The sequence below is a fragment of the Salmo trutta genome, chromosome 27, assembly GCF_901001165.1.
Source record: "Salmo trutta chromosome 27, fSalTru1.1, whole genome shotgun sequence".
In the NCBI taxonomy this organism is placed as follows: domain Eukaryota; kingdom Metazoa; phylum Chordata; class Actinopteri; order Salmoniformes; family Salmonidae; genus Salmo; species Salmo trutta.
Window position 1 is genome coordinate 29784608 of NC_042983.1, and position 138184 is coordinate 29922791.

The 138184-nt window shown below is 43.6% G+C and overlaps 6 protein-coding genes and 1 long non-coding RNA gene across 15 annotated transcripts; 3 read left to right on the plus strand and 4 right to left on the minus strand.

Moving 5' to 3' along the window:
- Positions 1–24902: 24902 nt before the first annotated feature.
- LOC115164855 (mevalonate kinase) lies at positions 24903–38933 on the minus strand. 2 transcript variants are annotated; one of them, XM_029717723.1, is made up of 11 exons: positions 38793–38933; positions 38595–38691; positions 36270–36417; positions 34445–34592; positions 33208–33363; positions 32545–32648; positions 32171–32216; positions 31648–31738; positions 31047–31166; positions 30435–30588; positions 24903–28982 (listed from the first exon to the last, which is right to left on the minus strand). In XM_029717723.1, exons 2-11 carry the CDS (start codon positions 38670–38672, stop codon positions 28831–28833), a joined length of 1197 nt encoding a protein of 398 aa, XP_029573583.1. In that variant the 5' UTR covers positions 38673–38691; positions 38793–38933; the 3' UTR covers positions 24903–28830. The 2 variants fall into 2 exon arrangements, with proteins under 2 accessions (XP_029573583.1, XP_029573584.1); XM_029717724.1 differs by lacking the exons at positions 38595–38691; positions 38793–38933 and adding an exon at positions 34952–35155 and having other exon boundaries at positions 36270–36358.
- A 137-nt stretch (positions 38934–39070) lies between these two features.
- On the plus strand, positions 39071–47536 carry LOC115164859 (uncharacterized). 3 transcript variants are annotated; one of them, XR_003870002.1, is made up of 5 exons: positions 39071–39354; positions 39437–39530; positions 39726–39794; positions 39900–39997; positions 42694–42747. It is a non-coding gene; the product is annotated as an uncharacterized LOC115164859 (long non-coding RNA). The 3 variants fall into 3 exon arrangements; XR_003870001.1 differs by lacking the exon at positions 42694–42747 and adding an exon at positions 47287–47536 and having other exon boundaries at positions 39726–39997; XR_003870000.1 differs by having other exon boundaries at positions 39726–39997.
- On the minus strand, positions 47401–59645 carry aldh3b4 (aldehyde dehydrogenase 3 family, member B4). 6 transcript variants are annotated; one of them, XM_029717726.1, is made up of 10 exons: positions 59333–59645; positions 55231–55426; positions 50897–51007; positions 50296–50416; positions 50078–50163; positions 49898–49979; positions 49382–49774; positions 48963–49129; positions 48777–48876; positions 47401–48288 (listed from the first exon to the last, which is right to left on the minus strand). In XM_029717726.1, the coding sequence occupies exons 1-10, from the start codon at positions 59404–59406 to the stop codon at positions 48089–48091; spliced, it is 1530 nt and encodes a 509-aa protein (XP_029573586.1). In that variant the 5' UTR covers positions 59407–59645; the 3' UTR covers positions 47401–48088. The 6 variants fall into 6 exon arrangements, with proteins under 6 accessions (XP_029573586.1, XP_029573588.1, XP_029573589.1 ...); XM_029717728.1 differs by lacking the exon at positions 59333–59645 and adding an exon at positions 59218–59326; XM_029717729.1 differs by lacking the exon at positions 59333–59645 and adding an exon at positions 58863–59010.
- Positions 59646–61978: 2333 nt separating this feature from the next.
- On the minus strand, positions 61979–78465 carry ube3b (ubiquitin protein ligase E3B). Its single transcript, XM_029717725.1, has 28 exons — positions 78148–78465; positions 77558–77714; positions 77155–77324; positions 76949–77060; positions 76629–76688; positions 76433–76537; positions 76223–76319; positions 76017–76102; positions 75686–75768; positions 75291–75396; positions 74986–75106; positions 74390–74567; positions 74007–74170; positions 73607–73774; positions 73326–73497; positions 72693–72811; positions 72420–72534; positions 71978–72077; positions 71730–71849; positions 71371–71547; positions 71128–71238; positions 70782–70919; positions 67236–67301; positions 67094–67152; positions 65180–65362; positions 64749–64860; positions 64520–64612; positions 61979–64047 (listed from the first exon to the last, which is right to left on the minus strand). The coding sequence occupies exons 3-28, from the start codon at positions 77313–77315 to the stop codon at positions 63856–63858; spliced, it is 3198 nt and encodes a 1065-aa protein (XP_029573585.1). The 5' UTR covers positions 77316–77324; positions 77558–77714; positions 78148–78465; the 3' UTR covers positions 61979–63855.
- Positions 78466–81563: 3098 nt separating this feature from the next.
- Positions 81564–87994, plus strand: kctd10 (potassium channel tetramerization domain containing 10). Its single transcript, XM_029717733.1, has 7 exons — positions 81564–81663; positions 83432–83645; positions 85639–85808; positions 86205–86291; positions 86408–86460; positions 86775–86970; positions 87276–87994. Exons 1-7 carry the CDS (start codon positions 81661–81663, stop codon positions 87486–87488), a joined length of 936 nt encoding a protein of 311 aa, XP_029573593.1. The 5' UTR covers positions 81564–81660; the 3' UTR covers positions 87489–87994.
- A 501-nt stretch (positions 87995–88495) lies between these two features.
- On the minus strand, positions 88496–111996 carry LOC115164860 (unconventional myosin-Ih-like). The gene is made up of 31 exons (XM_029717732.1): positions 111856–111996; positions 111521–111636; positions 109423–109621; positions 106687–106767; positions 106246–106425; positions 106060–106158; positions 105732–105845; positions 105560–105631; positions 105256–105375; positions 105089–105156; positions 102647–102752; positions 102343–102423; positions 102098–102189; positions 99295–99389; positions 99118–99164; positions 98800–98880; positions 98439–98544; positions 98139–98256; positions 97744–97857; positions 97586–97662; positions 97436–97504; positions 94728–94812; positions 94356–94518; positions 94161–94244; positions 93206–93299; positions 93048–93103; positions 92658–92793; positions 90766–90836; positions 90464–90561; positions 90186–90285; positions 88496–89200 (listed from the first exon to the last, which is right to left on the minus strand). The coding sequence occupies exons 1-31, from the start codon at positions 111979–111981 to the stop codon at positions 89174–89176; spliced, it is 3075 nt and encodes a 1024-aa protein (XP_029573592.1). The 5' UTR covers positions 111982–111996; the 3' UTR covers positions 88496–89173.
- A 16919-nt stretch (positions 111997–128915) lies between these two features.
- LOC115164862 (forkhead box protein N4-like) lies at positions 128916–136505 on the plus strand. Its single transcript, XM_029717734.1, has 10 exons — positions 128916–129186; positions 129931–130031; positions 132980–133164; positions 133381–133493; positions 133626–133736; positions 134058–134185; positions 134423–134519; positions 134767–134974; positions 135392–135787; positions 135938–136505. The coding sequence occupies exons 2-10, from the start codon at positions 129952–129954 to the stop codon at positions 136195–136197; spliced, it is 1578 nt and encodes a 525-aa protein (XP_029573594.1). The 5' UTR covers positions 128916–129186; positions 129931–129951; the 3' UTR covers positions 136198–136505.
- Positions 136506–138184: the final 1679 nt, after the last annotated feature.

Here is a 138184-nt window from a genome sequence, read left to right on the forward strand (position 1 = left end):
TCAAAAAGAAATCCATCCAAAAACGAAATCGACAAACTGAGCCAAAAAGGAGATTTGCAAAATAAATGTAAAACCTAAAACTCGCAAGGTAAAACAATGTCAACATTACCCCTGCCTAAGCACCCACAAACATAAACAGACATTAGCCTCAAATTTAAACTTAATCTGTGAAATAGGAGAGCTAAATCAACAGATCGCTTTTCAGCGGGCTTTCAAAACAAAACCAACAATGCAAGAAAGATTATTTTCCTTTTAATCCGGGGGCACCAGTTTAGCAAAAACAAAAGCACGATCATGGGAACACTGAGGAATGAGACTGCATACTCTATCCACCGAAGCCAGCTCTCCATAAAACTACAAAAGAAGAACAAAGAGAGATAGGAAGAGAGAGAGGTAGAGGAAAGGGGGATTTGAGATCTATATTAAAACTGCAAATAGCTTTGAAAGATTAGTGACGGGCAGACTGCGGTGACAGCAGTGGGATATGTGAAATGTGGATTGTCACTCCCTTCTGTGTGGATGTTTTTGATAGCAGTAGGTTTGACAAGCATCAACTTGAGTGAAAGTATGCAACGCATGCTGAAAAGCCTTGACAAGTTTCTTTGAGGCATGTATTCATCTTTTGGTGACAGAATAGAACACAAATCGGGATTATGAATTACACACTGCAACTCAAACAGCTGGCATTGGGAGCTGATGTATATTTTGGCAAGAACTTCAAGAATGTATGTCTCTATGACTATGTAATTACTGAGATCTGTGCCTTTGGAAAATACCACCTTGCTTAAAGCAAAGGTCAAATAGGGGGTGCTTATATTTGTCCTGTTTCACACATGTAAAAGTGTGGTGAAATGGAAGTGTTTTTTGCATATCCCACTCAGATACCCTCAGAGAGTGGGGTCACGGCATCAGCCATTATTGATGGCAACCCGAAAGCAATTAGGGTTAAGTGCCTTGCTCAAGGGCAGATTGACATATTTTTTTACCTAGTCGGCTCTGGGATTTGAAGTAGCAAGCTTTCTGTTTCAAGAAATGAGCCAAACCAATGGAGAAAAACTGTAAGTTAAAGATTGGTCGCAAATGTCTTCCAATGACCCCAAGCATACTTCCAAAGTTGTGGCAAAATGGCTTCAGGACAACAAGGTCAAGGTATTGGAGTGGCCATCACAAAGCCCTGACCTCAATCCTATAGAAAATGTGTCGGCAGAACTGAAATAGAGTGTGCGAGCTAGGAGGCCTACAAACCTGACTCAGTTACACTAGCTCTGTCAGGAGGAATGGGCCAAAATTCACCCAACTTATTGTGGGAAGCTTGTGGAAGGCTACCGAAAACATTTGACCCAAGTTAAACAATTTAAAGGCAATGCTACCAAATACTAATTGAGTGTATGTGAACTTCTGACCCACTAGGAATGTGATGAAAGAAATTAAAGCTGAAATAAATCATTCTCTCTACTATTATTCTGACATTTCACATTCTTAAAATAAAGTGGTGATCCTAACTGACCTAAGACAGGGAATGTTTACTAGGATTAAATGTCAGGAATTGTGAAAAGCTGAGTTTAAATGTATTTGGCTAAGGTGTATGTAAACTTCCCACTTCAACTGTATGTGTGATAGTGTGGTGTCAATATGCATGTGTGTTTGTGTGTGTTTAGTTTTTTTTGTGAGCATATGTAGTGTGTGTGTGTGTGTGTGTGTGTGTGTGTGTGTGTGTGTGTGTGTGTGTGTGTGTGTGTGTGTGTGTGTGTGTGTGTGTGTGTGTGTGTGTGTGTGTGTGTGTGTGTGTGTGTGTGTGTGTTTTGGAGTGTCAGTGTAGTATGTTAGTGTGGGTAGAGTCCGGTGAGTGTGGGTAGAGTCCGGTGAGTGTGCATAGAACCGGTGTCAGATTTCTTGAAGTGATAAAAAATGTTAAACATTGAAAAAGACATGTCACAAATTGCGCTATCAACTGCCCTTCAACCTACTCTCTCCCTCCCACCCCACACCCATACACTGTTTCCTCCAGGGAAATAGGCAGGCAGGAGGAAAGGAGAGATGGGGGGGGGGTGCGAGAAGCCCTGTTGCTGACATCCATTACAATAATTCTCAGCACTCCACCGCTGTCACATCACCACCCGGCATTAAGTCATCACGTGTCCCACACAGGGGCTACTCTGTGGTCCCAACCCCTGCCCCTTCCCCAGGCAGCCCTGTGCCTTCCCTGCAGCACTCCTCTCTCTCTCTGCCAGTAAGAGGGCAGCCAGTGGAAAAAAGCCCCCCAGGGCCCACTGAGGATGGGCTCATAAATCAAACATGTGCCTGAAGCCTCCCCTCTTATCACCGCGTTCAGTGCAGGCATTAATACGCAGCGGTCAGTGCAGGCATTAATACGCCGCGGTCAGTGCAGGCATTAATACGCCGCGGTCAGTGCAGGCATTAATACGCCGCGGTCAGTGCAGGCATTAATACGCAGCGGTCAGTGCAGGCATTAATACGCCGCGGTCAGTGCAGGCATTAATACGCAGCGGTCAGTGCAGGCATTAATACGCAGCGGTCAGTGCAGGCATTAATACGCAGCGGTCAGTGCAGGCATTAATACGCCGCGGTCAGTGCAGGCATTAATATGCAGCGGTCAGTGCAGGCATTAATACGCAGCGGTCAGTGCAGGCATTAATACGCCGCGGTCAGTGCAGGCATTAATACGCAGCGGTCAGTGCAGGCATTAATACGCCGCGGTCAGTGCAGGCATTAATATGCAGCGGTCAGTGCAGGCATTAATACGCAGCGGTCAGTGCAGGCATTAATACGCAGCGGTCAGTGCAGGCATTAATACGGTCAGTGCAGGCATTAATACGGTCAGTGCAGGCATTAATACGCCGCGGTCAGTGCAGGCATTAATACGCAGCGGTCAGTGCAGGCATTAATACAGTCAGTGCAGGCATTAATACGCAGCGGTCAGTGCAGGCATTAATACGCCGCGGTCAGTGCAGGCATTAATACGCAGCGGTCAGTGCAGGCATTAATACGCCACGGTCAGTGCAGGCATTAATACGCAGCGGTCAGTGCAGGCATTAATACGCAGCGGTCAGTGCAGGCATTAATACGCAGCGGTCAGTGCAGGCATTAATACGCAGCGGTCAGTGCAGGCATTAATACGCAGCGGTCAGTGCAGGCATTAATACGCAGCGGCTCGGGGGAGCTACCTACTGTGACCTCCCCGAGCAGAAGGGCACGGTCCTCAGGAGCCGGAGTCAGCCCTGAGAGGGCCTACCTCCACCAGTCACTTTATATTACATCCACACTAAGAGAGTGAGAGAGAGGGAGGGAGGGAGAGGATGGGGGGGGGAGAGAGAAGAGGCACAGGGGGAGAAGAGTTATAGGTAGAGAGAGAGGAGAGAGATCCAGAATATACAGAAATACCAAAGAAAGAAAAGCAGCAACAGCAGGCAGTGCAGCAGTCAGTGCAGCAGTCAGTCCACAGTCCAGTGCAGCAGGCAGTGCAGCAGTCAGTGCAGAAGTCAGTCCACAGTCCAGTGCAGCAGTCAGTCCACAGTCCAGGGCAGCAGGCAGTGCAGCTGGCAATGCAGCAGTCAGTCCACAGTCCAGTGCAGCAGGTAGTGCAGCAGTCCAGTGCAGCGGGCAGTGCAGCTGGCAATGCAGCAGTCCAGTGCAGCAGTCCACAGTGCAGCAGGTAGTTCAGCAGGCAATGCAGCAGTCCAGCGCAGCAGGCAGTGCAGCATGGGTAAAATCCACTGTGTACACAGACCTTTCAAACACCACCAATCTTCATCGGCCAGACGGGAGGTGATATATGTGACTGTCTGCCAGCGTAAATTAGGCAGTCCAGCCCGCAGTGTGGTAAAGCATGACGGGGGCCGGAGAGTGCACTAACTCAGGCAGCCCGGTGCCATGCGCACCGGATTCTCCCGGTGCTTTTTGCCGGCCCATAAATCACCGGCCTAGGAAAATTAATCGCCGGCCGTCAGCGCTGGACGCACCAGCTGGCACCGCCATCACCTGACCAGCAGGAAGCCCGTACCGAGGAGCATCCATGCCGACACGGCGAAGAGGCTGGAATCAAGAAAAATGAGGCGAAGAGACCAACGGAGCCGAGCCTCTGTGGTCTCTCATTAGACTCCTCTGGCCTCCTCCTCCTCCTCCTCCTGCTCCTGCTCCTCCTTCTCCTCCTCCTCCTCCTCCTCCTCCTCCTCCTGCTTCTCCACCTCCTCCTCCTTCTCGTTCTTGCAACTCGGTCTGCTCGCTGCTACTCAGACAAATGGGCACCCAGATTGTATTTCACGAGTCACTCAAGGGAAGGAGGAAAAATGTACAGAAATGATCACCCCTGGGCTCCTCACACGTCTAAAGTCAGAAGTCTGGAGAGACAGCAGGCTTGAGGCAAAGCACAGGGCCTTTGAGGGGGGACAGTTTTGTATTCACAGTGATTATAATGGGGTTATTTTACAGATAGTAATGACTCGACTAAACTGTGGATTCCAGTCGGCATTCAGATGTGGTTAACAAAAAACATGTTGATGAATAGATTTTTTCGCAATGTAGCCGAGTTGCTGGTGGAGAGCCCACTTATATGCTGACCGCTGTGAATATGAGGAGCCGAGTGGGCGTCAGAAGCGAGGCACAAATGGGAGGAAATTACATCAATATACAGCCCTACAGAGAGAGTAACATGACCCTGAAACAACACTAACGTTATCCTCTTCGATGGGTGAAGATGCCACGTTAAAGAAACCCAAATGATCAGTGAAGATAACTGTACCTAGCAGCATACCACCCTGCATCCCACTGCTGGCTTGCTTCTGAAACTAAGCAGGGTTGGTCCAGGATGGAGAGACCAGATGCTGCTGGAAGTGGTGTTGGATGGCCAGTAGGAGGCACCCTTTCCTCTGGTCTAAAAAAATAATCCCAATGCCCCAGGGCAGTGATTGGGGACATTGCCCTGTGTAGGGTGCTGTCTTTCGGATGGGATGTTAAACAGGTGTCCTGACTCTCTGTGGTCACTAAAGATCCCATGGCACTTATTGTAAGAGTAGGGGTGTTAACCCCGGTGTCCTGGCTAAATTCCCAATCTGGCCCTCATATCATCACAGTCACCTAATCATCCCCAGCTTACAATTAGCTCATTCATCCCCTCTCCTCTGTAACTATCCCCCAGGTTGTTGCTGTAAATGACAATGTGTTCTCAGTCAACTTACCTGGTAAAATAAGGTAAATAAAATGCAAAAAAAATATACACAGCCAGATGTTTTTTCCCTCTGCTCTGGGATGGAGACGACTAGCTGACAAACAGCAATGCAACTGGGTTTAAAATTTGAAAAAATGTTCAAAATGTCAGATTTTGCCTGATGCGTCTAAAATTGCCATGAACGTGAGACTGGTGCTACTGCACGTCACTCATCTTGACTGACACAGACACTTTCCTGCTGCACCCGTCCTCTGGAGCGCCCTGTCTATCACTGTCTGAAGAGAGGATTAGTTAGCCTAGCCACCTCTCTCTTCCTGCTCAAATGAATTTGTCCTGGCCACCTGGTGATGAATGGTAGGAAAGACGATGTAAATTGGCTCTGGGATCAGTTAGGGTGGCAAGGTGAAGTCTGGCCAGGCAGACTGCCCCTGTCTCCCACCTCACCTCTTCATCCTTCCATGTCACTGGTCCAGGCAGTGATCCCCTGTGGGGCTCCCAGGTGCACATCTACTCCACACACCTGTAGCCAGCCAGCCAGCCAGCCTGCCAACCTACCTACCTACATCATCAGCCCGGCATCTGTTTTGACAAGGTGTCCAATTCGATCATCACGTCTCAAGATCCTTGCTTGGACACAGTGGATATTGTCAGTCAGTGTCTATTGCTCTTGCGTCCATATCCAAGAGGTGAGTTTCTTTGAGGGGTAAGATGACCTAACACAAAGTATCCTGCACCTACCTCAAGCTGAAAGCAACGCACATGGTCTTATATCGGCTGTATTTCATCCCACTTAAAGATAAGTTATATGAAACCACAATGTATGTCTTTAAGGAAGTACAAAGAATAGAAACTGTAGCTTAAATACAGTCCAGATGATCATATATTCTAGACTGTAGAAAGTTGCACAACTCCACTCTCCCCTTCCCCTCTCAACTTGCCTGTAGTAGACGAGGCTCAGCGGCAACCAAAACAACTGCTCTCTAATTTCTTGTGGGTCCCTGGTCTCCGCCACCCCCTTCCAATTCAACTGTAATCATGTAACCATGCAAATGCTGTGCGGTGAGAGGTTTGTGCCCCCCTCTCCGAGACATTATTCCCAGCTGTCAGAGCCCTTGACTTGACCACCCAGGGGAGGAGAGAAGGGGAAGTCATCAGCGCTATCACAGCCCAGGCTGGTGCACTCTGTATGCCGCAAGGCAGCCGCTCCAACTCGTAGGCCTTGACGACTTCACTAAAACATCCCATTTACAGTCAGACCCCATTTGGAAATCAAAATCAAAATCATTCAGTTGTTTTTTTCAAAATCTGCTTGTTTGGCTGACCAAAAGGGAACCTTTTTCTCCCATGGTGCTGCTATTCTACCCACATCTCCAGGATATTCATAATTCATCATTTTCCATTCCTGACATCTGCCGCTGATTATGCTGTTAGGGCTGGCTGGAATTAGCCACTTTCGGGAGCCGGCGCTAATGTGCCAGTGGGCATGCCATAAGGAAGGTAGGGGGTTGGGGGGGGCCTTTCACAATCCTAACGTGTAATTAGGAGCCATTTTGGAGCGCTGCCTTCCACCACCAAAATTAGTTGTCTTTTATTAATCAGGCAGGCCAGCACAATGGCATACTGGGCCCCCATATACTCTAACACTAAATGTTGTTCTTAATTACAGGGCTGGGGGTTAGGCAGCCCTGTTAGTAAGGAAAGGGCTGGAGCTCTTATGTGTATGACCCACCCCTGAATATATTCTGCTTTCCAAATCCATGCAGAACACACAAACATCAGACCAACTGAACACACACTCAACGCTCACACACTCCATACTCAGACATATAGAACGCATAATGAACTTCACAAATGCATGGTCCATTAAATACATTAGCATATGTTGAATGGCAGCTCCACTAGTGAATGAGATTATCATATATGTGATTACAAGTACTGGCCCTCCATGTTTAGTGTAAGTGCTGTGACCCTGACTGTATGTGCCCATCAATGCTAATGCACTCATTACTAGTGATGAGGACAAGCGTGTGCGTGTGCGTGTGCGTGTGTGTGTGTGTGTGTCTTCTAGGCTCATGAGGAATACATAATATGTTGCTGTAGCAACAGGGCACACTGAATAATGGACATGGCAAAACATTACTATTCCAAAAAGTGGAGAGTACTTTTACATTCATGGGGGGAGAGCTAGGGCAATGACGAATCTCAGATTCTCTGAGTGACGTAATAGTGGTTCTTCTAAATCGCTAACACCTACAAAAACTCCCTCCAATCTCTCCCAAATGTCCTTCATCGCGCTGCATCAGAAAAACACTATCCTCACTTTCATTCCGAAAAGAGCGTCTGATTCCTTTCAACAGGCGGTGGATGACACTGGCCCTTCCTTTGTCCACTAGCTGCACTGCAGTGGGAGGTGTCACATCACAGAGGTCATTACCGCCTGTAAAACCTATAGTCTGCATCTCACATGGCACCCCATTCCCTACGTAGTGCACTATATAGGAAATAGGGTTTCATTTGGGAAACACCCATAGTCTGCCTTGGGACTCATCAGACAGCTCGCTTGACAAGAGAGCCTGTCAGTCAAAGCATTATTGACTGGATGTATACTAGTGGACAGAAGTGGGAGCAATGTGTCAATAAGGGTCAGAGGTGCCTTTGGTGTTATGATCACAATGGAGTGCCAATGGAGCAGCTGCAGTCACAGCGAGCATTGGGACTAGGAGGCCCCTGGTGTAAGGACATTATACACTAAGCATATTAAAGGTATAGGATGACCAATTTGATAATAATTATAGATCTGGGTCCATTTTCACAAAAGGTTTCAGAGGGTCATGGCTAGAAGGGATCCAGCTTTTGTCAGAATAGATTTTTCATAGCAGGTTTAGGAGAATTTACGCAGCAGGTTAGGATAATAAATGTGGCAGGTTAGGAGAATTAGGTTAAGGTTAGGAAAAGGTAGCTAAAATACTAAATAAATAAAATAATTGTTACGTATATTTGACAAAGCTGGATCCCATCTAGACATGACTGTTTCAGAGTAGAGGAGTGCTGATATAGGATCAGATTTCCCTTTAGATCATAATGAATAAGAGGATATGTATTGTCCCATGTAGCTCAGTTGGAAGAGCATGGCGCTTGCAATGCCAGGGATGTGGGTTTGATTCCAATGGGGGACTAGTAAGAAAAAAACAATGAAAATGTATGCACTCTAGATAAGAGAGTCTTCTCAATTACTTAAATAAAAAAGATATGGACCTGATCCTAAATCAGCACTCTTACTCGGAGCCCCTTTTTGAATACAGGCCCTGCTATTTAACCCTTTACTGCAGTGGGCTAAATCAGGGTCTCACAGAGTGATTCTTGGTCATCTAAGACAAATCTACTTTGAAACAAAATGATACACCTAGCACACATGGCTATGGGCTTAAAAATGAAGGCATGTCAGATATAGAGTTGACATTTATTCAATTTTGAGTTTGCATCCCAATATTACACTTTATATAAATCACAGAAGACTGAAATATAGCAAAACTGTTTGACATAGAAATGTTTTTTTAATGATGAAATTATGAAAAATATTAATAACAATCCACCCATGATGCCAAAGAAGGCGCTTTTGGTCATTAACTGCAGGAAAGGGCTACCTTCTCCCTCACCAAGACAGAAACAGTTAGTTACTTTCTAAAATGGTCAAAACCCACAGTTTATTAGTATGTTATGCAGGTGTATATAGCTTTGCTGCAGTGATCAGGGTAGACTTTCCAGCATGTTTTAAAATGGCATCGACTGTAGTGCTCCCAAGTGTGCCCCCTCATTGTCACCCACCTCAGGTCTCCTCAGGGTTCCCCTGGGAGGGCGGAGAGGGCGGGTAGGGGAGCGAAGGAGCTGTGCTGTCTATGACGGTGAGCCACTGGGGATTGGAGGCGACCGACGGCGCGCTGAAGCCTGAGTGTGCACCTGCGCTGTCTGTCACAGGGCTACAAACACAGACTTATGTGACACATGACAGGACAGCAGTTGAGGCTGCAGCACTAGAAGTCAAGACCCGGGTGACAGTGTGGATGAGGTGCACGCAGCTAAACTCCATAACATCCCTCCCTCGACCACTAGCATCCCAGCCTCTCTCTCTCTCTCTCCTTCTGTCTCTCTCTCGCCTCCTCTACTTCTCTCCTTTAAAATATGTCAGGGTCCTGCTGGGTTCAAGCCCACAGCCATAGGATGTCTGAAAAGACTGCCTGTGAAGTGTGACTGGCTCAGAGGAGGGGAGCTGATGTGCTGCAGTCTGACAGAGAGAGCTTCACGAGGAAACCGAGACGAACAGGCTCTTAAGATGAATTTCCCACTCTGCATTACTAAACTAAACTGATATCCAATTATGTTCCCCACTTTGACAGGCTAACCGAGTGGTGGCGAGCCGCACCATAGCTCTGCAGCGCGGCAGTGTGGGCCTGGAGTGTCAGAATTGGCCAGGCACGAGGCAGGCTGAGAAACCCCAGGACCTTGAAGGAGATGTCATGAGGAGGCCGGAGTAAGTCTGCCGCTTGACCGAGCGATGGTCCACACACTTGCCTGAAATCATGACATTGCTGAAGGGGGAAAAACACAATTTTATCATTCAGTGCCATTCGCACCCTCTCTCCCTGTCAAACATGCCATATGTCCCCATCACAGGTTGCCCTGCTGGCTTATCGAGTGTGACAGGGCTATTCACACACTGCTCCCAATCAGACAGCATCTCCTGCAGAAATAAGGGTGTGGGGGTTATGAAAACGCTGCCACCTTGGCACAGTGATGGGCTGTCAGACAGCGGGCACCAGCCTCCACAGGGCTCTGGCTGAGGACCTGCCAGCCAGGGGAGAGGGGCAAAGGTCCGGGGTCAGGATTTGGAGACACACACACACAGTCCAGTCACTAATGCAATGAAAGTACAACAACTGGGTTCTGGGTTCATGTGAGGGCATGCTTGTGGGTGTATACAAAGATAGCAATCTAACCACTAGTCCATTTTCCTAACCACCAGCGATTTCTGGCACTAATTAGCATAATATTTATAAGACATTAAGATATTAATACATTTTCACACAGTAAGTTGCATACGCGACCGTTTGAAAGATGGGGATCTTCCATATAAGGCCAGTGCCCGCCCACCCACAACCTCTTTCTGAGGCTGAAAAAGATGACAGCTAGATAGGAACATGGGGATCGAGTCCTCTGAGACAGTTACAACGATAGAAGAGACCAGAGATAGCCAGACTGGTTAATTGGGCTGAGGAAGAGAAGTTGGAGAGACACCATCAGTGCGTGCTCTGCACAGATAGACGTGGTAATGGACAGTGAGGAAGAAGAGCCAAGATGTGTGTTGAGGAAGAATAGTGCCAAGTACAAACCATATTCTGCTAGTTCAGATATTGAACCTCATGAAAGTGAGGATAAATTACCTGTGGTGGCATGTTTTATTTATTTAACTAGGCAAGTCAGTTAAGAGGCAAGTCAGTTATTTTCAAATGACAGCCTAGGAACAGTGGTTTAACTTCCTTGTTCAGGGTCATTTGAACTTGCAACCTTTCGGTTACTAGTCCAACGCTCTAACCACTAGGCTACGCTGCCGCCCCATGTGTGGTGAAGACCTGAGCAAAGGATAATTCGGGCCCAGTGGGAGTGACATTTTTTGAGAAAGTAGATCGCTGTTTATTGGCTGATCCACATATAGTCTCAGGCTGGGTAGAAAATAAGTTGGGTACTAATAAATCGGTGAGGGTAGTGCGAAGTAGACTTGTGATTATTTTCCGTGTTTCTTCGCATCACGCAAAGGTCATGTTGCAGCAGTGTGTAGGAGGGAGATTCCGAGATGTGAGAAGTGTACAGGAGAGCATGGGACAAAGGAATGTGTAGTATCGGTGGACAAAAACTGTGTGTGAATTGTGGGGGTGCCCATGTTGCTGGGGATCAGAAGTGCCCGGTGCGAGAGAGACAGGTTGAGGTTGCCAGGGTCGGAGTAGAACAGAAGATGTCGTATGTTAAGGCAGTGAAGAGAGTAGAGGATGATGGGTCGAAGGTGAGTAGTAGGCTTAAGGCCTGGCAACAGATTGATACAAATTTTTGTTTCAGTAAGGCTGGCTTCTTAGCATTCATTGCCATGGTCGGCCTGGTTTAGGATCAGTAAGGGTCAATGTAGTGGTATGGGGTGGTGATTTTTATTTGTTTGAAATAGTGGTAGGCCTATATAGGTGTAGGGTTAGTTAGTTGGGCAATTTTTTCCTTTTCCCCCTTCCTTTTTCATTTTTGTTTCACAAAATGTAACGTGATTGACCACACACTACTACACGGTAGGTGGCGGCACGCACAAACAAAATGTGTGAACGCCATAAAACCACATAAGAAGAAGAATAAGAACCTCCTGAAATGGTGACAGTTACACTTCGTTCGTGGCAGAGAATAGAAAACATCACAAACTTGTCATATTCTGAAAGCTGATAATCTAAATCAGTAGACTTCACCCCCAAAAACGTATTTTATCATATGAGTTGTGCACTTGTCTGTGTTTGATGAAAAGCTACAAATGGGGTATTAAATTAATTGTTAGGTTGTTCCAAACATAACCAGATGATTTGCTGAACAAACCGTCCGCTTTGCGTGCGCAGGCGTTGCAAAATAAATGTACACATACATGTTATTCAATCATTTCATCCAAACTGTTTGCGCGTGTCTGCGTAGGCAGGCTCTAAAATAGAACTTGGTTCTATTTTTTGGACCTGCTGCAAGTCCCACTTCTCCCATCTACTCATTGGTTTTTAGGAGCAAACTAATCCACATGTGCGATTGAAAGATGAACAAGGTCCATACTCCAGTAGGTGGCGGTAATGCACATTAAAGTTGGTTGCCAACTGTTATATAATATCCATAGAAGAAGACAAAAGAAGCAGAGACCTTAACCAAAGAAAACTAACTAGGTTTCTCATTTTTATCTGTGGATTAATTGTCAGAGTAGAGAACACATGATTTTGTGTGACTAAAAATGGGCCAACATTGTACAAAAATTCAACAAAAAAAGGACTATATGCATTTCAGGCAAAATAACAACCAAATGTTGATCTCCCACGACAAATTAGCTAGCAACAGCAAGCAAGCTAAATGTCCATTAATGTTTCACGTGTGTTTCGACCTGTCCCCAAATTAATATAGTTGGTTCACAGTTGGTTTTGGTATTTTAAACTGCGTGTCATGAAAAAAATCAACATGTGCATGATGGCACACCCGCGGCACAAGTTTAATCAGCATGTAAGCTTCAGGGCCTAACTGTACGTTTGCCAAATAGCCTACACACCAATCGCCAAATGCTTTTGGGAACAAACAGAAAAAGTTAACATCAATCCATGGAGGCAGAAAGGACATTGTTGAAGTTCAATTCAAAAAGAGAAAGGCTGTGAAATGGAGAGGTGAAAATAAAGAGAAGGGAGGGCCAGAAAAGTCATGTTTGGTGAAGTGGTAAAAGAGGATGATAGCAGTCTATGTTATGTGATGATTGTGAGGCGCTATACAAATTCGACAGTCACAAGACACTGACTTCAAATAGGGAAGTTCAAGGGAACTGTAGCCTAGGCCTACTGTTCAGATGGGTTAAATGGAAACTGAAAAGTCTATAGCAGGGGTCTCCAAGAGGTCAATCTATGAGTAGCTCGATCATTTTTTCCCCATGTGTTCCAACACAAACTGTCATAAACAAATCTCACAAGTATCAGACACAGCCAGCTCCCAGCTATTATCTATTCAAAGCAAGATGGTGCCGACAGAGATGGCCGCCTCGTTTTGAGTCCTTAGGAAACTATGCAGTATTTTGTTTTTTTAATGTATTATTTCTTACATTGTTACTCCAGGAAATCTTAAGTCTTATTACATACAGCCGGGAAGAACTATCGGATATAAGAACGACGTCAACTTACCAACATTACGACCAGGAATACGACTTTCCCGAAGCGGATCCTCTGTTTGGACCACCACCCAGGACAATGGACCTAATCCCAGAAGCCGACCCAAAACAATGGCGCATGCAGAAGGGACAGACGGGGCGGCCTCCTGGTCAGGCTCTGTAGATGTGCACATCGCCCACCGCTCCCGAGTATGCTCCTCGCCAATGTCCAGTCTCTTGACAACAAGGTAGATGAAATTCAAGCAAAGGTTGCCTTCCAGAGAGACAATCGAGATTGTAACATCCTCTGTTTCACAGAAACATGGCTCTCTCAGGATATGTTGTCAGAATTGGTTCAGCCACTGGGATTCTCCATGCATCGCCCCGACAGAGATAAACTCCTCTCTTGGAAGAGGAAGGGTGGGGGTGTATGCTTCATGTTTAATGACTCATGGTGTAATCATAACAACATACAGGAACTCAAGTCCTTCTGCTCACCCGACCTAGAATTCCTTACAATCAAATGCCAGCCATATTATCTCCCAAGAGAATTCTCATCAGTTATCGCCACAGCGGTGTACATTCCCCCTCAAGCAGACACCAAGATGCCCCTCAAGGAACTTCATTGGACTCTATGTAAACTGGAAACCATATATCCTGAGGCTGCATTTATTGTAGCTGGGGATTTTAACAAAGCAAATATGAGAACAAGGCTACCTAAATTCTACCAGCATATTGCACTACGCGTGGGTGTAATACACTCAATCACTGCTATTCTAACTTCCACGATGCATACCAAGCCCTCCCCCGCCCTCTCTTCGTCAAATCCGACCACGATGCCATCTTGCTCCTACCGTCTTCTAGGCAGAAACTCAAACAGGATGTACCAGTGACTAGAACCATTCAACGCTGGTCTGACCAATCAGAATCCATGCTTCAAGATTGTTTTGATCACGTGGAATGAGATATGTTCTAGTCAGCCTCAGATAACAACATTGATCTATACACTGACTTGGTGAGTGAGTTTAGAAAGAAGTGCATTGGAGATGTTGTACCCACTGTGACTATTAAAACCTACCCCACAGACGATGTAATCGCCATCACACTGCCCTATCCCATCTGGACAAGAGGAATACCTATGTAAGAATGCTGTTCATTGACTACAGCTCCGCATTCAACACCATAGTACCCTCCAAGCTACAGGGAGGAGATGAAGGCACTCAGAGAGGGGTGTCAGGAAAACAACCTCTCACTCAATGTCAACAAAGGAGATGATCGTGGACTTCATGAAACAGCAGAGGGAGCACCCCCCTATCCACATCGAAGGGACAGCAGTGGAGAAGGTGGAAAGTTTTAAGTTCCTTGGCGTACACATCACAGACAAACTGAAATGGTCCACCCACACAGACAGTGTGGTGAAGAAGGCGCAACAGCGCCACTTAAACCTCAGGAGGCTGAAGAAATGTGGCTTGTCACCCAAAACCCTGACAAACTTTTAAAGATGCACAGTTGAGAGCATCCTGTCGGGCTGTATCACTGCCTGGTATGGCAACTGCACCGCCCTCAACTGCAAGGCTCTCCAGAGGGTGGTGTGGTCTGCACAACGCATCAACAGGGGCAAACTACCTGCCCTCCAGGACTCCTCAAACCGCTACCATCCAGAAGGCGAGGTCAGTACAGGTGCATCAAAGCTGGGACTTGGAGACTGAAAAACAGCTTACATCTCAAGGCCATCAGACCCAATCACTGGCCACTTTAATAAATGGATCACTAGTCACTTTAAACAATACCACTTTAATAATGTTTACATATCTTACATTAATCATATCATATGTACAGTTGAAGTCGGAAGTTTACATACACCTTAGCCAAATACATTTAAACTCAGTTTTTCACGATTCCACACATTTAATCCCAGTAGAAATTCCCTGTCTTAGGTCAGTTAGGATCACCACTTCATTTTAAGAATGTGAAATGTCAGAATAATAGTAGAGAGAATGATTTATTTCAGCTTTAATTTCTTTCATCACATTCCTAGTGGGTCAGAAGTTTACATACACTCAATTAGTATTTGGTAGCATTGCCTTTAAATTGTTTAACTTGGGTCAAATGATTCGGGTAGCCTTCCACAAGCTTCCCACAATAAGTTGGGTGAATTTTGGCCCATTCCTCCTAACAGAGCTGGTGTAACTGAGTCAGGTTTGTAGGCCTCCTTGCTCGCACACGCTATTTCAGTTCTGCCCACAAATTGTCTATAGGATTGAGGTCAGGGCTTTGTGATGGCGACTCCAATACCTTGACTTTGTTGTCCTGAAGCCATTTTGCCACAACTTTGGAAGCATGCTTGGGGTCATTGTCCATTTGGAAGACCCATTTGCAACCAAGCTTTAACTTAATGACTGATGTCTTGAGATGTTGCTTCAATATATCCACATACATTTCCTACCTCATGATGCCATCTATTTTGTGAAGTGCACCAGTCCCTCCTGCAGCAAAGCACCCCCACAACATGATGCTGGCACCCCCATGCGTCACGGTTGGGATGGTGTTCTTCGGCTTGCAAGCCTCCCCTTTTTCCTCCAAACATAACGATGGTCATTATGGCCAAACTATACGGAGCCCTCCACATGGTTGAAAAATGAGAGGTGTACGGAGCTCGATTTGGCCGTACGGGGCTCGATTTGGCCTCTGGAGGCTCCGCAATTGCGTCACACCCTCTGTACGGACCTCCGGACAGCATTTCCAGATCAAGCATAAATTGGCTTTTAAAGGCTCTGCATGGTCAATACATTGACTGTTCACAGTGGCGATTTTAGCATGTAAATCTTGGTGGAGCAAAAAAAAAAAGATGCTTGCCAGCAAAGACACTATACAACACAAAACTAAATAATACATTAATTGCACTATAACGGCAACAAGCGGTGCCCACAAACTGTTAGGGCCTACATAAAGCTGTCCCAACAGCAGAGCTTTCTTTCCAGCACAATGGACTGAATCCCTACCACCGCTACACCTGGCTATCAGCGGAGCCTTGTTTGGCAGCGAATCAATTAATTTAACCTCATTTACTGCCTTTTAAAAAAAACATAGCTGATATGTCCGACTTGCTTAAACAAATGTGGTTTCCACTGACAATTGAGATGTACAAACTATGGCATAAGGGAACGATGAGCGGGTAAGAGACATTCCGTAATTTCGATATAAGATAAGATATTAAGATATTAATGAGCGAGCGACAACGGACGTAGTCAATATAACTATGTGTTCAGCACTTTTGAAATGTACAGTGACAGAATGCAGAACATGGACTGCTCTTACAGTATTTTCCCTGTATAGCAAGTCAGAACCGTAGGATAAATGAAGGGGGCATATAAGCAGACAATGAAACGTCTTACAATATTAGATGATTACATTTCTCAAAAACAGGTTATAAGCTACAAGTCAGCTAGGAGAAATTAAGAGGTGAAATTAGACCAAATTTTTGTGGTGAGGAACATGGGTTGCTAACAGCTTACTACACAACGTACACTTAGTATTACTTACTTAGCTACAGTATACATATCTCCCTTGCATATTACATCATGTATGCAGCAGCACACAAGACATTTTTGGACTCACCTTGGCTTGTGATGTGCTCACTTAAACATGAAGTATATTTTTGGGGCTTGCCTGTTTTGCATGTTATTTTGGCATTAATACGTGTCACATATCAGTTTACAAAGAATGTAAAAAAATAATTATGTCATTGAGTTAATAAAGCCGCATACAAACATGGTCTCTTTTTTGTTTTCTTGAGTAAGGCAGCTCCAAAATGCAGGTGTTTCAGCCTAGCGCAGTGCTTTCTGGGGTGGTGGGGCGAACCAGCAAAAAATAGGAGCATTGCGCCGTGATTGGCTCAGTGTTCTGTCACTCATGGGGTTCTGTCACTCATGGCACGGCGGTCCTTTGAGGGCAAATTTTGTCATCAGTCTGGCATTTTCTGGATTTATGGTGGGAACTCGGGGAAAAAAACACATAGCCACTGCATTGCGGGGCGGCAGGTAGCCTAGTGGTTAGAGCGTTGGACTAGTAACTGGAAGGTTGCAAGATCAAATCCCCGAGCTGACAAGGTAAAAATCTGTCATTCTGCCCCTGAACAAGGCAGTTAACCCACTGTTCCTAGGCCATCATTGAAAATAAGAATTTGTTCTTAACTGACTTGCCTAGTTAAATAAAGGAAAAAAATGTTTTTGAATAGCTGGCTACTGGTTGCCTGCAGTTAGCCACTGATTCCTTCCAAATGACTCATTGTTGAATTTGCAATTTCCAACTTGTTGTGTAATCTTTACGGCCGATGAGCACCGATACATTTTGTCTATAATTTCTCTCCGTTATTTCTCTTCATATGACAAGGATGAAAAGGATTTGCCAGTAGATTGTTGACTTGATTCATGATGATGATGACTGCTAGCTAAGACTTTGAAAGTAAGATGTTGACATGATCAGTCAAATCAAAGCTACTGTAGATATAACGTGATTTGATGTCATTTTATCTGTGGCCAATGACCTTGAGCCTTCTTGGAAGGGCACTTGTAATATAACTATGGCAGGACTCAAATTGTGGATGTCTACCCTTACTAAGGACTTAAACTTGATGACGATGACGTAGTGTCCCCATGAGTGACAGAACACTGAGCCAATCACGGCGCAATGCTCCTATTTTTTGCTGGTTCGCCCCACCACCCCAGAAAGCACTGCGCTAGGCTGAAACACCTGCATTTTGGAGCTGCCTTACTGAAGAAAACAAAAAAGAGACCATGTTTGTATGCGGCTTTATTAACTCAATGACATAATTATTTTTTTTTACATTCTTTGCAAACTGATATGTGACACGTATTAATGCCAAAATAACATGCAAAACAGGCAAGCCCAAAAAATATACTTTAGCAAAAAATAAATATATTTTTGCAAAGAATGTGGGACTCTGGACCACATTGCCTCCGGACAACATTGCTGGATCAAGCAGAAATCAGCTTTTAGGGTCAGGTCGGGTGCGGGCCTCAGATTTTCAATTCATCAAATATAGTCGGATGGGTTATTAGCAATTGCAGGCAGGTGCAGGTGAACAAACAGTTGACCCGTGCACCACTACATTACAGGGTTGTAGCAAATAAGATAAGCTTTTGAGACCATATCCACATCACAGGGGTGGAGTTTTCACCTCTTTGCAAGAGGAGTGCTCAAAGCTGCATGTGAGTTGTTATTTCCTTTTGCAGTCAGCCAGCGAACCCACGCACAGAGCAGCAGACACTGTTTTGACCCCAAAAATATTTGTATGCACTTTTGTACATATTCGTATAGCTAGCTAGTGTAGGTAGTATTGATATGGCTAGTGGCAAAAATAAGTAATGGACTATGGCTAACAACACAACAGTGGTAGGCTTGATTACCAACAACGATGAGACAGCCTTCAGGGAGGAGGTGAAAGCCCAGGCAGAGTAGTGCCAGGAAAATAACCAAGCTGTGTCACAGCCGGCCGTGACAGGGAAAGCCATGAGGCGGTGCCCAATGACTTGTGTGGCTGGAGTCTTTAACAATTTTGACTGCCTTCCTCTGACACCGCCTGGTACATTATGAAGGTCCTGGATGACAGTTCAGCCCCAGTGATGTACTGTGCCATACGCACTACCCTCTGTAGAGCCTTGCGGATAACAAGCAGTTGCCATACCAAGCAGCGATGCAGCCCATCAAGATGCTCTCAATGGTGCAACTGTAGAACCTTTTGAAGATCTGAGGGCCCATGCAAAATCTTTTCAGACTCCTGAAGGGGAAGAGGCGTTGTCGTGCCCACTTCACAGTGTTGCTGTGTGTGGACCATGATGCGCGCTCAGCCCCCCGTTTCCTGTAGTCCACGATCTGCTCCTTTGTCTTGCTGACGTTGAGGGAGAGGCTGAGGTTGTTGTTCTGGCACCCCACTTAGTCACTGTTCTAGCCGGCTACCACCCGGTACTCTACCCTGCACCTTAGAGACTACTGCCATATGAACAGAGTCATTGAACACTGGACACTTTAATGATGTTTACATACTGTTTTACCCACTTTATATGTACAGTATATACTGTATTCTGTTGATGGCCCATCCTATATAACTACTGCTGTACACACCTTTTCTATTCATATACTTTCCATAATGTCTTTACACACCATTATATAAATATATTTATACTCCGGTCTCTGATATTGCTCATTCTGATATATATATACAGTTGAAGTCGGAAGTTTACATACACTTAGGTTGGAGTCATTAAAACTCGTTTTTCAACCACTCCACAAATTTCTTGTTAACAAACTATAGTTTTGGCAAGTCGGTTAGGACATCTACTTTGTGCATGACACAAGTAATTTTTCCAACAATTGTTTACAAACAGATTATTTCACTTATAATTCACTGCATCACAATTCCAGTGAGACAGAAGTTTACATACACTAAGTTGACTGTGCCTTTAAACAGCTTGGAAAATTACAGAAAATGTCATGGCTTTAGAAGCTTCTGATAGGCTAATTGACATCATTTGAGCCAATTGGAGGTGTACCTGTGGATGTCTTTCAAGGCCTACCTTCAAACTCAGTGCCTCTTTGCTTGACATCATGGAAAAATCAAAAGAAATCAGCCAAGAACTCAGAAAAACAATTGTAGCCCTCCACAAGTCAGGTTCATCCTTGGGAGCAATTTCCAAACGCCTGAAGGTACCACGTTCATCTGTACAAACAATAGTACGCAAGTATAAACACCATGGGATCACACAGCCGTCACACCGCTCAGGAAGGAGACGTGTTCTGTCTCCTAGAGATGAACGTACTTTGGTGCGAAAAGTGCAAATCAATCCCAGAACAACAGCAAAGGACCTTGTGAAGATGCTGGAGGAAACAGGTACAAAAGTATCTATATCCACAGTAAAACGAGTCCTATATCGACATAACCTGAAAGGCCGCTCAGCAAGGAAGAAGCCACTGCTCCAAAACCGCCGTAAAAAAGCCAGACTACGGTTTGCAACTGCACATGGGGACAAAGATGGTACTTTTTGGAGAAATGTCCTCTGGTCTGATGAAACAAAAATATAACTTTTGGGCCATAATGACCATCATTAAGTTTGGAGAATAAAGGGGGAGGCTTGCATGCCGAAGAACACCATCCCAACTGTGAAGCACGGGGGTGGCAGCATCATGTTGTGGGGGTGCTTTGCTGCAGGAGGGACTTGTGCACTTCACAAAATAGATGGCATCATGAGGCAGGAAAATTATGTGGATAAATTGAAGCAACATCTCAAGACATTAGTCAGGAAGTTAAAGTTTGGTCGCAAATGGGTCTTCCAAATGGACAATGACCCCAAGCATACTTCCAAAGTTGTGGCAAAATGGCTTAAGGACAACAAAGTCAAGGTATTGGAGTGGTCATCACAAAGCCCTGACCTCAATCCTATAAAAAATGTATGGGCACAACCAAAAAAGCATGTGCGACAAGGAGGCCTACAAATCTGACTCAGCTACACCAGCTCTATCAGGAGGAATGGGCCAAAATTAACCCAACTTATTGTGGGGAGCTTGTGGAAGGCTACCCGAATCATTTGACCCAAGTTAAACAATTTAAAGGCAATGCTACCAAATACTAATTTAATGTATGTAAACGTCTGACCCACTGGGAATGTGATGAAAGAAATTAAAGCTGAAATAAATCATTCTCTCTACTATTATTCTGACATTTCACATTCTTAAAATAAAGTGGTGATCCTAACTGACCTAAGACAGGTAATTTTTACTAGGATTAAATTGTGAAAAACTGAATTTAGATGTATTTGGCTAAGGTGTATGTAAACTTCCGACTTCAACTGTACACACTACCGTTCAAAAGTTTGGGGTCACTTAGAAATGTCTTTGTTTTTGAAAGAAAATCTAATTTTTTGTCCATTAAAATAACATTAAATTGATCAGAAATACAGTGTAGATATTGTTAATGTTGTAAATGACTATTGTAGCTGGAAACGGCTGATTTTTAATGGAATATCGACATAGGCGTACAGAGGCCCATTATCAGCAACTGTCACTCCTGTGTTCCAATGGCACGTTGTGTTAGCTAATCCAAGTTTATCATTTTAAAAGGCTAATTGATCATTAGAAAAAACTTTTGCAATTATGTTAGCACAGCTGAAAACTGTTGCTCTGATTAAAGAAACAAAAAAACGGGCCTTCTTTAGACTAGTTGAGTATCTGGAGCATCAGCATTTGTGGGTTTGATTACAGGCTCAAAATGGCCAGAAACAAAGAACTTTCTTCTGAAACTCGTCAGTCTATTCTTGTTCTGAGAAATGAAGGCTATCTAACCAGAATAGAAAGTGGGAGGCCCCGGTGCACAACTGAGCAAGAGGACAAGTACATTAGAGTGTCTAGTTTGAGAAACAGACGCCTCACAAGTCCTCACCTGGCAGCTTCATTTGCAAAACACCAGTGTCAACGTCAACAGTGAAGAGGCGACTCCGGGATGCTGCAAAGAAAAAGAATTGCAAAGAAAAAGACATATCTCAGACTGTCTAATAAAAAGAAAATATTAAGATGGGCAAAAGAACACAGATTTGTCTTTTTCTTTGCAACTCTGCCTAGAAGGCCAGGAGTGATGGTTGCTGATAATGGGCCTCTGTACGCCTAAGGAGATATTCCATTAAAAATCAGCCGTTTCCAGCTACAATTGTTAATGTTGTAAATGACTATGTCTACACTGTATTTCTGATCAATTTGATGCTATTTTGATGGACAATTTTTTTTTGCTTTTCTTTCAAAAACAAGGATATTTCTAAGTGACCCCAAACTTTTGAACGGTAGTGTATATTGTGTGTATTGTGTAGTTTTTTTTTTTCACCTGCGGTAACATCTGCAAATCTGTGCATGTGACCAATAAACTTTGATTTGATTTATGATTCTGGAGGATAGTGCAACGGACACGTAACATATGGAGGATAATAGCGGCAACTTGGACAGGTGAAATTTTGCAGCGATTACATTTTTTTTAAGGGCTCCCTGCATCCTCTTTTGGATTATTGTAAGTACATTTGATTTTGATTTGTTCTGCATGCAGAACATGTGTCATTGCTTGTTTTTGTATTTGAATTTTTTAGGACAAGTCCCAAATTGCATTCTATTCACCATACAGTGCTCTATACTATGGGCCCTGGTCAAAAGTAGTGCACTACATAGGGAATAAAAGGTACCATTTGGGACTAAAAGGTCCAGGCTCAAAGTATTAATTTTGTTTTGGTTTAGATAACTAGCAATCTTTATCTTTTCATAGTAGGCTGTTTCTACCTTAGTTTAAAAAAATGTGTGAGTGTACCACTGAGTAATACTGCCCAATGCTTCCGTGCCTTTGTACATATTTATAATTTTACTTGTGTGTGCACCTCTGTGTGCCTCAAATCAAATACATATTTCAGGCTTTGTATTTTGCACCAGTTTCCACTATAATGTAATGTAGCTTCCAAAATGATAATTTCTCACCACCCAGTCAGGACACTGATGATGAATGGGAGCCAATAACCAGGCTGGGGGCCCAGTCAGCTGTCCCTCCCTACTGCCACCCCTAGCACCCCCCACCCCCTTGGCCAACATCTCCAGCTTGATTGCTGCCAGCATTATTGATTGTTTTGTGTGAGTGCACCTAAGCTTGGCCCAAATCAAATACATTTCAATATGTCCCCAGGACACTGATTTATTGTGTATTGTTGAAAACATTGCCCTGCACCTCTGTTATTTTGGATGTTTTAGGCCTCAGTTTTGAAAACAGTTCAACCATTTCAGTTTTTCTGTGAAGAACTGTTTGCAATTGTATAACTGGTGTATGTATGTGTGTATGTATGTATGTATGTATGTATGTATGTATGTCATACTTTGGGTACATTTTGGGCCACAACTCCAAAACAACACTCAGCACTACTTCTTCATGTGATGTGGGAAAAAAAAGAAAATTTATTTCTGCACCTTATCTTGTGTAATTCCTATCTATGAAATATCTTGTGTAATTCCTATCTATTTCTATACAAACTACAATGGGTTTCCTTTCAAACGATACCATCGATATGCATGTGCAGCAAATAATTCCTAAGTTATACACTTTTTAGTTTGGGTATAACATTTTAGGCGGAAATTCACATTTTTGCCTGTCAGCTGAAGAGGTTTTAAAGGATGGTCAGGGTGCCATCTTCCTCTTCCTAGGTTGTGGCAAATGTTTAATTTGACAATAGAACATCCCTGCTGAGCTTAGCCATGCAGCCCCAGACACAACACTGCAGATGCAAAAATATTCAGCAAGTGAGCAATCAATTTAAAAGCAGGTTGAAAATGACATATATTCCCCCTATGATGATGATGATGATGATATGCATGGAGAAATAAATCAGAGAGCAAGAGTGAGAATAGAAGAGAAATGGGGAGAGACAGTATCACCTGATCTGTCATATCTTAAAAAGCGGAGGGATGTATCACCTCACGTCTTTAAAAAAAGAGAGCGATAGAACCCTCCTGGCACATTTTGATATGAAAGGTTTCTGTGATTGCTAATCTATGCAAAACAGTGACTCATTCATAATGCATGAGCAAGAAGAGATACCAATTTTGCAACGCTTTCAGATTATTAGATATTATCGTGAATGCAGCGGATGAAATATGAACACTCCTACCTGTCCCATAGTAATTACATGAGTGGAGTGGTCTAAACAGCAGTGGTGGAAAAAGTACTCAAATTGTCATACTTGCTGTATAAGATACTAAAAAATGACTCAAGTAAAAGTAAGGTAAGTCAACCAGTAAAATACTACTTGAGTAAAAGTCTAAAAGTATTTGGTTTTAAATGTACTTAAGTATCAAAAGTAAATGGAATTGCTAAAATGTATTTAAGTATCAAAAGTAAAAGTATAAACCATTTTCAAATTCTGTATATTAAGCAAACCAGACTGCACAATTATTGACATTTTTTAAATTGACAGGTAGTCAGGGGGCACACTCCAACATAATTTACAAACGACGCATGTGTTTGGTGAGACCGCCAGAGCAGAGGCAAGTGATAAGTGTGAATTGGACCATTTTCCTGTCAAAATGTAACATGTACTTTTGGATGTCAGGGAAAATGCATGGAGTAAAAAGTACATTATTTTCTTTAGGAATGTAGTGAAGTAAAAGTTGGCAAAAATATAAATAGTAAAGTACAGATACCCCAGAGAGGGTTTTTTTGGGGGGGGGGGTATGGCCCCCAGTGGGGCACAGACCAACAGGATATAATCACAGAACTCCTAATAGGGATGAATGTGTTTCCCCACATTCTCTGAATCCCGTTGTTCACCTTGACTTATTCACTTTAATGCTGAATCTTTTAGTATGAGCAGTTGACTGAGTTTTAACAGGCCGTCAATCACACTGTGATGACACGTGATTAAATAGGAAGATCTTCATCCTCTCAAAACCTCGGCGACACACAGCAGGATTAAATTAAATTGGCAGGTATCCCAAGGACAATGATGAGTGTATTTTCTATTCAAAAGGCAGTTCAAAGTATGCAAGTTAGATTAGCATTCATTTAATAATAGCCAGCTTATCAAATTTCTGCTTGGATATTTGGGTTCTTTAGAAAGCCAAGTGTAATTGCATTGAGTTCTATGCCAGGTTCTTAACGCGGGTGGTAGCATGATTAAAGATTTGGCATCAATGTTTGCGTCGCTAGATTTACAATAGATGCAAGGAATTGTACATAATTCTGATTGAAGCTTCATAACCGAGAGACATCAAGAGAAACCACTTCAATATTATTTACTAGCATATTCACCCAAATGCCACAGTAGATAGCATTAATTCCACAGAAGACAACTACACAACCTGAGAAATCATTATTGCCATAGTTTTGGTGGGGATTTTTGACAGGGTCAGTTCATTTAACCATAACAGGAGCATAGCTGCTTTAGAGTTGGGGTGCATTTGACTCATTCAGTAGAAAATCTAAATATTTTTTAACAGCGTTGGCGATGAGCTAGCCCTGGAGCTGACCCGTCTACGAGACAGACCACAGGAATAAAATACAGCCTCAATATTTCCTCTCACTCTTTTTAAAAAGCAGAGGAGCCCAATTTTTAAAACTTCAATGTCAAAACGTCTCGATTGCACATCAGTCTTGTGTGAAAAAATAAAATAGCTGACAATTTTATGCTTTTACATTCCTGGTAACTTTGCCATAAGGGATTTGCTCTTTACCCGAGCAGAGCAGGGATGAGGGGTGGTATAAAAATCAATAAGGCTCTTCAAAGGCAACAAGAAAAAGCGAAACCTTAGCCTGCAATTAAAACAAGAGCTGCCGGCACTAAGGGGATGACATACTACTGCGCAGGTTTCTTCCACTACTTCACACAACCAGTTACCTGATCAATGTAATTACATAAGTATGGTATGTGGAGCGGACACTAGTCATGTGCTGTGGTGGTCAACGCTCTCTATGTTTATGTAGTTCTGGTATCTCTGTCTAGTTATGTTAGTGCTCATGTGAGTCACAAGTGACCCATTGTTTTTCCAAAGTGGCACCAATGTTTCAGTCCTCTTCAAATGAAGCGTGGGGACTCTGGGGAATTCTGTCACAGATTCCACCACACCCCCACTGGCTTTAATAGGGTCAGCAGATCCCTGCGTTCACCACAGCCAGTTGCCCCTGGCCCCCTCCGCCCCGTCACTTCCCCAAAAGGGCAACCTCCCCACAGGAGGGTCACAGAGCCCTAATGAGTGGGTGGGTGGGGGGTGGGGTCGGAGGCTAGACCCACGAGGCTTTCAGAGGCTGATGTCTGTCAGCCGTCTGTCTGTGCCTGGAGGCTGGGAGAGGATGGACATGCACGCACACACTGCTGCCTGGCAACAGCTAATGGGGATCCTAAGAAACTACTAAATGTTAATGACCACATACTGTACTCAAAATCTCCAACTGACAGATACCGATATAATGACCTGCAAGGAAAAACATGCATAGGCAAACAGTCATGGCCAAGAACAAAGTGATCTATTGTCAGCCAGTTCCAATTGTGTGTTGAAAGTGAATAGGTCATGACAACATTTCACCAGCTCATTGAGACCAGAGGGATGGTGGTGCCATAGTGATCATGATCACAACATTTCCATAGCAAAATTAACCATTGCGTTACTCTTGCTTGAGCAGTACGATTTCTGCATCCCTTATTATTCTCCCATGATTCAAACACTGCACACTTTGTGAAAAAAACAAAAAAATATATAATGTACACATATTCTCTCTTTGAAGGCTTTTCATGTCATCTCCAGTGCTGTCATTCTCCCTCTATCCTTGACCCCCTTTCATTGCTCCTTCTGTTATCTGAAATAACGTCAGGGCCTTCTTAGAATCTATTCATCAGAGCAAAAAGAAGCTGGCATTGACATTGATAAAAAAAAACATCTGTGCCTCGCAGGGGTAAAAGGAGAGAGAGAGAGTAGAGAGAAGAAAGAGGAGCTTAAAATGAAACGGGCACGGCTGGGCTGCTGTCTCCCTCTTGTCCCCCCTCGTCAATGCCATTTCAATTGAAAAGTGCAGTGGTAATTAAATTGCAGCGGGGGTTAGGGGCGACTGTGCAGAGCAGTGACGGGGGCAGCACTGACATAAAGATGACACAATTCAGGGGGACGAGAGGGGTGACAGGAAGAAAGGGATGGAGGGGGCATGTGACAAACGCCGTTCATTCATACACACTGCCAGGTCCACACTACTCAATCTTCATGACATTTAAAATTAAATAAAAATGGAGATTTAAGACTCAGATATCCCCAACTGACCTTTTCCCGAAATGAGAAGTTTTCTAAATTAGGCTAATCCATATCTTATATGAATGCAGCATAGGCAGAAATTTCTGTTATGCTTAGAGGATGAGCAGTTAAGTAAAACATAATTTGAAGATGCGTGTGTGTCAGCACAAAAGTAAGCGTGAGTCACTGCACGCCACGAGCTGTTGATCCACATTAGAGGACATTAATCCAGGCTCACTGAAAAGCCTTGTAGCCAGCCTCCCTTTCCTCATGTGCTACACCACCTTTCTCACACAACATTAACACTGATCAAAAACAAACGCTTTTCATAATTTTGAAAATAAATCAATAGAAATATGGGATGCATATGTACCAGAGGAGGCTGGTGGAAGGAGCTATAGGAGGACAGGATCATTATAATGGCTGGAATGGAATTAATGGAACAGTATCAAACACATGGAAACCACGTTTGACTCCATTCATTACAATGAGCCTATCCTCCTTTAGGTCCTCCAACCAGCCTCCTCTGATATGTACTGAAATACAATGATTCAAGATTTGCTTTTTTCCCCCCTTATACATGCTCTAGCATATCATGGTTAATATAAATAACAAAACGTGAAAACCAATGTGAAAGGCAGAGATGTAGCCTAGCCTACCTACCAATAGTTATTTTTAAAGGCCTTGCATTTCTTGGTCTGTGGCATGATGCATCAGACATATTTGATGACCAAAGAAATCAGATAATGGCTGTCATTTTCAATTTCATACTCAGCTCTTGGAAAGAAGAGCTTGAGGGGCTGTCTTCAAAAAAACATGGTCTCACCACAAAAAAAGTATGGAGAAATACAATTTTTGCTTTGGACCTTGAGAAAACAATTACCCTGCTATGCTTCTTGAGGAAGTGGTTTATCTTTTTTTATTTTTTTTTCTATTTTTAGTCAATGAATTCACCATAACTAGTCTTGGATTGTGTCCAAGTGTGCAATAGCTCCTTTAAAAAGACATCCACACACCACTTATGTGACACATAGAACTAGAAGGTTTTCAGTTTTAAAAGGTTAGTTTAACAAATAGTGCATCAGCCATGGCATTGTATTGACACCTGAAGCAAACACTGAATGACAATCTATCGCTCTGACTCGCTTAGTCCCCGTTGCTCGACTCGCTCAGTCCCTGTTGAGGTTATTGAATTCTTACATTTTGCTGCCATCTATTGGACAAACAGATCACTGCACCCTCTTTTGAACTTAACAAGACGTCAATGAAGGTACTGATATTCAAAAACAAGACTAAAAACCGCACACTGAAAAAGGACAAATCTTGAGTTGAAAACAAATAAGCACTAAAGTCAAGGTTGGTCATCTATCTTTTTCTCCCCCCAGTGGGTTCGTTTTTACTCGTTTTTGAATACTAGTTGTCTCTGCCAAAACCAGCGGCTAGACACACTGCTGACCACAGTGTTTCTTGCTTTTCTGCAGCATCCGCATTAGAAATCTAATAAAAAGCTCATGCTAAACCTAGAAAAACAGTTCAAACCCACATCTGTTAACATTCATTTCAGGCCAGGGAAGGCTCATACTCCAATACTGAAAACTAGAAAACCACATTTCAAAGAGACGTGTGATCACCTGCCTAGTTCCCCTACAATATAAGAAATGGCATGATTTCAGAGTTAGAAGTGGCATGATTTCAGAGATAGAAAAACAAGTGATGAGTTATTGTCCTCCCCTGACACACAGTCTGTCTTGACTGTTGGTAGTCTAATAGACAAGTGCTATTAACATTTATGCGTCAACCCATACTGTAGCCAAGTCTATTGTTCGCTGTCATTCCTTAACAATAGAAGACTTGGTAGGCCAGAGTCATGGAGCAAAGCTCCCCACTACCCTGTAGGGAGGGCATTGGGCACACCCATGGCCAGTGGGTCTCAGTAGCGCGCCAAAACCTCCAGGACCTCCTCTTTCACAGCGAGGGGAGAGTGCTGCTGCACGCCTGCTGCACCGATACGGGTCTCCCAGCAGTCATATCCACAGTCTCTCAAGTCCTGGATCGTGTTCTGGACCACCGAGCACTCCGTTTCTACGAGAGGAAATCACAAAGAAAAACAAACCATCACACACAGTGAACTACATTTAACACCCAACTTGTTTTTGACCCTCCGTTCCTGCTTACTGCTCCGGAGGATTCATTTACATCTGCAGAGCTTGGGAGAAGGACTATGTTTGCTACTGAAATGGCACCCATCGGAATCTGCACACTAGGGTTCTGTGATGCGAGACTCCCACTAGGAGGTGGAGTCTGACGGCCACTGTGAGAGCTGAACCTACAAAGCCCTCTCTAGCAAACACCAGGGTGCCCAATAACTGGATAATAATGTGTAAACATAGGCTAGGGCTAAAATGCTTGGGGTGAAAATGTGTCAAATAGGGGAGCAATTTCTGAAAGTAAAATAAGAAAGCCTCCCACCATGCAGCAAAGGAAATGTTTGCGTGACCAGGGATTTGGATTTGAGACTGACCTTGAAGAGGGCATTTAACCTGGCTGCTTCTGTGGTGCTGTGTGGCTCAGCTGGGAAGAACATGGCACTAGCAATGCCAGGGTCATGGGTTCAATTCCCACTGGGGTCAAATATATTAAAAAAGGTATGCCCCCACTCTCTGTACTGTACAGTAAGTTGCTTTGGATAAAAGTGTCTGAAATGGCTACTATACTGTATTAGTAGTAGTAGTAGTAGTAGTAGTAGTAGTAGTAGTATTTATTAAACTGAAGAACAAACAGTAAGCTAAAGTACATCTCTATGTGGAGAAAAATCATTATAATGCTCATTATAAAGAAATGCTAAATACGTAGCACGTCATCAGACAGTGGTGGGTTTTAACAAGGCTGCAGGATAGCAGGTAACTTCACTGCATGTTTCGTCCCTGCTCTCGCTCAAATCAAAGCTGATCTGAGAGCACTGAGGGGAAAACACGACTAAACCTTTTGGAAAATAGCTACAAAGCACAAAAAATGTGCAACACTTGTTTGCTAGTACAACAAAACAAAGCAACTTCATTTGGGGATATATATTCTTTGTGTTACGGGCTGCAGGCATAAGCAAAGGTGGCAGTGGATTTTTGTGGAAGATAAGCGTGAAACACAGGATCCTCCTGGCTAACTCAACCAGCTCTCCTTCTCTATGCCGTCAGTTTGAGACTAGACTGAGGGTGACATTTTGGCACACACCCCATATCTTGGCTCGCCGTCAAGTCAATATAATGGAGCCAAATCTACTGATGTGCCGACATACAATCAGCATGCAGATGTCATTTCACAGATCTCGCTCACTGTTAAGAGGTCACACTATTCATAAAAAAAATAGACAAGGCAACAAGGCTCTCAGCAACTCTCTGCCCCAAAATGAAGGCGAGGGCCATAGATGGTGGCAATGCCAATGCAGTGTAAGAACACATAACATAGGGACGCCCCCACTTGATTACTGCGAGCCAGATGAAAGTGTAGGGAGGCGTTACTAGCAGACAGCTACAGTACCTGGTCTAAGCAAGGTGATGCCACAGCCCCCTCCTCCGGCACCAGTCAGCTTGCTGTGTAGCCCTCTGGCCAGGGTGACACGGCACAGAGTGTCCAGGGACGGGTGTCCGACACCAATCACATTCAGGTGGTGCTGGTTGATGTCAATAAGCTCCTATGGGAGATATAATAGCAGCTGTGGGTTTTACATAATTTCATTTTCAATCTGTTTTGTATGAAAACACAATTTTGTTCTGTATTTTGGCTTTTCATGCAGCTGTAGTTTTTTACCAGGGGTGCAACTTTGGTTTTAGAAGTGAGGGAGGGTATCATTATTTTTATAAATTAAGATAAACACTCCAAACAACCTAGCCGACCGCTCGCAAGCATCTGCATGGTCCTAAAGCACACCGTTGCCTCATTTTGTATCACATTCCAATGATAAAACTGGGGGGGACAACAACGCAATTTCAAAATGTTAAGGGGACATGTCCCCCGTCCCTAGTGAAAGTTGCACCCCTGGCTTTTACCATGTGTAAGAGGAAGTCAATCATTTGTACGCTGTGTCAGACTGGTAGTGTCTACCCCACCAGAACACACCGTCCATAGGCAACATGCGTTTCCATACTGTACCTCCAAGACATTGTAGTGCTCTGGTGTGGGGGTGTCGCTGGCCATCTCTGTTAAGGTCTGCTCACAGGTGCAGGAGACTGCATCCACAGACTCCAGTACAGGGTTTATAATAGAGGGAAACTGGAGGGGGGAAGAGAACAGCAAATAAAACTAAGAATAAATACTTTTTACTAATCATTTGGAATTCAATGTAAAGGAATTTAACAACACTAAATATACTTAAGGAAGTCAACAGTGCAGACTAAAGCAGCAAATGTCCATAATATCATCTCATCTAGTGGTCATATCATTAATTAAAACAGTCAGTACATATTGTATAGCAGCACAAAAAGCCAGTGAAAAAAACATAGCTCTTTCCCCCAATCACAACACTGCCAGTAACACCACCTATGACAATCTAAAAGAACATAAGTGCTCACACCTGTGGATGTCACCTAGGCAACGGCACACAGGGGTGCTAGCTAAGCGCTTCTTCTCCATGTTTTATGAAGACAGTCAATGCCAGGCCCCAGAGTGTCTTTCCCATGCAAATTAAAGCACTGGCGATTACACTAATTACAGGGCTGGGGAGGAGAACACAGAGACCAGAGCCATTTAGTACCTTGTTCATTTTGTCCTTCACTCCAGCAACAAGTACCTTGGTGCTGCGAGGGACCTTGGTGTTCGTGAGTAGGATCCTTAACATTGGGACCCTACAAGTGGGAAAACATTAAAGGAAAGTTAGCAATATCATACCACATTATGTACCTGTATTTATTCAGGTGTTGCTATTGTCAATGTTTCTCCTCATGAGTGGCAATAGCAGAGTGAAGGAGCACAGACTATCTTTTCCATTCATTGTTTGTGACAGCATGGGCAGTGTCACAGAGGTACGTCCTTATTCTAAAGTAGTCCATTGTAACTGCATTGGGGATTTAATGCCACCTGCCATGCTGGAATAATTGTTCAAGAGTATAATCCATTAACCCACTGACCTGGATGACATTCATTAATCCCTCCACAACACAGTCGACTACTTGAAATAATGCATGCTATCACACTCTGTAAAACTGTCAATGTAAATTAGGCCCATTGACCATATTCACTGCAGTGACATGGAAAGGGATTGGTTTAGTGTACAGTACCTGCTTAAGGCTGTTGTCTTCCCAGAACGGTATCTCAATATGCCACCTTCAAGATTCAAAGCAAAGTGATAGAATCGGCCATCAATCAGATACCATAATAGAGTAATTTGAGCAAAATAGTATTTTCTGGGCGCAAAACAACCCTCGCAACACACAAAGGAATACTGCAGTGTTAACTGTAACATCAGCCTGCTCACAGAAAACACACACAAGAAAAGTAACTCCCGCTACAATACTGTTTTGTGCCGTTCTGCAGACAGAACATGCTGCCAGATTGTATCACACCATTCATTGTACCACACACACCACAAAGCTGTGTGGTACTGTGGGGTCTGTGCTGTTGAGTGCACAAGGCAGAGGGATGCGGGTCTTACCCCATGTCCCCACAGCGTTGTCCACCCCTGATGGGTTCCCATGGATGATCCTCTCTCCCTGAAACGCCCACCTGTTTATTAGCTCCATCTCCACCTCACCCCACCTGTTGAAACACAATGAAATACAGAAGAGATGATTACAATGAGGATTTACACTGGGCCTTCAACCCCTGTCTAACATAGCCCTGTTGTCCCTCACTCTGTGCTTGTGATGAGTCCAGCCCCACCCATACTGACATGTGAGGACATCAGAAACAGTCCAGTCTGACTTCCAGAATTTATAACGGACTAGCATCCTCCAGTTGTGGAAATAGATTTAAGAAAACTGGGGATCTGAAAGCTATCAAAATCTCTACAGATGACTGAAAAACAATATGTAGGTTGCTGGAGAAACTGCAGCCAAACGGAAGCAAATAGTTCACATTGTGGGCAGAATATATTTGTATTGACTGACTGTCTGTCTGGAGGGTGGAATAGCATATCCCAGGACTCAGCTAGTGGTGCTGCAGCAGCTACTCTAAATTAACTAAAGTAACTATAAATTAAGACAAATATGGCTTACAATGTTTCATTTGTTTGTTCCAATAAAACAGCTAGTGAGAGATTTCTTGAAATAACTCCATGTTAGTAGATCCAGTAGGGTATCTGGTGTTAGGTCATTACCTGGCTGTGTTTTCCTGGTCACTCAGTGGAGAAGGGATGGTTCCACTGGCACAAAGCATGGCTGCAGCCAGGCACACAGAGTAGGCAGCGCTGGAGCCCAGACCCGCTCCAGTTGGCAACTCTGACCACACAGACACCGTCAGGCTGGGCAACTCCCTGAGATGGATGAGAACTATTAATCACATTCCATCAATTACTGAAAACATTCTCAGCATGGCTTGCTTACATCTAGGAATGTGACTGTAGTATGATTTCTTCAGCCTAGTTTGGTATGGCTGAGTGAAAAACTATTAAATGTGGATGAAAAAGCTAAAAATAGCGCTATTGTTTTTACCTACTAGTGTTTGTAATAGGTTTTAGGGCACTCAATCTCACACAAAAACATCACACTTTGCAACAGCTCCTACAGCAAAAACATCCCAAAAAATGCACATTTCCTTTGATCTTAATCCAACTGGCCAAAGCGTCTAGACACAGCAGTCCTTTTTATTGTGAACGACTAGCGTGGTGTACATATGTTCATGGATGTGACTACAGTAGACTTGCCCATGACTGCCAGGCTCTTTCTGGGCAGACAGGACAGGCGCTGTCAATGCCCATGACAGCCAGGCTCTTTCTGGGCAGACAGGACAGGCGCTGTCAATACCCATGACAGCCAGGCTCTTTCTGGGCAGACAGGACAGGCGCTGTCAATGCCCATGACAGCCAGGCTCTTTCTGGGCAGACAGGACAGGCGCTGTCAATGCCCATGACAGCCAGGCTCTTTCTGGGCAGACAGGACAGGCGCTGTCAATGCCCATGACAGCCAGGCTCTTTCTGGGCAGACAGGACAGGCTCTGTCAATGCCCATGACAGCCAGGCTCTTTCTGGTCAGACAGGACAGGAGGGCGCTCAAAACTAATTAAGGAGCTGCTTTCCCTAGGGACAAACGCATCCAGACTTGTTAAGGCTGCAGCGTGAGCCCAGTGCCAGCCTCTCATTAGTGGCTGTCCGTCCTGTCAGAGCCCATCCACCACTCTCTCAGACATGCTAGCATAGCGCTGCAAGCGTCAACTCACGATTAGGTCTACTCCTTAGCATCTACCCAGCTCCTAGCTGCCCAAGTCTTTCTCACTAGGATGGGGTCTGTGGTGTTCATTAGGGCATTAGAGGTTTGGTTCTTGGGTACCAAGATTAGCATTACCCTATGTTAACATGCCTATATAAATCAATTTGCTCTATCAGTTGACACTCTTACCCTGACTGGGCAAAGACACAGAGGTAGATGTAGAGGAAGGCTAGGATGGCCATGCTGCGAGTATCCAAGGTTCCATTTGATACACCAACAAAGTTTCGCAGCATCCTGACAAGCTCTGCATCAAGCTCATTCACATTCCCCAGCTCAGCTGTGAGACAGAATGATACAAATAGACAACATTACAATAGGAGAATAAAACAACCACAAAGATACTTTCAGCTGTTATTTTACAACTTTTCCAATAGTTTTTGGGTTCAAGTCCAGCTCATCTCCAAAATTTGCTACATTGGTGTCTTGTGCTGATTGATTAACTGAATATTTTGTATAATTTTTTTATTTAATTCGTTACGTTTTTCTGGAGTGAGCTCAATGTGCACATACATTGCAGTTTTTCGAGAGAAATCAGATCAAGCCTGAACTATGCGATGTAGTAGGGAGTTGTAGATTCAAATAGGCCAATATTCTACATATTTAAGTGTATAAAACATGGTAATTAACTACAATGACCATAATGGAGAGATGGAAGCGGGACGTCGGGCCGATTTGCAGGAACGTATGGCGGACGGTTGGACATGGCGGAGAGTAGCGCGGACCAAGTTGAGGAAATGGAGAAAAGGTTGGAGAAGCAGCAGCTGTGCTGGAATGTGATCAATATGGGTGACAGTTCTGATGATATGGATCAGGTGGATGAGGGTCAAGGATCTGAATGGTCTGTAGTGGAAAGACATAGGAAGAGAGATCATGAAACACAAAGCAGTGGTGCATCTAGTAAAGAAGGCATAAAGAGGGTCAAGGTAGGAAGCAAGACTAATAATGTGTCAGAGTGACAAGTTCTGATGGTGTTTGAGACCACAGGGCCTCGTTTACACCCTATCCGATTAACCAATGCCGTAGAGAAAAGAGATAGCTGAACTCAAACTAGCCCGGTTCATTGGAAATGGTAGACTGCTAATACTTTGTGGTAGCCAGGCTCAGCAAGGGAATATTCTGCTAATGGAAAAGCTTAATGGGAAGAAGATTAAAAGCCATGTCCCTGGTGCTTATGCTAGGTTGAGGGGAGTCATCACTGGGGTCCCATTATCTATGTCCATAGATGATATTATAGAAAATGTGAAGAGAGGCAGAGTGATTGAGACCAAAGGATTGATCAGTCGGAAAGAAGGTCAAAGAAGTGAAAGCTTATCAGTGCTGCTGAGTACAGATGGGATTCCTTTTTTCAATGCAAAAAATGGAATGCAGATGTTACTGTCGAACATGCTGAATAATCCTACGGGTGGATTGTTTCAGCATGATATCAAGTGTAATAGGGTAGGGGTGCTTGATTGGGGGGGGGGGGGGGGGTAGAAATTAGTATGGATAGATTCTTAGTAGTGCAGAATTCGGCAGACCATAATTGATCGCACACTCCAGCACAGTAGGTGTTTGGTCTGTGTTCTTCTTTTACGCCTGCTACAGAAGCAGAAGAATGATCGTGATGTGATATAGAGAGAGGTATCACTACCTGAAAAAACACGATATAAGTGATTGATAGTTGGTATTCAGCAGTCATAAAAGTATGCTTTATTTACTTTGAAGAACTACAAAACAGTGATTTTCTCAGAAAGCATAGGCAGCAGCTCTATCGAGTTGAGATTACTTGGAATTAATTAATGTTGTTAAATAAAACAAATGTAACAAAAACAACTGTACAACACCTACCTTGTAAAGAGGTTCAAGCCTCTTTGTGTAATGACTAAGGTGTTGGACTGACAGGGACCAGGGTTCAAATCCCACTCCGGTTACCGTCCAAATTATTTCAATCGGTCAGCCCTACAACATCTCTCACCTCCAGAGTCAGGGAGAAGCTGCTTTAACGCGGTCACATCCCAGCTGAGGAAAGTGTTGATGTTGGGGAGATTGATGCAGACTTTACTGGTGGATGTGGCCTGCAACCGTAGGTATGTGCGCAGGTTCAAACTTACAGCCAGAGCCACCTAGCACGGGTGGGAGCAAAAATACCTCTGAATTATTGTTGTGGTTAATGTCAAATCAATTTCATTTCAACAACCAATCTTTCGGTGAACAGAAAACAATAACACTGCTTGTCTTGGGGGTCATATGACGAACAAATCTCATGAATACATAAAGATGATGGACTGGCATGGACAACTATCTTCAGTAAGATATTCATACAATAAAGTAAATCAGGCTCAAAATATACTTAACAAAAGTATAAAACGGAACATGTAAAGTGTTGGTCCCATAGTTCATGAGCTTAAATAAATGATCCGGGAATTTTTCCATACACAAAAGAAAATGCTTATTTCTCTCAAATGTGCACAAATTTGTTTAAATCCCAGTTAGTTAACATATCTCCTTTGCCAAGATAATCCATCCACAGGTGTGGCATATGAAGAAGCTAATTAAACAGCATGATCATTACACAGGTGCACTTTGTGCTGGGGACAATAAAAGGTCAATAAAATGTGCAGTTGTGTAACACAACAATGCCATATATGTCTCAAGTTGAGAGGGAGTGTGCAATTGGCATGCTGATGCAGCAATGTCCACCTGAGATGATGCCATATAATTTAAATGTTCATTTCACTACTATAAGCCACCTCCCAATGTCATTTTAGAGAATTTGGCAGTCCAACCGGCCTCACAACCGTAGACATGTAACCACGCCAGTCCAGGACCTCCACATCCAGTTTCTTCACCAGTGTGATCGTCTGAGACCAGCCATCCAGACAGCTGATGAAACTGAGGAGTATCTCTGTCTGCAATAAAGCCCTTTTGTGGGGAAAAACTCGTGATCGTTGTGATCGGCTGGACCTGGGTCTCGAGTGGATGGGCCTGGCTCCCCAGCAGGTAGGCCCATGCCCTCCCAGGCCCTGCGCCCCTGCCCAGTCATGTGAAATCCATTGATTAGGGCCTAATTAAATGTATTTCAATTGACCGATTTCCTTATGAACTGTAAATTAGTAAAATCATTAAATTGTTGCATTTATATTATTGTTCAGTACATGTGTTTTTTATTTTCACCTTTATTTAACCAGGTAGGCTAGTTGAGAACAAGTTCTCATTTACAACTGTGACCTGGCCAAGATAAAGCAAAGCAGTGAGACACAAACAATAACACAAAGTTACACATGGAATAAACAAACATACAGTCAATAATACAATAGAGAAAGTCTATATACAGTGTGTGCAAATGAGGTAGGATAAGGGGGGTGAGGCAATAAATAGGCCATAGTGGCAAAATTATTACAGAATGGAAAATTAAACACTGGGGTGATAGATGTGCAGAAGATGAGTGTGCAGGTAGAGATGCTGGGATGCAAAATAAATAAAATAAATAACAGTATGGGGGTGAGGTAGTTGGATGGGTGATTTACAGATTGGCTATGTACAGGTGCAGTGATCTGTGAGCTGCTCTGACAGCTGGTGCTTAAAGCTAGTGAGGGAGATATGAGTCTCCAGCTTCAGTGATTTTTGCAGTTCGTTCCAGTCATTGGCAGCAGAGAACTGGAAGGAAAGGCAGCAGAAGAAGGAATTGACTTTGGGGGTGACCAGTGACATATACCTGCTGGAGCGCGTGCTACGGGTGGGTGCTGCAATGGTGACCAGTGAGCTGAGATAAGGCGGGGCTTTACCTAGCAAAAACTTATAGATGACCTGGAGCCAGTGGGTTTGGCGATGGATATGAAGCGAGGGCCAGCCAACCAGAGCATTCAGGTCGCAGTGGTGGGTAGTATATGGGGCTTTGGTGACAAAACGGATGGCACTGTGATAGATTGCATCCAATTTCCTGAGTAGAGTGTTGGAGGCTATTTTGTAAATGACATCGTCGAAGTCAAGGATCAGTAGGATAGTCAGTTTTACGAGGGTATGTTTGGCAGCATGAGTGAAGGATGCTTTGTTGCGAAATAGGAAGCCACTCGCTACTATGGCCTATTTATTGCCCTACCTTCTCATGCCATTTGCACACACTGTATATAGCCTTTATTTTTTTGTATTGTGTTACTGACTGCACGCTTGTTTATTCCATGTAACTCTGTGTTGTTGTTTGTGTCGCACTGCTTTGCTTTATCTTGGCCAGGTCGCAGTTGTAAATGAGAACTTACCTGGTTAAATAAAGGTGAAATAAAAATGTAAAAAAAATACTTACCTTGCCATGCACGACAGCGTGTTCTCCGTGGAGGATAGCTTTCCCTGGTGCAGACACGATACATTCCTTGATTTGCATTCTGATAGCAAAATGTAGCCTGCCAAGTAAATGTTGAATTGTTAGTAAAATAGCTAACGTTAGCTAGCTTTTTCCAGTTAATTCATCAGGAAAACGTCCTGTAGTTATAAATAGTAATACCTCCAAACCACTCCGTACGATGAGGGGTAGTCTTTACAAATTCCCGTTGTATTTTTAGCAGGGATGAAGCTGTCGGCACTGTTAAATACCACAATCTTGAAAATATCAAGCGACAGACACACACAGCCAGCGGGACATGCCTCTGGCTTCATGTCCAATCAGGGCTAGAGGTGAGATGTACAGATATTTTGATAGCCAATCAAAATCCTACTCTCACCCTCGTGCCATTGGTCGTGTGATCAGATTGGATCAGCCCACTAACATACGGATGCCACCGATAAACAAGAGGCACAAGGAGCGTTTTTATATTATTTAAACATGATTACGATTACAAAGACATCTCAGCTACGGTGTATCCTAACAACAGTAACATGTTTAACTGTGAATAGGACAAAAACATCGTTTGGATCAAAATTAAGGTAGCTAGCTGTATAGTATAACTCGCTTTTAATGCTACAATGTTGTATCTTGTTTGGTAACAAGTTAGCTAGATTTTACACCACTGTCAGCACAAAGCTAGACAGCAGCATACCCAAAATCTGCACAAAAACGGGCGATAAAGGTGAATATTCAAGCAAGTCATTGCACATCATATGGTCATTTCATCAAAGAAAGCTTTGCTCATCATCTTGTCATTGCCAAAGGTTTCTCTAACACTTACACTGGAGAGAGAAGACCTAAGGAAGATCATGTGTTTGAAGCATTGGGGACAACAGATGAGATGTCATTAGCAATAGGGTAACGTGATGTCCTTTCCTTCTATTGGGTATTGTGCTTTATGACTTATTCACGGTCTTGTGTTTTGCATCGACAAAGGTCATAATTCACAGATCAGCTGGACGTTCTGAGTTTGAACTTATTCAGTTAATTTTTGGAGAGTAATGATAAACATATGTTATATTTTACTCAGTGCTTACCTGCCTAACCCTACAGATTCAGTGTGTCTTACAAGATGTGGGATCCAACATTGCCACACCATGGTCATCTGCAAGAGAAAGATAAGTAAATATATTTCTGCAAATCCTTTTGTAGAATCATTACACACAGCTCACCCCAGCCGGTGGCCTTCTCATTCTATTCATACTCTTATCTCACTCTATCCAACAGAGAAAAGCAAGTTAAGTTCCCAGCCAGTGGCAGACCTGGAAAGCTGTCTCAACGCATTCACAGAGGAGCTGCCACCACTGACAAACTTTATATTACCTGTAAGCACCCACTCTGGAGGAAACTTTTCTCTTTCTCAGAACCTTCATTTATTTAAATGTTTTATTTCACCTTTATTTTACCAGGTAGGTCAGTTGAGAACAAGTTCTCATTTACAACTGCGACCTGGCCAAGATAAAGCAAAGCAGTGCGACAAAAACAACAACACAGAGTTACACAAACAAACGTACAGTCAATAACAAAAAAGAAAAGAAATAGAAAATTCTATGTACAATGTGTGCAAATGTAGGGAGGTAGGCAATAAATAAGCCATAGAGGTGAAAATAATTACAATTTAGCATTAATACTGGAGTGATAGATGTGCAGATGATGATGTGCAAGTAGAGATACTGGGGTGCAAGAGGGTAAGTAATAATATGGGGATGAGGTAGTTGGGTGTACTATTTACAGATTGTCTGTGTACAGGTACAGTGATCGGTAAGCTGGTAAGCTGACAGCTGATGCTTAAAGTTAGAGAGGGCGATATAAGACTCCAGTTTCAGAGATTTTTGCAATTCGTTCAAGTCATTGGCAGCAGAGAACTGGAAGGAAAGGCGGCCAAAGGAAGTGTTGGCTTTGGGGATGACCAGTGCAATATACCTGCTGGAGCGCGTGCTACGGGTAGGTGTTGTTATGGTGACCAGTGAGCTGAGATAAGGCGGTGCTTTACCTAGCGAAGACTTATAGATGACCTGGAGCCAGTGGGTTTGGCGACGGATATGTAGTGAGGGCCAGCCAACGAGAGCATTCAGGTCGCAGTGGTGGGTAGTATATGGGGCTTGTGTGATATTTTTTATTTCTTTTTTATTTCACCTTTATTTAACCAGGTAGGCAAGTTGAGAACAAGTTTTCATTTACAATTGCGACCTGGATAAAACGGATGGCACTGTGATAGACTGTATCCAATTTGTTGAGTAGAGTGTTGGGGGCTATTTTGTAAATGACATCGCCGAAGTCAAGGATCGGTAGGAAAGTCAGTTTTACGAGGGTATGTTTGGCGGCGTGAGTGAAGGATGCTTTGTTGCGAAATAGGAAACCGATTCTAGATTACATTTTGAATTGGAGATGCTTAATGCGAGTCTGGAAAGAGAGTTTACAGTCTAACCAGACACCTACAGTGAGGGAAAAAAGTATTTGATCCCCTGCTGATTTTGTATGTTTGCCCACTGACAAAGAAATGATCAGTCTATAATTTTAATGGTAGGTTTATTTGAACAGTGAGAGACAGAATAACAAAAAAATCCAGAAAAACGCATGTCAAAAATGTTATAAATTGATTTGCATTTTAGTGAGGGAAATAAGTATTGAGAATGTTGTGGAGTCTGTCCAGAAATGTGAGAATATGGGCTGTGTTGTATGGTCCAAGGTTGGCATGACGGTGGAGGACACCATGCATATTGGAGATGGCAACGCACATTGTGAAGTTCCCACCACGTTGGCCAGGAACATCTATAATGGCTCTGTGGCCAATGACGTTTCTCCCCCTTCTTCTGGTCTTTGCTAGGTTGAACCCAGCTTCATCTATAAAGATGAACTCATGTGGGATTGCATGAGCATCCATTTCCAGTACTCCCTGAAAACAAAGAACAAAAGCAGTCAATATGGTGTTATCCAGTACACTGGGAAACAATGTTGCGTGTAGTGTACTGTAGTCAATATTGTACTTACATCCACATATGCTCGTCTGACCTCTTTGTTTCTTTGAGAGTTTCTCTCAAACGGAACCTTATAAAGTTGTTTCATTCTGATTTGGTTTCGCTTGAGAATGCGAGCCAATGTGGACAGACTGACTCGTTGAATATGGTGTTGTCTTGGATGATGTTGCTTTGAATTTCTCGTAATCTGATTTCATTATTTTCCAAAACCAAGTTTACAATGGCAGCTTCCTGTACCGCGGTGAACATTTGGCCCCTTCCTCCACCATGGTTGCGTCTCTCAGTCCTTTAGAAAAACAAAAAAACAAAAATATAGGGCTTGGACAATGCAGCCTAAAGATATTTCCCCCACAGTAGAGTAAATTCTACAGGAAATTTGTGCAGTTAGTGTATGACATCAGCCATTCATGAAGTAAACAGGTGTCACCCAACTGATACGCTATGACATGGGGTGTACTACATAGTGTGAAAGAAATGTTGGTTACATACCTGTACTCCAGTCTAAATGTCCGGATACAGGCGACAGTAAAACGGCTCAAGTTGGGCTGCACTCTCTGTCCAGCCTCTCGCATTGTCAGCCCATGGTTGATGACATGATCAACTAAGGTTGCTCTGATTTCATTTGAAAGTTGTCTTCTTTGGCCATGAACTCCTCTACCAGCTCTACCCCTACCTCTCACTCTGCCTCCCCCTCTCATTCTCACCCTCCCTCTTCCTCTCTCTGCAACGGCTTTTTGTTTTACAATTGTTGTAAAACAAAAAGTGCTCACCTGTGGTCTTTTCATAGTGCTTACTTCCTGATTGAAGTGGTAACAATTAACCATTGAGGTGTTTGGCCAGGTGGCACATGTATTGGCCAATTAGCTCATGTAGTGTCATTTGCTCTCACCACTGGTGTCCCCCAGGGCTCTGTTCTAGGCCCTCTCCTATTCTCGCTATACACCAAGTCACTTGGCTCTGTCATATCCTCACACGGTCTCTCCTATCATTGCTATGCAGACGACACACAATTAATCTTCTCCTTTCCCCCTTCTGACAACCAGGTGGCGAATCGCATCTCTGCATGTCTGGCAGACATATCAGTGTGGATGACGGATCACCACCTCAAGCTGAACCTCGGCAAGACGGAGCTGCTCTTCCTCCCGGGGAAGGACTGCCCGTTCCATGATCTCGCCATCACGGTTGACAACTCCCTTGTGTCCTCCTCCCAGAGTGCTAAGAACCTTGGCGTGATCCTGGACAACACCCTGTCGTTCTCCACTAACATCAAGGCGGTGACCCGATCCTGTAGGTTCATGCTCTACAACATTCGCAGAGTACGACCCTGCCTCACACAGGAAGCGGCGCAGGTCCTAATCCAGGCACTTGTCATCTCCCGTCTGGATTACTGCAACTCGCTGTTGGCTGGGCTCCCTGCCTGTGCCATCAAACCCCTACAACTCATCCAGAACGCCGCAGCCCGTCTGGTGTTCAACCTTCCCAAGTTCTCTCACGTCACCCCGCTCCTCCGCTCTCTCCACTGGCTTCCAGTTGAAGCTCGCATCCGCTACAAGACCATGGTGCTTGCCTACGGAGCTGTGAGGGGAACGGCACCTCCGTACCTTCAGGCTCTGATCAGGCCCTACACCCAAACAAGGCCACTGCGTTCATCCACCTCTGGCCTGCTCGCCTCCCTACCTCTGAGGAAGCACAGTTCCCGCTCAGCCCAGTCAAAACTGTTCGCTGCTCTGGCACCCCAATGGTGGAACAAGCTCCCTCACGATGCCAGGACAGCGGAGTCAATCACCACCTTCCGGAGACACCTGAAACCCCACCTCTTTAAGGAATACCTGGGATAGGATAAAGTAATCCTTCTAACCCCCCCCCCCCCTTTAAAAGATTTAGATGCACTATTGTAAAGTGGTTGTTCTACTGGATATTATAGGTGAATGCACCAATTTGTAAGTCGCTCTGGATAAGAGCGTCTGCTAAATGACTTAAATGAAATGTAAATGTAATTTTGAATGGCAGTGTTTTGAAATGGCAAACATGTGACTTTATGTCAGATTGTTGTGTCTTATGCAGAGAACCGTGTGCAGTGCATTTAAAAAGTGCCATTTTGAATTGCAAAATGTGTGTAAAGCAGAAAGTGTTTAGACTTTTGGAGACTTGAGAAGAGGTTTTGCTCTCTGTGTGTCAGTTTAAATAATTGTGCTGTGCATGTCATTTTAGTGTGTTAGCAATTGGAAAAAACTGTAACATATGCAAAACCTCATCTGATGTGTTACCTGGAAGTACGCTAAGACTATTTGGAATTTGAACCTGTAAACCGATCATCAATACTTCCACATCACCTTATAAATATTCAATTCTCGGGCCGACTTTTCTCTGTATATATCAATGATGTTGCTCTTGCTGCTGGTGGTTCTCTGATCCACCTCTACGCAGACGACACCATTCTGTATACTTCTGGCCCATCTTTGAACACTGTGCTAACAGACCTCCAAACGAGCTTCAACGCCATACAACACTCCTTCGTGGCCTCCAACTGATTTTAAATACTAGTAAAACTAAGTGCATGCTCTTCAACCGATTGCTGCCCACACCCTCCCGCCCGACTAGCATCACTACTCTGGACGGTTCTGACCTAGAATATGTGGACAACTACAAATACCTACAGTGAGTGATTGAGAGGGGGTCAAATACTTATTTCCCTCATTAAAATGCAAATCAATTTATAATATTTTTGGCATGTTTTTCTGGATTTTTTTTTTTTTCCTGTCTCTCACTGTTCAAATAAACCTACCATTAAAATGATAGACTGATCATTTCTTTGTAAGTGGGCAAATGTACAAAATCAGCAGGGGATCAAATACCTTTTTCCTCCACTGTACACACACATACATACATACAACACACAGTTGAAGTTGAAGTTTACATACACCTTAGCCAAATACATTTAAACTCAGTTTTTCACAATTCCTGACATTTAATCCGAGTAAAAATTCCCTGTTTTAGGATCACCACTTCATTTTAAGAATGTGGAATGTCAGAATAATAGTAGAGAGAATGATTTGTTTCAGCTTTTATTTCTTTCATCACATTCCCACTGGGTCAGACATTTACATACACTCAATTAGTATTTGGTAGCATTGCCTTTAGATTGTTTAACTTGGGTCAAACGTTTCGGGCATCCTTCCACAAGCTTCCCACAATAAGTTGGGTGAATTTTGGCCCATTCCTCCTGACAGAGCTGGTGTAACTGAGTCAGGTTTGTAGGCCTCCTTTCTCGCACATGCTTTTTCAGTTCTGCCCACAACTTTTCTGTAGGATTGAGGTCAGGGCTTTGTGATGGCCACTCCAATACCTTGACTTTGTTGTCCTTAAGCCATTTTGCCACAACTTTGGAAGTATGCTTGGGGTCATGGTCAATTTGAAAGACCCATTTGCGACCAAGCTTTAACTTCTTGACGGATGTCTTGATGTTGCTTCAATATATCCACATAATTTTCCTGCCTCATGATGCCATCCATCTATTTTGTGAGGTGCACCAGACCCTCCTGCAGCAAAGCACCCCCACGGGTGCTGCCACCTCCGTGCTTCACGGTTGGGATAGTGTTCTTCGGCTTGCAAGCCTCCCCCTTTTTCCTCCAAACATAACGATGGCCATTATTGCCAAACCGTTCTATTTTTGTTTCATCAGACCAGAGGACATTTCTCCAAAAAGTACGATCTTTGTCCCCATGTGCAGTTGCAAACCGTAGTCTGGCTTTTTTATGCCGGTTTTGGAGCAGTGGCTTCTTCCTTGCTGAGCGGCCTTTCAGGTTATGTCGATATAGGACTCGTTTTACTGTGGATATAGATACTTTTGTACCCGTTTCCTCCAGCATCTTCACAAGGTCCTTTGCTATCGTTCTGGGATAGATTTGTACTTTTTGCACCAAAGTACGTTCAACTCTAGGAGACAGAACACCACTCCTTCCTGAGCGGTATGACGGCTGTGTGGTCCCATGGTGTTTATACTTGCGTACTATTGTTTGTACAGATTAACGTGGTACCTTCAGGCGCTTGGAAATTGCTCCCAATGATGAACCAGACTTCTGGAGGTCTACCATTTTGTTTTTCTGAGGTCTTGGCTGATGTCTTTTGATTTTCCCATGATGTCACGCAAAGAGGCACTGAGTTTGAAGGTAGGCCTTGAAATACATCCACAGGTACACCTCCAATTGACCCAAATTATGTTAATTAGCCTATCAGAAGCTTCTAAAGCCATGACATAATTTTCTGGAATTTTACAGGCTGTTTAAAGGCACAGTCAACTTAGTGTATGTAAACTTCTGACCCACTGGAATTGTGATACAGTGAAATAATCTCTCTGTAAACAATTGAAAACATTACTTGTGTCATGCACAAAGTAGATGTCCTAACCGACTTGCCAAAACTATAGTTGGTTAACAAGAAATTTGTGGAGTGGTTGAAACACTTGGAGTCATTAAAACTAGTTTATGTAAACTTCCGACTTCAACTGTACCTGTTCTGAAAGGTCCCAGATTCTGCAACACCACTAAGCAAGGGGCACCATGAAGACCAAGGAGCTTTCCAAACAGGTCAGGGACAAAGTTGTAGAGAAGTACAGATCAGGGTTATAAAAAAATATCCAAAACTTTGAACATCCCACCGAGCACCGTTAAATCCATTATTAAAAAATGGAAAGAATATGGCACCACAACAAACCTGCCAAAAGAGGGCCACACACCAAAACTCAGACCAGGCAAGGAGGGCATTAATCAGAGCGGCAACAGAGATCAAAGATGAGCTGCAAAGCTGCAAATGTCTTGGAATTAGAGTATCTGTCCATAGGGCCACTTTAAGCCGTACACACCACAGAGCTGGGCTTTACGGAAGAGTGGCCAGAAAAAAAGCAGCATCATGCTGTTTTTCCATCAGCAGGGACTGGAAAACTGGTCAGAGTTGAAGGAATGATGGATGGTGCTAAAAACGGAAATTCTTGAGGTAAACCTGTTTCAGTCTTCCAGAGATTTGAGACTGAGACGGAGGTTCACCTTCCAGCAGGACAATGACCTTAAGCATACTGCTAAAGCAACACTCGAGTGGTTTAAGGGGAAACATTTAAATGTCTTGGAATGGCCTAGTCAAAGCCCAGACCTCAATCCAATTGAGATTCTGTGGTATGACTTAAAGATTGCTGTACACCAGCAGAACCCATCCAACTTGAAGGAGCTGGAGCAGTGTTGCCTTTAAGAATGGGTAACAATCCCAGTGGCTAGATGTGCCAAGCTTATAGAAATCTACCCCAAGAGACTTGCAGCTGTGATTGCTGCAAAAGGTGGCTCTACAAAGTATTGACTTTGGGGCAGTGAATAGTTATGCACGCTCAAGTTTAATTTGTCTTATTTCTTGTTTGTTTCACAATAAAACATTTTGCATTTTCAAAGTGGTAGGCATGTTGTGTAAATAAAATGATAAACACCCCCCCCCAAAAATGCATTTAATTCCAGGTTGTAAGGCAACAAAATAGGAAAAATGCCAAGGGGGGTGAATACTTTCACAAGCCACTATGTTCCTGGTGTAAATGTGCACATTTTAGAATGTGGTGTGCTCTAGCTGATTAACTTTCACCTCACGTCTTCCCACAGATTGAGCGACTACCTGTTTACAGTGGCCAGGTACACAGCTATGAAAGAAGGTAATGAGGAGAAAATCTACAAAAGACCTGAGTGACATCCACACATGAATGAACAGACTGGGGAACTTTGAAACAACATTTATTCTGTTTAAGGCTTGAATTCATCATTGGCATATGTGAAAGACAGATTGATGGTCTAAGCTTGAATATCTCGTAATGGAACTGCCCCTAAATTTCAAATAAAGACTAGAATCCAAGTTCGACTTTGCCAGAGGCTAAACCTTAACATACTGAGTGACACGTTGCTTTTAATGAAAGGTGGAAAAACTGCTACAACAATAACCTGTGACACTAGGATAATACCGAATAAAGAATTAGAATTTTGTAATGAAGTGAGCAAGTTATAATCCTATGTACATTGTTGTATTTAAATGTCACAGGTTAGATCACAAGAAGCTTTTTTATAAAGTATTTCAGAGAGCACTGGATGAATAGCTTAAAATATCCCATAGATACAATATTTATACTGATGGGCTATCATGCCATGCTGCGGTAAATAAACTTGCTAATCATAGTCACTGCATTAGAATCATGTTCTACACCATAAATGTAAAGTGCTGAATATATTGTCATATTGGAGATCTATCACAACTGGTCCTCAGAATGTACTGTAGGTTCAGATATCCTCTTTTCACACTGGGCTTTACAGCACGATTTCAACAACTATGGTGGATGTGTAATCAAGCCAGTACAGTAGAGCTCAGCCCGGCTCAGTGTTGTAAAAAGGTCTCCGTCTTCCAAATCGCACACGGTCACAGTATCTGGCACCAGCCCTGGCTCTTCTGGGAAAGGCTACTTGCCCAGGTCATAAGTGACAGATTGTGTTCCTCATATGGTGGGTAGCGCAGGTAGGTGACACACTCGATACAAGTGTTTCTGAGCAGGCATGATTTCCGGTGCGAGAAGGTGTCAAAGCTGTAGTGCCCATGGTAGGAACCCATCCCACTGGCACCTGTCAAGTAAAGTTAAAATATGGGAGGGTTAATATAATATATTTATTCATTCACTATGGTGCTGCCTGTCAGACCTTATTATGGAAGAGTTCTTTTTTTTAAAGGGAGATGCAGTTTGACACAAACCGGTGCGCCTGACACGTACTGTACTACCATACCCTGTTACGTTTTTTGTCTTGCCCCCTTCACCCTCTGAATTGCACACAATTCTATTACCAAGGCTTAAAAACCCTTCTTTAACCTGTCTCCTTCATCCACACTGAATTAAGTGAATTTAACAAGTGACATCGATAACAGATCTTAGACTGATCAGGTGAAAGCTGTCAATAGCATGTTTGTTTTTAATACTTTGTTCAACAAGAACAGATTTCTGCTGCAAAACATTTTATTACAGTATGCCCTACTGAACATGACCTAGGTCTCTGTCTGAGAAGGGTTGAAGATCTGAGGCAGTAATCTGACCCAGGCAGACCGTTCTCGAACCTACCTACTCCCCCAAAAGGCAGGACCACCATCAGGCTCTGCAGGACACTGTCATTGGAGCAGAAGCTCCCACTTGAGGTCTCACTCATTAGCCTTGAGATTACCTGCACGGGAAGCAGAAAGAGGCATGACAGCCAGCATATATTGTATGTGTATACATGAATTGTGTGTGTAAGCTTGTGCCAGTCACCTTGCTGTTGCTAGAGTAAGCGTACACACAGAGAGGCTTCTCTCGACGACTGATGAAGGAGATTGCCTCGTCTATGCTGTTAACGGTCAGAATGGGCAGAACGGGGCCGAAAACCTCCTGCTGCATGATAGGGTCCGAGTCTATCACATCTGACAGAATGGTTGGTGCTTCACACAAACAAATATATAAACAAAAGTCAATATGTACAAATACTGTGGTGTAGTACACAGACTGTAAATCAGGTGCATATACATGAAGGAATAGTTTCCTGGACACAAATTAAGCCTAATCCCAGACTGAAAAGCACTTTCAATGGAGATTCTCTGTTGAGCATGCTATTTGCGCAGGACTAGGCTTAATCTTCATCAAGGAAACCAGGCCTTAGAATCTCTTCAAAACTTCCTTCCTCATTCATTTACCAATGTATTTATCTGCTTCATTCACTTGGCCTCCTACAGCCACCTTGCCAGACCTCCGCAGCAGGTCCGTGGTGCGGTGTAAGTTCTCCAGGTTCACGATGCGGCCAAAGCTCCTGGACTCCTGGGGGTTTGAACCATAGAACTGCAGGAGGCAGCAGCGCAAGGCCTGGAGCAGCTGTGCTTTGGCCTCGGCATGGCACAGGACGTAGTCGGGTGCTACCATGCTCTGCCCAGCATTATGGAAGCGCGCCCAGGTGATGCGTCGTGCCGTGGTGGTGATGTCACACTGCTGGTCCACGTAGCAGGGGTTCTTACCACCGCCCAAGACCAGGGTGACGGGTGTGAGGGTGTGGGCTGCTGCCTGTGCCACTCTGCCCCCGTCCTCACGGTTTCCTAGGGGAACCATTATTACCTCACACAGAGCACACATTGCTTCTGATACAACAAAGATTAGGGAGCAAAATTCAGATAAGGCAATGGTGACATTTTAAATCTGAACTTTTTTTTTTTTTTTACCTGTGAAGAAGACATGATCAAATTTGAGGTCCACTATTTCAGTCAGGTCATTCACCCCTGCAAGGGTCACATGGTAACACTCCTTTGAAAAGAGCAGGAATGTTTGTAGGTTAAAAGGTATACTCACTTATATGACAAGTCACCAAAACAGCCACCTGTGTACCATTGAATTCAACTCACATTGTCCAGGTATGACGGTATGAGGTGGTGTAGCAGCTCCGATGTGTGAGAACTACATTCTGAGGGGTTGAGGATCACACAGTTCCCTAAAGAACAAACAGATACAACAGTACAACGATTGGCAAGCAACTTTCAGTATTGAATGCAAATGGATGAGCATTGTGTTTGAGTGTGTGACACTTAAAATGCCCTAAAGCCTATAGTTAGTGTATTGTTACCTGCGGCAATGGCCCCAACCATGGGTACCAGACAGAGCTGAACAGGGCTACACCAGGCCCCCACAATCAGCACCACTCCCAGTGGCTCACACACCACCAGGCACTCATCCAACGTGGTGGTCTGCACCAATCAGAAGAAGGCAGAGGGGAGGAGCTCACATTACCCAGCCAATGGAAAAACTCATGAGTTACAGGTACTATGTGCATACAGTCACTGTTTGGCATGACAATTCCATAAGAAGTTGGAAACAGAGCAAAAACAGACTGGCACCCAGACTTTTCTAAGCTGTTTTGACAAGTTCAGCACAATACATTGCTTTGTCGCTGAGACAGCCCATTCTCTCAAAGACAATTTACCTAATTGATGATCCAACAATCATATTTTAAGTGGCATTAAAACTTGTGTATTCCTACAAAGTCCAACTATCCCACCCGTATACATAGCAAAAGGTTTTGCAACAGAAAACAAAAACCGGTGTTCTCACTGGACAAATTCAGGTAGTAGTACCTCCCCGTTTCACTCCATTTCAAAATGTTTCTCCCAACTGAACACGACCCAGTATTCAGAAAACACACACAGGGCACCCTGCAACAGTCTTACCAGGTTCCTCTCCACCTGTTGCGGCTCCATCCACTTCTTGAGGTTGTTGATGGCATGAAGAGCCTCGTTCTTCACCAGTATCAGTTCAGACACTACCGTCTCAAACCGCGGCTGGCAAAACACCACAAATGCTCAGGTCTCGGACAGAACATTTGAAATAAGGCCCTGATGGTAGCCGGTTTGTTTACACTACTGATCACCTTGAAGATAAACATTATAAAATGCCACATAGTGATTTATTGGGGAACCAATGTGTGCCTTCTTCAGGAATGTGGATTCCCTAATAAAATAACGGAGTAATAAAGAAGAAGGTGACACACACAAGTCAAAAGTTACAGAACACCTACTCAGTCAAGGGTTTTTATTTTTACTATTTTCTACATTGTAGAATAATAGTGAAGACATCAAAACTATGAAATAACACATGGAATCATGTAGTAACTATAAAAGAAGAGCTCAAATAAGCAAAGAAAAATGACAGTCCATCATTACTTTAAGATATTACTTTAAGTCAGTAAATACGGAAAATATGAAGAATTTTCAGTCGCAAAAACCATCAAGCACTATGAAACTGGCTCTCATGAGGACTGCCACAGGAATGGAAGACCCAGAGTTCATTAGAGTCATCAGCCTCAGAAATTTCAGCCCAAACAAATGCTTCAGAGTTTTCAAGTAACAGCCACATCTCAAATTCAACTGTTCAGAATCAGGCCTTCGTGGTCAAATTGCTGCAAAGAAACCACTACTAAAGGACACCAATAAGAAGAAGAGACTTGCTTGGGCCAAGAAACACGAGCAATGGACATTAGACCGGTGGAAATCGGTCCTTTGGTCTGATGAGTCCAAATTGGCGATTTTTGGTTCCACCCACCGTGTCTTTGTGAGACACAGAGTAGGTGAACCGATGATCTCTGCATGTGTGGTTCCCACCATGAAGCATGGAGGAGGAGGTGTGATGGTGCTTTGCTGGTGAGTCAGTGATATATTTAGAATTCAAGGCACACTTAACCAGCATGGCTACCACAGCATTCTGCAGCGGTACGCCATCCCATCTGGTTTGGGCTTAGTGGGATTATCGTTGGTTTTTCAACAGGACAATGACCCAACACACACCTCCAAGCTGTGTAAGGGCTATTTTACCAAGAAGGAGAGTAATTGAGTGCTGCATCCGATGACCTGGCCTCCACACTCCCCCGACCGCAACCCAATTGATATGGTTTGGGATGAGTCGGACCGCAGAGTGAAGGAAAAGCAGCCAGCAAGTGCTCAGCATATGTGGGAAGTCCTTCAAGACTGTTGGAAAAGCATTCCAGGTGAAGCTGGTTGAGAGAATGCCAAGTGTGCAAAGCTGTCATCAAGGAAAAGGCTATTTGAAGAAACTCAAATATATTTAGATTTGTTTGACATTTTTTTGGTCACTACAAGATTCCATGTGTGTTATTTCATAGTTTTGATGTCTTCACTATTATTCTAATAGTAAAAATAAAAACCCTTGAATGAGTAGGTGTTCTAAAACCTTTGACCGGTAGTGTATATACACACACATATACATTATATAGAACAAAATGCAACAATTTCAAAGACTTTACTGAGTTACAGTTCATATGAGGAAAAAAAAAAATCAGACAATTTAAATAAATTCATTTCACCCTAATCTATGGATTTCACATGACTCGGAATACAGACATGTATTTGTTAGTCACAGATACCTTAAAACAGGTATTCCCAGTGGTATGCGCAATGCCGTCGGGGGTACGCCAAATAAAAAATGTGATTCACAATAAAAATATATTTATTTTTCTTCACATTTTCAAACAGTCCATTTATATTTTCCAACGGCTATACATTTGGGTGAGGCTCCCCCCCCTCGCCTGATTAGCCTAGTTTCGCTGCCAAAAATGAAATTAAACCATCTAGTGATCAGCGAAATAACAACAATGTAAAATACAGGTAGCCCAGCTAGCATGGACACTGACAGTTGGGAATCTGATGCCGCCAAAAAGAATTAAGATGACTTTCGAGTAGTAAGACGTGTATAAATGCAACAGATACCATTAATAAGAAGGGGCTAGAAGTGTCTTATATGGTGGTGAGCTACCGAGTGGCTAGGACAGGCAAGCCTCATACTATTGTGGAGTGCTTAATTCTTCCTTCTGCTGTGAATATGGCTGGGACAATGCTGGGGGAAAAGACAAAAAATGTAATTTAAATCACGGGATCCACCAAGAGGCTCTTGCTGCCAAGGGAATGCCTGACCGCTTGAAAGACGTTTTGGACACTACAGTGAAAATGGTTAACTTGTTAAAGCAAAGCCCCTGAACGCGTGTGTATTTTCTGCACTATGCAATGATATGGGCAGTGACCATGTAACGCTTTTACAACATACAGTAATGTGCTGGTTATCAAGGGGCAAATTATTGACATGTTTTTTTTTTTAAATGAGCTTAAAGTTTTTTTTACTAACCATTATTTTCACTCGTCTGACCACTTGCATTATGACGAGTTTCTCACACGACTGGCCTATCTGGGTGATGTTTTTTCTCGCCTGAATGATCTGAATCTAGGATTACAGGGACTCTCCGCAACTATATTCAATGTGCGGGACTAAATTGAGGCTATGATTAAGAAGTTTGAGTTCTTCTCTGTCTGCATTAACAAGGACAACACACAGGTCATTCCATCATTGTATGATTTTGTGTGTGCAAACAAGTGAGTTCGATGCGCAATTACGTATGTACTTTCCCGAAACGGATGACACAAACAACTGGATTCGTTATCCCTTTCATGCCCTGCCTCCAGTCCACTTACCAATATCTGAACAAGAGAGCCTCATCGAAATTGCATCAAGCGGTTCTGTGAAAATTTAATTTAAATCAGAAGCCACTGCCAGATTTCTGGATTGGGCTGCGCTCAGAGTATCCTGCCTTGGCAAGTCGCACTGTTAAGACACTGATGCCCTTTGCAACCACGTACCTATGTGAGAGTGGATTCTCGTACCTCATTAGCATGAAAACTAAATGCAGGCACAGACTGTGTGTGGAAAATTATTTAAGTCTCAGACTCTCTCCAATACGACCCAACATTGCAGAGCTATGTGCATCCTTTCAAGCACACCCTTCTCATTAACCTGTGGTGAGTTATTCACAATTTTCGATTAACAAATAAAGGTTTTATATGTAAGATGGTTAAATAAAAGAGCAAAATGTATTATGTGTATCCTCGTCCTATAAGAGCTCTGTCACTTCCCACGAGCAGGGTTGTGACAAAAACTCACTCATTCTTATGCTTAATAAATGTATAGTATAGTGTGTGTGTGGCAGGCTTACAATGATGGCAAAAAAACACTATTTGACAGTGCGCTGACCCTGGTGCTAGAGGGGGTACGCAGCTGGAGGTTGAATGTTTGAAGGGGTACGGGACTATAAAAAGTGGAAACCACTGCCTTAAAAGAAATGGTCTCACAAGGGGCCTCAGGATCTAGTCACGGTATTTCTGTGCATTCAAACTGCCATCGATGAAATGCTATTGTGTCCTTTGTCTGCAGCTTATGCCTGCCCATACCATAACCCCATCGCCACCATGGGGCACTACATTCACAACCGTGACATCAGATAACCGCTCGCCCACATGACGCCAAACACGTGGTCTGCGGTTGGACGTACTGCCAAATTCTCTAAAACAATGTTGGAGGCGACTTATGGTAATGAAATAAACATTAAAATTATCTGGCAACAGCTCTGGTGGAAATTCCAGCAGTCAGCATGCCAATTGCACGCTCCCTCAAAACATCTGTAGCATTGTGTTGTGTGACAAAACTGCACATTTTAGAGTGACCTTTTACTCTCCCCAGCACAAGGTGCACCTGTGTAATGATCATGCTGTCTAATCAGATCCTTGATATGCCACACCTGTCAGGTGGATGGATTGTTGTGGAAAGAATAAATGCTTACTAACAGGGATGTAAACAAATGTTTGAAAACATTTGAGAGAAAGAAGCTTTTCTGGGACATTTTATTTCAGCTCATGAAACATGGGACCAACACTTTACATGTTGCATTTATATTTTTGTTCAGTGTATATAAACCTGTTTTTGCTTTGTCATTATGGGGTATTGTGTGTAGAATGATGAGGGGGGAAAACGATTTAGTCAATTTTAGAATAAGGCTGTAACATAACAAAATGTGGAAAAAGTGAAGGGGTATGAATACTTTCCGAATACACTGTATATTGTTATTATGTACTGGTCTGCATCTTGTCAACCTCTTCAGCTCCTACTAAACAATGGAGAAATGATTAGACATTCTCCATCTGGAGTATAACCTCTGTACACCCACCTTATGGAGGTCCCTCCCAAGTGCATCCACAAAGTCACACTCGTGTTCCACCAGCATGCGCACTAGGGCTTCCAGTTGGACCCGTCTGAAGCTCTCGTCAAATGCGCGGCCAGCTTGGAAGGCAGCTCTGGCCCTTTTCAGCAGCTCCATACACTCTAAAAGATGGGTCTTCATGCAGGGCTCCTCCAGCCTGTCCCTGAAACACATGTCAGACAAAAGCCAGTGTATTCCTATGTGTAAAGGAAACAAGTCTTGTAGTTAGTATTCTAGATCAAATCATATTCAGTACACCTTCTGCAGGTTAGGCTGCCATTCTTCTTGCATGCATAACATGCTCTTGATTTGCCCCGCATGCTTCCTTCTACACTGTTATTATGTTAATCTCGAACAGGCGTACAGATACACTACATGGCCAAAAGTATAGTCAAACATCTCATTCCAAAATCATTGATATGGAGTTGGTCCCCACTTTGCTGCTATAACAGCCTCCAATCTTCTGGGAAGGCTTTTCACGAGATGTTGGAACATTGCTTCCATTCAGCCACAAGAGCATTAGTGAGATTGGGCACTGATGTTGGGCGATTTGGCCTGGCTCGCAGTCACCGTTCCAATTCCTCCCAAAGGTGTTACATGGAGTTGAGGTCAGGGCTCTTTGCAGGCCAGTCAAGTTCTTCCACACCGATCTCGACAAGACTATTATTCCTCCACCAAGCTTTACAATTGGCACTCTGCATTGGGGCAGGTAACGTTCTCCTGGCATCCACTAAACACAGATTAGTCCGTCGGACTGCCAGATGGTGAAGCGTGATTCATCACTCCAGAGAAAGCGCTTCCACTGCTCCAGAGTCCAATAGCGGCAAGCATGGTGATCTTAGGCTTGAGTGCAGCTGCTTGGCCACGGAAACCCATTTCATGAAGCTCCCAATGAACAGTTCTTGTGCTGATGTTGCTTCCAGCAGCAGTTTGGAACTCGGTAGTGAGTGTTGCAACCGAGGACAGATGATTTGTATGTGCTATGCGCTTCGGCACTCGGCGGTTCCATACTTTGAGCTTGTGTGGCCTACCACTTCGCGGCTGAGCCATTGTTGCTCCTAGACATTTCCACTTCACAATAACAGCACTTACAGTTGACCAGGGCAGCTCTTGCAGGACAGAAATTTCACAAACTGACTTGTTGAAAAGGTGGCATCCGATGACAGTGCCACGTTGAAAGTCACTGAGCTCTACAGTAAGGCCATTCTACTGCCAATATTTGTCTATGGAGATTGCATGGCTTTGTGCTCGGTTTTATACGGGGCGGCAGGTAGCCTAGTGGTTAGAGCGTTAGACTAGTAACCGAAAGGTTGCAAGATCGTATCCCTGAGGTGACAAGGTAAAAATATGTCGTTCTGCCCCTGAACAAGGCAGTTACCCCACTGTTCCTAGGCCGTCATTGAAAATAAGAATTTGTTCTTAACTGACTTTCCTAGTTAAATAAAGGTAAAAATAAAATACCTGTCAGCGACTAATTTGAAGGGGTGTCCACATACGTTTGGCCATGTAGTGTATAAGCCTGGTGAAAAGTGTGTGCCAAACAGAGGACAGCCCGTGGGCAGTATCCATACCATTAAACCCCCAGTATCAGAGGAAAATGACTCAGGCAATCATGTTTCCTGGAAACCTGTTGAATTGCATTTAACTCTACATCGGGCAGAAATTTGTGTTTGAATCAGGAAAGTTTCCTCTCATGATGGCAACAAGTCAGAATGGTGAATAAAATTATATTTTAAATGTACTTTACCGGTTGTCCTTGCAGTTGGTCCTTTGGGTGGTAGGAATGTGAGACAATATATCCACAGGAAAGTTTTCAAAGCGTTTCGATTTCTATCACCTGAAGCATGCGATACAAATACATGCTGGAGAAGGATGCATACTTGCCAAGCTGGTGCACATGTTTACATGGTTATATGCATGCTTCAGGTGATAGAAATCCAAATGCACCATCAGCATGTAATTATACTTTTCTGCCACCAAAAGGACCAACCACACAGACAACCAGTCCTTAAAATATACCTTTATAACATTATGGCTTCTAGAGGTGGTGAGAGGACGATATCCTGACTCAAACACTCATTTCTGCCCACCTAGACTTCGGGTTTCCAGGCAACCAATCAGGCAACGCAAAAGAGAATCAAAGATATGAGTAATGAAGTTGTTCAAACCTGTCACATGAACTTTCTAAAAGATAAGTAATATTGATCTTAAAGACGAACAATGTTTAACAACATACATTAAGTTTGAGCAACAAACGTAAATCAATAAAACATTAATGCGTGTTACTACCAAAGTGATTCAAGGGAATTTAGACAGCGATTTGGGATGCGTCTGACTAGTTTTAATCGGCTCCCGAGTGGCACAGCGGTCTAAGGCACTGCATCTCAGTGCTAGAGGCGTCACTACAGACCCTGGTTCGATTCCAGGATGTATCACAGCCGACCGTGATTGGGAGTCCCATAGGGCTGCGTACAATTGTCCCCGCGTCGTCTGGGTTAGGCCCGGGTAGGCCTTCAATGTAAATAAGAATGTGTTCTTAACTGGCTTGCCTAGTTAAATAAAAATACAATAACAAGAAGAATAACAATGTAACAAACTTACCCCCGCAATGCTTTGAACCAGCGCGTCGGAGGAGTACTCATGGTTTTTGAGATGCAATGATCGTTAAACTACTTTTTGAAGTGTATGAAGAGGACGCATTGAAATTCAGGCTCACCTGACCCAAACTTGAGTCGTCTGACATACGTCTTCGGGCGTGCGCAGTAGCCTATAAACCGCTATAGGGAGGGTTAGTGCTATCTGGAATCATTGGGATGTCCCCCACCCTAATCCATAACCATAGTTACAAAATTCCTGTAATTTCAATATATTCCCTGATTTTCCCGAAATCCCGGTTGGAATACTCCCGGAATCAGGAGGAAATAAGCACGAAATCTGGAATTCTTCAACCAGGTTAACCATTTTACATTTCAACGGGGTAGGGACGCCCCAAGGACCATTCAGTGAGTTTGGTCCTTTGGGCGGTAGGAATGTGAGACAATATATCCACAGGAAAGTGTAATTACATACTTTTTTCAATGCGCTGGTAGAGCGTTTAGATTTATATCACCTGAAGTATGCGATACAAATACATGCTGGAGGGGGTGGGTATAATTTGTGGAACGATCACAACAGGAAACTGTTCCAAAAACTTCGTAAAGTACAAGGTAACATGATCAACTCACCATGTAGTTTATTCTTAATGTTTGTCGATAGGCTACCAGTGAGTACAGACTTATCTGAATAAACATAATTTAAAAAACGTAATTAAATAGCCCACTCCCTACCCCGTTATCTTATTCTGCCGCTATACAACTTTGTATGTGTTGTTTGTTGGCAACCTTTTTATTTACGAAGTTTTTGGAACAGATTCCTATTGGAATGTTCCACAAATTATACCCACCCTGCAGGAGAGGTATGCCTACTTGCCAAACTGACGCACATAGTTATGTGCATGCTTCAGGTGATAGAAATCTGAATGCACTACCAACATGTAATTATACTTCCCTGTGGATATATTGTCTCACATATATTGTCTCATATACCAACCGGTGAAGTACCTTAATATACTTTTATAACATTCTGGCTTGTAGATGTGGCGAGATGAACAGTTTCTGGTTCAAACACTCATTTCTGCCCACCTAGACGTCGGGTTTCCAGGCAACCAATCAGGCAACGCAAAGGAGAATCAATCAAAGATAAGTGATGAAGAAATTAAGTTGTTCAAACCTGTCACATGAACTTTCTGAAAGATAAGTAATATTGATCGCAAAGATGAACAAAGTTTAACAATATACATTAAGTTTGAGCAACAAAAGTAAATCAATAAAACAATGTGTTACTACCAAAGTGATTCAAGTGAATTCAGACAGCGATTTGGGATGCGACTAACTAGTTTTAATGTAGCCAACTTACCTCCGTAATGCCTTGAACCAGCGCCTTGGAGGAGTACTCATGGTTTTAGAGATGCAATGATCGCTAAACTACTTTTTAAAGTGTATGTAGAGGACGCATTGAAATTCAGGCTCACCTGACCCAAACTTGAGTCGACTGACATACATCGCTATAGCCTAGTAAGGGAGGGTTAGTGCTATCTGGAATCATTGGGATGTCCCCCACCCTAAACCATAACCAGGGTTACAAAATTCCGCTAATTTCAATATATTGCCAGGAGTATTCCCGGATTAAGGAGGAAATAAATAGGAAATCTGGAATCCTCCAACCAGGTGAACCATTTTACATTTCAACGTGGTAGGGACGTCCCAAGGATCCCAGATAGCAAGGAAACGATCTGAACTTTGCTGATAGAAATGTAATAAATAGAGAACTGACAGACTGACACACGAATCCATGACATAACCTGTTCTACACAGCTGCCATTTCATTATTTAATATAGAAATACCTCTCTGCACTATACAACTTCTCCTGAAGAAAAGCATGGCTTGATTCCTGAAGAAAGACACTCACTTTAGTTAAGTAAAGTTTAGAATAAATATGGTTAACATGACTCAACAATTGTTAATGTTTTACAGCAGAAATATTATCTTACACAGACATGTTTTACATTGAAATAACCTTTTCAACAACCTGTATTTCACATAGTGCAACCAGTTTCAAAAACACTTTTAAAAAGGAGGGAGAGGACAGTACTTTCATAGGAGTATGTTGCACATTTCCTGGATTTCCTTTTCTTCTAATAAAAAGATAGCAAGATCTCATGACATCATTTAAAAGTGAGGAATGACCTCATCAAACACAGACAGAGTGTGTGAGGTATCTTCCATTCTCTCTTGGACACTGAACATGTCTCACTACAGCTCCATTTCCAAACCTCATTTCTAATCCGCATCAGGCTGTTGAAACAATTGATTGAAAGAATTTATGGGTAACATTTAGTCAGACACCACTGAGGACATTGACCACTGATTTGTCAGAGAGGCCACAGTCAGAGGCTCTTGGGAATTAAATATATCGCAGTCACAACAGAAAAAAATTGATGTAAGATCTTCCCATATACTATAGTCTCCAATAGTTGTTATTTCAATTTGTCAATGAAATTGATGGCATTCATAACTGTGGGAAATGCCTGTACATGTAGGTTTTACCCCTTAATATTACTATACACAAACAAATAGATCACAGATTTCGGTTCATTGGTCGATTTAAGATACCGAAGCAATATAAAACCATACAGAACCTTGTTTAGTGGCCCATAAAATCCCCATAACATCATCAGAAAGGTGTTTTTCTGTTAACTAGTGATTAATGCCGTGAGGTGTTGGGGTGCATTATGCCTTCAACTAGAAATGACCACAACCAGAGCCGCGTCTCTGGCTGACCACAACCAGAGCCGCGTCTCTGGCTGACCACAACCAGAGCCGCGTCTATGGCTGACCACAACCAGAGCCGCGTCTATGGCTGACCACAACCAGAGCCGCGTCTATGGCTGACCACAACCAGAGCCGCGTCTATGGCTGACCACAACCAGAGCCGCGTCTCTGGCTGACCACAACCAGAGCCGTCTCTATGGCTGACCACAACCAGAGCCGCATCTATGGCTGACCACAACCAGAGCCGCGTCTCTGGCTGACCACAACCAGAGCCGCGTCTCTGGCTGACCACAACCAGAGCCGCGTCTCTGGCTGACCACAACCAGAGCCGCGTCTATGGCTGACCACAACCAGAGCCGCGTCTATGGCTGACCACAACCAGAGCCGCGTCTATGGCTGACCACAACCAGAGCCGCGTCTATGGCTGACCACAACCAGAGCCGCGTCTATGGCTGACCACAACCAGAGCCGCGTCTATGGCTGACCACAACCAGAGCCGCGTCTATGGCTGACCACAACCAGAGCCGCGTCTATGGCTGACCACAACCAGAGCCGCGTCTATGGCTGACCACAACCAGAGCCGCGTCTATGGCTGACCACAACCAGAGCCGCGTCTATGGCTGACCACAACCAGAGCCGCGTCTCTGGCTGACCACAACCAGAGCCGTCTCTATGGCTGACCACAACCAGAGCCGCGTCTCTGGCTGACCACAACCAGAGCCGTCTCTATGGCTGACCACAACCAGAGCCGTCTCTATGGCTGACCACAACCAGAGCCGCGTCTCTGGCTGACCACAACCAGAGCCGTCTCTATGGCTGACCACAACCAGAGCCGCGTCTCTGGCTGACCACAACCAGAGCCGTCTCTATGGCTGACCACAACCAGAGCCGCGTCTATGGCTGACCACAACCAGAGCCGTCTCTATGGCTGACCACAACCAGAGCCGCGTCTATGGCTGACCACAACCAGAGCCGCGTCTATGGCTGACCACAACCAGAGCCGCGTCTCTGGCTGACCACAACCAGAGCCGCGTCTATGGCTGACCACAACCAGAGCCGCGTCTATGGCTGACCACAACCAGAGCCGCGTCTATGGCTGACCACAACCAGAGCCGCGTCTATGGCTGACCACAACCAGAGCCGTCTCTATGGCTGACCACAACCAGAGCCGCGTCTATGGCTGACCACAACCAGAGCCGTCTCTATGGCTGACCACAACCAGAGCCGTCTCTATGGCTGACCACAACCAGAGCCGCGTCTATGGCTGACCACAACCACGTAGTGCACACATGTACACCCCTCAGGAAACAGTTCTGCATAAAATACAGAATCAACAAACAGGCTATTGCTTTTTATCAGCCTGTTTATCTTTCACTTCATTCAAATCAAGACCCTAAACTGCCTTGTCTCCCACCACCAAGTCACTAACAACTGCCCCACATAGTCTTTTTATTTGACCCTGTTAATGCAACATTTTGCATGGTATTTTGCAGGATTTTCTGTGCAAGAGAGGGTCTGAAGGAGGGTGGATGGATACAAAAGAAATGCTTTCAGATTCAGGTGATCAACCAACCCATGACATGTTGTAGTATGGTTTGCTCCCTGTGTAACCCCTTTCCATGTGGCTGTAAGGTCTACAGACAAGGGAGCATCCTTACAGGGTTGGCATGCACAGCCAGTGACAAATTACACCAAACCTTCCTGGTTTGGTTGGTTGGTTTGTTCAGTGGCGGACATGGTAGAGGGAGCGTTGAAATTGAATTGTCTCGAAGCAGGCTCAAGTCCTTATAAATACCTTGTCCTGTGTGTTTATGGCTTGATTCCATTTCGAAGAGACATGGTCAGTCACAAACGCGATCCAAAGCCACACTTAGACATACGAGGTGGGGACATACGAGGCACTCAGCATTTTTCAGAAGTGTAGTGAGAATTATTCAGTGAAATCCTAGTGTATAGAGAAACGTTCATGATTGACTTCACTATAACAGATTTGTTTGGGAAGGTCACAATCAGCGACATGCAATGCGGAAAAAAACAACAGTTGTCTGCTGTAGTTATAGGACCCAGATATTTCACAGCAAATCATATAAAACATTCAAGAGCCACTAATTCATTATCAAAAGCAACCAACAAAAAAAAAACACTCTGGAAACACGACATAAGATAATGGGACATCATTTGTCTGTATCAAACAACCGCATGATCAGTGAAAGTATTGACATGACAGACAGGCATCACTTTGGGTTACAAATGCATTGCTGTGTAACATGAGTTCTAATTTCAATACATTGGAGAACAGAGATACAAGGTCTAATGCTTTTGTCAGGTGACTGACTGTAGTGTGTGTATATGGGGAGAGAGAGACAGATCGTCAGGATTTAATTCCCTAATTTATCCATGAGCCAATATAAATATGACACAGGCATCAACAGGTGACCACCTCTCTGTGGTTAGAACTTGTTGTTGAACATGAGGCAGTGATTTGTCGTCTCTTTATAAAAAGGTGCTTTCGTCATGTTCAACAAGGCTATTAAGACTCATCGAATGACAGCTGAAAGTTGCATGGATAACATTGTATTCCAATAGATAGGAAACTTTGTTCTATGGTTTCTCTCCAGTGAGAAGTCTATCACGTGTCTAATGGCTTGCATTGCATCTATATTGCTTTCCAGTTAATTTGACGTGGGAGTGCTAGATCCAAGTATCGTTCTATTAAGCCTGAGAAGAAATGGTAAGACATGGAGCCATTTTAGTTTTGCAATGTGTTAGGTAACACATTCTTCTCCTTGTTACGATTATTAGCATGGGGTTAAAGTTGAGAGAGTAGAAAGTGACTGTTCCAAATGTGTTGCTCCCACAGCACTTGTTTCTTTAGCTACTTGTCTATTTGAAGAAAGAAAATCTAACGTAGTCAATGACTACAATTGGACAGAAAATAGGTTACCGTGGTTACACAGGCAGCAAATGGGCTTGAGAGCCCTTGGGGTGGGTAGCTTCCAGAATCCAGACTGATTGGGATAAGAGAGGGTGGAGCTCTTCTGGTTTCCTAGGCTGCGATAAAGGTAGGGGGGGGGGGGGTATCTTATGTGTTTTGCCTTCCGCTTTGGTAAAGCTCCACTGACTTAACGGACTCCCTCCTCTAGCCTGGGTAAGGAGGACGCTCTTCAGTCGTTCTCCCTTTAGTTTTGTTGTCAGCAGGCCACGAGCAGGGGGGAGTTTATTTTATGAGAGCTCAAAACCTGTGTTCATACTGATGGCATAGCGGAGCTTGTCACGCAGGATGCTCTTCTTGCTGTAGTTAGGCAGCTTGAGCAGGTTGAAGCAGGTGGACGAGGTGGGGAGGCGACCGCCTGGTTCCTTCTTCCGGATGGTGAAGAAACCCCGGAGGACGCTGCCTAGGGTGTCCCCAGTGTCCTAGAGAGACAGGCGACAGGAGCACACAAACACACAGTGACCCCAAAGTAGTCCCAAGGGACAGACTTCCTAAAGCTATTTTCTTCTTCAACAAAAAGGCCAAAGTTCAATGGAGAGTAGCAGGGGTGCGCTGGTGTCGGTGTGCTGTCGTAGAGCTGGGACGATAAACCAAAAATGATCGACACCGACCATACCGATCACTTATAGCAGGCATTTTGCTGATATCGTTCATTACGATTAGTAGTCTATGCTAGAGAAATGGAAGGTTTGGAGTGAAATAAGTTCGCTAATATGGGTTGTTAATGGGACAATTGATGGCTACAACTTTTTAAATGTTAAACTGTGGTGCACATTGTTATAAACTTATAGTTTAATTTATCGTATCAAATCGGGCAAATTATCATGGTATGGATTGTTTTCCATATCACTGAGCTCTATGTATAAACATTGACTATGATTACAGTGTTCTCACCTGATCATCGGACACCTCCACACAGCGGATGGAGAAAGGGGGCTTGAGGTAGGCAAAACCTAGGAGGGGGGGTCTTGAACAGCTGGTGACAAACTGTAAATCAATAAAAACAATGGATGATCACATAACAGTTACAAGTCTCAAACTGGCACCCCGCAACTCGATTTAATGCAGCTAAATTAATGAATGGTAAAATAGCATTTTTGTAACATTTGGGGCTGGTTATTACCTTGAGGAACATGGCTCTTTCCTCAGAGGAGAAGTCACTGGACAGGATGTCCCACAGCCAGATGATGACCCGATGGCTGCTGTGGAAACCTCCATAGTAAACTGTGTGTTTCCTGACAACAGGAGAGAGACGAAGAGAGAGAGACAGACAGACAGAAAGAGAGACAGACAGAGACAGAGTGATGGAAAGAGATATACAGAGAGAGAGAGACCATGTCAGCGAGCACCTTCACCTTGGCTTCATCACCTTCTTACAAGGTCAGCTCATTGTCAGCGAAACAATCAAATGGGAGATTCAGACCATTTGAACACCGTGGATTTCAGGATTTCCCTAAAATGTTTGAGAATTGGCACGTTGAAGAGCTGTCGAATGACAACAGTAGTGACATGTGGAGGGGCTGGTCGGGGTCAAAGGGGTCAAAGGTTACGCACTTGAGGTCGTCCAGGTCGATCTCGGCGTTGTCCCCGGAGACGAGGCGCTGGACCTCGGGGGTGGAGAACATGTGCAGCCACTCAGGGTTGATGATGCTGCGGTATCCTCGGATAAAAGCTGCCGTCTGCTCCTTGATCTGCGTGTGCATGCGGAAGTGCGCCATCAGGTGGATGTAGCTGATCCTGCAGCACAGAGAAGGTCAAAGGTGAGGTTACGTCAGACTCAGAACACCATGGCAGAGTTTCTAAACCCAGAGGATCAAACATCAGGTGCACAGGCCACAACCGCAGGGCTCTCCAGAGAGTGGTGCGGTCTGCACAACTCATCACCGGGGGCAAACTACCTGCCCTCCAAGACAACTACAGCACCTGAAGCCAAAAAGATCATCAAGGACAACAATCACCCGAGCCACTGCCTGTTCACCCCGCTAACATCCAGAAGGCGAGGTCAGTACAGGTGCATTAAAGCTGGGACCGAGAGACCGAAAAACAGCTTCTATCTCAAGGCCATCAGACTGTTAAACAGCCATAACTAACACAGAGGCTGCTGCCTACATACAGACTTGAAATCATTGGATCACTAGTCACTTTAATAATGCCACTTTAATAATGTTTACATATCTTGAATTACTCATCTCATGTATATTCTGTATTCTATACTATCTATTGCATCTTGCCTTTGTCACTCTGTCATTGCTTATCCATATATTTATGTTCTTATTCCATTCCTTTACTTAAATTTGTGGGTATTAGGTGGTTGTTGTGGAATTGTTAGGTTACTTGTTAGATATTGCTGCACTGTCGGAACTAGAAGCACAAGCATTTCACTACACTCGCAATAACATCTGCTAACCATTTCATTTGATCTCAAGACTTCTGGGAACGCTTGTGAAGCAGACCAGGGTTTAAGAAGTCAATGAGAAAAGGTAAAAATTCTTCCTTGGTTGTTAATTTTCTGAAAATCTAAAGGCACAACTGAGATTTGAGCCGATGTCTTAAGTAGCTGAACATGTTATTACTCCAACCTTGTGAAAGTGACAAACTGACACGTTTTCATTTGTCAAAAACAACTTTATAGCAAAGGAGTGCCTTTGATTTGACGACCTGCACAGTTCAGTGAGAGAGGACTGTTAGACCCGATGACGTGTTTCTATGCATGAGCTTTGCTAGCCAACGTCGCCATGACATCACCGACAAGCGTGATCAGGATTTCTATTGGAGAAGCAGTTTCCATCTTCATACTGTACCGTCTTTGACCATGGGCCTGTCTAGAACAACCCCGTAGCCCTTACCTCCTGGGCACTTGTGAAATCAACTCAAACTATTTGTCACATGCGCCGAATACAACAAGTGTAGACTTTACCGTGAAATGCTTACTTACAAGCCCTTAACCAACAGTGCAGTTCAAGAAGAGTTGACAAAATATTTACCAAGTAAACTAAAATAAAAAGTAATAATAAAAAAGTAACAGTGAAAATATGAATGGATTTGATAGGTATAATAAGCAATGCAAGTACATCTACTATGCCCTGGCTTGGTAGGACATTAACCTTATTGCTTATACCTATCAAATCCTTTTAGATCTCCACAAGTGTCTGGAGGGGGGACAATAAATACAACTTGTATTAGACAAACAATGGTGTGAACATCAAGTGGCACTAATAACTAACATCTGTAAGTTTGGTTGTACAGTATATCAGTGGTTCTCAAACCTCTCCTCTGGGACCCCTAGATGTTTCACAATTTCATTGTAGCTCTGAACTAGCTCACCTGATTCACCTAGTCAAGGGTTTGATGATTAGTTGACAAGTTGAATCAGGTGTGCTAGCTGTGGAATAGATCAAATGCATGGAATGGGTGGGGGTCCCCGAGGGGTTTGAGAACCACTAGATACTGGATCTGCATCTTGCTCACTTGTTTTCGTTGGTGACTGGCATCGTCTTTCCTCCAGGAATCAGCTCGTGACAGACCAGCTGCCAGGAAACATGAAGAGAGTATTAAGATTAAAAGAGCAGTTCTGTTTTCCTGCATTCAGAGAAAAAAATATAGTTTCTACCTGTCCCATAACGTCCTCGTCATACGATAGTGTCAGTCCCAAATCACCAACATCCCCGTCATAGCGCTGGAAAAGGACAAAACCAAGATCAACCACCTATTTTGAGTCAACTTCCACAACTTGAAGTCAAATTGCTCACAAAAAAGTATCGACAAAGCAAAACAAACATCTCAAATCAAAAGAGCGCAATTATAACCATAAACCAGAGTCGTGTTCAACAGGCAACAAGCGGCAGAAAACAGACTAAAACAGGGGGGGACCACCTGGACTTATCCAATCAGAAACGCTAATTTTCTGTTTTTTATTTCACCTTTATTTAACCAGGTAGGCTAGTTGAGAACAAGTTCTCATTTGCAACTGCGACCTGGCCAAGATAAAGCAAAGCAGTTCGACACAAACAACAGAGTTACACTTGGAATAAACAAAACATGCAGTCAATAATACAGTAGAACAAAAGAAAACAAAAAGTCTATATACAGTGATGAGGTAAGTTAAGGCAATAAATAGGCCATGGTGGTGAAGTAATTACAATATAGCAATTAAACACTGGAATGGTAGATGTGCAGAAGATGAATGTGCAAGTAGAGATACTGGAAAGGAGCAAGATAAATAAATAAATACAGTATGGGGATGAGGTAGGTAGATAGATGGGCTGTATACAGATGGGCTATGTACAGGTGCAGTGATCTGTGAGCTCCTCTGACAGCTGGTGCTTAAAGCTAGTGAGGGAGATATGAGTCTCCAGCTTCAGAAATGTTTGCAGTTCGTTCCAGTCATTGGCAGCAGAGAACTGGAAGGAAAGACGACCAAAGGAGGAATTGGCTTTGGGGATGACCAGTGAGATATACCTGCAGGAGCGCGTGCTACGAGTGGGCGCTGCTATGGTGACCAGTGAGCTGAGCTGAGATAAGGCGGGGCTTTACCTAGCAGAGACTTGTAGATAACCTGTAGCCAGTGGGTTTGGCGACGAGTATGAAGCGAGGGCCAACCAACGAGAGCGTACAGGTCGCAATGGTGGGTAGTGTATGGGGCTTTGGTGACAATGGATGGCACTGTGATAGACTGCATCCAGTTTGTTGAGTAGAGTGTTGGAGGCTATTTTATAGATGACATCACCGAAGTCGAGGATCGGTAGGATGGTCAGTTTTACGAGGGTATGTTTGGCAGCATGAGTGAAGGATGCTTTGTTGCGATATAGGAAGCCGATTCTAGATTTAATTTTGGATTGGAGATGCTTAATGTGAGTCTGGAAGAGAGTTTACAGTCTAACCAGACACCCAGGTATTTGTAGTTGTCCACGTATTCTAAGTCAGAGCCGTTCAGAATAGTGATGCTGGACGGGCGAGCAGGTGCGGGCAGTGATCGATTGAATAGCATGCATTTAGTTTTACTTGCGTTTAAGAGCAGTTGGAGGCCACGGAAGGAGAGTTGTATGGCATTGAAGCTCGTCTGGAGGGTAGTTAACACAGTGCCCAAAGAGGGGCCAGAAGTATACAGAATGGTGTCGTCTGTGTAGAGGTGGATCAGAGAATCACCAGCAGCAAGAGCAACATCATTGATGTATACAGAGGAGAGAGTCGGCCCGAGAATGTAACCCTGTGGCACACCCATAGAGACTGCCAGAGGTCCGGACAACAGGCCCTCCGATTTGACACACTGAACTCTATCAGAGAAGTAGTTGGTAAACCAGGCGAGGCAATCATTTGAGAAACCAAGGCTGTCGAGTCTGCCAATAAGAATGTGGTGATTGACAGAGTCGAAAGCCTTGGCCAGGTCGATGAATACGGCTGCACAGTAATGTCTCTTATTGATGGCAGTTATGTTGTCGTTTAGGACCTTGAGCGTGGCTGAGGTGCACCCATGACCAGCTCTGAAACCAGGTTGCATAGCAGAGAAGGTACGGTGGGATTCGAAATAGTCGGTAATCTGTTTGTTAACCCTGGCTTTCGAAGACCTTAGAAAGACAGGGTAGGATAGATATAGGTCTGTAGCAGTTTGGGTTTAGAGTGTCTCCCCCTTTGAAGAGGGGGATGACCGCGGCAGCTTTCCAATCTTTGGGAATCTCAGACGATACGAAAGAGAGGTTGAACAGGCTAGTAATAGGGGTTGCAAAAATTTCGGCAGATAATTTTAGAAAGAGAGGGTCCAGATTGTCTAGCCCGGCTGATTTGTACGGGTCCAGATTTTGCAGCTCTTTCAGAACATCAGCTATCTGGATTTGGGTGAAGGAGAAATGGTGGGGGCTTTGGCAGGTTGCTGTGGAGGGTGCCAGGCAGTTGACCGGGGTAGGGGTAGCCAGGTGGAAAGCATGGCCAGCAGTAGAGAAATGCTTATTGAAATTCCTAGCCTCAGAGCAGTGGGCAGCTGGGAGGAGGTGCTTTTATTCTCCATGGACTTTAGAGTGTCCCAGAACGTTTTTGAGTTAGTACTACAGGATGCAAATTTCTGTTTGAAAAAGCTAGCCTTAGCTTTTCTAACTGCCTGTGTATATTTGTTCCTAACTTCCCTGAAAAGTTGCATATCACAGGGGCTATTCGATGCTAATGCAGAACGCCACAGGATGTTTTCGTGCTGGTCAAGGGCAGACAGGTCTGGAGTGAACCAAGGACTATATCTATTCCTAGTTCTACATTTTTTGAGTGGGGCATGCTTATTTAAGACGGTGAGGAAAGCACTTTTAAAGAATAGCCAGGCATCATCTACTGACGGGATGAGGTCAATGTCATTCCAGGATACCCCGGCCAGGTTGATTAGAAAGGCCTGCTCGCAGAAGTGTTTTAGGGAGCGTTTGACAGTGATGAGGGGTGGTCGTTTGGTCACAGACCCATTACGGATGCAGGCAATGAGGCAGTGATCGCGGAGATCTTGATTGAAAACAGCAGAGGTGTATTTGGAGGGCGAGTTAGTTAGGATGACATCTATGAGGGTGCCCGTGTTTACGGATTTGGGGTTGTACCTGGTAGGTTCATTGATAATGTGTGAGATTGAGGGCATCAAGCTTAGATTGTAGAATGGCCGGGGTGTTAAGCATGTCCCAGTTTAGGTCACCTAGTAGCACAAGCTCAGAAGATAGATGGGGGGCAATCAATTCACATATGGTATCGAGGGCCCAGCTGGGGGCAGAGGGAGGTCTATAGCAAGCGGCAACAGTGAGAGACTTGTTTCTGGAAAGGTGAATTTTTAGAAGTAGAAGCTCGAATTGTTTGGGTACAGACTTGGATAGTACTACAGAACTCTGCAAGCTATCTTTGCAGTAGATTGCAACACCGCCCCCTTTGGCAGTTCTATCTTGGCGGAAAATGTTATAGTTAGCCATGGAGATTTCAGGGTTTTTGGTGGTTTTCCTAAGCCAGGATTCAGACACGACTAAGACATCCGGGTTGGCAGAGTGTGCTAAAGCAGTAAGTAAAACAAACTTAGGGAGTTGCAAAAAAATGTTGCAAAAAAATGTACAACGATTTCGTAAATAAACAGGGTTTATGCTGTAATACACACAATAACAGGGAATATAGGACTATGATAGCTGGGGCGGGGGATCTTTCTGACCTTGATGGAGGTGAGGTTCTTGTAGAACTCAGAGTCCAGGGAGGGCAGCTCGTCGATGGAGCTGTAGAAGGTGCTGTGGTGGTGACCCATGACCTGGCTGAGGAAGAAGGAGGCGAAGGGTACGTCCACCACTATGCCCTGAAAAACACACACACGTTGATCTCATGGACTATCAGGCATTGCATCCATAGCTCCAGCTATGAACCGTCGTTACATTTCTCCAGACCCATCCCTCAGTTTTATAGGGGGGAAAGTGGTGGGCAGGGCTTCTGGCTTTAAAAGGAGTCATTCTTGTAAATATATGGTAATTTCACATGACTAACATCCTCTGTGAGTGCAGACACACCTCATACATTGCTTTGCCAAGCATCTTCCCCACAAACTCAAAAAGCTGCAGGTGGTTCTCGTGGATGTAGGACGTAGGAGAGGGGTACAACCTCTCGTTGCCACTGGTGGTCTATGGGGGAAAATACATCATCATCATCAGCAGCAGCAGCATGGTTGACAGAAAATGTCTAAAAGCACCTTGTGAGAGTGAATCTTTCAAAATGATTCCAAAATTATTTGAAACGAGGTCTGGAGAGCAAACCTTAAAGAGGTTGAGTGCCGGGTTGAAGACTTTCTTGATGATCTCTTCCAGAAACTCCTTGAAGACGCCGTCCTGGTCGATTCCGGCCTCGTCCACACCAAGGTCGTTGACAAACTTCACACGGATCACGCCTTTGATGGAGTTGACAGGCAACCGGCGGAGTTGGTCATAACCATCCTGAAGAGTGTTCAGACAAAGAGTTTGGGTGATCAGTTTGGGCTGAAGTCACAGCCACCATACCTGACTGTATTTGACAACTAGACTCTGTCTCAATCTTTACACTTGAATACAGAATTCATCCTAAGTGGTATTCGAGTGTGGGGGAAAACATGCAACAGATCGATACATCAATTTAATACCTCTAACATCCGTGAGCGGCGAATGGTGATATGGGTGACATGCGGAGATGCGGAGCTTGTCTCCACCAATCCCAAGGTTTCCTTCTCCTTGGTGATAATGTTCCGGAACAGCAGGACCCTCTAAAGTGGGTAGGACAGGATTATGAATGGGGGTGAGACACTATGTACACATTTATTAAGGACACGGTACAGTGAAACTACAACTACAGCTGCCCCAGAGGGACAATATTCTTTCTGTGCAGACTCACGTTTTTGTGGGGAATGACGTGTGGTATGTACTGCAGTAACAGCTGAGCTCTCCTCTTGCCCTTCTCCAGCTCTTGGAACAAAAGGCTCGGCTTCAGATCCCTGAACATAAGGGGTGAAAGAGTGTGTGTGCGTGTGCGCCTTTTTCCAACATCACAATTGTCTCCCACAGATCATACCTGGAACAAATACATAGGTCAAATACTTGAGATGGGCCCGATATTTCCCCAGGGTGTACAGGGTGGACAAAGTTGGCGCTTTTGACACTAACATTCCATTGGTTCCATTATGGTGGGCAAACTTCATCAAGCGCACCTCAAGCTTTGAGAGCATTTGACTGCTACTGATCACTAGGATCACCTTATAAGGATTTGGGAAGTGCAGAATAACAAATATGGGAAGTATTGGGGATTAGGATCAGTATGTTTCCGGAGGGGCACTTACTTGCGCAGCCAGTTGTCATCAGGGGAGAACCTTCTCCTGCAGTCCCGCTCATAGAGCACCATCAGCCAGCCGTGAACACTGTGGAACAGGTCCAGCTTCTCCCCCTTGGCATTCTCTGTCACAACAACACACTAAATGAATGCACCCACTCACTAACCCTATCCCCAAGCTATTTCTCATGGTGCCGAAACCAGGGATTGGCAATTCTGTCACTGTCAATCAGCTTGACCTTTGAGTTTGACAAGAGTTCAACAGGAGTAAGAGGCGACTCACCTAAGATGCCGTCCCAGACCATCTTGTACACAAACGTGTTGAGAAACGAGGAGATGGTGACAAGCTCCTCCGTCTTAAATGAGATCTGCTCCTCGTAAACCTCAATGTCATCTAGGATCCTGTGGAAGACATACAGTATAACATGTCAGTAACTACAGACATCCAGGATCAAGTGGAAGACATACAGTATAACATGTCAGTAACTACAGACATCCAGGATCAAGTGGAAGACATACAGTATAACGTGTCAGTAACTACAGACATCCAGGATCAAGTGGAAGACATACAGTATAACGTGTCAGTAACTACAGACATCCAGGATCCTGTGGAAGACATACAGTATAACGTGTCAGTAACTACAGACATCCAGGATCAAGTGGAAGACATACAGTATAACGTGTCAGTAACTACAGACATCCAGGATCCTGTGGAAGACATACAGTATAACGTGTCAGTAACTACAGACATCTAGTGGGTCTGGGATACTGCATTTATGGACAGTTTTCCAGACACAGATTAGTATTGAAAGTCCTTCTTAGTCCAGGACTAGATGTAATCTATATGTGGGAAACCCTCCCATACTGGATGTGTCTATCACGTGTCTGTTATATGGTAGCAATTCATGGAGCTCACGTGATGAGATGTCTGGAGCAGTCACAGAACAGCATGAGCATGGCCAGCAGCTGCTTAGACTCCTCTGTGTCGTTGTTCAGGCACTCCATGAACAGCTTGAGGCCTCCCTGGGGGCCTAGCTCGCAGATGAAGGCCCACAGCTTAGGCAGAAGGTCATCCAGGTAGGTTAGGCCTGAGGGCGACACCGCCGGTGACAACATGAGAGAACATACGTTGTGTGTGTGTGTGTGTGTGTGTGTGTGTGTGTGTGTGTGTGTGTGTCTCAAATCGCAGGGACTCACCAGTGAGGATTTGCAGTCGTATCTGAGTGAGCGTGGTGAGGGCTGTCTGGTACAGCACACAGATACTGCACACCTTCTGCACCTCAGCGGAATCCACTCGTCTCCCACCGACCGGCTTCAAGATGTTGCGCACCGAGGCAGACTTCTGAAACGCACGCTTAAAGAGGCCTAAGAGAAACCCACATGTCAATCAGAAACCACTCTGACAAGGTTACTTCATTAATAAGGTTTAGTTCATTGTTTTAAAACACAACCTTTAATACAGTGTCTGGATTGATCGACAAAAACCCAGGTAAGTGGGGAAAAAAATATTATAATAGTGTCAAAATAATTAACCCTTGAAATTGATTGTTTAAGTGCCTGGGAGGAAAACAACAAACTGAAACCAAATTTGACTTACTCTTGACTGGCAGGTTGTTCTGCGACGTGGTAGGCTGTGGTGGAGGCGTGGGCTCTTGGGTCTCTAGCTTTTTGCTGAGGACGTCACTGAAGAGAGTCCGGATCACAGGCATGCCCCACAGGTACTGCAGCTGCTTGGTGACCAGTGGCATAGACTCATTCAGACTGGAGAGGGGGACAGGGTGAGGGAGTTAAGATCCACTTTAAATCCATGACATTCAATGGTTGAGATCCCATTTCATAGCCCGGTCCCATAACTTTTTGCGCCGTTTTGCTCCTATGGTCATTGTCATGAGTTTGGCATGACAATAGGAGTCCACAAGAGAGCAGAAACATATCTGGGATCAGGCTACACCTTTCAGGTTCTGAGGATGTCCCACTGACCCGTAGTCTACAGTTTGGGAAAACCAGCCTAGGACCGGGTGCCAGTGAGTGAGGTTGGATTTCTTCTGGGACACGTATCTCTGGCAGTAGGACAGCATGTCCGTCAGGTCTTTCACAAAGTGGTTGGCCTCCTCCTCCAGGACTTTCTCGTTGAGGTAGCCCAGGTGAATCAGGTTACCTACAGTACGACAGGATGAAAGACAGGCCCCACAGAGCAGCAACCCCAAAGAGCTGATTCAGTATGCTTCCCACAGCACCGCTCAGAGAAAAACAAGAAAGAGTGATGCAAAAAAACTCAAACTTGTACACTCACACAAACAGTAGCCTATAGCAGGTTTCCCAAAATCGGTCCTGCCCCCCCCCCCCATCCACTGGGTGCAGGTTTTGGTTTTTCCCCTTGCACTACACAGCTGATTCAAATAACCAACTCATCATGAAGCTTTGATTATTTGAGTCAGCTGTGTAGTGCTAGGACAAAAAACTAAACGTACACCAGGGAGGGCCCCAGGACCGAGTTTGGGAAACCCTGCCCTATAGAAGAGAATTAAAAACTATTGCCATAGAATAGCTATGTGAGGCAGTGTAAAGGACCATACCCAGCAAGCACAGTGTGTGGCTCCCCTCCAGGCAGACACAGATGTCAACACACTGCTCCTCGCGGCTCAGGAACAGGGTGAACTTCCTCAGCAGGTCGTGGGTCTGTATGGTGGCCATGCACTGCACAGACAAGCGCACGCTCAGAGGCTCTCTCATTGTACAAGCTATGATGTCTACACAATAAAGGGTGCGTCTGAAATGGCACCCTATACATTACGTAGTGCACTACTTTCGAGCACCCTATTCCCTACATACAGTGCACTAGGTAGAGAATAGGGTGCCATTTCTTCATGTGAGTGTCTACCTCTGGGGTGATGGTGTTGATGTGGGAGACGACAGCTGGGACAGACATGATGTGGATGAGAAGAGACCTCAGCAGGTTGTCAGAGAAGTGAGCAGCAATGACAGGTCTATAAAATAAAGACAAGTTACACTAATGGCTCCCGAAGCTTCTTCGGCTCCGAGCATTCTAAAACGGTAACCATGCAGATCACACACACTATAAGATAGGACTTAATTCTCCATGAAGCTAAAACACAGGATTATTTTCTTACAACAAACCCTGTTACTGAGAGGGAACGTGAGCTAGCTGAACCCTGGGAATATACTGCAATAGATCTGCTCCAGGCTCTAGTGATGCAGAGACAATTGATCCATTGTGGTTAAATGGGGATTAGAGCACTTCCAACAACCACTCACCTTAATGCCAACGTGAATACTGCTGTGAGTGTGCCCTTGGTAAGAGAGGGTCTGGAACGCGCCAATCCGTTGGTGAGTAGAATCTACCAGGGAATCCAAACAACCAATACATGTCAACAACCAGGGTTGGGGTCAATTCCATTTCAGTTCCAGTTAATTCAAAAAGTAAGTCAAAATTCTAATTCTTCCTAATTGAAAAGCATTAAAAGAGAATATGAATTAGAATGTGTACTTCCTGAATTGACTAGAATTTAAATTGAATTGACCCCAACCCTGTTATCATAATAATCGTTCTAAAAGGCCTGGGTGGAAGCCGCGTGTGTAACTGTACCTGCAGTATTGAATAAAATCCCTTTTGATTGAGATGCCCCATGATGTTCTCACAGATCCGAGTCAACGCTGGCCTGAGGGCCTCTCCTAGAATAGAGGAGGAAAGAAATGTTGGATTCCACTTTGTCTTTTTTCTTTCAATATCAAGACACTTGTGATAACAGAGGATGTGTGTGCACTGCAGCAGTGGTTTGACCTGAGACTGACCTTTCCCTCTCACTATCTTCCAGGTTGACGTGTCTGTGAAGGTAACCAGCATGGTAAGGTACAAAGTCACCAGCTTATTGTCCTGCAGGATGTCAGGCTACAGGAGAAGGAAGGGAGGGAGGGTTAAAGTTACAATTTTGACATTTCAATATTTAAAATTATACACCTGTTATTTTATAAAAGGTTATTATCCTATGTATTTATATTTACCTTTAATTTTTTCAGAAAATTACAGGAGACCCACAGAACATCTTTGATCTGCTTGATCCATGGGATGGTGAGGTCTTTGGAAAGGGCCAATGACACATACCAAACCTGATAACCAAGAACACAGTCACAGAGTCAATCACACTCTGGGTTCATAAAAAATCTGTAATCACTGTCGATCAATAATAATCATACTCACTTTGGGCTCATTTTCAACCTCCATGCTACCAAGAATGGAGCGACAAAGCTTCTCAAACCTCTGCGTAGCAAAAACCATCATAGTTCTTTAGTTAAATGTACACTAAGCAATCTTCAGTAATCTCAAGTACTATATTGATACATAATCATTGAAATGCCTTTCAGTTCGTAAGTAAATAAGAGGCATTCTCCAGTAAGAGACAATTAAAATTCAAATCAGTTATAACAATGTACAAAACATATTTCCAAATCAGTTAATGTATAAAACATATTTTTATATATTATCAGTGAGGGTAACGTGTAGGGATTAAAGAAACTCACCAGCTTATCCTCTTGACAAAAAATGAATAACAACTTCCGAGCAATTTTAAAAATGGATAGTGCATTTCTTTTTGTTGTTCCGACATCTTGAAAGAAGTCATCAACCTCTTTCCTGGTCAGAAAGAGAGAGAATTCACACATTGAGTCTCAAGAAAGATGATATGTCCTCCTAAAGCATAATGGCAAGTATTGCTTGTAAAGCTAACCTTATTTGCTTCTGGAGTTTGCAGCGACAGAGGAATCTCCTGACCAGCGCTTGAATCAGAGTGGCTGCTCTCTCCCTCTCTTTGTACCCCTTCCTCTCCTCACGTGCCTGCCTGGCTTTGTCCAGGAACTCAGACTTGGAACTCTGAGTTGCACTAAACATTGTGCACCCCTAAGGTCAGGCAAAATTGACAGATTTAGTTGCTGCAGAAACACAATAGTGATGAATATTCAAGGACAAATTCACTTGTCAGTATTCTCTGTGGGAAAAGGGGAAGGGGGGAAAACAATAACATGACTTAGATCTAGCCATACACTGCAATATAACAAGAATACATTCAAATAAAGGTAATGACATCACACACAGAAAACAATAGCACAAACACAGAACATGATGTGTTATACCTGTGTTTTTCTCTGGTGATCTTGGCTTGACCTTTGCAACTATGCGTTATGTTTCTGCAGTCATTTGAACATCCTCGAGATCCAAGTTTCCAGAAACCCTTCGAGAGCTATAGCTGCGCTTTGGTTAGCCCAGCAAAAGCGGATCAATTTGTCATCTCTATGAAAATAACACATAAATAACATTTGTAACGAGTTAGCCCATCATTACAACTTTGAGGCCATTTAAGCTAGCTAGCCAACGTTAGCAAAATTGTGGATGGTCTGTCTGGTCTCAAACGATGACACGTTCCTAATTTAGCTACAGTAGAAAGCAAGCAAGCTAACATTTGAATCCATGACAAACTAACATTGTGGTACAAATCAAGAGTAACAGTTAGCTATAGTAGCTAGATAACTACTAGACCCGACAAATAACTCGCTAGCTTGTTGTAGCCAACAATCTACTGTATTATGGTTAACGTTAGCTAGCTGCTGGTTAGCATAGCAGGCTAACGTTAGCTAGCTACTTCGTCACCACCAATTGATTGATAACTTAGCTACTTGTCAACGCATTTTACGAACATGAAAAGCTAGGTAAAACATTACTCAACAAGAACTTGCCGTTCACTGTCAATGACACCCCCATAAATTAGAGGCCTTAGTCTGTTTCAAAATGTAAACAATAACAAGAGATCCGTGATTGCAGCCATTAATCCTTGCACTTTCGCACTGAAAACATTCCAAGTGGGATGTATTTTTCTGAGAGTAAACAATTTACATGATCTTTTCCATATTGATACACTGTATGTACACTGAAATTATGTTTGTTACAATTATTATTTTGTCTAAACTGGATCTATTCAATTAAAGCTTTTGATGCAATTCATAGAACTACGGATATGAATTTAAAGCTAAAGAAAATGGGGGAGCTATTATTGGTTACTCATTTCCGGGGTGGAAGCTAATTAATGACGTATGGCCACAGATAGTTATAAATGGGCTTGTTCGATATTACAGCCGACAGTGCAGGCGACTGCCGACTGACTGATCTACAAATCACCTTGCATCTTAAACATCGAGTCAGTATTATTTGTAGATCAGTCAGTCTGTCGCAGATTACCCATGATAAATCACGGTTTGATGTTTTTACCAATCGCATTGGTATGGTCCAATCCCAAATGGATCCCTAGACCCTACACCCACTTGTGGCATCTGAGATTTGACAGGTGCACCCAATATGGTAATACCTCAACCTTGCCCTCTGATAGACTATGCCGTGTTGTCATGTGTTGCTGCCTTGCTATGTTGTTATCTTAGGTCTCGCTTTATGTAGTGTTGTCTCTCTTGTCGTGATGTGTTTTGTCCTATATTTATATTTTATTTGTTTTTTAATCCCAGCCCCGTCCCAGCAGGAGGTCTTTTGGTAGGCCATCAATGTAAATAAGAATGTGTTCTTAACTGACTTGCCTAGTTAAATAAAGGTTAAATACAAATAAATAAAATACCCCAAAAATTATTTCAGCTCTCCACAAGTGCATTGGGTCCAGGGGTCCATTTGGGATTGGGCCGTTGACTGTCCAAAATGCTATTTTCTTGATTAACGCCCTATAAATAATTAACTTGTTCGACTTTGCAGTCGACTGACTGATCTACAAAGATCAAAAATAACTACTAATTATAACTAGTCAGTCAGTCACAAATTACATACTCCAACCAGAAGCCATGGATTACAGGCAACATCTGCACTGAGCTGAAGGGTAGAGCTGCCGCTTTCAAGGAGCGGGACTCTAACCCGGAAGCTTATAAGAACTACCGCTATGCCCTCCGACAAACCATCAAACAGGCAAAGCGTCAATACAGGACTAAGATCGAATATTACTACACCAGCTCCGACACTCGTTGGATGTGGCAGGGCTTGCAAACTATTACAGACTACAAAGGGAAGCACAGCCGCGAGCTGCCCAGTGACACGAGCCTACCAGACGAGCTAAATTACTTCTATGCTCGCTTCAAGGCAAGTAACACTGAAACATGCATGAGAGAATCAGCTGTTCTGGACGACTGTGTGATCACGCTCTCTGTAGCCGATGTGAGTAAGAATCTTTAAACAAGTCAGCATTCACAAGGCCACAGTGCCAGACGGATTACCAGGACGTGTACTCCGAGCATGCGCTGACCAACTGGAAAGTGTCTTCACTGACATTGTAACACCAACATGTTTCAAGCAGACCACCATAGTCCCTGTGCTCAAGAACACTAAGGTAACCTGCCTAAATGATTACCGACCCGTAGCACTCATGTCTGTAGCCATGAAGTGCTTTGAAGGCTGGTCATGGCTCACAACACCATTTTCCCAGAAACCCTAGACCCACTCCAATTTGCATACCACCCCAACAGATCCACAGAAGATGCAATCTCTATTGCACTCCACACTGCCTGTTCCCACCTGGACAAAAGGAACACCTATGTGAGAATGCTATTCATTGACTACAGCTCAGCGTTCAAAACCATAGTGCCCTCAAAGCTCATCACTAAGCTAAGAACCCTGGGACCAAACACCTCCCTCTGCAACTGGATCCTGGACTTCCTGACGGGCCACCCCCAGGTGGTAAGGGTAGGTAACAACACATCCGCCACGCTGATCGTCAACACGGGGACCCTCAGGGGTGCGTGCTCAGCTGACCTTCTGTACTCCCTGTTCACTCATGACTGCATGGCCAGGCACGACTCCAACACCATCATTAAGTTTGCCGATGACACAACAGTGGTAGGCCTGATCACCGACAACGATGAGACAGCCTATAGGGAGGAAGTCAGAGACCTGACCGTGTGGTGCCAGGATAACAACCTCTCCCTCAATGTGATATGGAGATGATATGGAGACAATGGAGATGATTGTGGACTACAGGAAAAGGAGGACCGAGCACACCCCCATTCTCATCGACGGGGCTGTAGTGGAGCAGGTTGAGAGCTTCAAGTTCTTTGGTGTCCACATCACCAACAAAATATCATGGTCCAAACACACCAAGGCAGTCGTGAAGAGGGCACGACAACGCCTCCCCCCCAGGAGACTGAAAAGATTTGGCATGGGTCCTCAGATCCTCAAAAAGTTCTACAGCTGCATCATCGAGAGCATCCTGGCTGGTTGCATCACTGCCGGGTATGGCAACTGCTCGGCCTCCGACTGCAAGGCATTACAGAGGGTAGTGCGTACAGCCCAGTACATCACTGGGGCCAAGCCTCCTGCCATCCAGGACCTCTATATCAGGCAGTGTCAGAGGAAGGCCCTAAAAATTGTCAAAGACTCCAGCCACCCTAGTCATAGACTGATCTCTCTGCTACCGCACGGCAAGTGGTACCGGAGCACCAATTCTAGGTCCAAAAGGCTTCTTAAGAGCTTTTACCCCCAAGTCATAAGACTCCTGAACAGCAAATCAATAATCAAATGGCTACCCAGACTATCTGCAACCCCCCCCCCCCCATTTTACGCAGCTGCTACTCTCTGTTTATTATCTAACTTTAACTCTGCCTACATGTACAGTACATATTACCTCAATTACCTTGACTAACCAGTGCCACCGTACATTGATTCACTCTGTATTGATTCACCCCCTGTATATAGCCTCACTATATTTTACTGCTGTTATTTGTTACTTTTATTTCTTATTTTTTAGTTATCTATTTTTTACTTAACACTTATTTTTCTTACAACTGCATTGTTGGTTAAGGGTATGTAAGTAAGCATTTCACTGTAAGGTCTACTACACCTGTTGTATTCGGCGCATGTGACAAAAACAATTTGATTTGAATTTACCATGACAGATTACGGTTTTGATCCTCTCGAACATGGCCAATGACCTGGTGAATATTCTACTTTGTGTTGAAGAAATGTTTCAGTGTATTAAGAATAATACACTTTATAAACGTTAAACCTTTTAACCAATTCTGTCAACTAATTTAGTAATGAATGATTAGACAAAATGCAGGGTAAATTAAAAGGGAAAATTATTAATTTGTTGGTGCGCACTTTCACTACCTGTAATGACGTCATCAATTGTTGGTCCGGAAGCAGGTGATTCTTGGGGCTGGTGCTCGTCGAATTCTGAAGTCTGTTGGGGGGTTCTATGGTAAATATGACTGAACAATGTTGTTTTAAAAGACACTTTCGGAATAGAAAACAATTGAATCAATGATCACGAATTGGAGAAATGTCGACGTACTTGTCCGTTTGGCCTAAGCTAGCTAGCTAACGTTTAGCTGTCTTGGTTCAGGTCTCCTAGCTAGCTAACGTTAGCTAGCTAACCGGAACTCTTAGCAAACGTTACGTCTACTTTAGCGCAATAATGTAGGCGAGTTTATCGTTACTCCAAAGACCTTATTGCTTATTTTGGACTGTACCACTAGTATGCACTCTTATGTTATACTAGGGAAATTGTGTTTCCATAACTCGGGTTGACAGGAGGATTTTTGAACAGGGCCCGTATTAACTTCTCAAACCCCGGGGCTTTGTTTTTTGTTTTTATGCCGACGACGACTCAGTCAGGGTTTCAACTTACTCTTGAGAGTTAGAATAGTAGGTTACACAAGGTGCAATTTCGATTTTTTTGTGTGCATCAGCAGTTTATTTTATGTCAGTCACTCAATTAGACATGTCAACTAACAATTTTTAGATTGGTAAATTAGTCTAGCCAACTATCCAAACTTGTAGTAGTAATGGCAGAATACTGACCGTGCTCAGGGGCTCTGACCTCCATGGGGCCCCCATTGATTTTGTTAGTCACTCTCACTCAGATCATTAACATGGCATAAGCAATGGCAAAATGTGAATAATAGCAGGTAATTAGCTTTAAAACTGCAAAAATTACTCTCCGCCACATAGCAGAATGTTTAGAATTGCAGGACATTAACTTTCTCTCTGCTGTCAAGAGGGGGGCGAATAAAGTGTTTTGCCCGCGAGGTGGGGTGCCCAACCAAATCTTGCTTAGCGCCCCCAAGAGGCTAGGGCCGGCCCAGAATCAGTTACCCAACCAAGACAGGGACCCCTAGTTACCCACACGAGCCCCCTACCTCCTCTCCTCCTCCCATCTGATGATTTCCAGAGCGGGCTTATGAGGCCACCTGTGGTTGGTGGTGAGAAGGAGTTACAGTTCACAGTAAGCCATTGTTATGTAAATTCCAACAGAAAAGTACCAGTAGCCTGGCTTTGGCTGCAAGTGAGAGCGAGCTATGGCGCCCGGCACGCGTAGATGAAAACAGAAAAGTCTTAAATCGAGTTAAGCAGAAAATCATTGCCTTTGCGGCCTGAAGGGAGAATGTTTTATGTCTGAACCGGTCCATGGGGGTACTAGTGTATAGCCGGCTGCATAGATTCCCTTTGGACGGTAAGATTAAACGACTCAATATCGCCATCAGCCGGCCTTTGGGCTAGTTCAGACCGAGCATTTGGGCACTTAACAGTCCCCCGGGAAGAAAATACCTTAATCAATAAACGCTAAAGGTAGTTAGCGTCTATGAATGGGGTACGCCTAGTTATGCTTTAGTTAGATCACTGTAAAGGATATCATGGGAGTTTTGTAGAATATAAAGTGCTGGTTTTGTCAGTCTTTGTCCGTGTGAACTCACCAGAACAAAAGTTAACTGCCATTCGGGTGTGTGAGTGGCAGGGCAACTAACTGGGCAAGACAAGTCATAGTTGTAAGAATTGATAATCGTATTGGTCCTACCTATCTAATCCTTTCCGATCCCAAATCCATAAGGGCAATTTAGAGTTAAAAGCTTGGTGTCAATGTGGGATTGAATGGACTAGTTTTCCAATGCTGACCTGTCCATGCGGCTCATTGTCCTGTTTGCCATCTTGACACCTGACTTGGGGGTGTTTTGTTCCCCCCGTCACAGGAAGAGATGTCAGGAGAGAGTGTGGTGAGCTCGGCAGTGCCGGCGGCTACAACCCGGACCACCTCCTTCAAGGGCTCCAGTCCCAGCTCCAAGTATGTGAAGTTAAACGTGGGCGGGGCGCTCTACTACACCACCATGCAGACCCTCACCAAGCAGGACACCATGCTCAAGGCCATGTTCAGTGGCAGGATGGAAGTCCTCACAGACAGTGAAGGTACTGTATCTATTAGACCTCCATGGCACCACTCATTTCAGATACGTTTGGTGGGATCCAGAGTGTCTGAGTGAGGAGTCTTTAACACCTCTATTATTACACCTGTATTTTTCTATCCTGGTCCGAGATCTATTTGTACTGTCTTGCCAACTTCTAAATGGTCATTGTCAAGAGTCATGAGTAGGCTGTTGCGGTGACCATATTACCGCCACACCAGCGGTCACGAGTCATGAAGGCAGTCAAATTTAATTAGGCTTCTCCAAGCTCTGATGCCGCTGATGGTCCTTAGTAGCCTACCAAACTTGCTAACTGCCTGGTACTCAGCACTCTATTGTCCCTCTAATCACTTTGACATCAATGCAGATGTATTCGAAAATCTAATTAAACACTTCATGAGAACCCATGAGCTCATATTGCGCAACATTTCTATAGGCTATGCAATTGTACAACAAAACACAGTGATAGCCTCTACTAAAAGCAGGAGGATCCTATCAGCTTTCTATCAGCTTTCTAGCTAGGCCTACTATATTTATTTCTCAACTTTCCTAATATAAGCACATTGTTTATCTTTACAACAGGAGTATAGCCTACCTGGCTGGCATGAAAATGAACCACGGGAAAAGCGTCCTCAATTCGCTATTTAAGTGCATAGATGACATGTATTTTTCCACGCTGCCCGTTTCAAGACAGGTGCATGATAATGGTCCATTCTAAATCAAAACAAATTTCTTACATATTATTTAGTATATGTAAAGACAAGATTAAGTCAAGAATATTCTGATGGGTGACAATATTAGCCTATCACTTGAGAGTTATATATCATCACAGAATAACAAACTGCCTTTTTTTGCGACTTTTTCGATTCATAGTCGCACACCTCATGTAGCCTAGCCAATACGCCTATATGTTTTGATAAGGTTTGTATCACAACTAAAGTGGCCAAATAACTTCTTAAAATTAAGCACATTAATCCGCTTTACAAGGAGTGTAGAGGCTGACTGGCATACATAAGCAGCGCATGAGTTTCAAGTTTGGGGAAGATCATTTTCACCATAAAAATGCATCTTTATAATAAAAGCATTACATGCATAATCGCAGGGTGCATTACAGCCACAAAGGGGATGCCACCATGAAATTCAAGGCATTATCAAGTGCTTGTCAAATTGTGAATGAGAGACTAATGAAGTGTGTACAGCTTGCACAAAAAACAAAGGCGAGCTCATGCTTTTTAAGTGACTTTTTTCAAGTCATCATTAGTTGCATCATGCAGCCTTACAATGTATTAAAAATCAAAACATATTGCCCAACATTAGTTATGATACAAAAGTTACATTAATAACTCTAAATTAAGCATATTGGAGTATGTTTCTTTGTTAACTGCTCAACACAGAATAGCCGCATGTGCCCACTCCCTCAAATCGTTTGGAGGAATGTTTTATTTTATTCAGCTTTGTTCAATTGTATTTTTCATACTATAAAATAATGCCATGGAATTCTAAGCAAATCTTGTCTGCCAAATGAACTAGTGTAGCCCACAGCCATATCAGGACCTGACATGAGAACAACTCAAGAGTATGCTGTTGTGTTCTTCTGAAATAGACTACATTTTCTTCATATCATGTTTCTTTAGACCTGTCTAAAATAAATAATGGATGTATTGTGAAGGTGTAGGCTATATTAAATTGATTTATTAGACTTTTTAAAATGCAGATGTTTCAAAGGTCTGCATCAGTGGCTTGTAGGCCATGTGTGGAAGCCAGGAGATGCTAAATGTGTTTATTAATTAACGGTCAATTACCATGACACCGACAGTTATTTGCTTGGCAATCACCGGCTGACAATTTCGTGACCGCCACAGCCCTAGTCACGAGCATGACAACGAGCTTAGGAGTTACACACAGTATAAACAGAACTGGGATCAGCCTAGTATTTTGTTAGTGGCCATTTTCACTTTTTAGACCGCTAAGTTGATCTGGTGGTTGTCCCTGTCCAGGCTGGATCCTGATTGACCGGTGTGGGAAACACTTTGGGACGATTCTGAACTACCTTAGAGACGGGGCTGTGCCGCTCCCAGAGAGTCGTCGGGAGACTGAGGAGCTGATGGCTGAGGCCAAATACTATCTGGTCCAGGGCCTGGCTGATGAGTGTCAGGCTGCCCTGCAGGTACCGTCGCCCTTGAGACTGCTCGTTTCTCCTCTCACTCTTTACCCCTTTTCACACTACTGAGCTGAGCCAAACTGCACTGCACAGGCTTGGTTATGCATCGACCATAGTTGCTTGAACCGTGCTGGAAAGGACATGTCAAAAGGAAAATATCAGAGCCAATACTGTTTGAGTTGGCACAATGGTGTGAAATGGTCAGTCTCATGCCTCCACCCCCACTCTTCATCTAGCTCTACCTCCCACTGCCTCTACATTCTACACATACACCGTTACGGACCAGCCAACTCACTCAATCTGTATCTATCTGTTAGAGGACTTATGTTAAAAATCATATCCATTCTAGCTAAAATCTGTCTTTACCATTCAAGTATTTTTTTATTTTTATTGGTGTTCTAGAACAAAGAGTCATACGAGCCGTTCTGTAAAGTTCCTCTGGTGACATCATTGAAGGAAGAGCAGAGACTCATCGCCACCTCTAATAAGGTATTGTTGACCGAGTCACGCATCAGAGTGAAGGACACGCCCAGTATTTACTTCAGAAGATCTAGTCTCACGTATTCAATTCTGACTGACGTTTTCCTGTTGTTGTGTCTACATAGCCCACTGTCAAACTCTTATACAACAGAAGCAACAACAAATACTCCTACACCAGGTGAGAGAGTCTCACATCTATTAAAGACGTGTAAAGGATGAATGTAAAGTGAAAAATGTATGGTTTAAGTGCAGTCCACGTCCCAGGCTGACTACATTGTAGCCAGCTGCCAGATCTCACAACGCCTGGATAGGTGTTTAACATCACCTAACCACATCATATGATATAGCAATCTGATGTCCGACTGCATAGTCGATGATGTGGCACACAATAGGTGGTTACTGTGCGACAGCAATTACGTGGCTGCAGTCTAGTTGGCGTGGAACGCGACCTCTTATCACTAACCAGGCTTCCCCATCCTTCCCTCCATGCAGTAACTCTGACGACAACATGCTGAAGAACATTGAGCTGTTTGACAAGCTGTCGCTGCGCTTCAACAACCGTGTGCTCTTCATCAAGGATGTGATTGGCGACGAGATCTGCTGCTGGTCCTTCTACGGCCAGGGACGCAAGATCGCTGAGGTGTGTTGCACCTCCATCGTCTACGCCACAGAGAAGAAGCAGACCAAGGTAACGCAAAAAAAATCACACTCTGCAATGGCATATAGTGGGATGTCATCGTTAAGATATTTTATTGAACACAGACTCAGCAACTACATCATGTCTCTGGCTTCTAGCTTTGAAGGTAGACCACCTCTAGTAAACTACCCCAGTTTGGGAGTTTGTTGTCGCTAGCATGCTGTTAGATTACTGTAGAAAAGTATACTTTAATATGCCATTGGGACATTTTCTTTGCTACAAAGTATAGGCATTCTTGGCTTTCAGATAACATAATGACCAGGCAGACCTAAATACATAAACCCCTTCCCCTCCAGGTGGAATTCCCTGAGGCACGAATCTACGAGGAGACCCTCAACATCCTGCTGTATGAGTCCCAGGATGGGAGGGGTCCAGACAACGCTCTGCTGGAGGCTACGGGGGGTGCCGCTGGCCGATCGCACCACCTGGACGAGGACGAGGAGCGCATTGACAGGGTCCGCAGGATCCACGTCAAGCGGCCCGACGATCGCACACACCACCACCAGTAACCCCTGACTGATCGCCCCCCCTTCCCTGTCTGATCCTGGACTCTCAGTGGACCATGTGTGTGCCTTACTTCCAACACCCAGCGCCTCGCTCTTTCTTCTTCCCCCACTCCTACTCTCACCAGTCCCCCACTGCTGAGGAGAGACGAGTGGAGACTTTGTGTGTAGTGGTGAAGTTGTTTCATGTAGACCATCTTGTTTTGTGTAGTGCTCTGAGGAAGAATGTCTGAGTCATCCAACATTTTGGGGTGTTCTGTGTTTAGTGTCTCAGAGGCTGGTGGATGCCAAGTTAGGTGATTGGATTATGAATGGGACATCAATCGTGTGGAATGGAGTTGTGTCAGTGGTTATACTGGAGGGAATTAAAATGTCAGCATCATGCATTTTTCTTTGGTCCTTGCTTTGTTGCAGCAAGAAGAACAAGAATCATTATGCCTGTCGCTGAGTTTCTGGATGTTTGAAGTGTATGGAGAAACTATAATGGCAGTAAATCAGGTGTTCTACAAAAACAGTCCACCAGGGGGCATTATTGAATCAAACAGACAATCTGAGACAGCATCGCTGCCTGTGCAGCCTATCAATTTCCAATTAAATCGTTGCATTTTCCTTTTGCCCCATTCTGTGAATATCGGTTGAATCAAAATATCATACAATCGAGTACCTCCACTCTCCCACAACCTCTTTTTTTAATGAATAGGATTTCCCATTTAACGCAATGTCCCTTCATGCCATGTAAGTGATTGTTTAAAAGGAGACAACTTGAGCTGTGGTGTGAAGTGTTACCTGGGCTGAAAGAGCTCCAAGGCTGAAATGAACGTCTGAAACCAGAGCTCAACCCAAGGAGGGCTTTTAACAGGTAAAGAAATTAGACCTGTTAACCGTACATCTACACACTGTGTCCCCTTTTAACAAACACAGTACTTGTAGATTAATCTGTACAATTGTACCACAAAATGTTTTACATATATTTATACATACCTTATCACAAATAAAACATTTCTACAAGAATGTTGTTTGCGTTTACTCTTAATTTTATATTTGAAGTGTAAAATGATGGTACATATGGCTTCATTGTTGCAAAATCAATGATTCCTATACAAGAGTAGCCTGATGGTTTCATATAGTGCAAAGAAAGGTAATTGACTATTTTAGAGAGCAATGCATTCTGCTCTCATTCAACAATGCAGTAATGTATTGTTTACAGCTGAAATACTAAACCAGCATACACATGCCTCCCTTAGCCTTGAATTCACAAAGAAAGATCCTTATAGGTTTATGCTGTTTTGGTCCCTTAAATGAACACTTGTCTCCAGTCAATTCTCTTAGACAGGATGTGTGCGCATAAGGGGGTTTTATTTACTTATGAGCTCTGCCTAGAGAATGTCATTAAGTACATTGAGCAATTGGTTTGTAGCTTTCATGGTTTCCTGAAAACAACCTCTGTAGTTCTGTTTTGGGGTTCATCTCTATAAAACTCAGACTGATTCCATATCTGTTTGTGGTGTCTTGCCAACTGGCTATTGAGTTAAATATATGCACAACACAAACAGATCTGGAATCAGGCTATACAGGAGCAGAATTCTAGGTCTAATCCAGATGTTGTCCATAGGTTCTAATGTGCTTGGTCAGTCTCCTGAGACCTTACTCGTTCTCTCCTTAGCGTGTCTATCTGCTGGGCACTGAGCAGGTCACCGAGCCCTGGTCCGAGTAGATACCTAGAGTGACAAATATGTTATTTGTTCAGCCTGCACGTGTTGATCACCTGCTTAAGTTCATTAGGGAACATAACAGAAAACATTTAAAAACCATTTGCAATTAAATGAGATATTTGTATTGGACACCATGTAGTCCCTCTTTGTTTCAGACTCCGCATTTCTTTTTTTTAATGGTTGACTATGTGCATGCCTGTCAGACCACCATACAATCACTGTATCTTACTCCAAACATTTGTTAAAGACCCAGTGCAGTCAAAAAATGTGATATTCCTGTGTTTTATATGTACTTCCACACTATGAGATTGGAATAATACTGTGGAAATGTTGATAATGCCCTTTTAGTGTAAAAGCTGTTTGAAAAGACTGCCTGAAATTTCAGCCTGTTTGGGTGGGATGGAGTTTTGGCCTACCTGGTGTAATCACCAGGCAGTAAATTAGACCAATAAGAGTTCCAAAGCTCTCTGCCAATAACATCTAGTTTTCAGTTTTCCCCTCCCCACTCAGACCACTCCCAGACAGTCCTAGCAAAATTGTTGCTTAAGAAATTGCTTGTTGCTAAGTAGCCTTTGTTTTAAAAGAAAAATGTAAAAAAAAAAAAAAAAAAATCACAGTAAGGTACTTAATTGTTACCCAGAAATGATTTGATATTGAGATAAAAACAGCTCCATTGGACCTTTAACATTTCATACAGTATGTATGATACCAATGTGATAACAGTGGTCTCAATATTTGTTTGTTCTGTGTATAATGCCACGAGGAAGCCAAAGGAAACATTCCACTTTGTGTGGACAATACAGGACTTGTTATTCTTCTAACAGCTAAAGTCAGCAGAAAGCATGTGATACTAGCCAACTGTGCACAAGACTGATCCCAGATCTGAGGCAAAGGATGGTGGGCAATGGCCATAGGAGTTGGCAAGACAGCACAAGCAGGTCTGGGACCAGGCTACCAGGCTCCTCTCAGCAGCAGCAATAGCCTTACTCACCACCATGAGGTGTCCATTCTTGTCCTTGTACACCATGGACTCCTGGCCACTGCTGAAGTCCACATTGCCCTCTTTCCCCGCCTGTATCTGAAACGAGATGCTGAAAAACAACATTCATATTCATCCAAGACTCCATGGAAAACAGTGGTACGTGTTACGTAGAGGACTATCCTGGCTAAATAAATAAAAATGAAATAAACATATGTCAGCTCATCTGGCTACTTGATCCATCGGACTAGTACTTCCAGAATCCATCCTGTTGTCAGCCACAGCCTCACCTGCCCTGGACCACGTTGATAGCGCTCTGCTTGTTGGCAACCACACTGAGTTTGGTCAACACTTCAAACAGGTGGTCACACTGGATGACCAGGTCCCCCTGAACATGAGGTCAGGACACATTGGGTAGCATTAGGGGTGTGTCTGAAAGGGCAACATGTTCCAAGGCCTGTAGTGCACTGTAATAGGATGGATTTCATTCTAAACATATCCTGGTTAGAATCACTTGAAAAACAGAGGCACTACACTCACTTTACCGAGTTATACTATGCTGTGTGAGTGTGTGGCGACAGTGTCCTCCTACCTTCTGTTTAACGTCTTCACTTGCAATATGGAAAATTATGATGCTGTCACTCAAGGTACTGACAGACACACCTGCAATGGAGTAAGCAGCACTCACACAGATCAGTACACTTTGAAACAAACTGTATATTATATACACTGCTCAAAAAAATAAAGGGAACACTTAAACAACACAATGTAACTCCAAGTCAATCACACTTCTGTGAAATCAAACTGTCCACTTAGGAAGCAACACTGATTGACAATAAATGTCACATGCTGTTGTGCAAATGGAATAGACAACAGTTGGAAATTATAGGCAATTAGCAAGACACCCCCAATAAAGGAGTGGTTCTGCAGGTGGGGACCACAGACCACTTCTCAGTTCCTATGCTTCCTGGCTGATGTTTTGGTCACTTTTGAATGCTGGCGGTGCTTTCACTCTAGTGGTAGCATGAGACGGAGTCTACAACCCACACAAGTGGCTCAGGTAGTGCAGCTCATCCAGGATGGCACATCAATGCGAGCTGTGGCAAGAAGGTTTTCTGTGTCTGTCAGCGTAGTGTCCAGAGCATGGAGGCGCTACCAGGAGACAGGCCAGTACATCAGGAGACGTGGAGGAGGCCGTAGGAGGGCAACAACCCAGCAGCAGGACCGCTACCTCCGCCTTTGTGCAAGGAGGAGCAGGAAGAGCACTGCCAAAGCCCTGCAAAATGACCTCCAGCAGGCCACAAATGTGCATGTGTCTGCTCAAACGGTCAGAAACAGACTCCATGAGGGTGGTATGAGGGCCCGACGTCCACAGGTGGGGGTTGTGCTTACAGCCCAACACCGTGCAGGACGTTTGGCATTTGCCAGAGAACACCAAGATTGGCAAATTCGCCACTGGCGCCCTGTGCTCTTCACAGATAAAAGCAGGTTCACACTGAGCACATGTGACAGACGTGACAGAGTCTGGAGACGCCGTGGAGAACGTTCTGCTGCCTGCAACATCCTCCAGCATGACCGGTTTGGCGGTGGGTCAGTCATGGTGTGGGGTGGCATTTCTTTGGGGGGCCGCACAGCCCTCCATGTGCTCGCCAGAGGTAGCCTGACTGCCATTAGGTACCGAGATGAGATCCTCAGACCCCTTGTGAGACCATATGCTGGTGCGGTTGGCCCTGGGTTCCTCCTAATGCAAGACAATGCTAGACCTCTTGTGGCTGGAGTGTGTCAGCAGTTCCTGCAAGAGGAAGGCATTGATGCTATGGACTGGCCTGCCCGTTCCCCAGACCTGAATCCAATTGAGCACATCTGGGACATCATGTCTCGCTCCATCCACCAATGCCACGTTGCACCACAGACTGTCCAGGAGTTGGCGGATGCTTTAGTCCAGGTCTGGGAGGAGATCCCTCAGGAGACCATCCGCCACCTCATCAGGAGCATGCCCAGGCGTTGTAGGGAGGTCATACAGGCACGTGGAGGCCACACACACTACTGAGCCTCATTTTGACTTCTTTTAAGGTTTTACATCAAAGTTTGATCAGCCTGTAGTGTGGTTTTCCACTTTAATTTTGAGTGTGACTCCAAATCCAGACCTCCATGGGTTGATAAATTGGATTTCCATTGATTATTTTTGTGTGATTTTGTTGTCAGCACATTCAACTATGTAAAGAAAAAAGTATTTAATAAGATTATTTCTTTCATTCAGATCTACGGTGTGTTGTTTAAGTGTTCCCTTTATTTTTTTGAGCAGTATATATTACCAGTATTTTCCTAACTTACACTTCAGTTGAATTTTCAACTAATAATCCATTGTGAAAATTTGATGCAGATGGAAATTAAGATTCGCCCCACTGAAATCAAATCTATTTTGCAAGTGACCAGACAAGTTCAAACCCCAAGCATCACATCCATACCATGTTAGAGGCTCACCTTTTAGAGTAGTGTACTGCACTTTCTGTTTGATCTTGGCCTCGTCCACCACATAGGCAGCCGTCTGCGTGAGGATGAGCTGCCGAGGTCGGGCTTTAAACCCATTCCTGTCATACTTCACCACTGGTATGCTATACTGCAGAGAGACAACAGAGAGAGAACAGAGAGAACAGAGAGAGAACAGAGAGAGAACAGAGAGAGAACAGAGAGACAACAGAGAGAGAACAGAGAGAGAACAGAGAGAGAACAGAGAGAGAACAGAGAGAGAGAGAAAGAGGAAGGGAGCGGGAGAGAAAGTGATAGTGTTAAGGGTTTTAAAATGATAGAGAAAGTGAGAGTTTTAAAATAAGAGAGTTTAAGGACATACTGCAATGCAAATGTCTTGATTACCTTGATGCGTTCATTGCGAATGATCTGCAGGACCTTCATATTGATGTCCTGTTCACCTGCAAATATAACATAGTGCAAAAGGTGGCAATTGATCCTAAAATACGAGTTTGAGTAAGATACCACATGTAATTAGCAGATATCTGCTACTATATACTGACTTATCCTGGTGTCCACAAAGGGTTGGGAGACACTCTGAGGGTAGCTGTCCTTCTTCCCCTTGAAGATAACACTGGTGATCCCCTTGAGTTGAAGCTGGGAGGGTGAGACAAGGAATGAACATCACCAACATAGAACTAGCTAAAGAATTCTGATTTACAGGATCTTTGTTATCACAAATATGTTACACAGCATAGGCTATACATGGCACTAAAAAGGTAGGTTATACAACAAAAGTATGTTGTCTACTATGTCCATGATGTAAGTCTGTCACACCCTGATCTGTCTCACCTGTCTTTGTGATTGTCTCCACCCCTCTCCAGGTGTCACCTACCTTCTCCATTATCCCCTGTGTATGTATACCTGTGTTCTCTGTCTGTTGCCAGTTAGTTTTGTTCATCAAACCTACCAGTGGTTTTCCCCTTGCTCCTGTATTGTCTATAGTTTCTGTTTTCTAGTTTTAACCTTTCTGCCTGCCCTGAGCCTGCTTGCCATCCTGTACCTTTGCCCCACTACTCTGGATTACCGACCTCTGCCTGACCTGACCCTGAGCCTGCATGCCATCCGGTACCTTTGCCCCACTACTCTGGTTTACCGACCTCTGCCTGACCTGACCCTGAGCCTGCATGCCATCCGGTACCTTTGCCCCACTACTCTGGATTACCGACCTCTGCCTGCCCTGAGCCTGCATGCCATCCGGTACCTTTGCCCCACTACTCTGGATTACCGACCTCTGCCTGCCCTGAGCCTGCATGCCATCCGGTACCTTTGCCCCACTACTCTGGTTTTCCGACCTCAGCCTGACCCTGAGCCTGCCTGCCGTCCTGTACCTTTGCCTGCCTGTGTTCGATTTAATAAACCTTTTTTACTTCGACACTGTCTGCACCTGGAACTTACCTTCAAACCTGATAAAATCCTGATTTAAAAGGGACAATTCTGGAGTAATTCTGGCCTTACCTGTGCTTTCTGTTGTGCAGTGATCCCTCTGACGTACCTCGTCACCATGAGACGCATGTGGAGCTGACGCAGGATCGCTGAGGCCTGTACAAGAAGAGCAAGAACAGTCCAACAGACGTTTCACTGAGCTTCCCCTTTAACACCAAAATAGCTGTCCTCAATTCAATGTAATTGAATTCCAATGTGAATAAATACCTCAGTCAATACAGGTGGAGGGGTTAGCCAGCTGCTTTTATCCAGAACCGTTTTTGGGAGATTGTCTTTCAGCCTGTTTAGGTAGTTCTGTCTGACAAAGGCCAGGTATTCAGAGTTATCAGTAGTCTTTGCCTCCCCTCTGGTCATGTATCCTTTAATAAACCTGGAATAAAAAAGTAAATAATCGGTCATCTACAGTATTAATAATAATACTGCCCTCTGGGAATGTGCTGAACATTATAGGCTTTAATCCACTATGGATCTGTAGTTTGTGGCATAAACATCAGAGTATAAATTTATGATATGTCATTTTGGTTGATGGATCAATATTGCAGTGCTAGAGCATGAAGATGTGATCTTGTGATCTCTTACTTCTTGATGACCTTGACAGCCCATTGTCTCCTCTCTTTCTCTTTCCTGGCTTGTACTCCTCTCCAGCAAGTCTCAATCTTGGTGGCTAAAGAACACATTACACAACAGGTATCAAATCAAGATGGAGAAAAATGTGAATTTATTGAATGTCTGTAGATGTTTGCATGGCCAGTGACATGAATATATACTGTATCTTGCCTACAATGTTTCTGCTCTCCAAAAATACACACTGTTTATCCTCTCATGTTACACACATTATGATATATAATATATCAATGCATTTAGCAGATGATTTTATCCAAAGCGACTTAGACATGCATCCAAACATTTGTCTACATATAGTGCCTTTGGAAAGTATTCAGACCCCTTGACTTTCCACATTTTCTTACGTTACAGCTTTATTCTACTAAATAGTCATTTTCCTCAATCTACACACAATACCCCAGAATGACAAAGCAAAAACAGGTTAAAAATTTTAGGTAATTTATAAGAATTAAACAAACTGAAATATGACATTTACATAAGTATTCAGACCCTTTACTCAGTACTTTGTTGAGGCACCTTTGGCAGCGATTACAGCATCGAGTCTTCTTGGGTATGACGCTACAAACTTGGCACACCTGTATTTGGGGAGTTTCTCCCATTGTCATTGTCTTGTTGGAAGGGGAACCTTTACCCCAGTCTGAGGTCTCGAGTGCTCTGGAGCAGGTTTTCATCAAAGATCTCTCTAGCGGAGTGGAGAAGGTGGAAAGTTAAGTTCCTTGGCGTACACATCACTGACAAACTGAAATGGTCCACCCACACAGACAGCGTGGTGAAGAAGGCTCGACAGCGCCTCTTGAACTTCAGGAGGCTGAAGAAATTTGGCTTGTCACCTAAAACCCTCACACACCTTTACAGATGCGCAATCGAGAGCATCCTGTAGGGCTGTATCACCGCCTGGTACGGCAACTGTTCTGACCACAACCGCAAGACTCTCCAGAGGGTAGTGCGGTCTGCACAACGCATCACCGGGGGCAAACTACCTGCCCTCCAGGACACCTACAGCACCTGATGTCACAGGAAGGCCAAAAAGATCATCAAGGACAACAACCACTCGAGCCAATGCCTGTTCACCCCGCTATCATCCAGAAGGCGAGGTCAGTACAGGTGAATCAATGCTGGGACCGAGAGACTGAAAAACAGCTTCTATCTCAAGGCCATCAGACTGCTAAACAGCCATCACTAACAGAGTGGCTGCTGCCAACATACAGACTCAAATCTCTGGCCACTTTAATACCTTTATTAAATCCATTTTTTAAATGTATCACTGGTCACTTTAAATAACGGCACTTTAATAATGTCGAAATATCCTACATTTCTCATCTCATATGTACTGTATTCTATACCATCTACTGTATTTTGCCTATGCCGCACAGCCATCGCTCATCCATAAATGTATATGTATATATTCATCCCTTTACAATTGTGTGTATAAGGTAGTTGTTGTAAAGTCGTTAAATTACTTGCTAGATATTACTGCACTGTCAGAACTAGAAGCACAAGCATTCCACTACACTGCTAACCATGTGTATGTGACCAATACAATTTGATTTGATTTGACTTGATTATACTTTGCTCCGTTCATCTTTCCCTAGATCCTGACAAGTCTCCCAGTCCCTAGTGCTGAAAAACATCCCTACAGCAAGATGCTGCCACCACCATGCTTCACCGTAGGGATGGTGCCAGGTTTCCTCCAGATGTGACGCTTGGCATTCAGGCCAAAGAGTTCAATCTTGGTTTCATCAGACCAGACAATCTTGCTTGTCATTGTCTGATAGTCTTTTGGTGCCTTTTGGCAAACTCCAAGCGGGCTGTCGTGCCTTTTACTGAGGAGTGGCTTCCATCTGGCCACTCTACCTTAAAATGCCTAATTGGTGGAGTGCTACAGAGATGGTTGTCTTTGTGGAAGGTTCTCCCATCTCCACAGAGGAAATCTAGAGCTCTATCAGAATGACCATCGGGTTCTTGGTCACCTCCCTGACCAAGGCCCTTCTCCCCCGATTGCTCAGTTTGGCCGGGAAGCCAGCTCTAGGAAGAGTCTTGGTGGTTCCAAACTTCTTCCATTTAAGAATGATGGAGGCCACTGTGTTCTTGGGGACCTTCAATGCTGCAGACATTTTTTGGCACTCTTCCCCAGATCTGTGCCTCGACACAATCCTGTCTCGGAGCTCTACGGACAATTTCTTCGACCTCATGGCCTGGTTTTTGCTCTGACATGCACTGTCACCTGTGGGACCTTACATTGACAGGTGTGTGCCTTTCTAAATCATGTCCAATCAATTGAATTTACCACAGGTGGACTCCAAGTTGTATAAACATCTCAAGGATGATCAATGGAAACAAGATGCACCTGAGTTCAATTTCGAGTCTCATAGCAAATGGTAATTATTTTTTATACATTTACAGAAAATTCTAAAAACCTGTTTTCGCTTTGTCATTATGGGGTTTTGTGTGTAGATTGCTGAGGAATTTTATGTATTTAATACATTTTAGAATAAGGCTGTAACGTAACAAAATGTGTGAAAAAGTCAAGGGGTCTGAATACTTACTGAAGGCACTGTATCAGTGGTCCTGGAAATCGAACCCACTATCCTGGTGTTGCAAGTGCCATGCTCTACCAACTGAGCTACAGAGGACCACATCCATGTAGCTTTGCTGTCACTTACCAGCTTCTTTCTGTCTTCTGAATTCTCCTTTTTGCCGGTATCCCTTGTACTGGGCCTGAATCCTGGACGCTGTAATATCCATTAATAATATTGAAATTTCTATGCAAATAAATCAAATCTCTTGATTTCTCTTAGCTTTCATGCCCTTACCAAGTTTATGTTTGCAGACCTCGAAGGCATCTTCTGTGGCAAAAAGTGTCCTGGGGTGGCGGATAAATATCTTGGTTCTAGAGTGAAATGGAAAAGTAACAGAGATTTGTAAGAACCAATCTAGTCGAGGAGAAATGAGTTGCCTAAACTGCTCTCACCTGCCCATTTTGTACTCATCTGGTAGGTATCCCAGGTGCTGCACCAGCGCTTCCACTCCTTCTGCAGCCACTCCTCTCCAATGGGGCCAGGTGGCTGGGCATAGGGGCTTGTATCTGGAGGTGGATCACACATCACCTCATTGTCCTAGATGTACAGTATTTGGAATGCCTGTAATGCCTGTGCTTGTTTGTGTTGAAATGCAACACAACGTTCCCCAAGGGGACAGAATAAAGAAATGAATTAATTATTTGATATCAAGAGCTCAAGTAAAGGCAAAATCTCTCAAAGATTCTGGTCGAATCATTCGCCGGTGAAGCCTAATGTTATAAGGAAAATATTGTTTCTACAAAGTAATCAATGTGGTCTACTAAAGCAACAAGATCTGTTGGCCTACCTCTGCAGAAACAACTCGTAGCGGCGTCGGTATGCAAAACCTGCCCGTCTGACCCTAAGGTGTTCCATCAGCCCCAGGTACTTCACTTGGTGCCGAACCAGCACGTCGTCAAAACGACCTGTAGCATGTGTGTTTGTGTGTGTGCCAAAAAAAAGAGAGGGAGAAAAAGACAAAGGGAAAAAGAGAGAGAGAGAATGAAGGAGAAATTGCTTCATAAACACAGTTGACAGATTGAAGTTTGGAAGTACCACCAGCTGGTGATGATATGGTGCACGTGGTGGAGGTCAGAGGGTCTCTCACCTGGCTGTTTGGACTCGTTGGATTTGAGGCAACGCACATACCAGGGCTCCTTAGACATGAGGATGTCTGTCAGTCCCAGCAGACTGCTCTTAAACTGGCTAGCAACCTACAGAGAAACAGGCCTGGGATCAGTTGTAGAGTCCCCCAACAGTTTATCTGTCAAATACACATGGATGATGGTCCACAATAGGCTGCCAGTGACAGAGGTAAATGACGTTCAAATGCTGCATAAGGGGATAATAAATAATCCAATATAAACACAGAGACATCTATTACTTTTCTCAGTTGTCCGTCATTCTGAAAACTGTGTGTTCAGGGGGACAGATGGGAAAGTGGTGGGGAAAACTTGGTGAGCTCTCACCGTCTCTGGTCGCCGCCTGCTATCTGACTCTGTGGAAGCAAAGCACTCTCTGACTATGGCATTTTTAGACTGCCGCATCACCTGTGTACACACATACACACACATCACGAATCAAAGTGGATACTCAAAACCAATTGGGCAAATTCACTGCATTCCCCTCCTCTTGTATTATTTACAAAACTTCTACAGGAGAGTAAATAATTAAGGAACCAATTGAAAAGAGTCCCATTCTCTGCCACGTCCCCCCTCCTTCCTTCCTCTCCTCCTTCCTTCCTCCCCTATCTCATATAATCCATCAGTAGAAACCTGCAGACTTACATCTTTGATGTTTCTGTATAACATGTCATTGTTTTTGTCGATGAACCCTGGGATGATACAAACAACAACATGCGAGAAAGAGTGGTGAGTGGCAGTGAAATCTACTAGTAGGACATGTAGGGACATTGAGGAGCAGGGTAATGCCACCACTGGGCCTGAGACCATGGGATCCCTTACCCACAACGCCATAGGTGACCTCCCCAGCGTAATGCAGAAGGCGAAAGTTGCCCCTATCCAGCGTCTTACGTGTCTTCTTGTCAGAAAACTTGTGCCTGCAGTCAATGGGAGAGAGAGAGAGAGAGGGGGAGAGGGATGAAGAGTGAGAGGCAATTAAAGACAGAGCCTAAGCCTTCTTACTGTGTCGACTCACAGGTTGGGGATAGGACAAGAGGTCCATCCAGGGCTGGCTTCAGGCATAAGTGACAAACGGTTGCTTAGGGCCCCAGGACCCTAGGGGGCCCCAGACCCCCCAAAATAATATACTGCATATACAGTTGAAGTCAGAAGTTTACATACACCTTAGCCAAATACATTTAAACTCAGTTTGTCACAATTCCTGACATTCAATCCTTGTAAAAACGCCCTGTCTTAGGCCAGTTAGATCACCACTTTATTTTAAGAATGTGAAATGTCAGAATAATAGTAGAGAGAAGGATTTATTGCAGCTTTTATTTCTTTCATCAAATTCCCAGTGAGTCAGAAGTTTAAATAAATAATTTAAAGGAAATACTAATTGAGTGTAACTTGGGTCAAATGTTTCGGGCTGCCTTCCACAAGTTTCCCACAATAAGTTGGGTGAATTTTGGCCCATTCCTCCTGACAGAGCTGGTGTAACTGAGTCAGGTTTGTAGGCCTCCTTGCTCGCACACGCTTTATCAGTTCTGCCCACAAATTTTCTATGGGTTTGAGGTCAGGGCTTTGTGATGGCCACTCCAATACCTTGACTTTGTTGTCATTAAGCCATTTTGCCACAACTTTGGAAGTATCCTTTGGGTCATTGTCCATTTGGAAGACCCATTTGCGACCAAGCTTTAACTTCCTGAGCTTTAACTTCTTGAGTTGTTGCTTCAATATATCCACATAATGTTCATCCCTCATGATGCCATCTATTTTGTGAAGTGCACCAGTCCCTCCTGCAGCAAAGCACCCCCACAACATGATGCTGCCACCCCGTGCTTCACGGTTGGGATGGTATTCTTCGGCTTGCAGCCTCCCCCCTTTCCCTCCAAACATAACGATGGTCATTATGGCCAAACAGTTCTATTTTTGTTTCATCAGACCAGAGGACATTTCTCCAAAAAGTACCATCTTTGTCCCCATGCGCAGTTGCAAACCGTAGTCTGGATTTTTTAATGGTGGTTTTGGAGCAGTGGCTTCTTCCTTGCTGAGCAGCCTTTCAGGTGATATCGATATAGGACTCGTTTTACTGTGGATATAGATAATTTTGTACCCGTTTCCTCCAGCATCTTCACAAGGTCCTTTGCTGTTGTTCTGGGATTGATTTGCACTTTTCGCACCAAAGTACGTTCATCTCTAGGAGACAGAACGCGTCTCCTTCTTGAGCGGTATGACGGCTGCGTGGTTCCATGGTGTTTATACTGCGTACTATTGTTTGTACAGATGAACGTGGTACCTTCAGGCGTTTGGAAATTGCTTCCAAGGATGAACCAGACTTGTGGAGGTCTACAATTTTTTTCTGAGGTCCTGGCTGATTTCTTTTGATTTTCCCATGATGTCAAGCAAAGAGGCACTGGGTTTGAAGGTAGGCCTTGAAATACATTCACAGGTACACCTCCAATTGACTCAAATTATGTCAATTAGCCATGACATAATTTTCTGGAATTTTCCAAACTGTTTAAAGGCACAGTCAACTTAGTGTATGTAAACATCTGACCCGCTGGAATTGTGATACAGTGAATTATAAGTGAAATCATCTGTCTGTAAACAATTGTTGGAAAAATTACTTGTGTCATGCACAAAGTAGATGTTCTAACCGACTTGCCAAAATAATAGTTTGTTAACAAGAAATTTGTGGAGTGGTTGAAAAACAAGTTTCAATGAGTGTTTGTAAACTTCCGACTTCAACTGTATATCTATATTTTGGTCTCAAGGTGCAAGTTCGAAATTTGTTTGTGCATCAGCAATTTTTATTTTGTTATGTCAGTCACTCAATTAACCATGTCAGCTAACAATCTTTAGATCGGTAAGTTAGTCTAGCTAGTTAGTTAGTCTAGCTAGTCCGACTTGTAGTAATCATGGCCGAATAGTAACCGGGCACACAGGGCACGTGCCCAGGGCCCCTGACCTCCAGGGGGCCCCCAATGATTTTGTTAGTCACTCTCACTCAGATATCATCAGGGGGTGTTTGTTTAGTGTGTTTCGGGGTTTTTTGGGTAATGTTCTATGTTAGTCTATTTCTATGTCTGTGTCTAGTTATTCTATTTCTATGCTTAGTTTATTGGGTTACCCTTCAATTGGAGGCAGCTGTTCCTCGTTGCCTCTAATTGAAGGTCCTATTTAATAGGGGTGTTTTTTCATTGGGATTTGTGGGTAGTTGTTCCGTGTGTAGCCTAGTAGCCTTACAGGACTGTTTTTTCGTCGTTGTTTTAGATTAAATGTTTATTTAGGTTTTCTTCTAAATAAAGAAGATGAGTATTCACATTCCCGCTGCGTTTTGGTCCCATCCTTACGACGAACGTGACAACTGCAGAAAACTTTAAAAGAGCAACATTTTCTATCCACCCCATGGCAAACTGTGTGGAATTGCAGGAAATTGACTTTAAAAAGGGAGAAGGGAGCCACCAAGAAGGGAGCCACCAAAATGTTTTGCCCCTGAGGTGGGGGTGGTTAGCGATTTGAACTTAAGTGATAAGGGAGGTTGAAGTAACGCTGTTGTATATCCGTGAGAAAGGTTGTGTGTGGTCAACATGTACATATGCAGGACTGTGGTTCGGGGAGCGAGGGAGATAGCTGAACTCACGTGATGAAATGAGGGTGACTGCCCATTTTCTCCTCAAGCTTCTCCAGAAATGTGAAGTCAGTGGCCTCTCCAGGCCTCAGGCATTCTTCATCCTGAGAAAGCAACAAGATCATCCCTTTCATTTCAGCCTATGTCCTTCCCAAAAGCAATAGGATGCATCATGTTACTAATTTACTCTATGGGTTGAGTCCTGATCAAAAGTAGGGCACTAGATAGGGAATAGGGTGCCGTTTGTGTGTCCTCACCAGTACTGAAATGATGCCCCTGTGTTTCTCCTCCACTAAGTCACAGATAATCTTATTGTTGAAGAACTGGACAGGCTCCCACTGAAGATGAAAGGAAATAGGTGATGGGAAGACGTGTGAGTTACGGGAATACTACCTAAGCTAAACTCAGCATAAACATACAAGGCATTGCAGGATGCAAGAGTAACTATAACACCAAAGTAATACTATGACAAGGTACAAATGCCATATTACACATGTTGACTAAATAGAACCGGATATAATAGGATAGATAAATATCAGTGTGTGGAAAAATGACGTGTACCCCAATGCCCTCTGCCTCGTATTCCTCCTGCTCCGACTTCAAGGTCAGCTGGATAAAAAGCTGCTGCAGTTTCTCGTTGCAGTAGTTTATACAGAACTGCTCAAAACTGGAATGGACATACAACAGATAACAATTGATGTGCACCTTAAAATGTAGCCCACCAGTTTTCTACAGTTTACTGCACAACCTAGTTCCACCCAGAGCTATACAGTGCATTCGGGAAGTATTCAGACCCATTCCCTTTTTCCACATTTTGTTATGTAACAGACTTATTCTAAAATGGATTAAAGAAAAAAAATTCTCAGCAATCTACACAAAATACCCCGTAATGACAAAGCAAAACCAGGTTTTTAGACATTTTTGCAAATGTATTAAAAATAAAAAACAGAAATACCTTATTAACTTAATTATTCAGACACTTTGTTAAGAGACTCGAAATTGAGCTCAGGTACATTCTGTTTCCATTGATCATCCTTGAGATGTTTCTACAACTTGATTGGAGTCCACCTGTGGTAAATTCAATTGATTGGACATGATTTAGAAAGGCACACACCTGTCTATATAAGATCTCATAGTTGACAGTGCATGTCAGAGCAAAAACCAAGCCATGAGGTCGAAGGAATTGTCCGTAGAGCTCCGAGACAGGATTGTGTCGAGGCACAGATCTGGGGAAGAGTACCAAAACATTTCTGCAGCATTGAAGGTCCCCAAGAACACAGTGGCCTCCATCATTCTTAAATGGAAGAAGTTTGGAACCACCAAGACTCTTCCTAGAGCTGACTGCCCGGCCAAACTGAGCAATCGGGGGAGAAAGGCCTTGGTCAGGGAGGTGACCAAGAACCCGATGGTCACTCTGATAGAGCTCTAGAGTTCTTCTGTGGAGATGGGAGAACCTTCCAGAAAGACAACCATCTCTGCAGCACTCCACCAATCAGGCCTTTATGGTAGAGTTGCCAGACCGAAGCCACTCCTCAGTAAAAGGCACATGACATGAGAAACAAGATTGTCTGGTCTAATGAAACCAAGATTGAACTCTTTGGCCTGAATGCCAAGCGTCACGTCTGGAGGAAACCTGGCACCATCCCTACGGTGAAGCATGGTGGTGGCAGAATCATGCTGTGGGGATGTTCTTCAGCAGCAGGGACTGGGAGACTAATCAGGATCTAGGGAAAGATGAATGAGCAAAGTACAGAGAGATCCTTGATAAAAACCTGCTCTAGAGCGCTCAGGACCTCAGATTGGGGCGAAGGTTCAACGACCCTAAGCACACAGCCAAGACAATGCAGAAGTGGCTTTGGGACAAGTTTCTTAAGGTCCTTGAGTGGCCCAGCCAGAGCTGGGATTTGAACCCGATCAAACATCTCTGGAGAGACCTCAAAATAGCTGTGCAGTGACACTCCCCATCCAACCTGACAGAGCTTGAGAGTATCTGCAGAGAAGAATGGGAGAAACTCCCCAAATAAAGGTGTGCCAAGCTTATAGCGTCATACCCAAGAAGACTCAAGGCTGTAATCGCTGCCAAAGGTTCTTCAACAAAGTACTGAGTAAAGGGTCTGAATACTTATGTAAATGTCATATTTCAGTTTGTTTATTTCTTATAAATTACCTAAAATTTCTTTACCTGTTTTTGCATTGTCATTCTGGGGTATTGTGTGTAGATTGAGGAAAACAACTATTTTGCAGAATAAAGCTGTAACGTAAGAAAATGTGGAAAAAGTCAAGTGGTCTGAATACTTTCCAAAGGCACTATATGTAGACAAATGTTTGGATGCATGTCTAAGTCTGTGAGATCTTATATAGACAGGTGTGTGCCGTTCCAAATCATGTCCAATCAATTGAATTTACCACAGGTGGACTCCAATCAAGTTGTAGAAACATCTCAAGGATGATCAATGGAAACAGGATGCACCTGAGCTCAATTTTGAGTCTCTTATCAAAGCGTCTGAATAATTAAGTTAATAAGGTATTTCTGTTTTTTAATTTTTTATTAATTTGCAAAAATGTCTAAAAACCCGTTTTTGCTTTGTCATTACGGGGTATTGTGTGTAGATTGATGAGGGGAAAAAAATATTTGATCAATTTTAGAATAAGGCTGTAAAGTAACAAAATGTGGAAAAAGTCAAACGGCCTGAATACTTACCGATTGCACTGTATATATAGAGTTCGGACAACTTTTAAAACGGACGCAATGTTGATGCCATTGAGCTTTCAATTGATCCATTCATGCCAAGTATTTGGATTCTACTTTAATTCTAGAGGTTCAGTTACATAGCTTTGTTCAAAATTAAGAATATTCCATAAACTGCTATTGGTCATATTGCCCATGGGGAGCTAACATGGCTGCCATATGGAATTCTTTGGTTGTACTGTGTCATGTAAATGCATCATAATGTGGAAACCTCAATGTCCTAACTCTAAATATATGGCTCTGGTTCCACCTACCTGTTGACATAGAAAACCTCAAAGCCATATATGTCAAGGAGACCAATGACTGTCTTCCTTGACGGTTCCTGTCGAAAAAGGTTTCAGGAAACAGTGGTCAGTCACACAGATCACCAGGACTCCTGTTTCATCCTGACATGAGCTTGTCACTTACAGTATCTGCTAACCTTATTCTCCATGGAATCATTAATCTTGTTGACCAGCCAGGTAAAGGTGCGTCCATAGATGGCTTTGGCCAGGGCATTTCTGGCATAGATGGCATGGTCCACTGTGAACGGGCTGAGCACCTGGATGGTGATTAAAAAAGGAAAACATTACATAATACCAAACCTGACAAGAGTATGCAAATTCACATCTGATTGAAACAGCTGAAATCATGAATGTGAAAGAGTACTGGGTTTACCACTAGTAAGTGCAGTTAATTAATAATTAATTAATTCAGTCAGTCATTACCCCTCCTCACTCTCTCACCTCATCTGTTTTGGCCTCAATCTTCCTGTATGTCAGCCCCTCCTGCAGTAGTTGAACGTTAATCCCCAGCAACTACAGATGATCACACGCAACACAAAGTCAGCAATGTGTAGGCAGACTGTGGTCTCCAGGGCTTTGGCATGCGGAGTGTCCAAGGAATAACAAGGCTTACTGTTGACACCCAGCGGAGTTCTGTGTTCTTGTTCAACGTGGCATAACCTTTGCTGTCAGCTTCAAACTGCACATTCCCTAAGTGGAGGACGCTTGCTATGATCCCAAATAGGTGCTGCAGAGAATGCAGACATGTGAGGGTTAGGATTAGGAATCGGGTTAGGATGGTGGCCAGCTGTGTTTAAGCAGCTCCCCTCACACACACATATACACAAAGCAAAAGTATGTGCAGCCTAGTACTGCACAGTATATTTCAATAAGATATACAGCTCATTTGAATGAATGTCATCACAAAAGCTGTTTCCACAAACTGTATGACAGCAACTCACTTGTATATCACTCTCGTCAAAGTCGATGACGGACAGGGCGTTTCTCACCGTCTTCCAGTCGTTCTTGTCATTGATTGAGGTCACATTGGCACACTCGTCCTGTTTGAGAGAGGGAGTTGTCATTATAGAGTGTCAGTTAGCCTAGCCCTAGCTAGCCAATCAATGGACCACAGTGGTTTCCCATACTTGCACCAAGTAGCTGTAGTGCTGGCAGTTGCTCTCGAGGCCTAGCTGATGCAGCAGGTCTTCCTCCCCTCCCTCCACCAGCTGGTAGAAGATGTGGAAGTTCCTCTCTCCATGGTTCTGGTGGACCACTCGGGACTTCTCCAGCAGGTAGCTCAGGATATGGCCCCCCACCGCATCCCCCTGGAGGGTAAACATGTGATCAATTAGCCTCAATGAACTGCTTACCAGACCTGGACCTGAATTCACAAATCGTCTCAGAGTAGGAGTGGTGATCTGGGAAACTCCTACACTGACAAGCTTTGTGAATATGGGTCCTGGGTTAAATAGAATTGCTTTGTTCCATCGAAATCAAGTGGAGCAAAAGTGTTTCAAGGAAAAACCAATACTCATGTCATCTGCTCACTATAAGAACATAAGCCTATAGTCTCCATCATTCCTTACCTGGATGTCAAACTGGATATCCATGTACTTTCCAAAGCGACTAGAGTTGTCATTCTTCAGTGTTTTGGCGTTGCCGAAAGCCTGTTGGGAAACACTGAGGCATCAATCACAGAGATTTACTACTGGGTCGTTCCACGAAATGAGTCCCTTTTGGGTAGTGTAACTTGGTGAAAAAACACTTTTCATTTAATCTAACATTAATGTTCAACTTAATAAAATAGGTTATAAAAAAAGACTATAGTAAGTACCTATTAAGTGCCAAATAAAGGAACAGGGTTGAAGATTTCATCTTAAATCAGCCATAAATCCCCTTGTGACAGGGGGAATGGAAGCTTGTTGTATGCAACAGGGAGGGGCAATTGAATGCAAGCATCTAAAAATTATAATTTTTAAAATAACATTCTAGCCTGTCTATGTATGGGTAACACGTGTTTTGCTAGACCCACACCCCAAAATGTCCAAAAAGAGTAAAATCAGTTAGCCTGCTTTTACATAAAGAGTAGAACCAGCTCGCCTGCTTTTACATAAAGAGTAGAACCAGCTCGCCTACTTTTACATAAAGAGTAGAACCAGCTCGCCTGCTTTTACATAAAGAGTAGAACCAGCTCGCCTGCTTTTACATAAAGAGTAGAACCAGCTCGCCTGCTTTTACATAAAGAGTAGAACCAGCTCGCCTGCTTTTACATAAAGAGTAGAACCAGCTCACCTGCTTTTACATAAAGAGTAGAACCAGCTCGCCTGCTTTTACATAAAGACTAGAACCGGCTCGCCTGCTTTTACATAAAGAGTAGAACCGGCTCGCCTGCTTTTACATAAAGAGTAGAACCGGCTCGCCTGCTTTTACATAAAGAGTAGAACCAGCTCGCCTACTTTTACATAAAGAGTAGAACCAGCTCGCCTACTTTTACATAAAGAGTAGAACCGGCTCAACTGCTTTTACATAAAGAGTAGAACCAGCTCACCTGCTTTAACATAAAGAGTAGAACCGGCTCGCCTACTTTTACATAAAGAGTAGAACCAGCTCGCCTGCTTTTACATAAAGAGTAGAACCGGCTCGCCTACTTTTACATAAAGAGTAGAACCAGCTCGCCTGCTTTTACATAAAGAGTAGAACCAGCTCGCCTACTTTTACATAAAGAGTAGAACCGGCTCAACTGCTTTTACGTAAAGAGTAGAACCAGCTCGCCTGCTTTTACATGTGGTCTATTTTAAATTGCACTTCATTTAATATAACAGGATTTTAAAATCCAATATTGGGGCACAATTCCTACTTAAAATATCAAAATGACTCATTTTGTGGAACGAAGAGAAGAACCAGCTAGCCTGCTTTTACATAAAGAGTAGAACCAGCTCGCCTACTTTTACATAAAGAGTAGAACCAGCTCGCCTGCTTTTACATAAAGAGTAGAACCAGCTCGCCTGCTTTTACATAAAGAGTAGAACCAGCTCGCCTGCTTTTACATAAAGAGTAGAACCAGCTCAACTGCTTTTACATAAAGAGTAGAACCAGCTCACCTGCTTTTACATAAAGAGTAGAACCGGCTCGCCTACTTTTACATAAAGAGTAGAACCAGCTCGCCTGCTTTTACATAAAGAGTAGAACCGGCTCGCCTGCTTTTACATAAAGAGTAGAACCAGCTCGCCTGCTTTTACATAAAGAGTAGAACCGGCTCGCCTGCTTTTACATAAAGAGTAGAACCAGCTCGCCTGCTTTTACATAAAGAGTAGAACCGGCTCGCCTGCTTTTACATAAAGAGTAGAACCAGCTCGCCTGCTTTTACATAAAGAGTAGAACCAGCTCGCCTACTTTTACATAAAGAGTAGAACCGGCTCAACTGCTTTTACATAAAGAGTAGAACCAGCTCGCCTGCTTTTACATAAAGAGTAGAACCGGCTCGCCTGCTTTTACATAAAGAGTAGAACCAGCTCGCATGCTTTTACATAAAGAGTAGAACCGGCTCGCCTGCTTTTACATAAAGAGTAGAACCAGCTCGCCTGCTTTTACATAAAGAGTAGAACCGGCTCGCCTGCTTTTACATAAAGAGTAGAACCAGCTCGCCTGCTTTTACATAATGAGTAGAACCGGCTCGCCTGCTTTTACACTATGCAATTGCATGACTATTACATGTTCAATGTTTCTTTTGGAAAAAAGTTTTTAAAAAAGGAACAGTTTCACCATATTAAAACGAGAGTTCAGTTAACATAACAGGGTTGACCTTAAAATGAGGGACAGGTTTTGTTTTACCTTAAAATGTATCAATAATCACATTAAATAAATAATTATCCTCAGAAATTACTTTGCAAAAGCAACAAAATAACTACAGCTTTACAGTGATGGTGAAAACTTGGAGAAATGTTGGTTGGACTTCAGAGAAGTCACAGAGAGTACTCAATTTTGGTACTTTAGCAAGTCTTTATTCATATATAGGATATGTTTTATAATTCATTTTCCATGTGGTCTATTTTAAATTGCACTTCATTTAATATAACAGGATTTTAAAATCCAATATTGGGGCACAATTCCTACTTAAAATATCAAAATGACTCATTTTGTGGAACGACCCTACTATGTGATCCAGGATGTGTGATAGCCTGGTCCCAGATCTATTTGTACTTAACAGCTATGATGACAATAAACATAGCACAGTACAAATAGTGAGAGAGCAGAAACAGATCTGGGACCAGATCTGACCAGATGTGTGATAATAGTGAGTGCTAAGAACAGTCCGATCAGACCTCTAGCACAGGGTTGGACACCAGCATCCGGTCCCTGACGCTGTCCAGTAGGGTGGTACTGGGGCAGCTCACAGCATAGTACTGTAGGATCTTCTTGGAAGCCTCTGTCTTGCCGGCACCACTCTCCCCAGAGATGAGGATGAAGTGGTTGTTGGCCTCAGTCATCATGGTGTGGTAAGCGTTGTCCGCCAGGGCATAACTTCAGAAAAATTGATTGTGTCAAATGATATGCACATTTTGCATTCCACAATGAATCATTTCTACATGGATGCTGGGCCAATAAGGAATGAGAATAATTAAAGAAAATCCTATATATGGTATATGCTGCTCCTGTGCGTTATTTCTGCACCCAGACAGATGTCAGACAGCGATGTTGTACAATGGGGGAAAAAAGTATTTGATCCCCTGCTGATTTTGTACGTTTGCCCACTTACAAAGAAATGATCAGTCTATAATTTTAATAGTAGGTTTATTTGAACAGTGAGAGACAGAATAACAAAAAAAAATCCAGAAAAACGCATGTCAAAAATTTTATAAAATGATTTGCATTTTAATGAGGGAAATAAGTATTTGACCCCTCTGCAAAACATGACTTAGTACTTGGTGGCAAAACCCTTGTTGGCAATCACAGAGGTCAGACGTTTCTTGTAGTTGGCCACCAGGTTTGCACATATCTCAGGAGGGATTTTGTCCCACTCCTCTTTGCAGATCTTCTCCAAGTCATTAAGGTTTTGAGGCTGACGTTTGGCAACTCGAACCTTCAGCTCCCTCCACAGATTTTCTATGGGATTAAGGTCTAGAGAATGGCTAGGCCACTCCAGGACCTTAATGTGCTTCTTCTTGAGCCACTCCTTTGTTGCCTTGGCTGTGTGTTTTGGATTGTTGTCATGTTGGAATACCCATCCACGACCCATTTTCAATGCCCTGGCTGAGGGAAGGAGGTTCTCACCCAAGATTTGACGATACATGGCCCCGTCCATCGTCCCTTTGATGCGGTGAAGTTGTCCTGTCCCCTTAGCAGAAAAACACCCCCAAAGCATAATGTTTCCACCTCCATGTTTGATGGTGGAGATGGTGTTCTTGGGGTCATAGGCAGCATTCCTCCTCCTCCAAACATGGCGAGTTGAGTTGATGTCAAAGAGCTCCATTTTGGTCTCATCTGACCACAACACTTTCCCCAGTTGTCCTCTTCATTCAGATGTTCATTGGCAAACTTCAGATGGGCATGTATATGTATTATTGAGCAGGGGGACCTTGCGTGCGCTGCAGGATGTCAGTCCTTCACGGCGTAGTGTGTTACCAATTGTTTTCTTGGTGACTATGGTCCCAGCTGCCTTGAGATCATTGACAAGATCCTCCTGTGTAGTTCTGGGCTGATTCCTCACCGTTCTCATGATCATTGCAACTCCACGAGGTGAGATCTTGCATGGAGCCCCAGGCCGAGGGATATTGACAGTTCTTTTGTGTTTCTTCCATTTGCGAATAATTCCATCAACTGTTGTCACCTTCTCACCAAGCTGCTTGGCGATGGTCTTGTAGCCCATTCCAGCCTTTTGTAGGTCTACAATCTTGTCCCTGACATCCTTGGAGAGCTCTTTGGTCTTGGCCATGGTGGAGAGTTTGGAATCTGATTGATTGATTGCTTCTGTGGACAGGTGTCTTTTATACAGGTAACAAGCTGCGGTTAGGAGCACTCCCTTTAAGAGTGTGCTCCTAATCTCAGCTCGTTACCTGTATAAAAGACACCTGGGAGCCAGAAATCTTTCTGATTGAGAGGGGGTCAAATAGTTATTTCCCTCATTAAAATGCAAATCAATTTATAACATTTCTGACATGCGTTTTTCTGGATATTTGTGTTGTTATTCTGTCTCTCACTGTTCAAATAAACCTACCATTAAAATGATAGACTGATCCTTTCTTTGTCAGTGGGCAAATGTACAAAATCAGCAGGGGATCAAATACTTTTTTCCCCCACTGTATAAACGTTGTACCATGTGTGGTGCCAATATCGTGGATTGGCATCTGATCTCATGAGTGACAAACAATACGATTTCAACATGCAGATAGACATGCACAAAAAATTATGTAACACACTCACATATGTGGTGGAAGCTCAAAGAAGTTGACGCCCATGTATATATCCATCTGTTTTTTACTGTAGATATCCAACTCCTTGTAGGGGTTCACAGACACTAGCAGAGTGCCTATATAGGTCTGCACCGGAAGAAACAACAGGTTTACAGTATATCTGTAAGTTGATAGTTCTTCAACATTCGCTAAAAATCCCAGAAAGTTGCTCATAATATATTTTCCCTTCAACTATTGACCCAAAATAGGGTCTGCAAGTGGGTCTAAAATGATGGCATCATTATACATGATACTACATACTGTATATCACAATGTTGGTACTAAGTCAGCCACTTCTGAACTCACATAAATTAGATCCTCACTGAAGCGTTTTTTCAGGTTGCCTAGGAAAGCAGTCTCGCTGGTATGGGTGTCCAACAGGACAAAGTCCTGGATCCCCACGCGGTCTCGGGCGGTCAGAGCCCCCTCCATGTCCAGCTGACCCTGGGCACCCTGTGCCTTATGACCCTACAGCCAATCACACAGCAGCAATGCTTGATATGAAGGATACCTACTGTACATAAGGACTTGAAGAAAATGAGCATTTCATAAAGGTATTATGAGCTGCTTATGAATGTTTTACGAAGTCCTTATATAGTTCCACATTTACAGACATGCATCCAAACAAAAGTGTACGGATAAATAAGAGGACTTAACGAGGCACAGAACTTTTGGCTTTGGGGGTCCACTAATTAGACATTCACTGGAACTGAGCACACCGCTCCACCTCATGAGAATTCTGTTTTGGTTGTTTGCCTAAAACTAAGGATTTGTGTAGTTTCATGAGATAAGAAATTGATTAATATTATATCATATGTATGCCATTTGTATATGAACCATACAGCCAACATTCAAGCCAACATTTGACGTAAACAATTAGCAACTCCTCCATTGTGTATAAGTCAAGTTACAAAAGGCTCTTTGGTTGAACAGAAAAAAAGCACAAGCGGAGTCCCTGTTAGTTCTACTGAAACAAGGGCTCTGTGGCTCTCATGGGGCTTTGGAGCAGAGCCCTCTGATTGTGTCGAGGTAGTTTACAGACAGAAGCTAATGTTGGCTACAGAGCACATAGTACGGAGGTGTTGGCCAGCAGCCCATAGGCCACCACAGCTCACACCAACCAAACACACCAACCTCACCCTGTGCAAATGGAACACGGGAACCCGAAAACAACGGCACATTTGAGAAAAGCAGAGTGGGAAAATGTTCAGTAATCTGTTTTGCATTCTCAACACCAACACTTGGACCAAAGGTTTCTTCACAGCTTTTGTAGGTTTTCTTTTTTTCTCCTTCTTTAGAAGGCAGAACTCCTTTGATTCTCAACTCTGTCTGTAAAAAAAACATTTCAAAAAGATAATCCATTGGATCTAATTGACACAAAGCCCTTAGTACCCAACCCCCCCCCCCACCCCACACACTCCCCTCCCATTCCATAGCCCTTGTTACTTCTGAGAAAGGCCAAGTGTTTTTGTCCTGTAAATACCACGGAGCAGAGACAAAAAGGAGGTTTTTAAAATGCAGTCTACAATCCATTACATATATTCCCCCAGCATATCCATTCAGTAATTATTCATTAGAAAACATTTAACGTCACAGTCAATTTCACACTGGCCAGTTGAAACACAATAGAGGAGATTTGCCCTATTTTGGGGTGAGAAGGGGAGGGGGCGGAGGGCGGTTGGACAGAGGAAGGGTGAGGGCAAAGGAGGGAGGGAATGAGGGAGGGGACATTATTTGTCTGATCTGAGAACCCACTGAAACGGGGCCGTCTTGAGACAACGGGGCAGACTAAATAGTGCAGTAACGGTCTATGTCCCGCTGTTTGCTATGACACTCATTTAGTGTGCCCTGGGAATGAACAATAGGGGCTTGTTCCAAGCAATCCTGTGCTGTAATTTGGACTTCATTACTCTTCTCACACCGGGCACCATGGATGGAAAGAGGGTGGGCTGGTCAGATGAGAGGTTTTTTTCCACCTGTCAGCCAACCCCCCCTCTACCCCCACCCCCCAAATCTCACCCCTCTCCTTAACAATACCCCTCACTCCGTGTCCCCACCAATAACCCTCACCGACCACCTCCCCGCAGTCTTCCCCCACTTTAAGCCATTGAGACAGGTGAACAATATCATTGAAGGAAACCATTTGAGACGTCAAAATCAATCTGGCAACTTGATGGTAGCGGTGTATTTTTATTCCACTGCCCTCCTTCATGGGAACAAACATCTCTCAAGGCAGTGCAAGCAGATGATGTGCAAAGCTCAGGGACGGACGGATGGGGACGGACGGACGAACGGGGACGGACGGGGACGGACGGGATGGAGACGGACGGACGGGGACGGACGAGACGGACGAGACGGGGACGGACGGGACGGGGACGGACGGAGACGGACGAGACGGACGAGACGGGGACGGATGGACGGGGACAGACGGACGGACGGGACGGGGACGGACGGACGGGGACGGACGGACGGGGACGGACGAGACGGGGACGGACGAGGACGGACGGGACGGGGATGGACGAGGACGGACGGGACCGGGACGGACGGGACGGACGGACGGGACGGATGGGACGGGGACGGACGAGGACGGACGGGACGGGGACGGACGGGACGGGGACGGACGAGATGGGGACGGACGAGGACGGACGGACGGGACGGACGGGACGGACGGGACGGGGACGGACGAGGATTGACGGGACGGGACAGGGACGGACGGGACGGACGAGACGGGGACGGGGACGGACGGGACGGGGACGGACGGGGGACGGGGGAAGGTGGCGATACTGTACAGCTCCATAACAGATCATATGTAGTAAGTAATTAATAATACTGTTAATACAGCTACTGTACCTGATGAGGCAGAATTTCTGTTCCTTGGAGAATGGCCACAGTAAAGCAATAACTGTGTACAAGACACTGACTCTGTGAGGTTACTGTACTACAGCTGTGTGGACTGGTGACATGCTCATATTACTGAACACGGCAGAATTCCATGGACAAATGCCTTTTTTCCATCTAGGCTATATTGAATAACAGATAAAAGTGACTGAAATATTGTCTACCTAAAACACTCAGAGATACAAAGCCCATGAAGAACAGTGGAAACAATGGGTTAAGTAGGGAACCCAATCAGCCACTCATTGTCAGATCAAATGACCAATTGTCTTAAGAGATGCCCCTTCATCTTGGTCTAGAGTGTCAACCAACATCGCCTGAAACAGTGGTGACCTCATCGCATCCCTGTGAGAGATGGATGTGGAAGGGGAAAACTAACTAGGAAGACCCAGTGAACATGGGTCATATTCATTAGGCACCAAAAGGAAGAAAATGGACTGAAACAGGGATGGACTACCTGAACTTGTCCAATAAGAAACATGCATGTTTGTTTTCTATTGCAAAACATTTTTTTGTTTTTATTCCATTGCGTGCCCTAATAAACAGGACCATCATGAGACACTCAACTCCATGGCAGTCCGCTCCTCAGCCAGGAAACAAGAAAACCTGTCTCCTAAGGATGGCATGAGTCTGCCTCCATCCATTCTGCTATTCTGCCCCGCAGCATGGCGGCCAATCTCTTCAGTTGATCAGCAAGACCCTGTTACACCCCACTAACAGAGTGGGCCATCCCTTTCTTAAGCACTCTATCTACACTCCACTCGCCTCTATGCCCCCCTTCTGAAAAACACGGCCAGACAGTGAGCCCCCAATGGGATGATATTGGTTATTTATATTTTTTACTTGTAAAGATTTTCAACTAGTTAATTGTAACATCCTAGCTTTAAAAATACAAAATGGCACACAAACAGTACATTGGAACATTCAATCATACCTGCATTCTCCAAATCTTTATTGGTCAGTTCTCAGTCAAACTCAGGAATGGGATGCGGACATTCAGGTTGGCGCCAAATTCTTCATTCACCCTCGCTGGACCGGAGCTATATCACACGTGTGCTGCTTCTCCATGTCCTCCCATGCCCTAGTCAGTCACTGTGGATGAATCACTGACAATTAGTTGGCAAAAATCTAATTCTGAAGAAATCCTGTATTTACAGTACAGTCCTTTCTCCTCTGCAGCCACTACAGACCCATCACTGAGGATCTACCACAGGGGTTGGTGGTCCTGTCTACCTGTGTGCTCTGCTCCTCCACACCTTGGTCATACTGACCCAGGCTCAGGGCACTGCGGCCCGGCTGCTTAATCTATCATTCATGCCATGGGGGATGGAGGTGGAGGGACAGGGAGATCTTATTCAGTGCTTACTTGAGTGTCTACTTGCTCGACGGGGTGTAACACAAAGATGCAGAAACACAATCCAATCCTCCTTCGAGTCTCTCTCGTCGTGTGTGTGTGTGTGTGTGTGTGTGTGTGTGTGTGTGTGTGTGTGTGTGTGTGTGCGTGTGTGTGTGTTCGAACCAGCAGCACAGCAACCCACACTGGCATAGCATAGGACTGGTTACTGATCTTTGATTACATTGCAGGCTAATTACAAACTACTCAGAGTATAGTTCCACTGGGCCACCGCTATTTCAGAAGGGTCTCTGACTGCTGATACAAGTGCCCTGCTCGACATAATGCTGTTCTCATAATGCCAAGCTGGGTCATATTCAATCTTGCACACCATAGAAAAATGTAGCAAAATGTTTTGCAACAGAATACAATAACAAGTGTTTCTTATTGGACAAGTTTAGGTAATCACTCCGTTTCAGTCCGTTTAGTGACTAATGAATACGACCCTGATATTAAATCTTAGAGCTCTCTGATCAGATGTCATTGATTGTGGATTCAAGAAACTTTGCTTTGCGTGTGCACCATAGAAAACTACACACGCTTGACAAGAAATGTCCCAAGGTTTACGAGATAACCTCCAAAAGGCATGGGAATACGAACAAAATGACCCTTTATACTCTCCCATCATATATTTAAGCAATAAGGCACAAGGGGGTGTGGTATATGGCCAATATACCTCAGCTAAGGGCTGTTCTTATGCACAACGCAATGCAGAGTGCCTGGGTACAGCCCTCGGCCATATACCACAAAACCCTGAAGTGCCTTATTGCTATTTTAAACTGGTTACATACGCAGTAAAAATAAATGTTTTGTCATGCCCGTGGTACACGGTCTGATACCACGGCTGTCAGCCAATCAGCATTCAGTGCTCGAACCACCCAGTTTATTATAATCAGTATATTTACATCTTTACACTATAAACACACAGTTGAAAGAAAAAAGAAGAGACAACTTATAAAATAAAAACTTCAGCAAGAGACTGTTGGGTCGTATCAGGATAAGAGTGTTTGTGGTGTTCCCTTACATACATCGTACATTGGGTATTCACAGGGAAAGACCACAAGGGAGCATTAACCTGGTTACCTCAGCAACATGGTAACCTGTAGCAGATAACACGCATGCATGAATGCAACGCAAGTACGCACGCACGCACACACACACACACACACACACACACACACACACACACACACACACACACACACACACACACACACACACAGACAGGGGGAAGGAGAAGCACAGGTGTCTGTTTCCACTGGCCCGATGACCTAACCGAGAAAAAATATCAAATTTCCCTTTATTTGTGGCAGTTCAAGCTGCTTCCCACCATTGGAGTAAAGTTAGACATAATGGATGTTCAGATGTTGCCCATTTCAATTATCCACCCTCCACTCCGAAAAGTTGTCAGGGGGCTACATCTCCCGAGCACCCCGCCTCTCTCTCCCCAGTCCGGCAGCCCAGCAATGCTTGTCCAATCTTAACAAGCTTTGCGCTACCCACTGGGCTCTGATTCAGCACGAGACCCGGTTAAATCCAATTACACAGGAGTCAGAGAGGTTGATTTTCCCATTAGAGATTCCATGCTGAGAATGAAGGCTGGATGATAACACTCACATCATCAGAACATTACAGCCAAGTCCCTCCCTCTCTCGCGCCCCCCCTCTCTATCTCTCTCCCTCTCTCGCGCTCTCTCTCTCCCATTCCCCCTTTTCCTCTATCCCTCTCTCTCTCCCTTTTTCTCTCTTTTTCTTTCTTTCATAGTCCATCAAAGTAATTTTTTCAGAGCAGCGGAACGAGGGCCGAGCTCCCGTCTTCAGTTCATGTTCCAGCCGTGGAGTACACGGTCAGCAAGGTTAATTACTCCCTGTATACATTGAAGGCAGTTTTTTACTTTCACAACATTTCGTGTCTTGGTCTGAAGCTACAGTATATGACATAAGAACCACCTGTATGTATTTCTTTCAATTTACAGTATGATTTCATATGTATGTGAGCAGCATTGTTCCCTATTCTGTATGAATAGCAACGGGTCATCAAAATAGTTAATCGGTTTTAAAAACCATTCTAATAAATGCAACAGTTGGACAATGGATTTTTAAAATCCATCAGGTATTGACTGAATTATAGCACATAAAACATTTCACTGGCACTGACAAATAATGAGTTCAGGTATTCCATTTATTGTCAAATGTTACTCTTTTTTCATAGAATGCACTCATATACAGTGTCTTCAAAAAGTATTCATACCCCACATGTTATTGTGTTACAGCCTGAATTCAAAATGGATGACATAGATTTTTTACCCCATAATAACAAATGTATTGAAAATTAAATACAGAAATATCTCATTTTAATAAGCATTCAGACCCCTGAGTCAATACTTGTAGAAGCACCTTTGGCAGCGATTACAGATGTGAGTCTTTCTGGGTAAGTCACTATGAGCTTTCCACACCTGGATTGTGCAACATTTGCCCATTATTATTGAAAAAATTCTTCAAGCTCTGTCAAATTTGTTGTTAATCATTGTTAGACAACCCTTTTCAGGTCTTGCCATAGATTTTCAAGCAGATTTAAGTCAAAACTGAAACTCAGCCACTGTTCTTGGAAAGCAACTGCAGTGCAGATTTGGCCTTGTATTTTAGTTTATTGTCCTGCTGAAAGGTGACTTCATCTCCCAGTGTATGGTGGAATGCAAGCTGAACCAGGGTTTCCACTTGGATTTTGCCTGTGCTTAACTCTATTTCATTTCTTTTTTATCCTGAAAATCTCCCCAGTCCTTAATGATTACAACCATACCCATAACATGTTGCAGCCACCACTATGCTTGAAAATATGGAGAGTGGCACTGTATTGGATTGGATTTAACACTTCAGGACAAAAAGTGAATTGCTTTGCAACATTTTTTGCATTATTACTTTAGTGCCTTTTTGCAAACAGGATGCATGTTTTGTAATATTTGTATTCTGTGCAGGCTTCCTTCCTTTCAATCTCAATTAAGTTAGTATTGTGTAATAACTCCAATGTTGTTGATCCATCCTCCGTTTTCTCCTATCACAGCCATTAAACTCTGTAACTGTTTTAAAGTCAGCATTGGCCACCATTCCTTCCTCTCTGGCAAATTAATTAGGAAGGACGCCTGTATCTTTGTAGTGACTGTTACACCATCCAAAGTGCAATTAATAACTTCACCATGCTCAAAGGGATATTCAGTGTCTGCTATATTTGTTCTCTCCCATCTACCAATAGGTGCCCTGCTTTGTGATTGAATCTGTGTTTGAAATGACCTGCTCGACTGAGGGACCTTATTTGTAGGTGTGGGGTACAGAGATGAGGTAGTCATGTTAAACACTATTATTAACACTATTATTGCACACAGGGTGAGTCCATACACTTTATTATGTGACTTGTTAAGCATATTTCTACTCCTGAACTTATTTAGGCTTGCCATAACAAAGGGGTTGACTCAAGACATTTCAGTTTTTATTTTTATTAATTAGTAAACACTTTGAAAAACATAATTCCACTTTGACATTATGGGGTATTGTGTGTAGGCCAGTGCAAAAAAAACTAAATTTGATCCATTTTAAATTCAGGTTGTAACACAACAAAATCTGGAAAAGTAAAGAGGTGTGAATACTTTCTGAAAGCACTGTATACATTTTCTAATGGTATCAGGTATTTAAAAAATATTTTGTGTTAAAATTAAGAAAATTGTATGTGCCTCATTTGCATAAATACACTGGGTGTATTTTCATATATTCACACCCTGATCTGTTTCACCTGTCTTTGTGATTGTCTCCACCCCCCTCCAGGTGTCACCCATCTTCCCCATTATCCCCTGTGTATTTATACCTGTGATCTGTCTGTTGCCAGTTTCTTTTGTTTCGTCAAGCTTACCAGCAGTTTTCCCTCTATTCCTGTCTCTTGATTGTTCATGTTTTCTAGTTTTCCTGGTTTTGATGTTTTCTGCCTGCCCTGACCCCGAGACTGCCTGTCGTTCTATACCTTTTGGACTCTGATATGGATTACTGACCCATGCCTGCCCTTGACCTGTCTTTTGCCTGCCCCTGTTGGATTAATAAACTGTTGTTAATTCGACGCTGTCTGCATCTGGGTCTTACCTGAAACGTGATACATGTATGAATAGATTCAAATAAAGGGGTGGAGCATGGCTGCAATCACCAAAAACTTGTTCTGTCTTGGCTGGGACTACTTGCACTCCCCTGCACTGTCAAGAGACTGCCTCATGAATTACTGTTGTTGTCACGTTCTGGTGAATAATTCAACAAGTGTGCCAACAGCAGGACACCCTCGCATAAAACATCAACATGATTGGCTGTAGATTACATCTATCTACAGTTGAAGTCGGAAGTTTACATACACTTATGCTGGAGTAATTAAAACTCGTTTTTCAACCACTCCACAAATTTCTTGTTAACAAACTATAGTTTTGGCAAGTTGGTTAGGACATCTACTTTGTGCATGACACAAGTAATTTTTCCAACAACTGTTTACAGACAGATTATTTCACTTATAATTCACTGTATCACAATTCCAGTGGGTCAGAAGTTTACATACACTAAATTGACTGTGCCTTTAAACAGTCTGGAAAATTCCAGAAAATGATGTCATGGCTTTAGAAGCTTCTGATAGGCTGGAAGTGTACCTGTGGATGTATTTCAAGGCCAACCTTCAAACTCAGTGCTTCTTTGCTTGACATCATGGGAAAATCTAAAGAAATCAGCCAAGACCTTAGAAAAAAAATTGTAGACCTCCACAAGTCTGGTTCATCCTTGGGAGCAATTTCCAAATGCCTGAAGGTACAACGTTCATCTGTACAAACAATAGTACGCAAGTATAAACACCATGGGACCACACAGCTGTCATACCACTCAAGAAGGAGACGGATTCTGTCTCCTAGAGATGAACGTACTTTGGTGTGAAAAGTGCAAATCAATCCCAGAACAACAGCAAAGGACCTTGTGAAGATGCTGGAGGAAACAGGTACAAAAGTATCAGTATTCACAGTAAAACGAGTCCTATATCGACATAACCTGAAAGGCTGATCAGCAAGGAAGAAGCCACTGCTCCAAAACCGCCATTAAAAAGCCAGACTATGGTTTGCAACTGCACATGGGGACAAAGATCGTACTTTTTGGAGAAATGTCCTCTGGTCTGATGAAACAAAAATAGAACTGTTTGGCCATAATGACCATCGTTATGTTCGAGGAAAAATGGGGAGGCTTGCAAGCCGAAGAACACCATCCGAACTGTGAAGCACGGGGGTGGCAGCATCATGTTGTGGGGGTGCTTTGCTGCAGGAGGGACTGGTGCACTTCACAAAATAGATGACATCATGAGGTGGAAAATTATGTGGATATATTGAAGCAACATCTCAAGACATCAGTCAGGAAGTTAAAGCTTGGTCGCAAATGGGTCTTCCAAATGGACAATGACTCCAAGCATACTTCCAAAGTTGTGGCAAAAGGGCTTAAGGACAACAAAGTCAAGGTATTGGAGTGGCCATCACAAAGCCCTGACCTCAATCCTATAGACAATTTGTGGGCAGAACTGAAAAAGCGTGTGCAAGCAAGGAGGCCTACAAACCTGACTCACTTACATCAGCTCTGTCAGGAGGAATGGGCCAAAATTCACCCAACTTATTGTGGGAAGCTTGTGGAAGGCTACCTGAAATGTTTGACCCAAGTTAAACAATTTAAAGGCAGTGCTAGCAAATACTAATTGAGTGTATGTAAACTTCTGACCCACTGGGAATGTGATGAAAGACATAAAAGCTGAAATAAATCATTCTCTACTATTATTCTGACATTTCACATTCTTAAAATAAAGTGGTGATCCTAACTGACCTAAGACAGGGAATTTTTACGATGATTAAATGTCAGGAATTGTGACAAACTGAGTTTAAATATATTTGGCTAAGGTGTATGTAAACTTCCGACTTCAACTGTATATATATATATATATATATATATATATACACTTTACATAGTTTGCAAGATCAGACATAATATCACTATAATCAGAGTGTTCATTTTCAGAAGTTGCTTTCATTTCAGGCAATCTAATTTGTAAACACAACTATTAAATTATAACTTTTTTCAATTCCACAGAAAATGAACACCCATCAAAATAACGGTCTTATTCTTCTCTTTCTTGTGATGTAAGGGTCGAGATGATATGTTAAATCCCAGACGAAGCTTTACTGTTCTTATTCAATGAAAATAATGCATTCCATGAGCCCATTTCCACCATTACTGGGGTGTGTTTGACAGGACCTTACATACACTTCCGCGGGCATGACGTTCATGGGGGGGGGGAAAGACTGGCAGAAGCAAGGGTATGAAAGAGTCGCAGGAGTAAAATGAAAATCAATCCAGCGAAATTTAAGTGACAAGCAGTAGTGATGCGTGGGTAAAATCACTGGGGAAGCCAAGTCTCCCCGCCCCCCTCTATAACCTGTTAATGCATATGCCTTGCGAGTGCCACCTTGATATATAGGCCTAAAGGCCGAGACAATAAGAAGAGACAGTAGCAGAGTAAATTCAACCACACATTTGTTTTTATCACAAAACCGGATAGCAACCTCTGTCCAGTGAAGTTCACAAAGCATATTCCATGTACAGTAACAGACAGTTACATGACCTACAGTATGGTCAAGCCAGTTAATGTTTCCGACATTTTTGGGCCACTAAACAACTATTGATTTAGAACCACAGAGAGTTACCGCAAGTTGCAAAGAAAACAGGAGCTGCCTCAACTATTCCAGCACCCTTTCAACTTCAACATCATCAAATCACCTCTGCTTAGTCTAATACAGTGACAACTAAACGATACCAAAAAAATGTGGTCCAACCAACGTAAGCTAAATATGATGTGGCTGTCCAATGTTCTGATTTCTCTCTGTGTGTGTGTGTGTGTGTGTGTGTGTGTGTGTGTGTGTGTGTGTGTGTGTGTGTGTGTGTGTGTGTGTGTGTGTGTGTGTGTGTGTGTGTGCGCATGCAAGTAGAAAAACATGTTGACTCACCCTACTTGTAGAGAAACGCCAATGCCATCCTCCTCTCTTTCATGTTGACAAATGGTTTATCACTCTGTCGTACAGTACATGCTTGTTGTTGTCCTAGGCTACCTGGCTAAAATGATTGCTCGCTAGCCTAACTTCCATTCATGGGCAACATTAGCTAGTTAACGATAGACTTCTACATCTAGCTACATATTGAGCTTCCATCCTCTCAGGCCAGGGGCACAACAGTGTATGAATTAATGGTTGGATCAGAATCATTATTATAATCATTGTCCATGATGGAGAATTATGTAAAACCACAAGTCCAAATCCCTATCTCCATCCATGACTAATTTAGAAAAGAGACCATTTTTGCTAGCTGGCAACAACACAACCAGATGCAACAATTCATGGTTTTCTGTCAATGACTATATGCTCTCAATGGGATTTGATAGGAGTGACACCAAATCCAAACTGGCTTCCCTTGACACTGTTTTTTGGTGCACCAGGACCATTCACAGTTGAGCTCTCTCGTTTTAGCTCAACGCTGATTGGCACATTTTTTATACGTTTTTTTTCAAGAGATGCCAGATGCTTGCTGGCTTCTCTTGTCTGCAATGCTATGTGCGGAAACAACTTCATCCTCGTTTGGACCAGACAGCATCAGATAGATAGCCTACACATAGACAGAGAGAGGGGCGCTGTTTCACTCGCTCGGGTGCTTTCTCCTGTGAGATACAGTCCGCCTCTTGTTTTAAAGGAAAATTATGAAAGACAGACAGATGAAAGATAAAATATTGTATGTAAAACAAAAAAATGATTGGTACATTTTTTGGGTACGTCTGGCTTTCCTTGGCACCTATGAATACACGTCACTTGACAAGTGGAATTTTTCACCCATCAAACATAGGAGATAGATGGCTGAAAAATACAGGGTCATGCGAGTTCCTAGTATGAACAACCTGACTATACAGCACTGAATTCAGCTCAGCTGTGACGATATCCTTTACACCACTTAAAGATCCACAGTGCAGAGAAACAGGAATGCACAAAGGATAAGAGTGAAAAACAGACCAAAAGTCATCTCCAACTTGGTCGACCTTGCACTATGCCCTTATGCCCTATGGGCCCTGGTCAAAAATACATTTCAGTAATTTAGCAGATGCTCTTTTTTTTATTTATTTGACTTTTATTTTGTGTATTATTTATTCATTTTCTTTTTTTTACCCCTTTTTCTCCCCAATGTTTGTGATATGCAATTGGTAGTTACAGTCTTGTCCCATCGCTGCAACACCTGTACGGACTCTGGAGAGGCGAAGGTCAAGAGCCATGTGTCCTCCAAAACACGACCCCACCAAGCCCCACCCGCACTGCTTCTGACACAATCAGTGGTGATTTTAGCACGTACAACTTGGTGGGGCAAACTCACTCAATTTTTTTAGATGCATGCCAGCAGCAAAGCCACTACAACACAACACTAAACAATACATTTATTCCACTCCAACGACGACGAGCGGTACCCACAAACTGTTAGGGCCTACACAATGGAGTGAATCCTTACCACTGCTACACCTGGCTATCAGCAGAGCCTTGTCTGGCAGCGAAACAATTCATTCAGCATCGTTTACTATCTTTTTAAAAAACATAGCTGATATGGCTGACCATATCTCCCTGGCATATTACATCATTTCTGCAGCAGAATATAAGACATTTTTAGACTCACCTAGTTGTGCGTGGCGGTCCTTCGTTGGCAAATTTTGCCATCAAAGAAAGAGAAAGACTTACAATTCCGAGTTGGATGACCATTCAAAACGTATTTTCCCAGTCTGAGCGCGTTTATTCCGACATTGCAATGCTTGCAGTTGGCCACTGTCACCGATTCTTTCCAAACAACTCATTGTTGAATTTGCGATTTACAAGTTGTTGTGTAATGTGTATGTCCAATGGCCGATGAGCAACGATACGTTTTATCTCTAATTTATCTTCATTATTTATCTTTATATGACAAGGATTAAAAAGGATTTGCCAGTAGATTGTCGACTTTACTGATGATGATGACTGTTAGCTAAGATTTTGAAAGTAAGATGTTGACATGATCAGTCAAATCAAAGCTACTGTAGATATAACGTGATTCGGCGTCATTTTATCTGTGGCCAATGACCTTGAGCCTTCTTGGAAGGGCACTTCTAATGTAAGTCTATGGCAGGACCCAAAGAGCTCACATTCTTGATGTTACCCTTCTAAAGGCGGTGACAGAACACTTAGCCAATCACAGTGAAATGCTGAGCCAATCACAGTACAATGCTCCTATTTTCTGCTGGCCTGCGACACAGCCTGGAATCGAACCAGGATCTGTAGTGACACAGCTAGCACTGCGATGCAGTGCCTTAGACCGCTGCGCCACTCGGGAGGCTATTTAGCAGATGCTCTTTTAAAGAGCGACTGACAGTCATGAGTGCATACATTTTTGTACTGGACCCCGTGGGAATCGAACCCACAACTCTGGCGTTGCATCACTGGTGAATGAGATGGAGACTTTTTCTCCATCTTACCCTCTAAGCCAGTTGTTTTCAAACCTCTCCTCAGGGACCCCAACTGTTCCATGTATTTGATCTATTCCAGAGCTAGCACACCTGATTCAACATGTCAACTAATCTAGTTCAATCTAGCTAGTTCATGGCTACAACAAAATTGTGAAACGTCTTGGGGTCCCTGAGGTTAATCCAGGTTCTGGGGACCCAAAGGAGTGCACATGTATGTTTTTGCCCGAGCACTACACACCTAATTCAAATCATGGCAAAAACTACAATGTGGAACCCTATGGGTCCCCAGGACCAGGATGAAGAAACACTGCTCTGAGCTTATGAAAAGGGCCATCCTCCCCAAAGAACACACCCAATTGGTCTTGACCTGGGTCACACAAAGGTCAACCCCATTGATTCCTCTAAACCTGAAAGATGGAGGGTGTGTGATCTCCCAATACAATAGCACTGTGACAGAGGAACTGAAGCAACTTTCAGATGTTAGGTCCATGCAGCAGTCTCTCAGAGAACTGTCATCATCTGCCATGTGAAATAGAAGAGGGATTGAATCAGCAGGAGAGAATTTAGATCAAGCCTGTCTGAGAGTCGCCCCTGCAGTTCAACCTCTTTCACTGCTCCCTCTCTGTCTGATGCTAACAGCTAGCTGCCTGTGTTGGAGCATCTTGAGAGCTGACTGGTTCAAAGTCAATACATAATAGCGCTTGTTTAGTGTCCTCCTTAGCCTAAACCGTTACAACTTCATTGCCAGTCCTGAACTAATCCATATTTGCTCTCTCTGGACCATTTTAGAACAGTAGAATGGATGGACTAGTGGCTGTCACTTTTTAGAACTCTTTTTGGTGTTTTGTCTTTTTCATAATTGAGTATGAATATGACTATAATGTCATGATAGCATCTTGTAATGTCTAATTGGGTGTACTGATAGAGTCTAGAGATGTCCGGTCACCCACCTCTTTTTTTCATCTTCAATGGTCAGAGCAGACACTGATGTCTACCTACTGGAGTGTCCCGGATTTGTAGATACTCCACAAACATCTCCATTACAACAAATGTGTAAACATCAATATGTGTTGATGGAACCGTGGTTCAACGGTCAAATCCCACTGTTTCCCCATTATTTCTGGACAAAGGCACAAGAGGGAATGTCATCACTGTGTTCTCTGAACAGGGAGATGTTTACTGGGACATCCTTTTCTGATGCAGACAGTGGTGACTTTACTTGTGTAGGGGGAACTAGTGATCTGGATCCATATTATTAAAGCATCTCAAACTAGGAGTGCTGATCTAGGATAAAGTCCCCCCCGTCTATGCACTCCTGCTCTGAGACACTTTATGAATATGGGCCCTGGTTTTTATTTTATTTATTTCACCTTTATTTAACCAGGTAGGCTAGTTGAGAACAAGTTCTCATTTGCAACTGCGATCTGGCCAAGATAAAGCAAAGCAGTTCAACACATACAACAACACAGAGTTACACATGGAATAAACAAACATGCAATCAATAATACAGTAGCAAAATCAATATACAGCATGTGCAAATGAGGTAGGATAAGAGATGTAAAGCAATAAATAGGCCAGGGTGGTGAAGTAATTACAATATAGCAATTAAACACTGGAATGGTAGAATGTGCAGAAGATGAATGTGCAAGTAGAGATACTGGGGTGCAAAGGAGCAAGATAAATAAATAAATACAGTATGCGGATGAGGTAGATTGGATGGGCTATTTACAGATGGGCTATGTACAGGTGCATCTGTGAGCTGTTCTGACAGCTGGTGCTTAAAGTTAGTGAGGGAGGTAAGTCTCCAGGTTTAGTGATTTTTGCAGTTCGTTCCAGTCATTGGCAGCAGAGAACTGGAAGGAGGTTGATTGCCTTGGCTGTACTTTATGTCACACAGTCTAATCCTTTATCAGTATAATGTAACTAATGTAACCACTTCTGAAATCTGTTGAGAGCCCTGTCACAGTCAAAATGACATCAGCCTGTAAACACACAAGCATAGCTCTAAATGTTTTGTTACATTTACCACTGTGACACTACAGTACATAGCTCTTTTTTTCTCCATTTTCTCTAAATTATTTCTAACATAATTTCTCTCCACATATTTTTTCCTCTCTCTTAACATAATAATATGCAGTTAACATAATAAGGTTAACCTTGTTTCATATTTATGCAAGAGCCATAGGAAGGTCAGACTTTATCTTCTTTTTTTTTACTAAATCTTTATGATGCAGTGAAAGGAGTTGTGGTCCCTCGGCAAATGATCTAAGTAGAGCTGTGTGAATAATACAGTGTAACCCCACGGGCTCTAGGACTGAGATTTTCTGGATCTTTGGCGAAGGTCTTATTTTGTCAGTTACGTTCATGCATGTAATCATCGATTGTGTCCATTGCGGCAGCATGATTTACCATCTGTGGTGTCCCATGGGTTGACACTGCTTTCATTGGCTCTATCCCCACAGACTTACAGACATTTGTGTTCATTTCCGGTTGTGAATTTTTCTTAGATGTTTCTCAAATTCTAGTTGTTTATGTGAACGTGGACAACAGATTTTAAAGTTGGTACACCCACAAAAATAACAGTGAAGTAGACAACTTTTCCACCTTTCCTAAGCAGTTGTCTTTAGCAGTTTAGCCCATAAGAGCCTATTGCTTCCAATTTATATTGTCACCTAAAGTAGGCTAAGATTGAAGTCGAAATACTGTGTCCCATGACACAGGTTGACATCACCAGCTCAAATCTCTTCTGACAAGTGACAACTTTGCAGCACCGTTGTTTCCTTGGCTCATGTACCCTTTACCTCCCCTGCGCGCCTTCCAGACTATTTTTCCCGCTGTAGTGCGGAGAAAGACGCGGGTGCAGCGGCGGGGAAACAAATTGTCTACAAGCACTCGCCTTTTAATTCACATTCATTCCGTTTCAGACGCTAACAAGCTGCGATAGACACCATCAGAGTCGAAGGTCTCTAATCATTACTATGTTGGAATACTTGAAAACTGGAACTTGGGAGGACTGGACATTATATCGAAGGGAAATTGTATAGGGTACAAATACGCTATAGGACTACATCTTTCTTAAGCAGTTATTCCTCGTATTTTGTCACATTTATTTTTTATTTAAATTAATTTGTTTTAATTTGTAGCGCTGATTTCAAATTAAGACTGGGCGAAGTGATGTATTAATGTTGTGTATTGTGGGCTATAGCGACGCATCTAAAGCGCACCTGCGCCTCGATCTTGACCAAACTATTTATTTTAGCTGGCTAACAAAAAGTATCACATGCTACCATATGTCGCCGTACAATAACAATTGTCAACTATATTGGATAGAGACTGGGTGGCTACAGCTATAGAGTGGTTTATTGTTTTGAAACCATCCTTTCTCAAATTCGTCATTGTCCATGGATAGCCTACTGTTGATCCAGAAACTCCACAATCACAGTAAGTAAGGGAGTACAAGCCTAGGTCCAAATACAAACAGGGAGATCAGACTGCATATTTTTTTGTCCATTCGGATGGGGTGCTGTCTTCCACGGGAGTCTGTTACAAGTTGTTACATTGGCAGCAGCTGTCAAACCCTTAGGATCCTTCCCCTTGAGCAACAAGAGCAGCAACAGGCTCCGTTAAGGCAGGTAGGCCTATTGCGCATGACAGTGTGCGGGACCGCTCCAGAGAGGGAAATTTAAAAACGGTTTTTCGGAAACAAGTGCAGCACAGTGAAAGCACAGTAGACTACACGGACTCGTCAACAACTAATATTTTCTGCAGATTATCCTGAACAGGTAAGATTGAACTTTTTCCGGCATGACAAGGATGAATGTCAGCAAATAGTTATGATACTTTGAGTGAGAGGGGATTATTTAAATTAGAGGACTTTTCATTTTTGTGTCATTGTTGTTATTTCAGAAAGGGTGGGAAACGCTGCTAAATTTGGGATTGCACAAAAAGTAGTTTTTTTTATCAGTAAAAAAAGGTTAATAAATAGCCTTGTCAATTGCAATGCTTATTAAAAAAGCAATCCATTTGTTTTCTGTATTGTAAAACGTCAATGTTATATTAATTTGAAGCAAAGGCCTACATATGTGAACTGATACCCCTGTAACTTGTGTATAAAAACATCTAAAGTATTGTTTGTTGTCTATATTAATTTGCAATTGTTATGTTTTTTCCATGATAGCTGATATGATTGTCATTAGCTTATATCATTATTGTTATTAACTGGTCATAATCAGATTCAGATTTTTTTAATAGCGCATTCATTGTAGCCTATATGATTAATATAGTACATAATACTATATAATACATATTATAAATACTTATTTTCCTCCATAAGTAGTCTGTTTGATGTGCTAATATTTTATTTATCTAAAGGTCATTATAATAGCCTATGTAATGAGTAGACAAAACAAGGAAACAAAATTCAAATTGTTAGGTCAGTTTTAAAAAAAGAAATAGGTCTAGACCTAAATGACATCAAGTATTGAAGCCTAGATGTCTTATGCAGAGGCACCTTTTCCTTGTTGCAGCATTATCAAATATCCCAGGAAATGATAGAAAGTGGAATTACATCCAGGATGTCAGGAGTTCTAGAAAATTCAGGTCATCATCCCTCTCCACAAGATTACAGGTAAGACTGGATTTGTGAATTGCAATGATAAGCTTTTTGATCAAAGTTGTATCTTTGTAAAGTTGGCTCCACTTAACAAAAAAAAATGCAAATATGATTCAAAAGGTTTAGGTATAAAGATAACTCCAATATATATTTTCCAAAATCTCCCTATACTGTATTTTTAATCCAACGGTAGATGGACAGCTCTTTCAGTGAAGGGAGGTGGTGTATGAAAAAGGGGAAGAATAAAACACAACCTAAGAATAAATGATTTTGTCTGAATGGATCTGTCAGAAACCATCAGCTCTGTTTACACTCCCGCTGCCGGCACACAGTGAGACTGAGCCTCTTGGCCCGCCGGCTCCAAGGGGGAGTTGGGGCTCTCCGGGTCACTAGCGAGGAGAAGTGGCTCTCAATTAGGAGGAGGTGGGAGTGGGGTCTGTGTAGTATTGAACCTCTGGGAAAGCTTGTGCGGCTTGTGCTAGACGGGGGACACTATAGACCAGCATGCCGTGCCTCATTGAACATGCTCTTTATTGTGGGTTAAGTGGGGGGTGTATAGGGAAGAGGCATCCTAATTGCTGTAAAAATATTTAGGGTGATTGGCCTAGGCCTAGAGATGCTTGTGAGATTTTCAGGAAAAAATGTAAAAGCATTAAGAATGTGTTTTACATATAAAATGTGTTATATAGGCTATGACTGTTTCCAATCAAGTTTAAATGTTTTGATCAAATCCCACTAATCGTTGAAGGGATATTCATGTTCTCAAATACAACCTAACATGATTTTTGTACCTTGGCTGGAGTCAATTCCTCATTCTTTTAGAAAATTTGGCCAAAACACAATACAAACACCCAAATCCTATATTACAAATGTACCCTTTCTGAAGGTCGTGTCTACATTAGATTTTTGAAAAGTCACGTTATCATGTTATAGGCCTAATCCACTTTCAGATTTTGCTTTGATGCAACTCAATGACAATATTCAAAAGTGGATTGAACCCCAATAAAGTTCAGACATGTCCTTCCGGAAAGGATACTGCTGTAATATGAGTTGGATTAGTCTGTTTGTAAGGCGTTTTACACATATTTCAGAATGAAAGGGACCCTATGTTAATACTGACAAAACACAATGACTATCAAATACCTAAGTAAAAGAAACAAAATACATATCCAAAAAACTGTCTTGGGGATCCGACTACAGCCAAGGTAAGTGGCAACTCATGTTAGGTCGTATTGAGTTCAACATCCCTTAAGACCAAAATAGTAATCTTGTTGGTATATGCTTCCATTGGAACTAGTGCTCTCTAAAATCTGTTTTACCTATTTGGATTAAGCCTTAACTCAGGGTTACAGCTGGTGAGGCATATATTTGTAGGTTTTTTTAAGAGAGAATACACGTGTGTGTGTGTGTGTGTGTGCATGTATGTAGGCATGTGTGCATGTGGCTTTTTTGGGGGTAGAGGGAACTCATACTACAAATCTCAAGTAGAAATAGGTGTCTGTGGTGGTGCCTGTGGTGTACAGTTTCACAGAAGCGTCTGTCACTCTGCTTGGAAAGAGACGGTTATTCACAAGCCTTTACTAGCACATGCAGTCAAGGTGTCCAAAGCCTTGTGCCAAGACCAAGCTCTGGATGAAATGTCATTTATTCAGGTGACAGGCTGAGTGAGCAGTGTAGCCTGACCTCCATCAACCCCACCCTCCTCCCTCAGTCCCCTAGGGCCCCATCTACTGCCCTTCTGGGTGGAGGGAGGGGGGACAATGTGAGGGGAGAGGGTGGAAAGGGACAGGGAAGCAGATGGCATCCTATTTGTCCCTCTTGTGTGAGGGCTGTCATTCCAACAGATTAATGCAAGGGCTGGTAAAAAAAAAAAAAACGGCAGAGACAATCAAGGAAGGGTCTGGGTGGAAACAATAGAGCCACGTGCCACTGGACAGATTTGTCGTTTGGGACACAATAGGTGATCATTTTTCAATAGACAAGGCCAACTGTTGCAGAGCGACATGTGCCGCTCTCCCATATTTTCAAATGATCTCATGCGCTGTTTACTTATGATTCAGCCAATGGGTAGATGGAGATTGTAGTCACCTGATGTAGGGGTGATTTTGTTTGCAGTTGGGGTGGGGAGCGGGGATCCTACAGTCTCCAGACCCACAAAGTAACTGAATAGTGAGTGTCGTCATAGCGACCCCAATTACTGAACTATTCTACAGTAAGTGTGTGGAGAGACGACTGGAGAGGATTCTTCTCTTTTCTCCCTGCAGAGCCCTCCTGTCTTAAAAGAAATAATGAGCAAAAGCTGATTGGCACCCCATGCCCCGATTAAGCAGAAGTTAAGCAGTAAATCTTAACTAATATTGTACGCAGGTATGGGAATTAATTGTTGACAACTTAATCATCATTAGGTGGTGGTTATGTTGCAAATCTAGTGATCACTTATTTTTATTTGTATTTCCCAAAACTCAGGAAGTAGATGAGAACATTAAAATTGTTGATGAGGAAGGTCATAAGCAAGTTACTGAAGAGGGATTAATAATAACAACGAGAATGTTGGCTTTTTATCCATAATGTTACTATTACAGTAATTAGCTAATCAAATAGCACTCTATAATATACTTGTGGTAAATCCCAGATAAGATTATACTCCTGGCTTATGATTCATTTTCACTTCTCCCACTCCAATGTTGGATGCATTACTTTAGGTTTAATGGAATACATGTCTGTTCAGTCAGTGTCCAGTATATTTGCCCTAGATATAACCAGACCTGAATAGTATGAATACTATTTATAAAGCGGGTACTTACACATTTGTTTTGGGGTTTGTACTTTTGGGATTATTATTTTTTGCTTCCATGGCAACAATGATTTCAACCAGTATTTGAACCCAGGTCTGGATATATCCTACAGTTGTATGCTAGGCTGTGTATCTGAGTGATTGTGTTGCTTGTGTCCCGTCCCTGCAGACTTCTGACCACAGACCCCTCCCAGCTTCAAGAGGATCTCCCTGGGGAACTGCAGTCTCTGTCATGGCTCACATCTGTAGATGTTCCCCGGCTGCAGCAGATGGCCGATGGTCACGGTGGTGGTGGAGGAGACTTCAACAGGCCTTCCCAGGGGCAGGGGGGCAGCCTGCTTGAGCAGCAGACAGGTGAGACACAAACACACACACACCAATTGGGGGAGCCTGCACCATTTCAAATCCACACACACACTCTGATTGGATAGTTCAGGAGTGCTTCTAGGCTCTGATGCTGAAGAGGACAAATTGATCAAAATGATTACAGTTGGAAACATAACTGCCAACCTGGCTAATGAGACTGGCAAGACCAATAGAATGATTAAAGTACTGCTTCCTTCCTCACAGCTCAGCTGAACAACATGACCATGGCAGGGGGACAGGGAGCCATGATCCACCTACAGAGCAACATGCAGCACAGCCCCCTGGGAATTAACGTCATCACCGCCCACAGCGGAAATGTAAGTTATGCATCCTGACATTAAAAAATACATGTATAATTTATCCAAACTGTTTTATTAATCAGTGTTTATTCTCTAGCTAAATGAAATCATATAGTAAATATACTAAAGTTGCCTGGGTCTATTCCACAGATGTCTCCATTCTCCATGAATGGGCAGCCCTCCCCGGGGTACCAATGCCCTGCCTCTGCCTACCAACCTACAGCCCAACAAGTTTTCACTCTGACCCAGGCGAGCCAGCAGGTAACTACGTCATCCCTACAACTGGGCTGTGGATACAGTTTGTGAATTAGACATGAATTGTTACATATAATTACATAGCATTGTTAGAGTATTTAGTAAATGACAATGTAACAACCTATTAATACAGTATTGTTAGTGTAATTACAGTGTTACTACATGGGTATAAGAGCAACTTAATGTAGTGTTAGAGATTATTCTATTAGTTTACGGCCTACTGCTGATTAAGGGTTTGATGTTTATATGGCATTAATTAAAACCATTTTTATTTAAAATAAATAATATACATCAAATATTCTAGATTGTTCTTTCATTTTCTCTCAGTGTTCTCCTGCTGGGTTCTATAGCAATGTCTCCTTCAACAACCAAAACCTGTTCACACAGCCGCGCCTGGCTCCACAAAACCAGGACCTACAGCCCAAGTCTTTCCCCAAGCCCATCTACTCCTACAGGTAAGCCTCCCCTGGGCCAAGGGGCATTACAGTAGTATTGTATTGCCCGGGTCATGTTCACCAGGGCACACAAAGGAAAATGACAAGTTCAGGTAGTTCCCCGTTTAAGTCCATTTTCTTCCCTTTGGTGCCTAATGAACAAGACCTTGGTCTAATTATCAACCATATGTAATGTATTTACTTCCTAGATTTATAACTAAATGGCAATATTGTCTTTCTACTTTGATCCATCCTCAGCTGTTTGATTGCTATGGCTCTGAAGAACAGCAAGACGGGCAGTCTCCCTGTCAGCGAGATCTACAGCTTTATGAAGGAGCATTTCCCCTACTTTAAGGTAAGACTTGAGCAGATCCTCTAAGGGCTGGTTTCTCAGACCCAGTTTAAGCCTAACCCTGGAATAAAAAGCATGCTCAATGAAGAATCACCATTGAACATGCTTTTTAGTCCAGGACCGGGTCCAGAAAACTGGCCTAATATTCAATAGGGATTGGGGAAGCAGATATGTTGCATGGAAGTAAGCATTGTGTTTAGGAAGTTGTTTAAATGTCTCCTTCCTCTCCTTGGGGTTGTTTTCCCTGTAGACAGCACCAGACGGATGGAAGAACTCAGTCCGACACAACCTGTCTCTAAACAAATGCTTTGAGAAGGTGGAGAACAAGATGAGCGGCTCCTCGCGTAAGGGCTGCCTCTGGGCCCTGAACCCGGCCAAGATCGACAAGATGGAGGAGGAGATGCAGAAGTGGAAGCGCAAGGACCTGCCAGCCATCCGTCGCAGCATGGCCAACCCAGGTGAGACCACAGTGCTGACTGAGGCCTATTCACACTCAACCTGGATCCTGTTCAATAGGCACAAAATAGAGGAAAAGGGACTGAAACCGGGAGGAACACCCTGAACTCATTTTTGTTTTACTTTGCAAAATGTTTTTGAAAAATTCTGTGTGCTCTATTGAACACGGCCCATCAATGAAGAACACGACCCTCCACCAACGAAGATGATTATTCCCCCTCAGTTTTATATGTCTATATGGCAACTGTCACAGCTACAGTACAGTTGGCTATGTTCCAATTGACAGTAATATGCTACATTTCTGTGGGCTGCGATAAGCAGCATCACAGAGAAAGAATCTGCTAAGTTTTTTGTTTTAAATGCACAGTCATCAGTCTGTCATCAGCTGCTAAACTGCCCTATTTTTCTCTCTCTGTCAGATGAGTTGGACAAGCTGATCACAGACCGGCCAGAGAGCTGCAGACGAAAGCCCATGGACCCTGGGATGACCCGTCTCCCCAGCTGTCCGTCCGGCCTAACCCTGCCTGTCCCATGCCAGATGCAGCCCCAGCCCGTGGTCACCCTGTCCCTGCAGTGCCTGCCCATGCACCAGCACCACCAGCTTCATGCCCAGCTCCAGGCCAATGCCCAGGCCAGGCTGGCCTCGGTATCCCCCGCCCAGACACCCCCCCTCCACACCGTTCCTGACCTCTCCCACAGCCCTCTCGCCACCGAGCATCCCGGCAAGCAGCCTCATGACTTCTACAGTCTCCACGGTGACGTCAACGCAGAGGTGGACGCACTGGACCCCAGCATCATGGACTTCGCTCTACAAGGTGGGTAGCTATAGCACCTAGTCACAACATGATATACTAATTGAACAATCCTCAAGCCAATGTTACTTTGCACTGGAGTTGGCCATTTTCTTGTCTCTTAGAAGCAGTGATGACCATTGACGTGACAAAATTAGTTCCTTCTTTCCTCAGGTAACCTGTGGGAGGAGATGAAAGACGACAGCTTTAACCTGGAAGCGTTGGGCACCTTCAGTAACTCTCCCCTGCGTTTGTCTGACTGTGACCTGGGCGCCATGACCGGCAGCCTCCCTCCTGTCTCCAGTGGAGGCAGCATGCCCTTCTCAGACCTACAGGCGACGGGCCTGTTCACCTCATACGCCGCCCTGGACGCCCTCTCCTCCCAGTACGTGGGCACGCCAGGCAACAGCAAGCCCATCACCGCCCTGCTTTAATGAAAACATCCCCACCACAGAGTGGAAGTCAAAGATAGAGCTGTACTGATGCATCACCAACAGAATCAAAATAACTTATTTTGTTTTGCAGTGGCTCTACTTGTCGATCCCACTCCTGGCACCAAAAACCCCCCCACATCTTCTTTGACTGAAAAGCGTGAACCCTCATTGGTTTTCTCTGTCCACAATGACAGTGCAACTTGTGTTGCCGTCCCCAAGCCACTACTTCAGATGGGAGAAAGAGGTCCATTTGGAGACTGATTTGATCAAAATAATAAAAAAACCACACACATACAGGGTCTTCGGAAAGTATTCAGACCCCTTCACTTTTTTCACAATTCGTTACATTACAGCCTTATTCTAAAATTTATTAAAATCAGTCTACACACAATACCCCATAATGACAAAACAAAAACAGGTTTTGGGAAAATTTGGCTAATTAAAATAATAAATAAATGGAAGTATCACATTTACATAAGTATTCAGACCCTTTACTCAGTACTTTGTTGAAGCACCTTTGGCAGTGATTACAGCCTTGAGTCTTCTTGGGTATGACGCTACAAGCTTGGCACACCTGTATTTGGGGAGTTTCTCCCATTCTTCTCTGCAGATCCTCTCAAGCTCTGTCAGGTTGGATGGGGAGCGTCGCTGCAGAGCTATTTTCAGGTCTCTCCAGAGATGATTGATCGGGTTCAAGTCCGGGCTCTGGCTGGGCCACTCAAGGACATTCAGAGACTTGTCACGAAGCCACTCCTGCATTGTCTTGGCTGTGTGCTTAGGGTCATTGTCATGTTGGAAGGTGAACCTTCACCCCAGTCTGAGGTCCTGAGTGCTCTGGAGCAGGTTTTCATCAAGGATCTCCCTGTTCTTTGCTCCATTTATCTTTCCCTAGATCCTGACAAGTCTCCCAGTCCCTGCCACTGATAAATATCCCCACAGCATGCTGCCACCACCATGCTTCACCGTAGGGATGGTGCCAGGTTTCCTCCAGACGTGACGCTTGGCATTCAGGCCAATCTTGGTTTCATCAGACCAATTTTTTTTTACGGTAGACCAGACAATCTTGTTGAGAGTTTTTAGGTGCCTTTTGGTAAACTCCAAGCGGGCTGTCATGTGCCATTTCACTGAGAAGTGGCTTCCGTCTGGCCACTCTACCATAAAGGCCTGATAGGTAGAGTGCTGCATAGATGGTTGTACTTCTGGAAGGTTCTCCCATCTCCACAGAGGAACTCTGGAGCTCTGTCAGAGTGACCATTGGGTTCTTGGTCACCTCCCTGACCAAGGCCCTTCTCCCCCGATTGCTCGGTTTAGCCGGGCGGCCAGCTCTAGGAATAATCTTGGTGGTTCCAAACTTCTTCCATTTAAGAATGATGGAGGCCACTGTGTTCTTGGGGATCTTCAATGCTGCAGAAATGTTTTGGTACCCTTCCCCAGTTCTGTGCCTCGACACAATCCTGTCTCGGAGCTCTATGGACAATTCCTTCGACCTCATGGCTTGTTTTTTGCTCTGACATGCACTGTCAACTGTGAGACCTTATATAGATAGGTGTGTGCCTTTCCAAATCATGTCCAATCAATTGAATTTACCACAGGTGGACTCCAATCAAGTTGTAGAAAAATCTCAAGGATGATCAATGGAAACAGGATGCACCTGAGCTCAATTTCAATTCTCATAGCAAAAGGTCTTAATACTTATGTAAATAAGGTATGTTTTTGTTTTTTTATACATTTGCAAAAAAATCTTAAACCTGTTTTCGCTTTGTCATTATGGGGTATTGAGTGTAGACTGCTGAATTTTTTTTTTTTTAATACATTTTAGAATAAGGATGTAACGTAACAAAATGTAGAAAAAGTCAAGGGGTCGGAATACTTTCCAAAGGTACTGTGTACTGTAAGCAAGAGGAGTAACCAATGGCGGCTAAGAGGGAAACTCAAATTAGGAGCAAATTGACTAAAATATACGGACATCTCTGGTGGAACTTTGCCA

Coding starts and splice junctions, on each gene's coding strand:
- LOC115164855 (XM_029717723.1), bottom strand. CDS start 38,672: ATGCAAATCAAGGAATGTATCGTGTCTGCACCAGGGAAAGCTATCCTC. Junction 34,593..36,269: donor GCTTCTCCCTGACTCTGGAG/GTGAGAGATGTT, acceptor TCTGTCTCACAG/CTGAGCTGGGGAATGTGAAT. Junction 33,364..34,444: donor TGTGTCTTTGCCCAGTCAGG/GTAAGAGTGTCA, acceptor CATCCATCTCAG/GGAGTTGCCCAGCCTGACGG.
- aldh3b4 (XM_029717726.1), bottom strand. CDS start 59,406: ATGATTCCAGATAGCACTAACCCTCCCTTACTAGGCTATAGCGATGTA. Junction 50,417..50,896: donor AACAGGTGGAGAGGAACCTG/GTAAGACTGTTG, acceptor TGATTGGTGCAG/ACCACCACGTTGGATGAGTG. Junction 49,980..50,077: donor TACCGTCATACCTGGACAAT/GTGAGTTGAATT, acceptor CTCTTTTCAAAG/GAGTGTTACCATGTGACCCT.
- ube3b (XM_029717725.1), bottom strand. CDS start 77,315: ATGTTTAGTGCAACTCAGAGTTCCAAGTCTGAGTTCCTGGACAAAGCC. Junction 73,775..74,006: donor GAACAACCTGCCAGTCAAGA/GTAAGTCAAATT, acceptor GGTTTCTCTTAG/GCCTCTTTAAGCGTGCGTTT. Junction 64,048..64,519: donor TGGAGGTGTCCGATGATCAG/GTGAGAACACTG, acceptor CTGTCTCTCTAG/GACACTGGGGACACCCTAGG.
- kctd10 (XM_029717733.1), top strand. Junction 83,646..85,638: donor AGTCCTCACAGACAGTGAAG/GTACTGTATCTA, acceptor GTCCCTGTCCAG/GCTGGATCCTGATTGACCGG. Junction 86,971..87,275: donor CAGAGAAGAAGCAGACCAAG/GTAACGCAAAAA, acceptor CTTCCCCTCCAG/GTGGAATTCCCTGAGGCACG.
- LOC115164860 (XM_029717732.1), bottom strand. CDS start 111,981: ATGGAGGGGGCTCTGACCGCCCGAGACCGCGTGGGGATCCAGGACTTT. Junction 106,159..106,245: donor ACTACAGCTACTTGGTGCAA/GTATGGGAAACC, acceptor TCTCTCAAACAG/GACGAGTGTGCCAATGTGAC. Junction 93,300..94,160: donor CTGCACAACAGAAAGCACAG/GTAAGGCCAGAA, acceptor TCACCCTCCCAG/CTTCAACTCAAGGGGATCAC.
- LOC115164862 (XM_029717734.1), top strand. CDS start 129,952: ATGATAGAAAGTGGAATTACATCCAGGATGTCAGGAGTTCTAGAAAAT. Junction 133,737..134,057: donor TGACCCAGGCGAGCCAGCAG/GTAACTACGTCA, acceptor ATTTTCTCTCAG/TGTTCTCCTGCTGGGTTCTA. Junction 134,975..135,391: donor TCGCAGCATGGCCAACCCAG/GTGAGACCACAG, acceptor TCTCTCTGTCAG/ATGAGTTGGACAAGCTGATC.